The 144,179-nt window shown below is 38.4% G+C and overlaps 3 protein-coding genes across 10 annotated transcripts; 2 read left to right on the top strand and 1 right to left on the bottom strand.

The window, feature by feature from the left end:
* Positions 1–36,084: 36,084 nt before the first annotated feature.
* Positions 36,085–86,059, bottom strand: mettl15 (methyltransferase 15, mitochondrial 12S rRNA N4-cytidine). The gene is made up of 6 exons (XM_020632545.3): positions 85,999–86,059; positions 83,752–84,006; positions 58,511–58,647; positions 46,409–46,600; positions 44,329–44,507; positions 36,085–40,074 (listed from the first exon to the last, which is right to left on the bottom strand). Exons 2-6 carry the CDS (start codon positions 83,989–83,991, stop codon positions 39,650–39,652), a joined length of 1,173 nt encoding a protein of 390 aa, XP_020488201.1. The 5' UTR covers positions 83,992–84,006; positions 85,999–86,059; the 3' UTR covers positions 36,085–39,649.
* A 65-nt stretch (positions 86,060–86,124) lies between these two features.
* On the top strand, positions 86,125–110,529 carry kif18a (kinesin family member 18A). The gene is made up of 18 exons (XM_020632526.3): positions 86,125–86,274; positions 87,007–87,352; positions 88,898–89,055; positions 89,243–89,347; positions 90,037–90,147; positions 90,390–90,587; positions 93,767–93,943; positions 94,092–94,166; positions 94,288–94,388; positions 97,639–97,801; positions 98,330–98,494; positions 99,448–99,569; positions 99,697–99,950; positions 101,966–102,022; positions 106,517–106,898; positions 109,256–109,348; positions 109,496–109,593; positions 109,863–110,529. The coding sequence occupies exons 2-18, from the start codon at positions 87,037–87,039 to the stop codon at positions 109,997–109,999; spliced, it is 2,712 nt and encodes a 903-aa protein (XP_020488182.2). The 5' UTR covers positions 86,125–86,274; positions 87,007–87,036; the 3' UTR covers positions 110,000–110,529.
* Positions 110,530–125,476: 14,947 nt separating this feature from the next.
* Positions 125,477–144,091, top strand: bdnf (brain-derived neurotrophic factor). Of its 8 annotated transcripts, none has more exons than XM_065952871.1 (2): positions 125,477–125,563; positions 142,508–144,091. In XM_065952871.1, the coding sequence occupies exons 1-2, from the start codon at positions 125,558–125,560 to the stop codon at positions 143,336–143,338; spliced, it is 837 nt and encodes a 278-aa protein (XP_065808943.1). In that variant the 5' UTR covers positions 125,477–125,557; the 3' UTR covers positions 143,339–144,091. The 8 variants fall into 8 exon arrangements, with proteins under 8 accessions (XP_065808943.1, XP_020488179.1, XP_020488175.1 ...); XM_020632523.3 differs by lacking the exon at positions 125,477–125,563 and adding an exon at positions 128,857–129,082; XM_020632519.3 differs by lacking the exon at positions 125,477–125,563 and adding an exon at positions 129,436–129,805.
* The last annotated feature ends 88 nt before the right edge of the window (positions 144,092–144,179 follow it).

Raw genomic sequence — 144,179 nt, 5'->3', positions numbered from 1 at the left:
TAAAAAAAACATTTTCTAATGACAACCTAACATAATATTTACAGTTAAACTGAGACTTACTAGAAACAGATAACTTGAGAGGGGAAATTTTAGTCATTTTAATTTGAGTCTTCTCAAGCTGCCAATTGGACTGTAAACAATGTAGCGCACAGAAAAAGGAAGTCTTGTCTGGAAGTCCTTTTAACGCTGACCACTGGCTGAATTTTTTTTTAAAACAAATATTGAATTATTTCCATTATTTTTTTAGTATTTGTGTATTATACAAAATATCCAGTTTTCCATCAAAATTAATCATTGTAATGTTGTTAGTATCGTGATGAGGGTCTCAGAGTTCAGTAAGGAGCTTGGAATCTATGCGTTGCCTCTTCACATAGAAATGAGCCACTTGAGTTGATTCTGGCAGTTGATCAGAAAGCCACCTGCTTCAGTCTTGGACAAAAATCCTGTAAGGATTACATGTCCATCTGGCCATGGGAATGCCTCATGAGTCCCTAGATGTAAGAGGAAGACATGGCTGTGTAGAAGGACCTTGTTTACCCGACCACCACCAAACATAGCTTAGGACCAAGACCAATCTATAAACTCAAGTTTTGTTTGTTCTGGCAGATACATCTGGTCCCCCTCCCGTCCAGATAGATTTTCACTCCACCTGAGTTAGATGAGACCAATCCCAATTTTTGTCTAATGTCTATAAATTAAATGGTCATTTATAGAAGCCATTTGAAATGGATGATGGAGCAAACTATCTAGCCCAGCTGCCTATTTCTACGTAACACATTTTGTTGCTCTGATTTGTTTGGTGTCCAATTGGTCTTGGCATTGGCACCAATTGGCATTGGTCTTCTTCTGTCAAAAACACTTCTTCAACATCAAAATCAACCGATAGATTAAAGTAGATTAAATGATAGGTTAAAATTGCATCAAGTATGCTTATAAAAATGTGCATTGTTTGTAGGATGTGTTGTCCATATTGTCTATGAAGAAGCGAGCAAGCACCACCCTTCAAATAGTTAAGTCATCTGAGTGCAATGATATGTATTATTTTGTATCATCTGCATAATGATAAAGTTTATAATGTTTCACAATGACTTTACATTGCATACAAGCATATACAATTTAGCATGACTTGTAAAAATGAAAAACAGTGTTTATGGATTACATTCTATTTTGATCATTTCTATTACCACCATGTACAAGTTGATTATATCAACTGAATGGTATCATACAACTTTGGGTTGAGCTGACATATTGTATTTTTTTGTTTTGATCTTTATGGGCAAATTCACACCTGGAAACAATATTTAACTTTGAAATCTTTGAAATTGTGAGTCATTCAAACGCATCTGATAAGCCTTCACTTCACACTTCTGAAGGACACATCTTTGTGGCCTGTTTCCATCAACATCAGCTTTAGAAAATAAAGGCACATGTTTTAGTACAATGCACAAACAATCAAGTTGAACAATAAAAAAATCCTTCAGGTCTGGGATGTTTTTGTCAAATCAAGGTATATTTCTTCCACGTTACACTTGGTGTTTCAAGATATTTGTTGTATTCCTTGAAACAGCAATTGACAAACTTGCTGCGTGTCATACTGGGAAATATATGGCGATTTATTAGGTATAACTGGATATTCTAGTTTTATCAATTTCTTGACGCTTAACCTGTTAAAATTTAGGTTTATGCAGTAAAAACAATTATATTGAAAATCTGACATACAGCTACATATCAAACTTAGAGAATAATGAATGTCAATCCATCTCTTATTGGTCAGATAATTTCTCAGTTATATATCTTGTACATGCTGAACCTTTTCTGTCACCCTCATTTCTTGGTTCCATCTTTCAACACCTAAGCTCATGCGTCATCCTCTCCTTTTCTTTGAAAGACAGCTCACAGGCAGTCCATGTCATGATGACATTTCACTCACATCTTGAATACATGATTAATTGGAATTCACATATTTTCACACTATTTTCTCACCCTTGTATGTCAGCAACATTTTATCAATGAAAAAAATCTGTGTATACCACTCAAATGAAGTTTCTTCAAGAATGCAAGCAAGATTATATTATTCATATTAATTCACAAACAACTGCTACTTTTATGAGCTGTTGAACACTGAGGCTGCAGAGACAGAAATACTGAATAAAACAATGTTTGCTCCTTTTAAATGAGTGAGCCACCTTAGAGTTCTTGTTCATAATAAGTGCAAAAAATCTGACCACCTTATTATTACCTATGAGGGTGGTAGTAAGGCAAAACTGAGAATAACTGAGAATACAGTCTAAGAAAGAGCAAGAGTTTTAACCATTAGGGGAGTCTGAAGGGGAAGTGAAGGCTCTCACCTTCGAATAACAAGACCACTTTTTTCTGCACTGATTTGCCACTTTAAGTTTATTTTTCCATCAGAAATATGGAATTAAGAAAAAATATTTAGTTGTTATTATACCTCTTATATGATAAATTGAGATTGACTAGTTCCCTGCTTCAGTAATTTTACCTTTAATAGATGGTATAAATGTACACTTCAGTGGGAAGACTGGAAAACAGCAGATTTGGTGAAGCAGTAAGCAGACACATCCTTTTGAGTCAGAAATGCTCCAGCTTGAGTGAAAAACATACACTGCTGATTAATTTGAATAGTTCAAAATTTTGGTAAATATTACCATGGAAACACCCGCCTTGTATCAAGTTGGATTAGAAGATTGATACCGTGTCTGTATACACTAAACAAGTTAAAAGAGCTAGCCAGCAACAAATTAGCTTAGCTCAACATAAAGACATGAAAATCAGGTGACCAGCTAGCTCACTGATCAACACACTATATCTTGTTAAATTTGTACAAAAGCCTGGGAGATATTATCATCATTTTAAGGTTGCCAGGCAACCACATGACAGGAGTCTCTTGACCTGGCAACAAAATTCAATAGTAATACAACTCATAGTAACTCCCAATAAAACCACAAGCATTGTTCACAAATGTCTGTGTGTGTATACATGAAACAAGAAAAAGAAATGGAAGTAATGGTGCATCATTGATACTGTTAAGGTTGTTCATGTGTGCCAGAGGGAGCAACATACCACGCACCTTACGTGGAAGCAAATGTTAACAGAGAAGAGACTGACTACAACCTGCCAAGTAATGCTTTGAAGTGAGAAAAAACAAAAGCTGAAGGCTCAACAGGTCTTCTGGATGACAACAGGTTTGGGGAGACATTGTCAACACAGGCTGTCTATTCTTCAGCAATAACTGGGAGTAGATACCTGTCAGTTTGCTGTACACAAAAGGATGCTAGCTTATGTTAGCTTCAGGGACTGGAATTTCTTCTGTGCATGTAAACGTCAGCTGCTCCGTCTTCTTTTCTTCATTCCTGGCTATTGTGTCAGAAAGTACTTAGGTAAGAAAGTACTAAGTAATCATCCACATCTTTAAACTGAATTTCAATCATTCTTATAATTTATTGGTTCAACAGGTGCAGCAAATGGTTGTTCACCAATGACTCTTAATAGAGAATAACTTCATTATAATATTATCAAAAAGTGAGAATGTCAGCAACTGTTTGTGTCAGTTGATGCCAAATTGAAGAGTATATGGTATGATATATAATTTGCATGACATTTGCATGAAAACATCTCCCAAAGGCCTATGCCTACTGAAGTTTTTATCTTAAATCATTTAGCCAGAAGAAACAATTGCTACCAATGACACAACAATCAATATCTTCTTTCCAAGTTTCACATACACCACGAGTGTGTGATTGTAAGCTAGCATGAGCTCAACAGGACTACCAAAAGTGAAATTTATAGCTTTCTAGAATTGAGTCATTGATTATCATCATTCATACCTGAGTATTTCCTAAAAGCCATAAAAATTATCGATACTATATTTCTTGTTTAGCTATAACACATTGACATGGTCCTATTGAGGCACCATTTTGTTGACTAATTAACAAGTTTGTGTTGGACTATGACTTTTTTCTGAGATTGTGTAGAAGTTGAAGTTAAATGTGAGCCTGAAAAATGGACTTTGGCTTATATGAATCTGAACAGCTGATGGATGTCTCCTGCATATTTGGTTTCTTTGGCTCAATAGCAGGAACAGGAATAGCTTCAGTGTTATGAATGAAAATACCACACTGTCTAAACTGTGTGTTGTCATACCCAAACAATGTCACAAGCTGCTTCTGGCAGTTAATAAAGAGCAAACTATTAAAAGGGCTCGTGATTAACATAAAAATGTTTGAAAATAAAGACTGTGGACTAAACACAGGCATGGAAAGCACTGCTGTCATAACGGTATTTGTTGGGATATGGAAGGAATGCTAAGGTCTGGCTCATTAATCCGGCTGAAAGGAGGTACATACAACACGGTTAGGTATTTTGCAGGAAATATTTGACAACATTTACTTTCTTGTTTTCCTAACTGAGTACAGAGCAATTTGAAAAATCCCTTAACAAAGTGAGGACATGCCTGACATAGAGTTCTGACTTAAAGGGATACTTCATCCGTTGAAACATGAATCTGTATTGACATTGGGTCATATATGTAGTAGAAATGTGAAATACATTTTGAAGTTGGTGCCTTCTTGGCCGTGAAAAGGCAGAAAGTGTCTTTTTGGCTCATGTTGATGAAAGACACCAAATCCCAAAATGCACAGCACCACAGGCCACTCCCACTAAGGTCCTCTAGTTCAGAATCAGAAATACTTTATTAATCCCAGAGGGAAATTCGATCGTTACAGTTTCTCCAAAATATACAATAAAGCAGTAGAAATATAGTAATAAAAACATTTACAGACATATTTACTTTATGTTTACAACAAATAAGGCCATTTCCTCACGCCACGGCTGAGCTTGCGGCGGCCGGGCTCCCGGCGAGCAGCCGTCTCGCCGCTATATTTATATTTTTTTCGCAATTATCAGCTTTCTCCATAGAGCCTGTTAGCATAGCTTCCAAGCAATATGGCGAACGTTAAGTTTCGATTCTGGGAGTGTGTCCCCACCCACTGATCTGTGATTGGTCTGTAGCTTCAGCGGTCGACCCAGCTCCTTTTCAGACTTAAAAATACAAAGATTTCCCATCTCAGGGGAAAATGAGGGCGGGATGCATGACCATTCAAAACTACTGCCAGGTTTCTAATGATAAAAAGCTTAATGCAAATGGGTGAAGTATTCCTTTAAGGAAGGCATCCGTAGATTGGAATGTGATTTATGAATGGAACAAATCTGCTAATTTTAAAGGTTAGTCGTCATCCTGATGTTAAACATTTCAATGAGGACAGTTAATGACGTGATTCAGGGGCTAACGGTCATTTTGAATTCCAACAGTTTTTAAACTGTTAGGTATGCATTAAGGAGAAAAAAAATCCAAATTCCATATTCAGTGTTATTCACAATGGTATCCCTCATTTTCTTGTCTTTCTTTATGCGTCTGTTTGCTCTCTGTCGCTGCCTTCCTCCTCCCCTCAGTGTTATTCTCACCTCAAGCTCCCAAAACTGCAGCCTGGCTGACTCATCACTGGCCTTGCCATTAGGCCCCTGCCAACACTCACTGATTAAATCATAAAGGAAGAGAAAAATGAGGGTTATTGAGCATACTGGGCTTGATGCATGTGTCAGTGATAAATAAAGAGGATACAGTAAACAGGGTGATAAAGCATGCACAGGCAGCAGTCAACAGTATATTTAAAACATATCCTAAAAGTTTAAGTCTGTCTTGTCTGGCTCGTATATAACAAGAATACTAGATGTATACACAGTGGACAGCTGAGCACAAATTCTGAGAATGTAGATGTGCGTTTCAGCAGTGTTATTTTAACAGTGACCATGGAGATGATGAGTCCTACACTTAAAGCTGCAATAATCAATTATTGGCCACTAGAGGACAGAAGAACTCCAAAACAAGCTGATAGACACACAGCCTTTAAATATTACAACCTTATAAAGTCGGCAAACTTGGCTGAGTGGTATTGACTCAATACACAACCAGTCAACATGAATAACATCATCATCCAACTGGAGTTGGTTTCTGGAAATAAGAACTCAAAATTTAACAACAAAAATAGTGTTGTGCCCCTAGTGGCACAGCAATGCCATTTATCGTTGTCCTGGATGCTGCAAATCAATTTTAGAAAATAAAGCAATCAATCTGTGGTTAAAATCTTCCCAATATTTTTAGAATGATCACGTCTGTTTAATTCTTGATTCTGATTCGCTAAGTACACGTAGCAATGGTCTGCTATTCCTTGATAGTAGACCATTGTTCAGAAGAACAAACCGTTAGTATAAGTGCAGGTGGTTGCTAGGGGAACGGCTGTAATCACAGATTCTGGAGGAGTATGGAGGAGATGTTCAGTTGTTGTGTATACTGATCTTTGTCTGTTGTTATTGAAAAACCAAATAAAAACAGTTCAAATAAGATGTTCGGGTTGTTTGTTTACTGTGTGAAAAAGAGAAAGGATACAGCGGTAAGTAATTAATAAAGCAAATGTCAACAGATGGTGACGGCTCTGACTCGAGGCAGAAATCCTCAATCAGGTGCTACGTTGATTCATGTGGACTAGTTTACCTTCTCACACCTAGCTATCAGTGGAAATGTTTAGAGTCAGTCGTGTGGTTATTATAAGCTAGTTTAGCTATTTTTTTAAGAATGGCACAGATTTAGCAGTTACTACGGACACAGATCCAACTCTTCATACCAACTGACTGTTTGTTTAGCACAAAAAAAAAAAAGGTAATCAATGAAATTATTTCCAAATCCATGTTTTGTGTCAAATTGTCGATTTCTTTAGCAGGTAGCTGTGTAATAAGTGAGATAATATAGAGGGTGTTATCACGTCCGGTATTATTTAAAGGTATTAAACCACCTGCTAACAAAACATTATTCCTTACATCCAGGAAAATATCTAAGCCCATAGTTTGATAGGCATGACATATACTCTTATTTGACTTAGAGTTACCTGGCATGTTGATTATATTGTGGAAAGTGTGTCTCAAGTGTCGGACACAGACAACTGTTTTGCTTTGATCCTGGGAACACATCTTTGTCTCTTGTTTCAGATTTGAAAAAACATTCACAACAGGGCGACAGATTGTACGTTTCCAAGACTCTTTTTTTCAACATTGCTTCTTTGAACACCTGCTTAATGTATCGATAAAAGCTATGTCTGCTGTCATCATTACAATCTACTGAGCATTTTTTTCTTTTACATTTTCAGTACATTTTTCCCTCTTCATGACATCAGTATCCCTCGGCCTTATAAATAGATATTCAGTTAAGGTTTACAATCAATTTGTTGCCCCTCTTTACCTTTTGCATCGGCCTATCCATTTCATTATAAGGTGTGTGCAGTAAACTAATCCTGCAGTCTGACGATGGAGAGTGAGTGCTGCTCCCTGTAATAAGGCAGGGGAGATGAGTCATCAGCACAAGTAAGGCTTGGAAATAAGGAATGTGGAGACTGTGGCCTCTGGCTGAGATGAAAACCTTTGCATCTGAGAAACAGACACACTCCTGCACAACTAAGGTGACCCACAAAGATCGCTGGATCCCTTGTTGTTTCACTGAGCCTCTACTCAGTAACCATAAATCGATATTGCTATAATTCCTCCCGGCTCCAACAGCGTGATTCACTTTACTAATAAATAAACCTGCCAGTGTTTGAGCTACTTAAATATTTTGAATACAGTCTATCAAATGTTATGAACTTAACATTAACACTGGGATCCAGAGTACACTTTATGGATGCTTATTGTTGTAAATGATCAAAATCCTATTTTTCACTGTTCATCCAAACACTCAGTATGTTTTATACTCATAGGTTTATCTAAAAACACTTTTACAGCACAGCATGTGATATACATCTATATTTAGATATATGCTGGCAAATACAGTATATGACCGCATCCAGAAACACAGACATGATTTTAACAGTATTGAAATCTGGTTAAGTCTAAGCAGCTCATCCATCCCCAGATCATTTAACATACACATACAGTAAAAGAGTCAGTAAATTATTTGTTAACCGTGTCATGTTTCTATGTGTAATTCATCTGACTGTCTTGCTAAACATTATGATGTATTCTTTTTAAACCAATATGCCCCAAATTCTCATTTCTTATACGTTTCCAGGAATACACAAAAAAGTTTCAGCTTTGACTCAGAAAACTTTTAATAAGGAAACAAATATCAGCAGAAAACTCCAGCTCATTTTGGCATTTAATTGGAATCAACCTGCATAATGAAAGATGTTTTGCATTCATATTTGGTAATGATTGATTCTACTGACATTCATGGGGGATTAAACTTTCACTCTTATTTTTATTTTATCAAGAGGTTTTGGTTCCAACTTTTTAGCCATGGTGTTAATCAACTTTAATATTAAATGAGGAGTTCTTTAAAAAACTCTAGTCTGCCATCCAAGGTTTGTTATGGAAATTGTTCATTTGCGCTTATTGTTGTTTGACACAATAAGCGCATGAGTCACAACAGAGGTAATAAACACAACACCAGCTCTACCAAGGATATTTTTTTCAAACCCCTTTTCTAATATTTATTAAAAAATACTTAAGAACATCATGACAACATCAGTTTAAATGTTTAGTATATTTTTATCAATTATGAAAAGGGAAGCAAAAAACTACACTCAACCGAAATTAGTTTGCTTACATGATTGGAGGGCTTAACAGTTTCTTTACATTACATGAAAACACAAAGTCAGCAAGACCTAATTATTTGACCAATATAATTTTAACATTTAATGAATAGATAGCAGAGTTTTTAGTAAAACTTAAGATAAGATCCAGCAGATTAAATTTTTTTAACGTAGTCTTTAACAATGTTAACATGGATGCCCAAAGTCATTCAAGTCCTGTCACTGATTGAACAGCAAATTGAAATTGACCTGTGGCCTGTTATATAGATATGTTGGTAAAATCAGGTAGTTGCTAACAGCCAGTCAGTTAGCTGAAGCAACATACAGTACAGAAATCAGAATCACAAAAGGACCTACAAAAGGTGGACAACCTGTTGTAGGTCCTTGAATGTGACCTTGTTGGTGACCTGTGTACATTACTAGAAAATGTCCTGCTACAACCTTTAGTTATCTTACTTTGTGTTTGGGGTTCTGAATCCTCATCACAGTCCTTGACAAATATAACAGCCCTTGTTGTCAGCTCATTCTGGGCTCTATTGAGGGCCCCATGAAGTGTAATGAGCAAATTGGACCAAAATGTTGTTTGGTGCCTTCTTTAGGACCTAGAAACTAATTACCTTTTATAACAACTGAAGAGATTTTTTATTATTTTTTGCAAAGACATGCAACCAACTCAGAAAACTTGACTTGTAGTCATGTGCTGAGTGGTCGCAGCATAAAGTTGCAGAGAGAGAGGCCAAGCTGCTTGATGGGCATGTCCCTGAATTGTGCCAGGGAAAAATACCAAAAAAAGGTAAGATCTGTTACTTTGTAATATCACAGAATTGTGATTTCAGTGATTTATTGAACATTGTAAACCTCAGTTTTTGAAACTTTGTCCATGTTCTACACATATTTCCAACAAGGTCACACTAAATGTTTGACCAAAAAGATGGAACAGCATAATAAATTATTTTAAATTATACCACCCCGTGCCAAAAAAAAAAGATTTCTCCTTGTTATGTCATGATATGTACCTATTTATTTTCAGATTGTTCTGAAAAAGTGCAGTTGTTGATCCAAAAGTTCACTGACAGAGCTCACTGAAAGGTTTACACCTAAACCATATGACATTTTTTTTCATTAAAGCTTGACTGAAATCAAAAGCAAAGGTACGTCATTGACTTTAGTTCAGGAATTTGTCAACTTTAAACTGAGTCTTTTAAGTTGTTTAATCTTTGAGTCATTGCACCCACTGGCATAATAATTCACATTTCTGCTCTTTCAAAGACAAATGATGACATTTTATTTAGTAGAGACATACCAGTTCTGTGACGAAAGTCCCGCCATAGACAATCTCAAAGGAGTTAAGTCAGTCCTTTAACAACCTTGCGCTCTGTTATGCTGGGAAATACTCCAACATCACAACCATCCCAGTAGATCTAAATAAAAGTTCACTGGCTCTTTTTTTTTACATCATGCTGGAAGAATGCAAAGTATGTGCTGTGTTTTGCCAAACAGACACAGGCCAATCCGAGATTTATACGTCATTTATGGGAAGAGGGTAAAATTATAAATGATGCGGAGCCGGGGGTTTGCCCTGCAACCTTCAGACATGATGCTTCACGATTAAGGTAATGTAATAAAGGTTTACTATGAGGAGAGAGGGGCCGGTGAGTCATAGGTCAGCGGTGGGTGTAAGGTGAGAACATCGGAAAGCCTGAGGCGTTTAGGGAGATAATGAGGCCTTGTGCATCTCCCAAGTGCCCAACATTAAGAGTTATTACTTCCTCTCCTGCTGTAGCTACAAGCACCTTGTTTCATTCATAGCCATGGTACAACTGCCCCCATCGCAAACACAAAGACATACATGTACAAACACATGTATGCGCACACAAAATGCTAAAACTGACTTTCATAGTTCTGTCTAATTGAGGGCAGAATTGAATTGCTTAATTGCTTGTGGATTTCTTTTTTTTACCTCAAAGCCTCATCCATATCCATTCCAAGCAAGTGCCATGGACTGCACCATTTTTTAGATATAAAAAGTAAACAAGTAAATATATATCTTTTTAATCCGTCAAGTTTGACAATTTTTTTTAAAGAGCTTTTAATTTTTTTATTATTGCAATCTGTAATTTTCGTGTGAAGGAAATTTGACATTATGTAAAGAACTTTAACTTAGACGTAAAAAAAAAAAAAAACAGCATTTGGCATTATATTAAAGCGCACATATTATATAGTCTTTTTCAACCAGATGAAATATGTCTCAGAGGTCCCCAAAACATGTCTGGTAAGTGTCTTGCCCAAAATCAACTCTGATCTTGTATTGTATCATGTCTATAAACCCTTCTGTTTCAACCCTGCTCAGAACAGGCTGTTTCTGTGTCTGTAGCTTTAAATGCAAATGAGCTATGTTCGAAGACGCCGCTTTGGAGCAGCTTGGTTGGCTAGGGCTTTCTTTCACCATGTCTTTTTGTTGACAGTGAAAGGCAGACTCAGAGGGCAGAACAAACCCTTAGCTGTGGGAGTGTCACCCACACGGGGGAGGGGTTACTGCCCTTTGTGATGTCACAAAGGGTAAATCTCCAAACAGACAGTTTGAGCACAAATTTTCTGAAAAGTGGAGTAGGTAAAAGACGGAGAAGATGGACTTTTCTTATTATTTAGGGGTTTGTAGACAGGCTATGGACACATTAGAGTTACAAAAAAAATTGTTAACAAGAGATGAACATAAACCAGTGGTCTGTTTAGCCAGCATTGGGGAACAACAGGAAGCCAGAAAACCTTCCTCCAGCAACGTTTTGAAATAAGGGGGTCTTTGAAAGGTGTTGGTTTAACTATTGCTCTGCTTCTGTTTCACTGCTGCTCAAAATAATAGATCTTTTTTAGTTCCATAATACACTCAAAAACCGGAAACTGTGTTTGCAAGTACAAACTTAAATGCCTCACCACACATGAAAAGCAACATAAAACATGAACTATATAAAAACACCAAAAAGAAAAAAAGCACAGCATTCAGGACTTGGGGTTTAATGAAGTCTATAATGGGTCAGAAGATGTTGGCTACACTTTTAACATCATGTCTCTAAGTTCTTAGAGTCGTAGACAACAGTAAAAAAAAGAGCTGTGTACAAACATCTCACTCATTCAGTAATTGAGAAAAGTTACCAAGACTGTGAAATCAGCTTGGTTTACTGCATTATTGAAGTGAGTTAAATACAGCTCCCCAGTTATACATCCATTGACCCAGCTGATGTGAGAAATTTATGTAAGACTCATTCAAAAATGTGTTTCTCATAGCTTAGATATGCAGACTGTCATTTGCTAACTAGATGTGACTCTGGCTCCCAAAGCAGCTCCTGACAACTTTCAATATTTACATTTTTTTGTGTAGCAGACTTAAGAGAAGAAGGATGAATATGGAGCAGAGCTCTGGCTTTGTTCTTCAAAAGGAAACAGTTCCTCATTCTTAAAATATCTGAAGTGCTGTCCTTTGGATGTGAAACATTTACAGGCTCTGTCTTGTAACTGTCAAAACACTTAGTGTTCAGGGTCAGAGTTGTTTTTAAAGATTTCAAATACCTGTTTTGCTATTATTGTTTCATTTTATGTGTCCTGTGGATTTGTTATACATTACCATAGTACATTACTACATTAACGGAGTACAGTAGCCAACAAGTGCAAACACATTGTAATTGATTTCCATTAAGAGAAACGGACCACAGATGAAGAAAAAGTGCAAATTCAAAAACATGCATACAAAAGACCAAAATGAATGAAACATTCTGCAAAAGACGGTGCAGCAGAAAGAGGAAAACATGCACATTTACGGCAACACAATGCTCTCACGTAAACAAGCGGAAAAAAAGGTAAACAAGTGCTACAGAAAAACCACTGAATATTCAGCCACCACAACCAAAGTGTGCCAAGAGGACACTCAGTTGGATGCAATAAAGAAATGTATCTGGTCCCTGATTTGTTCCTCAGAGGTACACGCATATATCAGAGTCAGAGTTATTATAAATTCTGTTATTAATAGCTGTCTTCTGAGTGGATAGCTGATATCACATTTGTGAAACTGAGGTATCTGCAAAAACATAGCATCTACATGTTTTCTATTATTTCTAATCCATAAGGATAAAGAAAAGACAAAAAACGTCTCTCCAGTAAGGCTAATATTTAAAAGTGACCTTTAGACACTTTGTGTTTGAAGTCATATAGCCTGTTGAAAGTCATGAGGTTCAAATTGTGACCTTTTTATGTCAATCAGTGTGCAACTTCTATATTTAGACAAGTGTAGACAAATAAGTAATTTGTCAAATGTTGTCCTTTTGATCACACTGGATGCTTCTTACAAGATTGATGTTGAGACAAAAAGCAGACAGCAGGCCAATGAGGCTGAAGATCACCTCGTCATGCTATAGGAACGGAAAGATCAAGGGTTGCAAAGAGTTGAAGGCAGTGAAGGGGTGTGATGATAACACATCTAAAAGTACAACCAGCCTGTGTAGTCAGGTGTTCCTCCAGCACCAAATATAGCTGAATTCATCATCTTTTAGTAAGATGTAAACACATATTACCCTAATAGTTCTTTAATTAGTCAGCTCCTGATTATTGGTCTACAGTCATTCATCCATTGTTTGAAGATATTTGTTTTCAGCTGAGTGGTAATAAAAACCCAGTGTGTTAATGTGCCCTCCTACCATTCTAGACTATGACTCATATCTTCACTGCAGAGAGTTATATGTGATGTGAATACTTATCAAGGCAACAATCCTGAACTGTTTCCACACTATGTAGTAACATATCTGTCTTTTATGAGCTAATCAGTGGGACAAAGGCATATTAATGTTTGCTTTGATAGCTTAATTAACAACAGTGCATGATGCTACAATGACACACAGGATGCACAATATGTTAACACAGAAGTATACACTTGCGTAAACATTTAACAGCTAAACGATTATCCATTTACATTTTTATTGTTTGTTTGTAAAATGAGGACAGGGTTGAAACTGTACAAGTAAATAACTGATTGCATTTCAGATTCATTTATACATGATACGTCAAATGTTATTCCTGTGTGCGTCTGTTGTTTACAAAGAGACCATTTTTTATACTTCCATTTTTTTAAACCTGTTAGTTGCTCTGTTATTGAGTGCTTTTTGAGAGGGGAGGGGAGGGGAGGGGGTTTATGGCTGACCAACTGAAATAACTGTCGTTTGACGTCATGACTTTATTTTTAGAAGGTAATATAGGGGTGTGGAAGTGCCTTTTCATGTTAGTATCAAAATACAAACAAATAACATACACACACTGACGCACCCATGTGCACACTGTGTGCGTGTGTGTGTGTGTGTGTGTGTGTGTGTGTGTGTGTGTGTGTGTGTGTGTGTGTGTGTGTGTGTGTGTGTGTGTGTGTGTGTGTGCATGTGTGTGTGTATGTCTTCTTACTAATTCCAGGAAAATGTATATTTCCACCTGCTGATGAGCTTTGCGCATACTGTGGGATGCAGTGATGCACAGTGGTAACTACGTTTGTGTATAAAGAAACAATTCATTGGATCTAATATTCTCACAATTTCTGATTGCATTGGACATGGAGGGACTTCAGATATGTTGTTTTGATGTGTGTAAAAAGAGAGTGAGTGAGAGAAGAGGACCCAAGTGCAGACAACAAAACAAAAAAAAATATTCAACAATAAAAATACTTTTTACTATTTTCAAGTCCAACAAAAGTCCACAAAAACAAATCACTTGTAGACACAAGGAGAAATACATGGAAGAGCCAGGAACAAGGGTAGGTAGACATAATGAACTGAAGCTGAATAAATAAAGGGGTAATCAAGACCAGGGGCCCGTTTCTGAAAGAAGGTTTAGTGCAAACTCTGAGTCAGTTAATCCTGAAATGATGGAAACTCTGGGTATTCCGTTTCAGAGGGGGAGGTCACTCAAACCCGAGAAAGAGGGGTAACTCCAGCTCATTCCAGAGGGAGAGGTAACTTTACCTCTGAGTCAGTTACTATGGTAACTGAGTCTGTGAACCTAACCTGGTCGGGAGCAGGAACCCTGAGTTTCTCTCGGTCTCCGCCCTCTTTCAGAGCCATTTAATTTCCTAATTCTTTCATTCATTCAGTCCGTATCACGCCGTGTTCTTGAAGATTCACCGTTTGTATGAATAAAAATCCAGGTTGATTTAATATGATATGTTAGGGTGGCAATACTACAGCGTATAAGACAAACTATTTTATTGAACATGGCATCTTTTAGTCGATCCTCGGTATGAAGGGGCTGCATGTTAATTTAATTAGGTTTAATTAATAAACTAAACAGGATAAAGGTGAGAGGATATGAAGCCTAGGCTATCTGTGTGAATAGGCCTACAGCTCTATGTTGGGAATAAAGTTAATGCACATTCAAATAAACTCTGAATGAAGTTAACTTTAAATCTATATGAGCCTATTATGTTCTTAGTTTTCATTTTGAGCTGTTTTAAAGTCGCCTTTCTTCTGCTGGATTACTTCTTAAGGTAAATAAATTGTAGGTTAAATAGGCCTACAGTTCCACCAGATTTGACCTGTAATAGGCCTATAATAATTCTGATTAAATATTAAATTAATAGACTCCATTACGCGTTGACGCGAGCAGCTGTTTTTGCTAATTTCTCTCTCCTTTGCCGCTGTAACAGTGTTCCTTTTTTCCTTCTTAAAACCTGTTCATATTCTCTGTATGTCTGCATCAAGATAGACTTTAGTTCAAGATGGTTAAAGTAGGAGGATCTCTTTTTTGTCACCTGTTGCCATGCTGAATCGTAGAATCAGGGTTCCATTCATTGTTGGCTTTTTATCATTGTGGTGTATGCGCTGAACACCGAGTGGACCTACTCAGACTTGATTAAACAAACTCAAATCTGCTGGTCTGGAACCAGAAACTCAGAGTTTCCCATCTGAGAGTAAATCAACTCAGAGCTCAGGGTTAGACTGAGGGTTTGTTCAACCTTCTTTCAGAAACAGGCCCCTGGGATGTGTCCGAAATCACACACTCATTCCCTACTCCCTACTCACTATATAGTGAGTTATATGTCGTGGACTATATAGTGCACTCACTCAGTAAAATTAAAAAACATTTCGGATACTAATTGCTCACTCGACGTCATTGTTGTTGCGCAACTAAAACGTGCAGCTTAACAACGGCCGAGGATCAATAATAACTGCATGAATTTCAGTTTATAAATTCTATCATACAGAGCGTATTTTCACAAAACATTTACAAATAATAAATAAGTGCAAAATATGTATTTTCGGAACAAAACTCAATTATTTATGCTCACAGACTTACTGCCTCGTGTCTGTCATAATCATTAGGACAAACTACCGTTACTAACATTGACAATCATTTACGTTTTATTAAACAAGATCATAGATTTCAGTAAAAACACTCCAAATATGAACTTTATTGGGTTTCTGTGTTCATGATGATCTCTCCTCTCGCCGACAGCAGTCAGGTCAAACGCCACTCTCCGCTCGTAAATATCTCTGAACTGCAATGCATGATGGTATATATTGCTCTGATATTGACTATCGGTCGAACACTATTTTTCATAATGCATTGTGGGATACATTGAGTGGACTATATAAGGTATGACCATACTCACTCAGAAGATTTTATAATATAAAGTGAACAGGGAGTGATTTCAGGTACAGCCCAGGTTTGACCAACAAGACAGCTGAAACTGATAAAGGAAATCAAAAAGGGAGGGAAACACACAAAGGGAGAAAGTAAGAGTAGACATGATAAACAGGGGGCAAGAACTACAAAATAAAACAGGAAACACTACAAATTTAAACCGGGAATAATAACAGTAAAATACATTCAGGGAATAGAGAACCATGAGGATAGGAAATTACAAAATAAAACAGGAACTCACAACTGTGGGAGAAAGTCAAAATGAGGGTCATCCTGCTGGAGTTTGGTTGTCAGGGTCATCTGGACTTCATCCTATGGACACAATCAATAGAAAAAATTATACCATGAACATGTACATACATATACAAAAACATCTGCATATACAAATAAAAACAGGAGAACCCTAGAAACAAATCAAGTAACACATAAAGATATGCGTTTTTATATTCCTCAACGTGTATAGGAAGCACACAATGAACTGATAAACATTTCCACTGACAGACAGATTATTAATTTCACCTGGAACAAGAGTCCTAATTAAACAGAATTCATTCATCAACAAGAGAAGGTCTTCATGTGGCGGAGCTGAGACTATCTTTTCATCTGCTGACCCTTTGACAGTGACATGATGTAAGCACTGATAAATCAAAAGCTTGATGCTAAATGTGTGAAGGGTTTCAGTTTACAAGAAATCAGGCATGCAAATAAGATCGTGTTTTTTGTTATTCAATATAAAACGGGTTTTTTTAAATTAAATTTAATTAAATCAAGACTATAAATTCAAGTGGATGTTCATCTTTTTAGTTATTAGGAATCACTTTTCATCTTGAAACTGTATTTTTATTCACTTAACGTTTAAACACACATCAAACAGGTAAGGTATGATGTTTCAACAAATCAGTAAAATATCTGAAGTGGCTATTACTTTAAAATGATCAATAATAAATTATTGAAAAACTAAATATAAGTTGAGTAACCTCCAACTCCCATCATATCAATCTTGTTTCTTGTTACATCAGAATATTAAAAGTTGGGAACCAGCTTTTAAATGGATAACTTTGTTATTGCTTGATTAAGAATAATAATATCTTCTCTCTTTTCCTCATCTGGATCTGATTCAGGTGTAATCTGGCTAAGTGACTCACAGATCTTTGCTAACTAAAACACACATTTTAGTCATAATTATATTTACAAATGTATTGAAACTTAATTTTCCAATACTGACTCTGAGCTGACATTACTTTTATTCTATTTTATAGGAGGGACATTGTTTTGTGTCCTATTTAGACGTTTAGGACTATCAACATAAGAACCAAATCAATGAAAATCAATTGAATCTATTTTCCTGTTTTTTTTTTAATCATGTCTTCTTAAGCGTGAACTCAAAGCTTAAACTTTTTGGAAAAAGCCAATTTTGAAAATGCATGTAAAGAGCTAGTTAAACCAGACCGTATTCCATCTGAGTCTGATATCAAAAACACTCTTTTTCATTCCTTTTTTGTGTAAAATCAGGCTGAGATTTCAACTTAGTTATTTTTTATAATAAAGACAAGGACACAAATTTAAGTCCCTTTTCCATTTAATCTACAGACTGTAATTTAGGATCCTTCTAAAAACTGTTACATGCCTGAAATCTCAGAAATATAACATATTATAACTAACTTCAGTTTGATGTTTTATATATTTACAACTTTTACCACTTTGTGACAGCTGGAACTGATTCATTGAGGGCTTAGTTTGGATTCCTATTAGATTCTGGGCTTCATAAAACTCTTTAAAATAGTCTTCACACAGAAAACACTGCGCACCATTTAAATGTTATGTATTCAGTATTTATTTGGAGCTAGTTAATAATAATAATATTATTTGTGTACATGCAGCTGAATTCTTCAAAATGGACCTTTGGACACAAGATTACATTTCAGACACCAGGACAACTATTCTCTTATTTTGAGACTTTATGTAGCCTATTATATTTAAATATTTAAATGTATTAAACTGCTGAAAGCCATAACATTAATGTTTAAGCTTTATGCTATAGTAGTTCATTCATTGGTGAAACTAAGCAAATTATTCATAAAATCATGGTGTGAAGGATCCTTCAAACAGGCACCAGGGAATAAGGGTAAAGTGATAAAGCTTAAAGATAATGTATTTTATCCAGATATCAAATATTATCATTATAAACAGCAGATTTACAGCACCATGTCGAGACCAAGTTATGCATTATTTCCACGTATTACTGTCAGTGATTCCTTTTAAGGATAATATGTTTTTCTTTTGAATGTTTTTCTTCACTATTTTTACGTGGGAAATAAACATGTATAACAGCAATCAAATTATTTTTTTCTGGCCAAAAGAGAAGAAATTGTCAAGGCTTTCCTTCTCATTTAAACACCTCCTCGCCTTATGTTTTTATAAGGAAAAGAACATAAAATTCTTCAATGTGGATGCTGGAGAAATCTAAAAATGAAGCATCAGTAAAATAAAAGAAAGAATATAAAGACCAAATATACATATTCATTTTAAAAAATGACTGAATGAGGGCCTGTGTATGCGTGCATCTCTGTGAAACCTCCACTGAAAATACCAAGACAGCTTTTCAGTCAGTAGGGGGAGAAAACACTTCATCCCACTCCCAGAATCAGAGCTCTTATCTCACTGCCTCCTGAGTTTCCCTCCCCCACTGTAGGCAACACCATGAGTCAGAGAGTGGCACATTGACATGAGTGGCATGGCCAGCCTCACACAGAGTCAAACATTCAGCGTGGACTTTATCTCACCGACCAAATTTGGGGAGTATATGTTCTTTTTTAAGGGCCACAGTTGTAAATTGGACAAACTTTCTGAACACGCCATAACTCACGGACAGATTTATTGTTTGCAAGCACAGCACTGAAGCTGCAGTCTTCAATCTGAGCCTTTGGGAGTTGGTCAAGGGCACGAAACTAAAATATTTGAAGGACAGGTGAGTGATGTTAGTTGTGATTCTTTCTGTCAGTCCTGGGAATCAGACAAGTATCCTCTCTGGTCGCGGAGGTTACACATTATTCATTCAGTCTCTCATCTCTCTGACTGATTCTTTACTTATCTGTACATCTGTTATGTACCAGGAAGTTTTGACTTACATAGATTATTGATTCAAATTGAAATTGTAATCGTACATAATAATCAAGAGTTAAACTTCAGTGGGTTTGTCATATAAACTCTGCCAAGCTTTACGTTGGGAGTACATTTCATGTAGTCAGAGTATAATTGTCAAATATCCATAAAAATTAAAACAAATATGGGCTGACATTTTAAACATTCCCCTAAAATGATGTCCGATCACATGTTTCAGTACGATAATCTGACCATTAAATGGACTATTGTTAGTGTTAGAAATCTGCAAATGGAGCCACTGGTCATCACAAGTCAAGAAGGCGTGTCTATAATTATTATTACATAATAATATTAAAATATATTCATATACACTGGTGGTCATAAGGCCAGAAGGTGCGTCTAACAATAGGTACATTATGACAGGCGGACTGTCCTTCATTCTGATGGTAACAATAAGTACCACATGGTTAAAAATGGGAAACAGTCCAGTTGTGAAGGTTTTGTCATTATTAACTTGAGCTGAGACTATAAAAGAGGAAAGTACATTTAATGGAAAACTTTTTTCAGTTACAAAAACAGACACACAGAAGGCCAAACTTAGTCTCCTTTGTGTGAGTTCTTTGTTTATTGACCTCCCTGTCACCCCAACCATCTTTAAGTCACCTGACTTCTTCCTATGCTTGACTCCTTCAATAATACTTGGCATGTCGGATTTGCTGTCACTATGGATAACCACAGAAGGCAGCAGCCTACTCAGCTGATTAGAACAGGGTTCTAATGTACCATTTAATATCTTTGATCCTGATAACTACTAATGATGGCAATGTATTTAACTCTAACTGTGTCAGACTTCTGCTGTTTGTAAATCCCCTATCCACCACAAATGCTTTCCAACTATTTCAGTGTGGTACAACATATACTTTATTTGTTTCAGAAAGCTTTTCCTTGACACTGACCATAGTAAGGGCTACTATTACTTTCTCCTGGCAAAACATACAAGCAGTATTTAAACATAATTCCTATTAAACTGGGCTGCAGAGCAACTAACATACTGTATATTGTATTTACTATCTACAAATTGACCTTCTAAGAGTGGGAAATCTAATTCTTGGCAGCACAGTCACCACATATCTGTGGTGCTGGCATCAGAAATACTCTTCAGACCAAAGCATTATCAACAAGGCAGATGCAATAAGCACTTTACGATGCAAAGTGTTAATAGTTTAACTATGGCAGGAGTACTCAGGAGACGTGATTTCTCTTATTCTAAAATCCTCTATTGGATTTATTGCATCACCTTTCACTCAGCTGTTTTTATCTTAAAGTGCTGAAGATATTGTTGAAGAAATACTTCATTGGCATGTTCTAGCACTTTGTGTTGTTGTCTTCTAATTTGCAGGCCTCTGTCTGGGTCTTGTTTTGTTGCTCTTTGACTTGGCTTAGGGGTGACAGTCAGATAGTTTCCCTTTAAACAGAGCTTACTACCAGTGCTGATCACAATAATAACATGCTCTTATCCCCAAAGAAACAGCATCCAAAAAAAGTGTTGAGGGAGATATAAAGGGCAGAGGGTCGGACACAGCGATTGGCAAAGACAGAGTATAGGTCAGGAAAGGTCAGGAGGAGGAGACAGTCAGGCCACAGACGGTAAGAAGGGGGAATCAGAGGACATGCTTTGAAAGTAAAGAAGTCAACATTCAGATTGGTTTGATGTTTTAGGTTTAGGTGTAAAATGTTTCCACAACCTAACGTCATGTTCTAAAGCTGGTGGGATGGTCGCTGTTGTCATATATGCATTGACATGGATAAAGATTGAACAGTTTTTGAATGTGTTTCTTTGATGGCTATAGCTAGATTAACATAAAGTTAAAGGCTTTTGAAATGTACTGAGGTATGAAGTTGTAGATGGTTGGAAATGTGCTTCATTGTCTCCAGAAAGGTTAGGAAATGAAAATATGTTCTTCTCTTCTGCAGCAAATAAACCTTCTGCCAGCAGCTGGTTAGCTTAGCTTAGCATAATGATTTGAAATGTTAAGCACTTGGCCTACAAAAAAACCCTCCAAAGTTCACTTTTAACATGTTGTGTATTATTTGTTGAATCTTGCATAAGTCAGACAGTTTTTTTGTAAGGTCAATGCATCCATCGAAGGAATAGTCCCCCACATAACCCCCCTTTTCAACTACAATGGGTTGTTTTTACTTTTTGGTTACCTACTAATAAAAAAAGCTAGATGAGTAGCTTTTATAAGTGAGCTACAGAGATACTTCACATCAATTGGGCAGAGCTTGTTCTCCCTGTTGCAAGTCTTAATGCAAAGCCAAGCTAACCACCTGTGTGCAACTACATTTCAGGCCTACAGACAAGTGTTTGGTGTTTCTTTACATTTATCTCTCACCAAGATAAGAGTAGTAACGCCTCCTTTTTACCTCCATTATGGGTTCTACCAACCCCTGACACAAGAGCAAGGTGTCATCCCAGAACTATTACCAGGGTAGCTGGTCTTATTGAGTCTCTGAAGGATAGCTTGTGCGTCATAATGAGCACAAATAGAGGAGCAGGATAAAGTGTCCATTACAAACTGGGGATGAGAATGAACTGGAGGAAAAAAACACATTTGAGAAGAACAATGAGGTTAAACGGTTGTGTAAAAATGTAATTCATAGCAACTACGTACACAAATAAGTCAAACTACATGTGATTATCAAAGATAGCAGACACACAAATAAATGGAATACAAATGAAGAGATGCCATGTCAAAGACTGATAGATTGGATAAATACAACAGCTAGATGCGACTCAAAAGTAATTAGAGAGCAAGGGCAGACTGGGAAAAAAGTGAGTCACATTTTCTATGTATGCCTTTGCTATATATTGAGGAGCACATCCTAAATTACACAGTGGCTATAAATAGAAAATGTGTAAATTGCGTCACAAGCTAACTCAAACACACACACACATGCACACACACACACACACACACACACACACACACTCACTCTCTCTCTCTCTCTCTCTCACACACACACACAAACACACGCGCGCGCGCGCGCACACACACACACACACAACAGACATGTTGTGCATTTTAATTGTCTCACCGTTTGAAGTAACTCAAAGTGAATATGTGATTTGTCAATTGATTCTTTTTCTCCCAGGCTATGAATAAAATGCTTAAATTATTAATGTGCTGACGTCAGATGTCCGCTTGAATGTTGTATGTGGTGCAGACCTCTTTCTCCGGGCAAGCTACTTCCCCTCCACCCGGCTCTCAACCCCAGCAGCACCCCCACCACACCACCCCTCCCTCCAGCAGACACCCTCATGCGTCCCCTAGCTGAGCACTGAGCACGTTTTACCAAGAATGAAAACATCTTCTTAAGGCAGCTTGCAGACAGACATCAACAAACTGGAAAAAGGTAAATACACAATTAAAGTCTGATTTCTCTGCCACCCTCTCCTCCATCTACAGCAGCCCTCCTTGTGCAGGCAGAGTGTGTGCAGAGACTTGGAATATTGGGTTTTATAGTCAGTTTTGGGAGCTTGCTGTGAAAGTTATTGGTTGACATTAAGTTTTTCACTGACAAGTTGACAAGTCAGAGTCTGACAAGTTGTCGATGTTACCAACATTCAAATATATTGCCCACCTCAGTTTTGGCTGCTCTGCAAAGCAAGAAAACGGGTTTGAACCTGTCTTTATTTTTTAATAAAAAGGGAGCTGTAGTTTGTATATTATTTTTCTGTTCTGCTGTTTATTCTAAGATTAAGCATTACAAATGAAGAAACCAGAGAGAAACTTTAGTTGAAGTCAACAAAGTTTATGAATTTGAACATATTTGATCTTGGTAGGGCGACACTATTAAGATTAATTCACTTTTTTAATACCTGTACATTGTATGAATGTTAACTTTATTTCTTTTAACAAATACATATTCAAGGACTTAATGTACTTTGACCGCAATTATTTTTTTGCAAACAGAAAATTCGCTTCTTTTTTTTCCCAATTATTCATCAATTGGTCTAAAAACATTTTTAAAATTCTGAAATATTTAACAACATTTTAAATGACATATTGTAGTATCTTTTTGTTGGCTGGACAGTCCAAAAGTGCAAAGATATTAAATGCCTGACATTTTAGCCATACACAACAAAAAATGAAATTATTGCTTGTCAACTGATTTAAAACAATAAAACACATATTGAAAAAGTTGTTCATTTATAAAAAAGCAATTCAACATATGCATGTACAGTATGTGAGTATATAAAGTTTAATAGAAGTTCAATAAAAGTAACCATTAGAGGTCATCATTCTACACAATACAAAGAATGTCATAAGTGATAAACACTTTACTGTGGTTGTTGTCATCATCTGAGATATAATAAAATCTTAAATACCTATAATGGCATAGAGTTGTAAAAGCTTAACTAACAGGTGTCAAGATGTTAGCGATAAAATGTCAGCGATTGTGAACGTAAACGTGAGTAATTTTTGTTTTGAGGAACTCTTAATGATAAAAAATCTAATGATGAAGGTTTGAAGGCGACTTTGTGTCTGAGTTGTTCCTCAAAAATATTTGATGTGCAGTTCTGCTTGTGATGGATGAATCATCACAGCTCAGATCCTCCAGCGCCGATCCATCACTAACAGTCAATCCTGCATTAATGAGCTCCTTATCAGCATAAACCTACACAGCTCAGATACACAGGCATCTGCTCTCTTAACCTGTACATGGTCCGGTCTGAAAGATATAAGAGGATGTTTGTCTTTGTCTAACAACCAGTGTCGAGCAAAGGTGTGACTCATTGCGCTCCCACCAACAAACGGTGCTGTAGTTTGTACATTATCTATTAAAAATGATCATTTCCAACATTTCAAGTATCTAAAAAGAATCTTCTTTCATACCACATAATGACAAACCTTAGGACTTTTTTTTTGCTTCCACAGTTTTTTTGTTTTTTTTTGTATCCATGTTCGGCTCCACATACAGTGCCAGGAAACTGTCACCATCATTAGATATAAATCATTTCATGCCTGATGAGTACCCACCCAAAATGTGAAGAGAGACAAAGACAGACAGGCATAGCTAGTGCTGGCGTATGCCATGGATGTGAAGAGATCCTCTTGAGGAGGCGGAGGGATGGAGGGAGGCAGAGGCACATTGAAGCAGATGCAGAGAAATGTGAGAGGGTGTCAGTGAGACTGGTGATGACGCGCTCATGACTGCGGAGAGCTGGCGAGGCCGCGGCCCTGGCTCTGACTCACCTCATCCCCACGGGGCCTCCTGGTTGACGTCACTCAGCGTGCACTGTGGCATTTCTCTGCTTCAACTTCTTTGTGAGCAGCAGCCACACTTGAGCCTTTCTCTCATCTGAGAGACTATGCATTTGTCTATCTATCTATCTATCTATCTCTCTATCTATCTATCTATCTATCTATCTATCTATCTGAACACACTGCCAGAGTTCTTTGTGTTATGCAGTTCTTTATCTACCAGTGTCGAGCCATGTGTGACTCATTGCGGTATAAACTCAACAAAGGTAACAGTCTGTACATTATCAATACAATGTCACAATGTTAAGGTATCTCCCGTGAATGTCTTTTTGCTGAACACTTAACAACAAACCTTGCGTCCTACTCCCTTTTTCATCATCTACTTTCCTCTGAAGGAACAACCAAATCTTTGTCTACACTTAATGGGGATCAGGTGAAAATTAAATCACTAACAAAATAAATTTAAGATACAGCCTGCGGGCAAAACAAGTAAATGAAAACTGCATTTGAATGGTGAACCTAACCCCATGGACTGTGCAGCACATTTATATCCATAATGGTGTGAATAATGGAGCAGCCTTGTTGCGCAGAACCTTCACCTCTCGTATCCACCGCTGCAGAGCAGAACATATTCTACAAACACAAATATGCATGCATAAAAAATAAACATGCAACTCTCAGAGTTCTGGCATGACCTAAAAATTGAATTGCAGATGTGAGGTTCTCTGCGTCAATCCATGTAAACTAAGTAGAATAATCACATGGGTTTCTGCATCAAGTTTGGCGACAGATAAGACACTTTTTTCTCTGTTCTGCTCGCACCTCTCGGATGTATATGAAGTCCTGTTGGCAGGTTAATCACTGAGGTACCAGGTGAAAGGGTAGATAGATGAATAGATAGATAGATAGATAGATAGATAGATAGATAGATACTTTATTGATCCCGAGGGAAATTCAAAGCATCCAGAAGCAGGTTACAAAGTTGTACATGACATGAAACATTTGTTACAAATTAACCACAAAAACGACGCCCCCCTCCCAGTACATATATATTAACCAGAAAAAAATATTTAAGAATACCCCTAGATGAATCAAATTTTTTAGCAATGTTTAAAAAGAATAAAATGATCAAAAAACAGACATTAAATAACAGTCAGTGCAAACATTAAAGGTGTGATTTAAATTTAAATAATTGAGGTCCTCATTAAAGTGTCCAACTAGAGGCTGACTCTTGGGACAGCTGTGCAGATGGGAAATGGAAAAAGGAGTATTTAGTCCAAGAGTGCTTTCCCCCTACCATAACCGTGACGTGTTGTACAGACGTATGGTCAGGGGGACAAAATAATTCAGTCTGCCACTGAACACACTCCTCTGCCTGGTGAAGGTGCTGTGCAAAGGGTGGTGGGTGTTGTCCATGATGGAGAGCATTCTGTTCAGGGTCCTTCTTTCCGCCACTGTCCCCAGCACACCACAGCATAGAAGAGGACACTGGCCACCACAGACTGGTAAAACATCTGCAGCAGCTTTTTACAGATGTTGAAGGAAGTACAGACGGCTCTGTCCCTTCCTGCAGATAGCGTCCATGTGTGATGACCAGTCCAGCCGATCGTCCAACTGCAGCCCCAGGTACCCGTAGGTCTTGAAAACCTCCACGTCGACCCTCGAAGGAAACAGGTTGGGGATGTGGCTTGTTCCTTCGGAAGTCCACCACCATCTCCTTGGTCTTGGAGGTGTTCAGCTGCAGATGGTTTGAACTGCACCACGTCACAAAGTCCCCTACCAGGCTCCTGTACTCCTCCTCCTGTCCTGACACAACCAACTATCACAGTGTCATCCGAGTATTTCTGCATTTCTGGGTAATAATCCAGCAAGTCACTCATGTGGATTTTACTTTGTTTCTGATGGCCAAAAAGTGGTATGAAACTAGTATTCCCAGGCAAAAGACACAAAGGTTATATTTAAGCTTTATTTTTTAGAGCAATTATGCTTTGAGGCAGAATTTTTAGAAGCCAGGAGGGGTAAGTGAGAGAAAAAAAACGAGGTAATCCATCCCATTGATTGTTTATTGCCTCTCTTGCCTGTTAATGATTTAGGAACAGGAAACATAATTCATTTTGACAACTTAATCTTACACCATTTTGTTTCCCCAATTTTTTAAATCCCTCAAAAAATTTAATTTGGAAAAATTTGCCAGACAAAAGGCAAATTTCCCTGAATTCCATTCATCTTAATCAAAACAACAGGAAAAAATACTCTTGGAAAAAAATAAAACAAAAAAGTAAAACCAAAATAGGTGATTGAAAAGAATTCTGTGCAAATGTGATCTTTTTATGTTATTTTAAATGCGGGGAAAAAAAAATAAGGTGGTAATTTGAGCACGTTTTGTTTTGCTTTACATTTAAGCCATAAGAAACAAATATCCCATGTTCTAAATAGGTCTTAAAGGTCACATATCATGCAAAATACACTTCACACTGTTTTTCTAACACTAATATGTGTCTCTAGCCTGTCTACAAACCATCCAATTATGAAAAAAGTCCATCCTCTCCGTCTTCTGCCTGCTCCACGTTTCAGAAAATGTGTGCTAAAACAGGCTGTTTGGAGATTTTCCCTTCATGACATCACAAAGGGCAGTAACCCCTCCTCCAGGGTGGGTGACACTCCCACAGCTAGATGTTTGCCCTGCCCTCAGAGTCTGCCTTCTCACCGTCAACACTCGTGCATGCTGAAAGAAAGCCTGAGTCCCATCCCCTTCCAGAGAGGGGCGTGGTCAAGCATACATTGCTTGCATTTAAATTTACAGATACAGAAACAGCCTGTTCTGAGCAGGGCTGAAATAGATGGGCCTATAAGCATGCAGAAATATTATAGGATCAGAATTGATTTTTAGCAAGAAACTTAATAGAAATGTTTTCAGGAGCTCTGAGACTTATTTAAACTAGTTAAAAACAGTAGTTTTCTCTCCTCAAGTACTAATAATCTGCTCTCTACCTGGACAAGGTTTATGGAAACCACATTTAGGTTCAGTAAATTTCTTTTTGTTTGTGGTTCCAACAAAGCATATAAATTCAGACAACTCTAAGCTAAGATCTGTTGGCCTGACTTGTGATCGAGATGAGCCGTGCAATGACTTGTTCTCATCTTTGGCTACTCAGAAGTCAGCGCCTCAAGCATCACTGATCCAGAGGAGGACTCACCACTTCCTGCACAGCCAGTGGTAGCGAGTGGGTTGGAGAGTGCCACTATACTTTGGCCTCAGTGTTAAGCACTGGAAGACACACACCCACAGGTTTATTCCTCATGCCCACTAACCATATTTGAGGCAAAATATATATAACATGTAGGCCTTAGAATTTCTTTTTACATTGACATTCCGCGGCAGTGCTTTGACGAAGCTCCATCATTACTACGCCTTTGCACTTCTACAGTCAACCACACAGTGGTGTAATATTATTGTTCCAGTGTGTGTGTGTGTTTGTGTGTATATGTGTGTGTGTGTGTGTGTGTGTGTGTGTGTGTGTGTGTGTGTGTGTGTGTGTGTGTGTGAGTGATAATACATAGCATTACAGGGTTACGGAAGCAGAAAACACACGTGTAAACCAATCGTGCGAGCCTCACTTCAGACACCAACGGCGCCAGTCTTTCCTGGCATCTCCATTAAAAAACGTCGCTCTCTCTCTGTTGCTACCTCTGATGCTGGCTCAGAATTACTTCACTGCACCTTATCACAATTGTTTTGTTTTGTTGCTGGAAAGGCATAAAAGTCCCTCCTTGAACAAACAATGGAAAAGGGGCTAAACTAAACTAAATCAAAATAATTGACTCTTGCAGCGTCATCTGTGTTTCAGTGTAAGAAACAATTGCTTTGATACCAGCTTCATGAATGAATTAGAGTGCACAAAACAAAAACACTAAAACTGGTTTGCACACAAAACAGCAAGAATAGATTAAAAAAATTCTGACGTCAGCTTTCAAATTTTAGCGTGGCAAAAGGATTTAAAACATAGGACATATGGAAAATGAAGAAAACACATTGCAGAAAAGGGACCTCCTAAACAAATGTTGAAATATAAAAGTACAGGTGTCTAACATGCAAGACTGTAAAGGGACCTTTAATATATTTATTTACTCAAAATGTTTGTTTAGAAGAGGATGGTGTGTCAGCAGTAGGATGTAAGGGAGTGTTAAGGTGTCTGGGGGAGAGGTGGAGAATGGTGGGTCTGAAAAGGTCATAAACACAAAGGCCATTGGAGAGAGTGAATGGAGACAGGTACACAAGGTCAGAATGAGCAAAAAATCTAAACAACAGAGGCAGCCAACATGACAATTTTTGCAGAAGGTTTGATTTATTTAAAAGATGAGCAGTGGCTTTTTAAACCCAAGATACAGTCAAGCCTCAGGCTAATTCAAATGAATAAAGCACAGCTGTAGCCCAGACATAACAACACAGAAGCAGAAATCATTATGTTTCTTATAAACATTCTTACTGGACTGATGATTGTCATGTATGCCATTAAAGATAGTAAAACTTTTAGATGTGAATGTTTAACAGATTTTTTATGCTTCCAGCCTCTAATTTAAATATTTAAAATGACATTCCTAGATATCAGTAAACTCGCTTTGATGTTCCCTTCCTGTGAGTGTTGGTTTCAGCAAGTGGATCAACATGATAAAATTTACTTTTAATGTCATTTTTGTTTATTTACTAGACACATTTTTTTAATTTCTTTAGAGCAGCTGCTGGGGCAGAAATAGAGAATGGATTTTGAAAGATCTCCTTTTCAGAACATACGAACAGCATAGCTGCAAAGAAAGAAATCTAACAAAAAGGCAGAAAAAAAACAAGGTGTCTGATTTTTTTCTTAGGCCCTTTTCACACATGCCCTGCACTCCTGAAAATTTCCTGGCATTGTGTGTACTACCTTCATGCAAACTGCCAATTCTGTTCTGGGGGCTCTATGCAGACGTTTTCCTGACAGCGCCCTGATAAAAGTCTGGGTTAGTCAATGTATGGATGCAGAAGATACTATTCACCATGATCAAGCAGGTGGGGTGACGATCTTTTGCATGTTGAGTTAAGTGGAGATTTGCTGCTTCATTCTTTTTACCCTTAATTGTCATAGTACATGTTTTTTACTGTTGTATTGTACTTGCGGAAACATCCTGATACATGTTGTGATGTTAACACAAAAACAGGACGCGTCCTCCTCCTCCTTCAGCACACATAACCAACCCCCCCCCCCCCCCACCCAAGCAAACGAAATAGAGTATATTGAGTTGTGAGAGCACATCAGACACGAGTAACCCCCCGCTGTAAGGTGCTTGTGTGAAAGGCAAGTTCCTGAAAATATAAGGGCCTGAAATAATCAAGAAAATGTCAGGCGATAGTGGGCAAAAGAGGCTTTAGTTAACAAAGTCCTTTGTTTGCATTGTCACAGCTAAGTCCACAAGTCAACAGGTCTCACACTGATAACCATAAAGCAAAACCAGGAAGGTATCCTTTTAAGAGTGGAGAAAAGGTGTCCTGTGTTATAGAGTAATTTACACTCACACAAATTCATTTCAACCCCTGGGTGACTTTTCAGCGTGTGACCTCCGTTTCCCTGTCATTGTGGAGAGTAGTGCTTCTGTAAGAGCCAAATGGACGACTGCTGGGAATATTGCAGGCTTGTATCCAGACAGGCAATTTTCCCTACTGTGGGATAATGGCAATAAGTGGGGGGTGGTAAGATTTAGTCATACTGTACACCTACTTGGAGGCTGGTGATTTTATTCTGCTGCCACCATCCAATATATCGCCTCATTGGTGTTGATTACCGGCAGCTCCTAGTTTCTAGGTTTTGCCATCTCACGTCCTACAACCTGATTTAGAGGAAGTTGTTTTTTTCCCCTCCAGTGTAATTTTATCTCTCCCCCACTTATTTTGTTATTTTACCGCCACATAGGACAAATGGCAGTGATTTTCCTGGTACAGCATTCTTCATTTCCTGCTTTGAAATGAAACACATTTTGAAGACACAGCTTGACCGACAGATCATAAAATTTCCATTTTCAAAGGAGACCGTGCGGAAAAAAGAAAGCATGAGGACATTATAGACTCAAGTTTTTAACCTTTTCATGGCCTTTGGATAAAGTTTATGATATGTATTTTAAAAAAGATTGTTTAACTATAAGGTATGATATTGATTAATTTTTACCTTATCTTACACGTTTAAGTGATCTGTGTTATCCCTATGAAAAAAATCAATTATATACAAACTTTTATTCCCTTGCAGTATCCTCTAATTCTGACTTCTTTGTCTTTTTATCTTCTTTGAAGATATCACATAATGTGAGCTGCATCTGGATTCATAATTTCAACAATTAAAATCTGATCTGAGGCGTTGTATGTACACCTGGTATTACTAAGCAATCTGTTTATCATTCTACTTTTAGCAAATTTAGATCCTCATACAAATTAGATGATGACATCCCCCCCCAAAAAAAATAAAAAGTAAACATACATGGCACATATTTGGACGTCAAGATAGGTGATGTGGGAATGTGGAATACCCTTTAGGGACACCTACCACCTTTGGTTGGGGGTCATATGACTAAGACAGACTCTTGGTAGGCAATTAAGGCAGAGTGCAATTAAGTCCCGCCCACACAGGAAGGAAAATTAATTAATGACTCTCCATAGACTTTGTTTTGTTTTAAGATACCTTCTCATCACTTTCTTTGAAATTAATATTAACCAGACGTTTGTGTGGTATTATGTGCTGCCAAGAATGTAGCAACTCATAACTCAATTTTTAATTTGCATCAGAGAAAGTCAACCTTTAAGTAGACAACAGTGAATACAGACTGTAAGACCTGTGGCGTCACCAGAAAGACCGTTAACCTGGGGAGCCCGGACACTCTGTAGACTCTGAAAAACTGTTTGTAAAGGCTAAGCTTACAATACCATCACATTAGTGTCAACATGGTAACTTTATTTAGATGGAAAGTGTGTCAATGAAAAGCCTTTTAGCATTAGTGGATGAACATCTCAGTGACATTTGTAAGAAATAGTAGTTTTAAGAAAAAGTTTTTGCACATCGGCTTCCATTTATTTATTTATTTGTTCTTCTAAATCCCACTATTGTCATCAGTTTTGTGAAGTAGGAACATGGTTGGGGAAGGTACGTGTATTTGTGAATAGGACTCTACAGTCTTGGTTCTCAACCCGGGGTCTGGGCTCCTCTTGAGGGGACACCAAACATCTCAGTGGGGTGCGAGGCACCATTCAGATTTGAACACATTAACTTGATATCATGATAACACATTTCCTGGATAGTTCAGAAATGGGTCTTTTAGTAAGAACATATATGTGTATGCCTATTATGTGGGAATTCTGTCAGTGAAAACAATTCAAATGAATGGCTAAATTGATGGCAATGAATCACTTTTTTTGTGTGGCTCTTGTGGGGCTCAGCACCATTCGTGGGGAGTCACATCAAGTTTTTAGTGATCAGATCAAACATCAACAGTTTGATCAAATCTGTCTTTAAATCAGAAATTGCAGGGAAGCATTTTTTACTCAGTTATAAATTATGTCTCTCACTCTTTTAATACCTGAGGTTTTGAAATCTTTGGGATATATTTGAACCTAACTGATAAAGCAGATGTTTGGAAAATCCCCAATAGATGCTTTTTGAGAGCAAATCTTGACTATTATTTAATCTCTTAATATGGCACCAAAGTATCCATATTATGTCTTAGTCATATTTGGTGCATTTATTACATTTATATAACTCTATGGTGTCCGGGAGTATGGCTGTTGTGTGGCTTGTTATAGAGCTAGACAGAAATAAACAGGTGCAAAATGCAATAGGCTGTTAGAGAAGGTGAGAGAGTGGCTGTTGTGTCTCCTTCCACTTGAGATTGTGAAGTAAGTGAGCTGACATCAGGTCACCCTGTACACCCCCTGACACAGCAAGCGGTGCTGACAGGTCAGACATAACGAAGATGCTGTGATCGGCTTAGACTGCAGGATACACTTAACACTCCCGGTTAATTTTTGGCAGCTAAAAGATTATGAATGTGGTTAAACTCTGAAGAGGCTAGGACTTGTAATTAATGATTTCAATGTCATATTTTAATCCCTTGAATTAACTTTCAAATTGATAGTCAGCAAAAAGCAGTCGTAGCCCCTGGCTGTGCACCGGCGCTATTATCCAACATGACTGTCTTCTTGCAGTTGGATCTTCTTCCCAGGAGACCTGCAAGGCCCTACGTCAATCACAAAAAAATATTCAAATAACTTTGACCTCAGTGTTTTTCAGTGATGAATCTTTTTATAGCAGGTGGAGCGGCAGAGATGGGCGGGGAACGCAAGAAAGAGGGAGGGAGAAAAGATGTGGACTGAATGAGATCTGGTCCTGCCTGAGAAAATATAATGTTCTTCAGTCTGTCAGAGGGGGAGCCACAGCCTGACACATGTTCCTCTCCTCACCTCTATCTGACAGTTACAGAGAAATAAGAAAACACAGACAGGGGTGGACTAATGTTTACAGGCGGTGCATAGTTTGTTTTTGTTTTTTTGCAAGAGGTTTGAAATATTAATTACTTCATGGTTACACCTACATCAAATCTTTCTTTCGATAAAATGTTGATATCATATAGAGCTGCTTTTCAAAATGCAGAAAAGTCAAATGTAATTTACTTCATAGAAATAATGATAGAAATGCTGACGTGGTAGTATGAGTATTAGAAGTGGTTAAAGTGGCAGCAATAGTGTGTGTGTGTGTGTGTGTGTGTGTGTTGCCATGAAAGTCATGTCAATCAGTGCTGTGGGAAAAAAGCAGCCATTTTATTCATATTGAGAGCATCATAGGACCACGGGTGAAATATGCATCTGAATATGTCATTGTTTTTCTTGTAACAATTACACAAAATTACCTGACAACTGTCTGTTTTATTTTTTTCTGAGAGCACTTCACGACTCCATGATGTACTTATTTTGTAGTCTGTAGCCCCTTCTTCCTTTGTTTTCTTCTTCTTTGGTTATTTCTGTTTATTCATTTTGCCCCCTCCCCTCTGCCCTTTATGAGTCCCTGTGTGAGAGGTGGGTTGCCTAAGTTTTTATCTCTAGCCATCCTTTTATTTATCGTATTATTTTGTGTATATTTATGTTCTCATCAATGTTTTATTGTCTTTTGCTAGCTGGTGGTCTACTGATTTGTTTTATTTATAACGTATATATTGATATATTATTAGTCATGAAACCTAACTTGGCATGCACTGAAAATGAATAATTATCATAGACTGTAAATAATAAGGGTTAGCTCTTTATACAGACTAAGGTTTACATGCACATAAAGCTAACATACTTTCTGTACTTTCATTTAGCCTGTGTCAGATCTGGAGCAGACTGGGGAGTTACATGGTGTTTTTGTCTGTGCTTTTCTTTGCCAGGTATGCTTTGTTATGTACGTAGTAGTTTTATTTAAAGTAGATTAACTGTTCAATCGCCCCACCCTTTTGTATGATTCCCCGTGGGAGAGGATCTGCAGCAGACTTGGGATTTACATGGAGATTTCTGTCTGTGCTTTTCTTTGCCAAAGAGAATAAATGTGTTCATTTGAAATAACCCCATTTTCACAGCATCGTTCAAAACTATCACAACACAATACATACACAGAAACCCTAAAGAAGTCTGTAGGAAAATGTCACACATGTCCGCAAAACTTTGAATACTTGACCAAGAAGAAACAATATTATCATAATTCTTCTGGAACATATATTGAAAGAGTCCAGATTATTTGTCTATAATTATGAAGATCAGAATTTCCCAACCTGTTGTTTTAGGTTCTTCTCTTAAAAATGTAAGTAACCTGCCTACCCTTGTGACCAACAATTACAAATATTTGTTGAAGAGAAAAGGATGCTGAAGCCTCATACTTTGCCCAATTTCAAGAATTTCAATGTATTTGTTCTAAGCTCAGCTGGTAGCCTAAAACTGCTGTGAAGGAAATTCCACCGTGTACATTGATGGGTTAATGGATGCTACATGTTAACATCTATTTAATAACATCTGATGGCTGAATACATTTTCCTACCTGTTAGGTTGGTCTAATTTTAATTTGTCTAGGAAAATATGTAAAAGGTAATAAGAGCCGAAATGGAATAATTGTCAACGATTCAATAGACGTCAATCAGTATTTTCAGGAAGAAAGTGTATCTCTTACAGACAAATTTCACACAAAAATACTGCAGATCAAGCCCAAAAAATTAGAGGCAAAAAATATGGACGTGATCTTTTGAGACTTTTAAAAAACATGATTAGAGAGGAACCATTTCTTGTTTGGTCTGCTGTATAAACTGTTAATCTGAAATCACCTCTGTGTTTAGTAACTACCTCAATCAAATACTTTGCCTTCTTCTATCAAAATTGTTTATTGATACAGTTTCTAAATAAAAGTACTACTACAAAATCGTTTTATCTGTGAGTGACTCATCCTCCTCCTCCTCACCTGGTGTTGCCTCCTCTTACTTTAACTTTTTCTCCACAAACTTTTCACTGTGAGATTTAAAGTTGATGACTGAAACAAACATCACACAAGCTCAATCCACCTTTGTTCTTGTGTTGTATGTGTATTCTTACTTATTCGTTCCCAAACACCTTGTGTCGTGAAAAATGTTTTTATTTTTTAAATGTCTGCAAAATTGATGATGACAAACAGGTCTTTCTTCAGGCGTAGGGCTTTGATGTCTGACATATTTTACTAAGACATATAGTATTTGATCTTTGGATAATCATCAGTAAAAAATATAATTTCCATAGTCCAGGTAATCAATCCGGAATTTCCTCCCAGGATAAATAAAATATTTCTGATTCTCACTAATGTTTATGTAGCTCTCTTTATCATTTCATATATATTATCAATTTTCATTATCTTACTTTTCTCTCTTGACTGAAGGAGGTGGCAGAAACTCGCCATCTCATTTTGTGGAGCTAATGCAGAGCAGCTTGTCTGTGTATAAGTGCTTTATATTTGAATGTCAAGTACAGGTCTTCAAAACTGCAGTTAGTTACGATTCTTTACTGCATGCATTTTGGCAATGTCTGGTCCTGAATTTCTGACTGACATCTCAAAGAATTGGGCTGGACATTAAAAGCTTTGAGAAGCGACAGTGTCGTCTGGCATATCAGGGTGAAAGGTTCACATTGGAGTCAACAAAAAAAATAAGAAAAGAGTCATCTTTAGGGCTATATTTGCCTTTAGCTGTACATTCATCCCTGCTGTGAAGACAAAGTATAAAGCTTTGCAACAAACTTAAATAACAAAGTATGTAGTGATGTTCTGTTTACTGGGTTCTTTCTGTTAGAGATTGTTCAAGTCAGGATAACCATTACATTGAAATAAAATGTTGATACTTTTCCTTTATTTTTTAACAAACGCATAAAGCTTCATTCTTACGTTTTAAAATCTCACCTGTGTCTTGAGATGTGATTCAATAAAAGTTGTTAATAGTAATGCCTCAGGTAGTCAATATAAGGATAGATCAACGTATCATCCTAGACCATATTGTCCAAGCTGACTGCTAGAAATGGAGAATTTGCCGTCATAGATAATAATTTCTTATCACTTTTGTTCCTGTCTAATATTCCCCTAATATGTCAGTAGTTTACTTATACTAAGAACAAACACCAGCCTTCATTTAAAAAAATCAGGAAGACAACTTTAGAGAGTGTAGTTGCTAACAAGCCATGGGTTACTGAGAAATTAGTTACATTGGATTTACAACTGCCCCCGCATTGAAATCTGCTTCTCGCCACCGATAACAGTTGGACAGACAGTCTCAACTGTTGCTAACATTTCTTTGTAATTTAAATTCAACTAGCAGCTGTCTGCTAGCCGTAGCTAACATTAGCCCAAGACACATAGCCAAAGTCAAAGGTAGCTTAATTTCTGCAGACATTCTTCTTCTTCATCGCATATTGCCTAAACATGCTCCCCCAGCATGATACAGAAGAGAAAAGCTGAAATTCTCAGCTAACATGACGCCACCGGCGATGTGAATGAATGCCAACATTTGGTGTTGAGATGGTAGCTAATGGGTTATGAAATGTGTTGTTTTAGTTTGAATTATGCCCCTACCTCCCTCAAAATTAAAACTGTCCATAGTTTTTTTTTCCATCCATGTTGCTCATATGTTAGGTGGGGGTTATTTCTGTAGTAGATGGACAATTATGAAAACGTGAAACAGACTGTGGATCATCTTAGATTTATCCAGCCATGGCCAGACAACACAGAAACACAACACACATGGCTGACAAAGTGCAGACCATCGCTGACCCATGCTGACCAAGATCTCACAATCATTGACAATCATGGGCAAAATGGCAAAGTCTTCATCACACAGTGTTGCTTATATTCTGCTAGAAGGTACAGCCCACAAATTCCTTTCCATTTGGGTACATCACTATAAAACAATAAAGATGACATGACACTGATTTGTATACATAACAGATGTAGACTCTCTGTCTAGCAAACAGTTGCTGACAACATATAGTTGGCTCCTATCCAAACATAGATCTGCTACTACTTAAGTGCTTCACCCATATAAGGTTACAGCTTCAGACATCCAAAAGTAGAATTACTGTGAGATGGTTGACACAATTTAAAGATATGTCCACAAAATTATCAAGATGAATGAATCCATTTAAATATATACTAACATCATATCTAGAAGCGATGATATGAAAACAATAGGCATATTCCTTAAGACAAATTACACCAGTCTTACTTTCTAACTACAAATGAGTTTCCTATGTTGAATTTGAAACAAGAGCAAACTGGCTGCCATGTGAAAATGTCAGTGCCCCCTTTTCATAGACATTCAATATGTTCATAAACATAAATAAATTGACATGACATGTTCAGCACAATAAAAATATGGCTGCATAAAAGGCTTAAAAATGGCAAGAATATACCATTCAGAAAAACAGCATTCATTAGGCAATGTTTACTTTAAAAAGTACCCCCCCCCCCCACCCCCACATTTCTGTAAATCTTATATTCATATAAACTCTGTTACGAATCAGTGTGTGATGTAGTCATGAGTAACATGACCACCTCCTGATATGTGGTTAAACTGTGATTCAGTGAAGATCGTGTGGCAATAAAATAGAAACTAAGCATCCAAATGATTAAATGCTGTGACATATTCTTTCAACAGAGACAGTGATTTTCATTAACTTACATCCACTGATGTCAAAAGGGAGGGACATTTAAACTCTGGATATAGCATCATTTCACATTAGATTAAAAGAGCACATAATTTTAGACACGGTTAAATGTTACATGCGCCATTTAGTTTCCAAGGTAACAAGGAGGGTATATTTAGAGAGTACTAAACTAAGACAGAGGGGAAAAAAGTGTTAATAATCTTGATGGACTAATTACAATTAGTCGGAGTCAAATAGTAAAGATCACAAAACCTCATCTGCTTCCTGTCGAAGGTGAGAGAATGCTTTAGAACAACCAGCATGCTCATTCAGCACCACTTCTGACACCTGCGTCATTCAGTATTTAGTGGCATTACTGATTCACATGGTAGAGTAGAGGTTTCACTTGAGCTGCTCTACGAGGGAGGTTCAGGGGAAATACAGACGTCAATGGGAAAAGGTCTTTCTGTCTTGTTTAGACATTTTAGAAGCCCAATGAGATGCTAAACTCTAATACTTATATGAACCCATGCATCTCAAAAACACAGATTCAAGAGTTGAAATATTTTCACTGTAGATTTCTTCATAGAAAAAAGATGAACACTTTTTATCATGTGCTTTATTAAACTAAAGATAAAACAAATGATTATGAGAATCCTCTTCAGTTTGATGTACGTTCTAATGAACAAAGGGGAAAAGCACACATTTTGTTAAGATGTCAAATGTTTTTAAAATAACATGATGTAACGCCTCTCAGAAAAAACATGTAACGTTGTGTGCACATTTGTGGTTTTAAATTGTTTTTAGGAAATGTTTTAGTGCCAGCGACTCAGAAAGCATGAGATGTGTTTATTGCCAGTTTAATCCCAATCTAACAAAGTCAGGTTTTCTATGCAATTCTTACTCTACCCCAGTACGGTGCTACATTCTTTAAGGTTCCAGTAATGTATTTTTCAGCCACCTAAGAGAAAAATAAACAAGTGGTAATATGTTGAGGGGGATTCATCAATTAATTGATGATTATGTTTATAGAAGTTCATAGACTAGAAGAAGCAGCCATAACCAGCGTGATGCCTAGCCAGGGACAGGGGTCGCAAAAAGCCATGGCAAGAAAACTGTATGCACGGCTTCTACTTTGTTTTCTACATATGAGGTAATGCTTACACAGGTAGCAACACCCTTAGTATTGTTTTTTTTTAAGTTTTATTTTTTGGCTATTTGTGCCTTTATTGGAGGGATAGGATAGTGGATAGAGTCGGAAATCAGGGAGAGAGAGAGAGTGGGGAATGAATTGCGGGAAAGGAGCCACAGGTAGGATTTGAACCTGGGCCGCCCGCTTGGAGGACTACAGCCTCTATACATGGGGCGTGCACACCAACCACCGCACCACCAGTGTCCCAGTATCACCAATTTTAAATCGTTAGTTATATGTTAAAGAAGCTAAATGATCAAATGAGAAGTGGGGTCATTTTCTCCACCCGTTACTATACAATCATACTTTTTTTTAAATAAAAACCAGCCACCAGCCACTGCCATAGGCAGCTGATGTTTGGAGCATATGACTGGAACAGAAGTACATTTAAAGGCAAGAATAAAAAGACATAAATACAGTACAAGTTTATCTATGTAACTTAATCTAATGCCTTTACGTAACTATTGTTGAATAATAATAGTAGTAATAGTTAAAAAATACTCTGGATGTCAAAAAAAACAAAACAACTCAAACATTTAAAGAAAAAAAGATTCTCGTACATAAATTAACACCTGAGAGCTGCCCTGAGTTTAGCAGAGCGTCCTCTAGGATTGTCTTTGACATCTTCCCTCTCTGGGGTGATCACTTTTCTTCGCAGAGGACGCCAATACAAACTCCCACCATCTCTTTTTTCATCCAACATCTTTCCCTTCCCCCCCTTCCTCGGGCTAAAGTGATACTGGTCCAGATTAGACAAGTCTTCTCCTTGAAGGAAACGTTTGACCAGTCTGTCTTCTAGAGAATGAAAGGTGATCACGCAGAGACGTCCTCCAGGTCTTAGTGCTGCCCGGGCGGCACACAGCCCTGCGTGGAGTTCGTTCAGTTCATCGTTCACTAAGATACGCAGAGCTTGGAATGTCTTAGTGGCCACATGTGCAGGTCGGTGGAGCCGGTCTTTACGTGCATAGACAACAGCTGCAGGAAGTGATCCTAGAGGCAAAGGAAATGTCAGAGTGAGGGGATCTTATAAAAACAAGTTGATTTGTATCATATTGAAAAAAAAGTTACATTGCGATCCGCTTTTTTGACTGTTACATATGCAGTAAAAAAAAAAATACAGGACATCATACCAGATAAATGCAGTGTGTATGTAGTCAGATATAAAATTAACATTTCACAAAATGTCAAAAAACAAAAATGTTGAGGTCTTAAAGTCTCAAAAAAAAAAAACATGAAATGAGACATCAACACAACCATGAATTCAGAAGACCAAAAGGTGTAGATTAAATGTCTTGTGTGGCTACAAACTGACAAATTTGTGTTTAACTCTGAATGTAAGACTGAATAAACCATGTGGTCCCTCTAGTCTCTTCACAGTTGTCATCCAGGGTCATTGATTAATTAATTCATCCTTGTGTTTTCTGAAAATAAAAATTCAGTAAAACAAGATTCCACAATATCGACATATTTTCATCCAGTATTTTCATCATTTGCCGTATTGTCTCGAGTCACCGTGCCGCCAGCCTGAATGCATTTCAGATACAGCTTTCTCTCTCAGACTTTTTCTTTGCACAGTTCATTTTCTAGTCAGAAATGGTGGACCCCTTGGAAGTTATTTTTTTTGGTTAATAGTTCGGTAGCTTGGTAGTAATTATTCTTTTCTTAAGGAAACGATCAATATCCCCAGTGCTTTGAATGTCAAGCTTTTAAAGTAACAAAATGCAGGAATTTGGTTTGGTGCGCTTTGGCGTCCAACAAAGGTCTCTGCATGCAGTTACAATGTTGTCAAAGCCACATTTAGTGCCGTTTAGCCTACCCCTGTTAGACAACGTGCGTCTGTTCAGAGGCAAATTCAAGCAAGTCGGTGAAGATGTTTTGAGAAGCCAAAGAACCATGTTGCCTGATAAGGTACACTGACACAGTGTCTTCAGCCAGTTTGCATGCAGGGTATGTGTATTCAGCTTACCCTGATATCTATGGGATGTGGCTAAATGGCTTCACTGGAGAGGTTAGTTCATTACATGCTAGTTGAGATAGGTTTGGTTATTACACTCATGCCACTGATCAGAGTTCATGACTGGCTTCAGACCAACAACTTGTATTGTTTTTTTTTGTGTCTAACCTTACCCATAACTTTGATGTCTCCCGAACCTTAATCATGAATGGTTTTCATAGGTCAATGACAAAAGAAAGGGGGATGTAATACATAGTACACAACCCAACACTCACAAGCTCAGTGAAATGAAAAAGGTCAACTCTTCAGGAGACCACACAGTCTACATGCACCCAAAGGACAAGAAGAACTACTACCTTCGGTGGTAATATACACATTTGAGTTAATTTGGAGGAGGAGTGAAGGAGGCCATCTGTGTCAATCTGAGTCACTGCCACACCACTTATCAGCTAACACACCACCAAACCATACCTTGAGTCTTGTGACACTGAAGACTCTAACGCCACCAATGACTCAACAACCCACAGGTGTAAGCAGTGCGATTATCACAACAAATGTCGGGATATCCATGGGTCAGAAGAAAAAAAAAGAAGCTCTTTGAGTAAAAACAAAGTAGCCTAATGTGATTAAATTGGATTATAACAAGTGTGTATATTAGCCATAGCTTACATTTTCTGCCTCTCTTCAGTTTGTGTGTTGTTAATTCAAAGAAGTGATTAAATAGAATTCAGAGCACAGGAAAGATCAATCATGAACCAATGGAAAAAGAGGTCCAGCAGGACTCAGTGACAGGTCCATCAGAAGCTCTGTGCAGGGCAGATGGAGGGTGGAGACCATGTTGATATGGCTGATGTGTCACCAAAAATACGGATGTAGATCCCTTCCTGTTATAAGCAGACTATTTTTTTTTTTTTTTTTACAAAACTTTAACACCTACGTTGCTTTTTGGGTGACCCCTCTTCAAAATAAATGAGCAATATGGAGAAAGGTACGAATTCAGAACACGTCAGATTTAAGTCACAAAAAGATACATTAATGTTTTCCTAAAGGGCAAGGACCAAAACTCCAATTGCAAATGTATTGAGAATAATCTGCACGACTTAAATACATCAAAATGAGCTTTATATAAATACATGTTAAGACTTTGGAGAGCCAAGACTGATCAACACATAACTACGTCACAGAAGGCTAAAGAACAGTTAGACACTTATATAGACGTAAAGAGAAACTGCAATAAATAGAGAAGTGAGTGATGTGGCATTTCTCTCCTCCTGCACTAAACAGCCCGAGGTGTGACTCACACTGCAATCAATACAATGCCTGCACAGCAAGGACCAGCCCTGGTCTGGTCTCACCAAGCCATGTACTCTCCTTCTAATTCACCTTTTAAATGTACTACAGACAGATCCATGGAGAGAAGAAGATATGAGATGATGTGTGCATGAAGGGGGAATTAGGTCATTAAGAAGAAGAAAAATAAACAAGTGCATTTTTTTCACCGCTGAACAAACAGCATCACAAAGATTTTCTGTTAAAGAAAGTAAAAAAAGAATAAAATAAAGGAAATGTGGCTTGAGGCATAGACAAGCCTTTGGTTCATCTAATCACATCTTCTGTGTCTATCTTTTAGTACTTTTCAACAGGTAAACTTGTTCTTAATGCATTTTAAATTAGAAGTGATGTGTTGGTGGAAATTTAGGTTAAACAGCTTGTTGGCATTTGATTTAAAACCACAATGTCCTTCCCCCTAGCCACACACACACACACGCGCGCCCACACACGCACACACACGCACACGCACACATGCACACGCACACGCACAAGCACACGCGTTAATACAGGATCATTAAGCCGTGGTGTTGACTTGAATGTATTTGGTGCTGTTGTTGCTGTAATTGAGCTAAAACAGATGCCTTTTCAGACTTGGTTCCTGCTGTCAGCGTTCAACACAATTAACAACGTTTCCATTAACTTAAAGGTTGGGTTGGAATGGGTGAGCCGCTACTATAAATTCAGCCTCTTAAACACCTCTAAAAAAAACTAAACAAAACTTTAAAAAAAAAACAACCTCTTCATGGCGATAGCATTGTTCTGTAAATGTTTGACGTTATTAAAACATTTAAATCAAATATAAAATGATGTGATCTTTAGGTCACTAACAATATTATTCGAATATAATTACAATACTTCGAATATCATAGCATATGACAGAATACAGCAAACCCTATAGGTTCATGACTTAATCTCTGTATGCATCAAAATAGAAACGTGCAGATTTGCAAATTGTTAGAGCAGTGCCATAGTTCTCACATTAGGAACTAATCAACCAATTTATGAGAATGGGGTGGAAATTAGGGAATCATGCATGACTGATTGTAACCACAGTTTTGTCTGTCACGGAGACCCTTCAGATACAGGCACTGGTGTCAGTATCAGAACAACTCTAATTTAGTTTATATTAAGACTCGCTTCAGGAAGAAAATGTAGGAACAAGATGTTTCTCACATTATGTCCTGATACCACCTTGTCCCTACATTAACCCCACCTACCACTCCCCACCCGTCAGTATCACTGTCATAACTGTTATAATAACCCCAATGTACTTTTTAAAAAATCAAGACATCTCTTATTGTTCTAAATAAACATGCGTGGTGACTTGCTCTGCTTAAAAAAAAAAAAAAAAAAGATGAAACAGCTGCTCTTACTCACACCTGTTCTCCCAGGGTGACACTGACGCACATACTGCTCTGTGCAACAACTACTGAAACGACATCTCAATCATTCAGCAGGCTAAATCTGAAGGCAAACGTCTATAAAAAAACGCTCAAGAAAACAGCGTGGATAAACAAAGTAACCCTATATTTTTGCATGAGGGTGTCGTGTGTGTGTGAGCAGATCTTGGTGTTTGCATTGAGGTGTGTGCATGTTTGTGAGCAGAGCAATGGGGGAATATGTGGGGGGGGGGGGGGGGGGAGAAAGCAATAAAAGGCAATATTGAGGGAGAGAAAGATGGGATACTGTGTGTGAGATGCTGTTTATTTTCAAGGCATTAGCCACAGTCTGTTCCTGGACCTCAAGCTCTCTCTTTTTTTTTCCCTCAATCTTAAAAGGAATGTGCAAAAAAATCACCAAACAGAGGCAGGAGAGAGGAAGATGACTGAGGTCACAGTCCATGTAATTTTCTGAGACACGCAAGTTCCACAGGGAGACAGCCTCAATAACTCCACTCGTGCTTTATTTTTCCCTCCAAAATTCTGCAGGGAATTGATCAGGAGAGTGTCGAGATATACCTGCCACCACGCTGGCCAGCTGCTGCGTCCGGGTGATGGGGTTGACACGACGTGCCTCCACAATGGCTGAAGCTATTTTCCAGGCGTGTCTTTCTTCCCCATATGCAGTGAGGATGGATGCAAGAGCCTGTTGATCTAAGGTATTCACAACGTCAGCAGCGCAGGGCATGTCGGGGTACCTACGCACAAAGAGAAGACCAATTAAGCTGCTTGACGTCATGTCCTTGCTGACAGTGGCGAATCCTGACAACTCTGAGATACAGCTGAAAATCTTTATGGCTGACAGTTGTGAACAGAAGGACTGTGAGGGAATGAGAGGAGAGATGCAGCTTCTGCAAAAGCATATACTAGGGTTATTTTAGCTGCTTGCTTAGCACATTAAGCTGTTATTGTGAAGTGATTTATATACATTTCTGAAATCATTAAGGAAGCATTACATTGCTTGAGTGAGAGACAGAGCGACGCAAGCTTGATTGATATGAGAGAAGCCTTTATGAATGGGCTTAACATGTCTGCAGAAGGGTTTTGGATTACACACTCACACTCAACATTCAGTAATATGGGCTTATAATACCGGCTGATTCCAACAGAAAGAAAATGAGCCACTAAATTTCATGGCAGCCAAAAATGTGTTTATTTATAGGGAAGCAAGAAATGTGTATTCTTATGGACTTTATTGAGAATATTTATGAAATGTCTCTGGCTTAAACGATCAAGATAAAGATCTCATTCTGATATAACAGCAGATCTGAATTTATCAAAACACTTGCGTCATTTACTTTTTTTAGGATGAGAATACAACATAGTGCTCTCATGAAAAGTGGACACATTTTTAAATAAAGTCACAATTGTCTTTTTGTACTTCCATTTGTTGTTGCTTATCTGTCAGTAACAACACATCTGTAATGTGCGCAAATTGGTCCGCCCTCAAAGTTGATTTAACCCTCATTTCTCACCAAATGAATCAAAGCAAATGTAGTCTAGATAAAAATAAAAAGCGGTACACTAAATTATAAAAGGGAGAACAGATTTAATTAAGTGGCTTTTAATATTTAAAAAAAGTGTGCATGCATCAAACACATAAATAATCATTATTAATATAATGGTTGCTTTTTTTCCTAGTCTATTGAACCAACAGCACAAGTTGTTTATGGGATTTGTCAATGTGTTTCTACAATTGATAAGTTATGTCAATGATAGGTGTCATGTTTGGAATTAGGGACAGATAGATCGTCTTTGCTTGTTGACCTTCTTAAACTGTATGACTTCAATGTCTTAAATGTCTTTTGAGACCGGCCTGTTGTATATTTTCTTAGCTTCTTATTACTTGTATTAGCATTTATGTATATACATATATTTATATTTCCTTTCTGTGAAAATCTCTTTGTTTGGCCTTTCTGCTGATGTTTAATGTATTATTGACCTGAGTTCCTGCCAATGCTTTGTCTGTTGTTAAAGGCTCTGATGCTTTGGATAAAAGCATCTGCTAAGTGAATTGTAGGTGCTTTATAAATACAGTTATTATTATTAATAATAATAATAATAATAATAATAATAATATTACTACGTGGTTTTGAGAAACCAAAGTTGAATGTAAGTATATTAATGACTGTGGTATGTTGTCACACACAACACCTCGCACCCCTCTGAGTTTATAAAGGTATAAAACGCTGCTTTCCTTTTTTCTTTTGTCCCTAAAAAAGAACATTTATATTTATAGAAACCTGAAGAAGTTTCGCAGTAAAAACAAGGGTTTTTTAAAAAAATCACACATTTAATGTATCTGAAACAGATTTTTGAATTTATTCAGTTAATAAACATATTTTGAGGTCCATACTAGCCCGTTTATTGGCTGACCAATTGGGCTGACTTCTGGTTATTAGCTACACTTTCATATGACAGCTCAAAGGAGTAAGAAGTTATCTAAAGGAAACAGTGACTCAGATTATCCAGCTCCTCCAAACCTTGTTAATACAGAAAATGAAGTGTGAGGTTTCTAATCCAAATATGTTAATGCAAGATAATTAATGTAACTCTTTCATTAACCCTCCAGACCTTCAGTATGTTTAAGTTCTCTTACCTCTCTCCATCCATTCTCATATCCAGAGGCCCGTCCTTACTGAGGGAAAAGCCTCTGTCGGCCTGATCCATCTGCATGGAGGAGCACCCAGCGTCCAGCAGGACAGCATCCACGCTGCCTGGCTTCATGTTCATTTCAGACAGCAGGGCTTCAAGCTTGCTGAATCTGCCAAGTAAGGGTTTCACACGACCACTGAAAAGGATTAGGAGGAGAATATTACAATTAGATTTGTTTTATAAATAACAATAGCAAAACTGTGTTAAAACAAATCTGTCTTTAACTGCCAGTATTTTATGAAATAAAGCCACATGATTATGTTTCATTCATTTTTTCATATTTATTTCATTGTCATTCAAATAAAAACATGTAATGCAGAAAGTATAACTCAATCTAGTTAGAAGTTGAATTTCTATCGTTTACATGAAATGACTTGGTCTTTTTTCACTCTCTGTTTTGGTATTAAAAACATTTAAAAGATGATATGAGTTGAATACATTTTGGAGGTTAAGGAGAATACTACATTAAAAAGTACATAATATACACACACATTGTATTAGGGTAAGGTATTTCTAATGAATAACCAATTAAAATTAAGGTTGCAAGGATTAAATTTGTGGTTTCTTTGGTTTTTTTCAACCCTAGTATTCTTCAAACGCAACAAAGGTTTGATTTCTTGAACACTGAAATGTCCAAGTCTTGAAAAAATGCGTCCTTAAAAATAATTTTCAGCAAAGTCAAATGGTTGAAATATTAGTATCGCACTCCTCTATGATAATACCTCTCAGGAAAGTTAAAGTTAAGTCAAGGTTTTGGAAATATTGGTGAGTTCAGGGGGTTTCAGAATCTATTCTAATTCAATAAGTTTTGATGGGATGAGACAAGTTTATCTGGGAAATGACATACATTCAGATATATTTTTTTTAAACTTTATTTATACTCTTTAGTCTTACAGATCAGCAATCATATGTATTTCCTCTTCACATATAACACAGGTCTAAGGTGTTCTCATGATTCTCCATTAACTCCATATCACAGTTTTTTGTGTTTTGCCCCACCTGTCTGTCTCTCACCACTGATTGACTCGTCATGCTAATCAGGAACATAATGTTACTTCTAGTGTTTATCAGTTTGTTTCCCATCCTCTTTATTTTGGGCTAACAAACTACTAGTACAGAACATTTTTGTTTTTCATCATTCATTTTGGATGTGGCATTGATTCCAATTAAAATATTCTCCTAAGTTTTGTAAATATATATTTCTTATTTTACCATCTGCTTCTAAGTTCAAGAAAAACCGGATAGATGGGCCACTGAGCAGCTCTACTAGAGGATCTGGCAGATTAGAAATTTGCACAAGAACAACTTAGTGTGTACCACAACTAAAGTCATGGAGGTGCAGGATACACTGCTCTTTTTACCCTTAAGACCACTTCTCATACGGAAAGCGTTGGTCCCCTGTTTAATTTAAGGAAAGTATTACCTGTTTTTCATTCTGTTTCCAGCATCACATATAGACTGTAGATAAACAACCTTCCCTCTCAACGAGAGTCAAAACAGAGGTTGTTTTAGCGAGACATGTTTGTGGTGAGATATACATAAGATCCGATGGAAACCCACAGGAGCTGAAGTAGCTTTCCAGTCAACCTATCAGTATTGAATCAAGCATTTCCTTGGAAGCCAACTAACTCCTTTAGCTTGCCTATTGAGATCTTTCCCTGTCACCCAGCGAGCACAACTATGAATATTCAGTCAATTCCTCATGCACGAGTTGTGAGAACCTCCAGCCACATTCATGCATTTTTCATGTGACCTTTTTTAACTTGTGTGAACAAAGATGATGGCAGAGGAGTGCAACAGGAGTTAGCATCTATACATCAAGAGAGGCAGTTTTTCTGCAGCCTTCTTCACCAATCTGCTCCTTTAGATATAAAAAACTGATTTCCAGTAAAAAAAAAAAAAAAAAATATCACTCTTTAAAAAAACTTATCGAAACGTTTTATCCATCACAGAACCACTTTTAAAATCAAATCATCTCTTTAAAGATGTTTTTATTTTGGAGTCAGAAACATGTGGTGGCACCACTCTGAGGGCTATAGCCTCTGTACATGAGACACGCGATTTAACAACCAAGTTAAACCAATGTCCCCACATGCTTTTAAATCGCTTTTAAAAGACAATGTAATGGGACCAATGAAGGGATGTCTTAGAAATAACTATATGAATAGCAGGTTCCTGACATACTGCTACTACTGCTGTTGATGCACTTTGTCACTCACTCAGTCAATTCATACTTTTTGAGTTCACTAACTTTAAAAAAAGACATTGATTTATAAAACAAACATAATCATTTTTGCCAAAATCTAGCCAATCACTTATAATGACAGTGACACATACGTAGGTCTCATGCTTTTGTTTACGTTTTTTGGATTATATATTTACGTTGAATAAGTTCATATGTTGGAAAGAGACAGGGAACAAAAATAAAGTGATTAGAAAACTTTGAAAAAGGCCACCCAAATATGCAAAAAGAGAAACACTACAACACTACTTTTTACCAAGCAAATTTATTTTTAAACATTAGACAAATCAAAAGCCAGCGCTGATTGCAGTCATTATTATCATAATTGCATTAATCAGCTGCTTGACCTTAGCAAAAAAAAAAAAACAGAAAAATGTAAATCTTTAATTCATTATTCTTTTATGTGAACATCTGTGACTATCTATCAATAACAAGTTACACTGCCAGTTTTCAGTTTTCACCTCTAACATTAGCCAGTATTTACTGGTTATGTTGCTCTCATGGTCTTCTTCTTATAACAATAAAAACAGTCTCTGCTTTTAAATGTATGTGATACATTTTCAAACGTTCCTTTTAGGATGTTTCATCCTTATTTGAACCATCTAGAAACTTGTGCACATAGATTGAGTCACTGCTATCAACACTAGACCTCCATCTGGAGTACAACGCTTGTGGATTTACGTGTTTGCCTCTCGTAAACAAGTCCACAAAAGATACTCGATGCTCATCACATAAACCTTTCCTCCTTTTTTGTTTGTGAAGCCTGTATACGTATATTTTGCCAATAGATTCAACCTAGATGTTGCTCTATTGTTACTCTAAAGTTTGAAGTAAGTTTTTTGTACCAAAACAGAATCACATTGTTTACTTTGCTTATTATTTTACCCACAATGAAGTGTGGGTAAGTGTACAAGTGCATAAGCAGGTTCCAATATACTGGAGATGTTGACACAATTATTGTCAGCTTGGTGACACATTTCAAATGTAGCTCTTCTCTTAAACACAACAAGGACTCCGTCTTTCTTAAGATTAGCTAAAGGCATTCCAGGAAAGAATAAATTGGCGAAGTCCTCTGTTTCAAATACTCACCGAGGACAAAACGGCAAGGGAGCATCTCACCCACACTACCCGGACCTCCCTTTGCTTTGCTGTTGTTATTCACAATCCTGCTCATTGATTGATTTGTTAAAAAAAATCCATAATGAAGGCTTTGTTGTTCTCACCCATCACCTGCACTATCCCTTTCTCCAACTGCCTCCTAAATAACAAACCACCCAACATCTCTTATTCATCATTTCAATATATAAAGCAGAGTGTTGGTTGATATAGTTTTCTGTTACTGTCATTGGTCCAACACCAGTTTGTCCACTCTGGATAAAGGGAGGTCACCGGCCAATCAGTGTTGTGCTAATGGTTTTTGATGTTGCCTCAAAGCTAGCAGCCAACATGGACTTTAGTGTGGTGTCATTGGCCGGTTAACAACAACAACAACAACAACAACAACAACTAAAAAAAAGCCAGCCAAAATATTTTTTGTTGAGTAACTTGAGACAAAATATACTTTTTCTTGAAACCATACTTCCATTGCTGTCTTTAATCATTCCTTTCGATTTTGATCTTTTATGGAAATGTAATGGCACAAACTTTCACGCTGTCTTTTGGTGAGCATATATTTCTCATTTGACAAATCTAATAACGTTGTAGAGTAGCAGATGAAGTAACTGTAACAGTATAGTGAACAGCAAGGGTAAGCCGTTGAAATGGGATACAATTTTTAATCATAAAAGATCAGCACACCAAGGAGCTCTTGTTAAAGGATTGAGCAAGTGACGTTTCAACATGCCCTTCCTTAGACCTTGGTGTGCGGATAATTTTTTTTAAACCTCTTTATACCTTTTCGTTTTTTGGATTCAGCACCCAGTTTATTCACTTTTTAATCATCAAATTTCTGCCACAAACTTACGAAATTGAAACATGCTCATTTAACTTGACCTTCATCACTTAGCTCAACATCCAGTTGTGCTTCGTATTCCTTTATTTCAAGAATACAAAGCTGTCTGTTTGCTATCCTCAACTTCAATATTATTGCAAACTACAAAGCGTATTACATAAAGACATATTTTCAGTGAAGATACAAAAACGAGGTATTTTATATATCCATCATTGCGACTTATCATTCCCGTCATTGTTAGTTAGCAATCCTAGAGTTAAAAGAATATGTCTCATCTGGTGGTGGCTCACAGTCTCAGCTGAGGTGGAGAATGGCTACAGGCGGAGGAGAGAGGAGACAGAGCTACACTGACTGGTTGGTAGTGCCAGCAAGTGAAGCCACAACATTTCCAATGAACATTACCCAAGTGAGGGCTGCATAAAACAATTCCTCATTTTAATAGTCTCATAAAGAATTAAAAGAATGTGAGCTGGTAAATGTAAAGTACCTTTTCTATGTAACTGCAGACAAGACACATTTTTTGTGGTGCTGTCAGTGCCAGCCACCATACTAACTGGCAAAAGAGGTCCAAGAGCAGGCAGGCAACAGTTCAGCATTTACACTGAGTTGGTCCTTCAAGCTTTATTTGGAAGCAGCTTATGTAGGAGTTTATGCAAATGTTGGCTACTGTATGTAGTGAAGTTGTGTCTATGAAGAGCATAAGAAATTACCATCTAAAAGACAATCAAATCCCATCAAGCCCAAATTCCATACTTTACAGTAGAATTATATATTTGTACAGCCTGCTACAAAAAAATAAAATATATATTTGTATTATAAAACTGCTTCTTTTAAATGATACTGAGGCTAAAGTTATGCATCATTGGGTCAGGGTTGCTCTGAGGTGGATGCTGCTAGCTGTCAACTAAGCGCCACCTCAGCTAATTCAATCACTGAACCTAACCTCTGGACCATGTTTGTGGACTTTTTGATGTAAATATCAGACACATAATATGGCTTGCTGTGATGTTTAATATACAAACAGACCATTTGAGAAGTCTGGGGTCCAGATTTTTCTAATGGTTGCGATTCTCATATGACGTGATTGCAATGTTAGCACTAATACGCAGGTCTCTCTGTGTGTGGTCACCCTGCCTGGCATATTAATACTTGTTTATTGTTTGTCCAACATTTATCTATCAGTGGCAGAATTTGTGTTGGAGTCATGATTGCCACCAGCTTCTCGATAAGATGTCGAACCGTAGTCATGAGAGGAACAACTTTTTATGCTACAAATTATGTGTAGTTCACCTGGAGTGGTTAATCTGCTCTGTACCTCAAAAAAACCCTCAACTTCTTCATGCTAATAAAAACACAACTGTTAACAAACTACTTTAGCATTAGCCAACCCCTTACTGCACTTAGATGTCAACCTCTTTTTTTTTTTTTTTTTTTAAATGTAATCACTTTGGGTCTTGGAATACCAACACTGTGACAAACGCCAAACTCAAGGCTTCAAAAGGGCAGTTGACCAAATGGCTACGTCCAAAAAATTAACAATTTAAAGCGTAAAGCGTAACAATTTATTTTTCTTCACATCAAACCTCAAATCAAACAATAAGATTTTTTTAAATTATTGCCGTGACGCAATATATCTTACCTTAACAGCTGATTCACAAAAAAACGAAAATTAAAAAGGGTTGACAATGAGTTGTACAAAGAGAATCATTTGAAATAAAATGCTGATTTAAAGTCTACAACTCCCCTTGTAAGTCGCACAGCAAATTACGACAATTATGGCTGCATTTCTATCATTTTGGAATGTTTTACAGGATTCACTTCAACTTTTAATTCTGAAGAAATACGTTTCTGAAGTCAGTGTGGCCGCCCACACACAGGTGATGAACACACCTTCTACTACACACTGCGGCTTCTCCTACATGTTTTTTTTGTAAGCAACTGAAGGTTTTAAAAATATGCAAAACAGTTACATAACATTTCTAAATTATTAACTTCTTTATGTGACTTAGACACAGAGTTGGAGATATAAATGCCTTATGTAAGGTCTTATATTATTAAAGAGGACAAGTTTCAGTAGTGTATGTGCTGAGGTCTAAGTGTGGGCTCATAATTGCTTAAGAGATAAGAGCTATTTATAGTTGTAGCACCCCACAACATTGACATCATGCAAATTTGTGTTATTCTGGCTTCTCACTTGGTATGATTTTCCCAAAACAGAGATGGTTCAAAGCTGCCGATGAATCACTGGACATGTGAAATGCCAATGACAATGATTGAGAGCCAGAGCTGATGATACTATTGTAAGTCCATCGTGAGGTAAAGTTCTTATCTCAAGTCACCCGCTGGACTACACCTTCCCTTTCCAGATCTACTTAGTGAATAAACTCCATGCTGGGTAAAACTAAAAGTTTTTAGTGTAAAAATAGTCTTACTTACATTTAACCACTTAGCACATTTTTAAGCTATGCTTGCAGTTTTTTAATCTTGGTCCATTGACTGGTAAACTAGACCTGTAGACGTGTAAACGTGATGGAACGTCACAAACTTTGGCAGATTAACAGAACAAACGCGACCTTATTATCATTGCTCAACTATTATATGGAAATAACTCATAAATCATAACTCATAACTCAAAGTTAATTTTTGGTTGAACGCTTTGTTGATAACTTCTCAGCCCCATCACCAGCAAAAACTAATTATGAAAATAAAATATATAGTTGGTTTTGGGGTTTATGACCTGATAGCAGCTAGGCAACTAGCACAGAGGACAGATGACCTCTCCTTTAGGAGCAGTGCAGGTAGACTGGCATATAACCACCATCCTGAGCAGGGTGTGTTTTTCTTAACTTTAAGTTGACTAGTCTGAATTTAAAATTCTGTTTAATTGATAGAGGAGTAAGTTGTGAAGAACATCGCCAGTGAGGTCCAGTGAAAACATGTAAATGTTGTGAAATGTTCGTTAAAGGCTCACTATGCTAAAACATTTGTTTTTTTAAATCAAACCTGGTTTAAATGATATAAATACATTCTCAAAACAAGTAATACTGGGGGTTAATCTGTAGTTCTGTCCTTGTAAAACAATAAGGTATTTTAGGTTTTTATCGCAGATTTAAATCCTGCCTTTCTTTTCGGTCTTTATAGAGACTGGTTGCTGCCACATCTAAGGTTGTTTTGGACAACAATGACGTTTAAAATATGCTCGCCTCTTCTCAAAGTGGACATGCTCTGGACACTGCATTTCATGGAGCTTAGAGGTTCAACTCCAATTGTAAAGCCCTCCCTCACCCCTTTTTTCTGGCTGTACATGTTGGATGTTCTTCTTCGTCCTCATTTAGACAAAGCAAACACTGGCGTATTCTTATCTACAAGTCTATGATGTTCTGCCTGATACATATCTGAATGTGAGCGATCTTCTGTCTCTTAATGTTTACAGTCATGTATGGTAAATGGACTTGAGCTTGTATAGCGCTTTTCTAGTCTTCTGACTACTCAAAATGCTTTTACATTGTCACACCCACCCATTCACAACCATTCATATGATGATGGCAGTGGTTGTTGTGTAGTGAGACCATCACAAGTAGCTAATTCCATTCATGTACATTCATATGTCGCAGACGAAGCAGCAGGAGCAATTCGGGGTTAAGTGTCTTCCCAAGGACACATCGGACATGTTACTGCAGGAGCTGGGGATCGGACCCTCAACCTGCCGGTTGAGACACAACAACTACCAACTGAGCCACAGCCATCCGTATCTTGTATGATATTTGTATGTATGGCTGCTCATTGTTGTTCAGAAAATGTGTTAACTGTGTGGTTGCCTGTCTTGACCAATGACACAAAGAAATACGTTTTAAAGGCTTAATATGCGATTTTTTGATCCAGCAGATGTCGCCCTTGAGCACCAGCATGAAACCAAAACAACTCGAGCTGCATCGTTGTGTTAGCATGCTAATGCTAGCGATCTTTATCATGCTCGTATCTTCACACTGCAGAAACGCAGTTAAGCAGTGAATACAGTAGGTTATGTTACGTGCTTTTCTCTAGTCCCTCAATTAAACAACTTTAATACGTGAGCCGGCCATCCGGGCGATGTAAACAAACTGAAGACAGGACTCGGGAAAACTCGGAAAGCATCACAGACAGCGGGACTCGGGTGTTACACCCATTGTAGACAGTCATGACTCACAGAGTTATTTTCAGAGGATATACTTGATTTCAATTACATTTAAGAGTGAAAAATCTCATATAAAGCCTTAAATGTTGAAGTGGTTTCCATGATTAAATAAAATAAATGAATTAAAGCTATGACAAAAAAAAACAATAGTACAAGGTAACTTACTGTAATTTTCATACACTGCTTCTTTCATATCTCAAAAGGTGGCCTTCCTTTAGACTCTATTGCTTTTTGTTTTTTAACTGCTTTTCAATAAGCCCTATAAATATATTTTTTACATAAAAATATGTATATAATAATATTTATCTACCACAAATCCTCATAAACCCTCCCGTCATTCAGTTTTTCCCTGCATTCACTCGTTCTTATCCATCTTAGGCTAAGAGTACAGTCAGAGAGGACATCAGGAACCTTCACAGCAGCACCGCTTTGAGCGCACGCCCGTTCAACACGATGCTGCCTTTTCACAAATCAAACCTGAAATATTCCCTCGTGTTGACCCGCTCAGTTCCTTTACCTGCGTCACTGAAGCCTTAGACAAGATGCTGATTGATTGCTTTCAGCAGGGGAGCAGTGATGAAAATATCTACAGTCCAAAAAAGAAGACAGAGAAAGAGGCTACCAATGCAGAACCGACAAACAAACACAGGCTGATCTTTAAATATGAGATTTCTTAAATATATCAATTCTGCTGCCTAAACTGATCTAGAGGAGGTTGTCAAAACCTCCCAGGGACAGATTTATTTACTATAAAGCTACAGGTAATTTGTGAATTTGTGACTACACAGCTGCTATTTTGTTGATAGCCCTGCCATCGTCTCCTTGAAATGTCATCAATAACTGCTAAATGCTTCCCTGCTGTTCCTTCACTTTAACACATTTACTTCCTGGTTCAAAGGCTGGTTTCTGAAGAGATACAGAATGTTTCATCCCGTATGAGCAAGTTTCCAAATATGGAAATCTTGGTTACCGTGGATATTGCCTATGATGTGTAGTTGATTGATTGATTGAGGTTATTAATCATGTTGTTAGAATAGAGTGAACGTCAGACTTTTGTTGCGCTAAACAATAAAAAAAACTGGCTGTGTTTTGTCATCAACAAATTATCCAACCACATAATTCTACATTAAGGGAGATATTGTAGGAAAGCATGCACTTATGCAACTAGAAGCTAACTGTGCTGATGAGCTCAGTGTTACGTGTAGATTTAGAAAGATATAAAACATTAATCAGGTTGTTGACATTATTAAAATATCATTCCTCTCTCAGTCACAGTACACACTCAGAGGGAGAACACAGTCCTTATTTAGCCCTTCATGGGGTTGTATTGGTATCCCAGTCCTAAGTTTGACCCTGACAACTTCAACAAAATAAATTACTTAAAGGTTGCTTTCACTATTTAAATGGCCTTTAGAAAAAGTTGACTATTCAGAACTGGCAGGATTTGAACTAATTTCTTACCAACTTTGGCCGTGTGCTTCTCATGTATTTACGAAGAATTCATTTTCCTAGTATCTTAAACAGCAGCACCTTTAAGGAAGGCTTTAGTGTTTGGCTCTAATTCCCAACTAGGTACATCAAAAATACTAACGACAGACAGCAACAACTTCAGATGAGAACATGCATCATTCAAACCAGCTGTATTTTATTTTTTCAATAAAAGCACATTTCTTCAATATAACAAACATACTAAGCAGCGTCTAGTTCCCACTAAAGCAGCTACTGTACATACTAAAATTAGAGTCGATGGGATGGAAAAGCTAAACAAAAAAGAAAGCCTCTTCCAGAAAAAAGGTCAAATTTGAAAATCATCAGGAATGGGGATTTAGACAGAATAGCATGTTATTGTGTTTGCAAAGTACCCAAATCATTGCCCTTTTAATCCATCCATCCTTTATCTATACCGCATATCCCATTCAGTGTCACGGGGGCTGGCGTGGATCCCAGCTGAAGGCGAGCGGCGGGGTACACCCTGAACAGGTCAGCAGTCAATCACAGGGCTGACTCATAGAGACATTCACACTCACACTTATGTGTAATTTAAAGTGACCCTAACAGGCATGTCTTTGAACGGTAAGAAGAAGCCAGAGAGCCCAGAGAGAACCCAAGCATGCACAGGGAGAACATTCAAACCCAAGACAGAAACGGGGGGGGGGGGGGGGGGGTGCACCAGGGATTCGAACCAGGAACCTTCCTGCTGTGAGGCAACAGCGCCAACAACTATCCCACCGTGCAACTCTATTGCCCTTTTTAAATTTATCAAACTTTTTAGTTTTTCCGTTAAAACATATTCAGCTTTCCACATCTTACTCTCCTGATGTTTGACCCAACATGGCCCTTTTAAACACTGTGGTAAAATCAACTATGTGAATATTGCACAACAGGTATCCTATCTCAAATCATATCAGCATGTGTGCATGCACACAACTATATCCACTGTTTACCTGACTTGACTTTTCACTGATGTTTGCTGCCTTTTCACATTATTAACTTTATTGTGGGCACAACTACCGTGGCGCTGCGGGGAAGTCATAGCAACAACAAGGATGGTGAAAAGCAGAGAGCAGATAGGCTCAACATGCAGGAGACAAATCCTATTAAAGACTGAATATCACCCAGGGAAGAAAGAAAGAAAGAAAGCTTTCAAATAAATGTTCAGAGGTTAATTTTTTTTTTTTTTATATCATTAAAACCGGGTTCAGATCCACAACAACACTCAACAGTTTACTTTCTCTGAAGACCAGGGAGTGCAGGGGAGAAAGAAAATCCTCTCACCCTGTTGAGCGGATGCTCTGCGTGGGCTGCCTGGGTCTTTTACTCAGGCTTCCAATAATATTGGTTAATTGCTAGATTTCTCTGGCTTCTCTCAACTTGCATCAGGAGTGGGCGTGGAAGAGTTTACAGCAGGGGTATATTGCTGCTGACAGAATACAGTGTTCTTATTCTCTCTCTCTTTCTCTTAATTGTCAGTCCCTGCTCACAGGCACATTTCTCTGGCAGATTCCCTTGAGAGAGGTTTCCCCAGAATCTACGTAAAAGGATTCCTTCCCACGCCATGGTCTTAGGAACATCTCATTTTCATCCTCCCGCGCCTTGCTCATGCTCACCCTGGCATTGTGTCCTCGTGTCTCCCTGCTCGCTCGCTCGCTCTCTCTCATGTTTTCATTTTTTCTTCTCTCTCTCTCTCTCACTCTCCTTCTAAACTTCTCTGGGCTTTTCTCTTCCAGCCCCCCTCCTCCTCATATCTTATAGATCCTCTGTGGGAGGCAGCATCTCCCTCACACTGCAGGCGTGGGCCCTTACTCTGACAAATGACATGCTGGGGCCCACCAGCTTTGCGTGGGGGGGAGAAAAGCTTTAAGTTAAGAAGGAGGACTGGATTTGATTGGGTGCTGAAACTCAGGGGCTGTATCTTGGTGAGCAGTTTTTGATCGGGCTAAGGAAAGAAGTAAGAAATACAGGAAGAGCTGTGATACTATATCACACCTACGGTATGTTTGAAGAAATAATGACCACAGACCAAACCCTGCTCACAGAGGTCAAGCTGTCAGCTATGACAATAAAAATTTACTGCAAGAACATGATATAGTATAAACATTTGTCTAGAGACAGCTTATATAAAACATAAGCCTTGCCCTGTGTTTTGTGTCTTGTTGATATGTTCCAATAAATCACTTACGTGTGTTCCTTGGCTAGCTGCTCTGCCAGAGAAATGGCCGTGGGATCCCGGTCTAAAGCCAGGACGGTGACTTCAGGAACCAAATTCAGAATCGCTTTGGTATGACCACCACCTCCAAATGTCATGTCCAGGACCACCTACATGCGAGAAAGCAGAAAACAACACATTGTTCTCACAGCAGGAGTCCATAGACACTATTATTCATCATCCTCCTATCTTGGCTTCGTTAATTCGTCATTCAAGTGTTTAAGTCTCAGTGGGGCAGAAACAAATGTTACTCTGAAGTGGAGTTTAAAAAAGATGTAAAAATGAATCAACCTTAATTTTTGACTTAATGTCAAAATAAAAGCTGTAATTGATTGAAAATGTCTTAAATGTCAGTGAGTTAAAGGTAGACTCCGTCAATGTTCTTGTGTGTTCTTTGCACAATATCAAGTTCTAATCCTGATTATGTTTATTCCCTGGATTCTCTACGTCCACAGTAATGATAAAAACATTGTCTACTCTCGTGCCATGTTGGTTTCTGATCAAATATGAACACAACTACTTTGAAAATATTGAGTCTAATCGCTATTAGTAGTAGCTGCAGTAGCTCAGTCTGTAGGGACTTGGGTTGAGAATCGGAGGGTTGCCAGTTCAAATCCCGACACGGACCAAGTCCGGAAATTGGTCTGATAGCTGGAGAGGGCAGTCCACTTCCTGAACACTGCCGAGATGCCCTTGAGCAAGGCACCTAACCCCCCCCCCACCAGCCCAGGAGCGCCCACTGTGAGCAGCCCCCTCACTCAGAGACCTCTCCATTAGTGCATGTCCATAAGATCCTCTTTGTGCATGTGTGTGTAGCGTGTAAAAACTCATTTCCCCTTGCGGGATCAATAAATTATTATATGCATTCTTTCTAAAAGGCACACAGTAAGGTTAGATTTCTTAAAATGTAATATTGTTCTTGTCAAATGTCTACCTCCTGTAATGTAAAGGGTGTTGCTTTTATTCACAAACAAAGAGATGTACCACTAAACTTTGCAGTTCCCCTCAGTTAAATGACTTTCTTTGCTTCTCAAAAGTTTGGTTCATGAGCTCATTGATATATATTTTTTAAGGCCAAAAACTTGACTGAACTTTTGTTGACTCCCTCCTTTGTCATACTCGGCTGTTTTCAGGAACAAAGCTCTGATTCCCTCCAGGGTTTCAAACTGGACATATTTGTTAGTAGACATTTTAAAGCTCACTGTCTATTTGGAACTGTCCTGGTTATAATTTTGGAAAAACTAGGAAACAGTTAATTGTATTGTAAATGAATTGTATGCTATGTATCTGACTTAGGACTCACTATAAAAAAAAAATCTACTGAAAAGCCAATAAACATGCACGCAAACTCAGCCAAAGAGACTGTGGCTCAATGTAAATCAAGCCAATGTTTAGGTGTTGATGGTAGGCAGGCAGCAGAATAAAGTCATGTGGCTGATACATTACACTATATATATATATATATATATATATATATATATATATATATATATAACAAAAGAGTATACATGTTGATCATTGGTGTAGTGCTTAAGTTAAAGCAAGTGCATGATACTATGGTTAGAGGGTTAACAACGGTTCCTATGGTGACAGTCACAGTCCAATGTTAGATGCTGTATTACAATAGTGTCCTCATAAAATATGATGTTTTGCTTAGCCAAAAATCTATTATATAAAATGTGCATATTCTTTTTTTTTTCATTTGCAAAAAAGAAAGAAAGAAAGAAGATTGGTGAAGCATCTTTATGGACCGTCAGCTCTACACATGCGGTGATTTTCTATCACTTGCGGTTGCCATCTCAGCTCACCTGCCTGCTTCAAGACAGACGTCGAGTGGATCTAATCAATACCGTTTCTCAGTAGAGAAAAAAAAAAGGTGTCTTCAGTGTTGACAGCATTAAAAATCACGGTAAGGATTTATATAAACCCTGACATACCAGAACATCTTTCATATCTCATTAGACAAATGTATCCATTGGATAAAGGTTTTATAGAAACAATGAAGAGATCATGCCACAGTGGAACTGCCAACCCAATCACCATGAGAAACCACCAACACATACTACCTACAGTATGTCGATACAAACTGTCAGCCCATGAAGTGACTGATCAACTAATCACAGACAGAGCTCAATCACATATATCCTGATGGATGTATTTCAAGGGCAGCAGGTTATCACCTTGATTATATGCATCTTCAAATTCTGTGAAGATACTGCACGCTACGTGCCAGCTGTAAAGCTTTTGGTGGGAAGACCTTATTGTTGTGTTATTTTGTATAATTTCTTGATGTAGTAGTATCGATGCAACCCTCAAGTTACTTCTAAAAGCAATACGATCATTTATTTGTACAGATGCAAAATATATGATGGGATATGTCTTAAAAGGATGAACGAGAGAGAGAGAGAGAACTCTGCTGTAAAACAATCATGTTAAAAATCTGGATAGGTTTCCTTTATTTTGCATTCACTTTGTTCTAATGAATTAACATGTTATTATAGGCGATACTAGTTTCATTTTACAACAGAATATGTTTTTTTATAAAAATGTTATGTGTTAAAAGCACCATTTATTAAAATATATGTTGAGAAAAAAGGGAGAGGGAAAATGTTTTATCAAGGAAATGTCAAATAGCTGCCATAACATCTTTGCTCTGTTTGTCAGGTTACTTTCAACTCTGCTGTATCCAACCACAAAAAAAAAACACCTCCTGTCCAGACATATTAACTTATATATTTCCTGACTGCTACGGATTAAAAAAAAAAAAGCACAAAAGGAAAAAAATCCCAGCCCTGCTCTGACAGCACAGTCTGAGATTGTTTGATTTAGTTGTATTATGTTTGACTTTTTATTCCTTCCATTTCAGCGAATGGTCGGGAAGAAATGTAAAATGACACAAAAAGGAAATGCCAGCTATTTCCCACCCAAAAAAAAAAAAAAAAAAAAACATTCTACATGTCAATCGATAGTGACGTTGAAGGTGGGGTGTGTGCGTGCATGTGTGAGGGAAGAAGTGATCAATGGCGGTTCCCTCTCCTTTCCAGCGCACAGCAGCAGATGGGGAGGGGGTGTGGGCTAGTGGGATGAGTCACACGCATAATGAACTTGCCTGTTGTGCTATTCCATACAAAAAAAAGGAAAAGGAAAACAAAAACACAAACAGCAAAGTAGGCTGGCTTTTACCCAGTCGACACAAGCAACCAGGAGACAAGGAGTGTTTGCAGCAAGTCACACAAATATTTTGTCACATCTTGAAGTGTCTGTGGTCAAAAAAACAAAAGGTAAAGCTTAATCATAACACAATGATCTAACAGACTCTCAGACTATGCTTGATATTCTTAGAGGTTGGAAATTGGGGGGAAAAAAATCAGTGTTTATTCATATTTCTATCACTGCTGCACAAACACTTTCCATCTTTCTGAGGTCCAGTATGAGCAGTTTACACACTCACACACACATATCCACACACACCAAATTAATGAAAAATTGAGTTATTGCAACCCATACTACAGAGTTGTATGTTTACAAGGTTAATTAAAAGAAAAAAAGAAAAAATGAGTTCCATCACCCTGAGGGAAAACAAGCTTCTCCAAAAAGCTCCAAATGCCTCCTCTCTGCGCTGCTCCTGCTAGCAGATGGACAAAACAACTTCTTGAAAAGATTTGGGCGATAATGGGGTTGGCATTTTGCAATGATGATTGACACCAAACTCAGGGAGTGAGTCATCCCCATTGATATTTCATACAGAGGAGCGTCAGCGTTCTAGGCTCTCACCTAAACCGGGCCATCCCAGAAGCAAAGCAAGCTGATTGATAAACACAAAAAGTAATTACTGTAGTGTTGTGGTGTTCTACTAAGGTTAGGGTGTGTAATATCTGCCTTTCCCAGCAGAGGGAATAGGAGAGTTAGGAGTGGTCCGAGTGGTGCAGTCCGACGGAGAGGCTGGAAGGTGCAAGAATGCTTCAGTCGTCACCCCACAGCCCTCTCAGTGAGAGCTTTTCTTCCGTTATAGAAAAGGTAAATACTTCTGAGATGCTCATTTGGTGTGTGCTATCAAAAATAAGGACGAGATTGAAGTTTTATACAGAAATACAGTGTGGGGTGTTATTTTTGCATTAAGAGACTTTGCAAATGCAGCTAAAAAAATGGTAAATAATATCCTCCCCGTATGGAAAAAGGGGGCCTCATCTCAAGTCTTCTTCTGGTTGAATTCATTAGGAAAAGGGGAACAGTAAACCTGAGAGAAGCCTGAGTACTCACCTAAATCCTACTTGTGACTCCCCAGCCCAGGTCAGTTACAGTGGGGGATCTAAAATGTCATTGAGGGGAGTTTTTACAGATCTTGTTACACCAACACACAGACCATTAGGGAGACAGATACACAGGTACAGGATCGCTTTTCTTGTCGCGTCCGTTGCCATGGCAAGAGTGGAGGTAACTGGTTTGCATTTCTTTCTCTGTCACACAAAGTTCATGGCGAGACACAAGTGCCAACACATTTTAGCCGGTATGCAACATAAGAGCAATGGCATGAACAAACGAGGGTGGAGGTTGTCTTCATGGGAATGATGATGATTTGTTTTTTTTTTATTGAATTGAAGGAGCAGTGCATTTTCTGCCCTCCACTCTGCGTGCCAATTTCAAATTTCAAATGCTGCTATGCCCAAACATTATCCTACAAATGAATACGATTTTAATGAATTGATGAAACTTTATCTTCATGGCACCAAATTAATACCAAACTATCAAGTGATCTCATGAAACTGTACATACAGAGCAAGTCTAGACTGTACTCTTTGTTTTATTATTTAGGGAGACCTTACTTTAATCCATAATGAGCCAGCACATGGCAGCGGTGGCAGGAACAACTTTCCTTTTAAAGATTCAAAAACCTCAAGTAGAACCAGACTCATTGGTGGAAAGCCATCTGCCACAACATGAGGGGCCAAAAGTGCATCATAGGAGTGGCAGACAAGATTATACTGTTTCAGAACTGTCTGTTCCTCTACAGCTCACCAGAGCTGTTTGATGTAACCTTCACTTAAAAGGATGTAAACAAGTTTAATCTCTATATTGTGATTAAAGACATGTTATATCTGTGTCGTGGTGATATGTATAGTTGTTGCATGTTCAGCATCATGTGCTATCTTTCATTTATTATCAGGTGTAATTTGATAGTTTTGCTACCTCTAATGCCAATAATACCCCCAAGGTAATGCCATAACTTTCTACTTAACTAACTTATGCTACATGACTTATTGCACTTCTATCTTACTTTAGGCGACTGTCATACACTTTCTACTTCATCATACACTTGATTTTTTTATTACACTTGTATTTAGTGCACTTTTATGTTAGTCTTATTTTCTTACTGTATCTTAGCATCAATCTGTCTTGAGAATTTAATTCAGGATTAATAAAGTTCTATGTTATGTGTCTTAGCTTACTCTGAATACAGTGTTCCGCAGGTAGGAGGCGGCGGTGGGGGTGGGGTGAATAAAACAGATGGCCAGTGAGAGCAGACAAACTGAAAGGGCATGAAAGCTTCCTGCAATTACTCTGTCAATAGATTATGTTGAAGGCGATCAGGGACGTCTGAGGCGCATGCAGCGTTTTTGCCTCAACTGCCTGAATTCAAAGTGTGCTTCACCTCCCACCCGTGTCTCTGAGGGTAAGCAGGAGAGGGTGAGTGAATGAGTGAGTGACTGCACAAGTGATACAGGAGCACAAAAATGTTGACAAAACTCATTGCCTGGGGGCTCCTTCCAAATGTGTCTCTGTATGTTAAGGTAATCTCTCTTTTGTCAAAGGAATGCAGCAGAGTTGCAACAAATACTTTCATTCCTCGTCTGTTCCGAGCTGTTTGCACTCTTTTGGCACAATTGTAAATAAAGGCTCCTGAAAAGGTATTTGAGCTAGTTAAGACACGACATGTCTACGCGGGCTAAGACAGTGTTTGCCCACAAAACCACCCAGCTGAAAACTTGTAGGTCACTTCCAAACACCCAGACGAGGGAATTAACTATTCCTACGTTAGGCACTAAGCAATGACTATAAGTCAACCTCTTCAAGAGTCTGTGCATCTGCGAGAGACTTAGATTGTTTAGATTATTACTTCTTCTTTTTTTTTTAAAGTATCTTCTTACTTTTACTTTCTGAATATGCCAATGACAAACAGATTAATATGGGAAAAAAAGACCCAGCTGTTTCAGTAAGAGTGTTGTTAGAGCTCACACCAGAAGCTCTGAGTCATATCATTCTAATAATATGAGCATATTCTTCTTTTACTTATCTTTGTGTAAAAATGAGCACAGATGTCAAAATAAGGAAAGTCTTTGTCTGGGGCTGTGTTTACACATTTCATGTGTCAAAAGTGCAAAATGAGACACCATATGTACAGGGGGAGGGGGAGGGCTATGTGACGGCTCCATCCTTCTCTCCTCAAAGTGTCTAAGGTTGTTTAGTTATAAGAGCACACAAAGGGATCATACAACAGGTCTGTTTATGTCTGGCTTTATTTATAGCTATGCAAAGCATGTGGCTACACAGAGAGTATGAGTTAGTCCATCAGTCGGCCCCTCAGCGCTCCTGTTCGCCCAACACTTGACACGATATATTGCCATGAAATTTAGAGTTGATATTCATGGTACCCAAAGGATCAATTCTAATTAGGTGGATATTATAGTGCTAGTTGTAGGTGACATATGATTAAAGGTGTGCTGGTGTAGAACTAATAGGAAAGGGAGTTGAAAAATCTGAGGAGGGGATTTGAAAGATAAATTCAAGAGTCAAATAATGTATTTTTTTAAATCTACAATTGTTTTGAAATAAAGTGAAGGTTGTATTATTTATGTATGCATTTGAATTAACTTAGTCATCGCATTATATAAAAGACTATATAACATTAGTCATGCTTGTTGCATCTTGGATTTACAGATTCTCCTCCTCGCCCTCAAGAAGCGATCTGCTGCTTTTAAAGGAGGTTAGGAGGAGATGACTTTCTGAACTATTACTTAAGCATAACTTAAGTCCACCTACAAATGATGAACTTATTCTACTCCTTTGTCTTTTTGTTTTTTTGTAATCTTAGTGTCAGTCACTGCACTGACGGCCTTTTAAACACGTAGACACCGTTTCTTTCTTTTTCAAAAAATGCTCCCACGGCTTCCAACGTGTATACACAGGCACAACAACAAGGCAGACAAAGGTGAACACACCTGTAGATCAAACAACATCCAATAAGGGCATGATGCAGCATAATGGACTGCTGTATAAATCTTACTGACAGATTCACACATATTTCCTTTAAGTGTGCACTCAAATAGTGTTGCTTACGAGTCACGCTACCAGATAAATGCCAGACACAACAGGTGGTCTTTAATTGTCACAAATTAAAAACATATATACTCAGCATGGAATGAAATTCCACTTTTAAAAGCAATAAAAAAAAAAAACCATGTGAAACTGCCATGACTGTTAAATGATTACAACTCTTTGCATAGTGAGCAATAACTCTTGTGATACAATCAATCTCAAAACTCTGCTCAAAGTTTAAAGGAAGCGAGTCACAACTACAAGCTAAGCACCTTCCCCTGAAGAAGGTTAGTGTGGGAAAGACGGCTGCTGAAGAGCTGTAGACTAACAGACACTTGTAGTACTAGTGTATTTTATAATTCACAGCCATAAGCAATGATACAAAGAGTCAATACTGAAGTATTAAGGTTTTGACAAACCTAACATGTGAAACAATAAATATATCTTCAGTTGCTGAATCACGGACCTCTGTTTACTCTCTATCCATTTTTCCTTGAGAAATTGTTGACTATTTAGCTAGCGTCTCATCTTTTTTTTTTTTTCTCGAGACATCCCTTTTTTGGATTGGCTGTGAGAGGACATATGCCATTGGTCCACGGATGTGTGTGTTCCCAGTGTAGCAGAGGACATACTGGAAAACTATCTAAACAATTTCAGGAAGCTGGCTAGTCTGGCCAGTTTGTCATGGTGTCTCCAAACACCATATATAGCAAGTTTCAGGCACAATCTGGGCTGTGATGAAACACATAGGCATGGGTAAGTGTCTTTATGATTCTCTTAATGTCACCGTGCTTTAAGCACTGAAAACATTTCATGAAGCTCAAGAAGAGATCAACATAAAGAAGCATTTTAACTGTATGTAAGTAGAATATGATGTAAGTGTAATTAAAGTATTGTTTAGCTCTACATAAACTGCATGAAATAACTATAATAAATAACGTATTGATAAAGGGTAAAGAAGGGAGGTGTCTCATTCATGGAGTTTGTATTTTTCTTTCTCAAGACACTTCGTATTGTTTTTGTGTATTTTTCTGATACAATGGTATCTTTCCACAGGACAAAGGTTGTGGAGGGGGATGAGGGCCATCTCTGGTTTGCACCAGCTATATGTGAGTTCAAAAGTAGCCTAATTTTAAAATCATCACATGTTTAGGAAGGTGTTTACGCACTTCTACGTTTAAGGTGTAAGCAAACTGAGATAGTACCAATTTATGGGTTGTTAGTTACAACTTAAATCTGATACCTCACTGGTATTAGGTACAAAATGCTCTTTAAAAAGATTGGTTCTCACGGTGTATTGTTTAGAAAGGTGGGATAAATTGAAGGATGAGGAGGAGCAGTCAGCACTGGCTCTCTTATATATTTTTTGTCCCTTAGAAATGTATGATGAATCATTTTACTCCTGTTTTTTCCATGAGCGGAGCTGGAGATAATGTCATCAGCCCAATAATAGAGAACCGTTAAACTACTATGTTGTAGTTGACTTCTTTACCGTGTGACGTCAGTTATTTTTTATTACACATTTCCGTTGCCATTTAAGAGCAGTGAACATCATTTATCTTTCATCAGTTAGTCCATTCAGAAATAATAAGGCACAAGAGGCAGCATTATAACAAACACCGCATTGAGAAAAACGCTTGTAATTTGGACGTCACACTCTACTATTTAAGATGAAGTCTCTGTGAGGCAACCAAACAAGGACAAAACTTCAGCAACAAACCAACTACGTGTTTCTACGTAGGGTTCAGTAAGGACTCTGTAAGGCCTATTTGTTTTTGCCTTGCTTGGTTAAGGGTCAATAATGTTCACAAATGAATTTTAGGCATTTCATGATTGCACAGCTTATTTTTTTGGCCTCTGGGCAAGGAACAACAAGCAGAAGAACCTGCAAGAAAATGACTTTAATTTAACAAAGTAAAGCCAAGCGTATAGTTGAGTGGTGGCATGTAAAGCTAGTTTAGTGCTACAAACACTTTTTAAAAATTTAGAAATAATATATTTTGATGAACATTAAAGCAAGCTATCACACGGTGAATAACTGGGACATTTGAATTTAGAATGAAAACTCACTTTATTTTTTTTATTGTTTTCTTTAGCTGATCAGTTGGAGCTGTGTGTTTCCATTTTTCTCAAACTTGCAAAGATACAGCTCAGCCGGATGATTTCAACAGTTGTACCTGACGTGTCACAATCGCTGTCCGAGGTGCTGATCCTGGGACATCCAGAAATGTTTGAGCTGTCAGAGGATACTAAAAGAGTGTCCCTTAGGTTACATAAACTTGTGCCAGAATAATATTGCCTGTGGGTGTGAATGTATCACTTTGCATTGCTGAAAGGAGAAAGACCCTGTGGGAATGGGCACCACAGCAAAAACACCACCTTTACCTCTCACCTTCACTGTAATGGGGTTGGCAGAAGAAAATTCAGAAAAAAAAAACATCTCAAAAATGAAAAATGAACACGTAAACATTTCACTCTGCCTGGATACCATCTGAGGAAGGAACACCAATGTTTGGTAGAACTGACCCTAAAATACTCATTCCAAGAAAATACAACATTAGATGTTATTTTTTAAAACGTGTAATGCTTTTAAAAAAAATTAGAATATATACCTACTGACAACGTCTTTATGTACACCTGGATAATCTGTCGCAGTTCACTAGAACTATAAATACCTTGAAATAACATTCAGTCCAGAAAAATGCGGATACATGCTGAACAATACAGTATATGCGTCACAAAATAGATTGAGTTCGCACTACACTGTCCAGGTGAACCATTAGAAGTGGCTGATGAGTGTTTGACTTAAAAGTTAAAAGAGAAAAAAACTGTTTATCATAAAACACTAACACGGTCTAAATAGTATTCTTAAAGTTAAAATACAATTTTTGATGATTTAGGACAACTTTGTTCCTTTATACAGTTTAAAGAAAATGCATATGCAGAAGCTTTACTTTTAACTCGGTTCTCTGATGAGTTCTTTATTCTATAACAGTTTTCTTAAGATCACTTTTAAAATGTGCCATTTACTGCTGGGCCTACAGTATTACAATAAATTAAACCAGAATCTGTGTATCATGAAATGTATGGTATCATGTCCGCCTTCATGGAGCCTTTCAGTCTTCTGGCGACACACTGCTGATGTCTCCATTTATAAACATTCAGACCTGCTAAGATCCACTGGGTTTAAACCTTCATCTATTCAAGTAAATGTGCTGTTTGGCAAATAGTGTGCTGCGGCGACAGTTTTGCTTCTGGTGTTTCAAACTCAAATGTTTGGGACAGCAGTGCATTCAGTTAACAGTTCAGAGCCCTGCTTATTTATCTCTTTATCTCCATTTCAGGTCTCAGTCGCTGAAGGAGGATGCCAAGCTTGAGGCCCTAATGACTCCTTATTGAAAGGATATTTGGATGGTTGTTTGTCTTACTGGAATAATTACATTCACAACTATTCCTTTAACTCACTTGGCTGTTGATTTGAAATTAGAGACACAAAGATGAACTGTGCAATGTACGCAAAGCCCCCTGGGAGATTTTTCTGGATGTTACCAGTGATTTTAAAAACACGACTTGCTTTTACACAATGTGTTGCCCTATTTTGAAGTGATTTTGTAATTAAAAAGTGTCTGAAGCCACTTAAATGACAACCACGAACACATTCATTTTAATCTTAAAAGATCTGAGACCTTAACATAATCAACCCCATGACATCTCCTTCCTCCCTACCTTCCTTTTCTTAACACACTCTTTATTTCCAAAGCAGCACTTAAAGATAATTCATGCCAACACTGCCTGTGTTCTTTTGTTACTTTTGTTTTATTTTTTAATAAAAACCTGGCTGAGGAAAACCCCCTTCCCTGTCCTCCTCCACATAAAGCTTATAAAGCCCATGTCAAGCATCCGCCCACTTCAAGGAGTCCTGAGACTTGCTCTTACGCCATGGTGGAGCTGAGGAGATCCCTGGAGGAACACAGATAGCAGGCACTTGTATCTTCTAAGAAACGATGAGCCAATAACTCAATATTTACTATACGTGGGCAACTCGAGGTAACGATTAGTCTTTTCTACCATTTTATAGGCCGCTTGCATTCTGTGGAAAATAAATCGGAAAATCATTATTAATGTTTTGATAGAAGAGGATTCGTCTTTATACTTCTCATAAATTATGAAGAAGTCAAGATTAACCAAATGTTTAATAACATAGCAACATTTCAATTCATCCACGGTGCATTAGAAAATAAGAAAAATGCAGTTTGAGTGGAATTTGCTGCCACTGCATGATAAAAAAAAACCTCATTGAAGCAGAGAATTATCATCTGCACTGTAAGTTAATCACATTATTAAGGAACAATCTGCTCGTCAAAGCCGTGTTAATGGCATTTTTATTTACTTTGCAGGTTCTAAACCTTTGCAAATAAAGTGATTTACAGGGGGACAGTAAAGCATTGGGGGGGATCTGATTTGGAGGCAATGAGTGACAGCTAAGGGAAGAACTGATTGGACACAGAAAGAAATAGAAAGGGAGGGACTTGTACTGTGTGCATGAGTCATCACTCTCCACCCCCACCCCCCCCAGCCAAACTGTCTGTTTTTGTCTTGCAGGTAGGAGATTTACTGAGCTACGCTTCTCTGATGGAAAGATTCATTTTTGCAGAAAACTGAATGCAGACTTGAACAAGTGAATTATTGTGAGAAGCATCGTGTCAAATATGAATATACCATCCAGCAAAGGCATGGTGACTGTTAATAAACATAAGTCAGTACAAGATGTCCTAAAAAATAACGTATGCCTTTTCATTACAGCAGAGTCGATTTGAACTGATTTTATAACAGTGTCATACATCAGCAGGGTGCTGGGTCTGCTTTAACATTCTTATACCACTTAGTTTGGCTTAAACTTTAATGATTTAATGCTTAATGTTCGTAACAAATTACGAGTTGGTAATCCACATAGCAGGTTTTTCTGTTTACTCAGCATAAGCATCCTTTCATCAACACAGCCTCAAGTCTGTGCTGTGTAGCTGTGGGACAGAGTGGTTCATGATAATCAAATTAGTTTCCCCACAGTGTAGCAGGTCAGCTTGGGGAGGAAAAATGGGGCCAGAGGGTTCCACTGTGTGAAATAGTTGTCGTTACTTTGATTAGTCGGGTCAAATCACAACCGTCACACCTGAGCGTGTTTATAAATTACCCAAGTGGACTAACTTTTATTTGTTTTTGTTGTTTGTGATACAGATGTGATGATCGCGTTTTAGAACTAACGTTACTGCCTCTATATTGGACTGGCTTGATTTTTCTTGAGACATATTGTATTGCACTATACTATACTTTACAATACTATATACTATACAATAATTACTATTACTGGTTCTGTCATTATCCAACAATATACTATACTTTTACTGTTCATATTCATATTATATCATACATCCTGTGACAAAACAAACATTACATCCTGTACTCTGTCACAAAGCTGTATCATGAAATAATATATTATTACTATTGACAGCACACTATTCTATTCTATTACTGGACTTTCACTTTGAATTTTTACATTTTACTACCACGTTTAATATTTCAAATTATACTACATTATACACATATTCAGAATTTTCATGAATACCAGATTATCTTTTATATCTTGTTTCCACCGATGTTGCACATTTAAAATATCTTCATATGGTATTATACTCTTCCATACTATATCATGTGAAAAAAATTTACCTTTTTAAACGTACGGAAATCTCCTGAAAAACTCTGGAGATTACCCGGAGGAGCTTAAGACTATGTGTGAACGTGAACAGCCAAATTTCTCGCTCGGACTTTACACAGAGCTTCTCCGGCCAGACCCCTAGTATTTTTTTTCCACGGCAAGTCCGAGTGAGCTGATGTGAGAACGCAGCAGGATATTCTCCCGGAGAATTTAGCTTGAGCCAATAGAAAGAGAATGACTTTTCAATTCTGTGTCTGCTGCACGGTGAATAAAGTGTCTGCACGCGACCACTACGATCTCTGTGAATGTAATTAAACACCTGCATTACGTTTTCTGTTCGTCAGTATGTTGTTCTCCGCTCTTTTTTTGATGTTGTCATTCAGTTTGACTACACATAGCATTAAAAGGCAAATATTGTCATAATAGCGTCGTAAAGCAGACTCTGTTACTTCGTCCGCTACTTCCGCATTGTTTTTTTTTTATGTCACTTATACCTCAAGAGACCCGCCGGCCCCCCTCCCATCTGACAGGGGATAGCCTCCCGCTGTGAGGAGCATATGTCGACGACTAGGTCGGGAGAATCTCTGGAGCGGTCCTCCTGAAATTAGACATTATCCGGAGTGCATATATGAAAATGGCTATAAATTGCTGTTTACAAAACCCGCCGCTATTAATCATAACCCCCACTTTTAGGGCTTTCACACTTGCAAAAAACTCCTGAAAAACTCAGGATATTTCCAGGAGGGGATGTATTGTTTGATGCTCACCGTCATGTATCAGGTAGGTTTGTTCAACACTCAAACCCGGTTTTTAAATTCATCTTCTTGAAGACAAAAGCTTCTCTATGCACATCTTAAATCTGAGAGTGATAGTTGTAAATGGAAGCAGGATCTTTTGACATCATAACTCGCCTTGAAGTTAATTGTGGTTCTGTATGCAACTCACAAGTGCAAAGTGGAAGCATGTAACCTTCAGTGCACAAACTCTGAGAATGAATTTTCTGAGTGTAGTAGGGGACGTTATGGTCAAAGAGTTTAATGTTTGAAATGAAATATATTTGTAGATTAAAAGACACAAGTTATATAATAAAAGTGGAGGATGTAATTTCAAGGAATTTTACTGCTGTCAGTTTCACTGAACTTTTTTGCTGAAAAATCATATCAGACACAAATTTAAATACAGAGGAAGAATCATTTTTATGTCTTATAACATGCCTGGAGGGGATCTTTGGAGAAGATCATTACACCCTGACATATCAGGAATATATTACACTTATAGTTGGCCTGACAGTGGCTGGTAAGCTGCTTACACTATTCAAACGGACAGACATAAGGGAAGGTACAGGAAAGCTCTCTGGATTTTGTATGCGAAACCACATAGGTGATGAGCTGCAGTGCATTATTGTGAATGAACGAATGTTGGTAAAGAAGTTGTGAAGTGTGCAGAATTATACCTTCCTGGTTATTATTGCAGGCCTATAATAGTGGTGCCAAATAAATAACAGTTAGGAATAGTTATGTTAAGGTATGTACAGTTGCTGAAATGAGGCCAGGGAAAGAGCAACTTCAAAGTCTACAGAAAATAAAACAGAGTGTGTAAAGCAGTTTTCAGCTGTCCAAGAAAACACAATACTGTATGCCACTCCTCCCTAAAGACTTGGCTGCCCTGTATGTCACACTGCCTTTAGCTTTGGGACAGAATGTAAACATAAGCAGCTTCAGGCCGTATAAACTCCCAATGCTGTTTTTCTATCAATAGCATCGTCTCTAGTGACAGTGAAGACATCTTGTTTTCAATCTGGTTGTCTGACCTCTTATGTTGTTATTCTCAAGTGATTATATATTTGTTCAAAAACAAAATATAGACTACTAACATCCAGTGGAAAGGAAATGCTACAAACTGTGACGTAAATGCCAAAAGGCTGTTTCTTTGTTTTAACCGGAAACAAGAAATAAGGTCAAAAATGATGCGGTGAATCTATTCAAAAATGATTACTTGCTTCATTGCTCTTCTTTACAGCTCCGAAGGATTTCTCCTAAGTGTGACACTACTGTCAATAGTGCCGAGGAAACAATGCAAACTATATAAAGCCCCGAAAGAAAGCGAAAAGAGGGGGTGGGATCATCTAACTAGATTCACAGAATGTAAAGAGGCATCAGGAAAGAGGGCTTTCTCTCCTGAAGGTGAATTTCATGGTACTAAAGGAAGACAAAAGAAGAACAGGGCCAAGTCCATTAGGGAGTGCAAAGACGAGTCAAGCTAAATGAAGGCCTCGTGGTGACAGGCTTGGTAAGAGGGAAAGGACATCTAGAGGCATTTAAGAAGATGCTTCCAGTAGTTTGTAGACTGGGTTGACACAATGACATGAAATGAAAGGAACTAGGGAATGGGGTGGGGGACAGTGGAGTTGGCTTGGGGGAGGGGCAGGTCTGCGTGTTGCAGCCCTATGTGCTGATGAAGTTCCATTTAGCCTTTCCATGACTGGTTTTATCGCCAATGATTTGTACTACTTATTTCGGTGCAGATAAAGCTGAAGACTATACTACATGGCATACCAGTGTATGTTATCCTAATTGATTGCCTCAGTGTATGTAAGGGTATGTCAGGGTATGTAACTGTGTGTAACGGCTGATAAGCTGCAAGACGCTCTTGAAACAATGAAGCTAAAATATACTACATCTGGCACAGCTACCAGTGTGAGTATTCGTCCTTCAGATTCTCATCATCAAGAGATGAAGGCGTTGTGAGCCAGTGCACATCTGGTCTGTGCATAATTTTAAAGAGTTGTGTACTGACAAGACAATGTGATCCGCCATGTGGAAATTAATATGAGAATCCATGCAAAAGTCCTCAGAAAGGCTTCCCCTAACATTCTTGAATAGAAATTGATCAAGGCCATCGTCTGAGAAGAACCAAGCATGTGTTTAATAAGTGCTTTTTACACAAGGTTTCTAATATATAGCTTACATGAGGCCAGCAAGACTGATCAAGGCCACACTGGTTAAAACTGTGGAGGAGGACACTGTCGAGAAGGAAGCTAGGAAACTTATGTCACTGGCTTAGGTCAGCAGTGTCATGTAGTGTCGAGCGGACATGCTCTTCCTCGCCAAATTAGTCAGGAAACAAAGTAGGCAAGGAGTGGGAGCACACCAGCTGAGAACAACAGCACTTTATCTGGATGCTGCTGGGAATATGGATAATGCTGGTTACACAGAGAAGGTCACTGCAGCCGACTGTTATCATAGAGGTACAACAGCAGTTTAATAAAGATTATTTAGATGAGGGAGCACATGCTGAGAAGAATCATACTTGGTGTAAATTCTACCTGTTTTAAACTTTACCCCTCAGTTTAAATTGGCTACAAGAGCCATGTTGTAAATAAGGAAAGTGATTGCAACTGACAAACATGTTCTACTTCATCTCAGCAATCTGCTCAGAAGTTGAACAACACATTTGACTGTAACTTGCTTGTATTTGACTGGCTGACACTCAAACTTGCTCGGTGACACTGACTGTACCAAGTCAAGCTGCGGGCCCATTTCTCTACATGTAGGCTATCATTTAACATCATTAAATGATTCCATCATGCTGATTTTGAGCGGTTTGAATTATAAAAACAAACAGCATACGAGAAAGTCAGAACACTTAAGGAGCACTTTGAGTGGTATTGAAGTCCAAGTCAACATTTAAGGAAGATTTATATACAATTTGAGAACAATTAGGGATTGTGATGTTGCCACTATTTGCAATCTGCATGTTCAGAAATTGCTTTGGTGAAATGGACTGCCCCCTGGATGACTTAAAACTAAAGTTGTGTTTTGATCAGGACACTTTCATTCACAGCACAGCTTAGATGCACATTGCCATGCATCTTTAGTGCTCACAATACGGCTGCCTGGTAAAAGTACTGTTGAAGTATTGTTGTGAAATAGTTTATGCATGACAATTGTGAAACCGTGATTATTTCTCAGACTATAATCATACCATCAAAATCTCTAATCATTGCATCTCCAGCTGTATCAGAGAGTGCTTTCAAATACAATTTGACAATACCATACCATACGATACACTATGCCGCCCATGATAATAATAAAATCCTAAAACAGTCTGCGATAATTGATATATTGCAAGACAATCATACTGTATAATGATACATCATATCTGATTAACTGAGGAATATAATACTGCATTAAGTGCAGGATTAATGTTTTATTCACAGCTATTTGATGTCAGTTTCACCTCTTATCATGATTCATCTCTTAAGTACTTTTTTTTCACCTGTCTGACATAATCTTGCCGTGTTCTCCTTTTTCTTTTATTCCACTGTCAACTTCTTTTTTGGACAATTACCTTCCGATTAAAGTACCCTTATTCATGTTATAAGTTCCACTGTGAGGAGTCATGAAAAAGTGACGCGTAACTCATATTAGCAGGGAAATCTGTTCAGAGCACCTTTTTTAATGGTTATTTGGCACCAGCAATTCAATTATTGTATCACAAGACTCAGGAAGATGATACATTGCAGAATAAATATTTTGTACCATCCTCAATATATAGCATGATAATTACTAGAGCAAGATTTTAAAATGTACCAATGTTGAGACCAACTGAGAAAGTCCCACAATGAGTCAAGCTTTGGCTTCAACCAAAGAACAATTATTCAAGTGGTGCAGTGCAATAAAATGAAATTTCTTCTTTTTTAAATTTTTTTACCAAATATTACTAAATAGTAACACCGAATTATCTAAATATTTATGAACATTAAGGATAAATCACATTTTTGACCAGTCTAAATCGGCTAACAAAGATATTTGTTCCCATCAGTTCATTTTCATAGTCTCTAAAATGATAGTTAGAAGACATATTAAAAAGCTTTCTGTCGAAAAAAATAATAATGAAAATGAACTGTTACAGTGATAAAAAGAAACACGACTTAATGACAATGTTTTGTTATCCAATTATCCTGAACATATTGCAAAGAAAGACCACTGAGATAATGTAGTTGGACCTCACACAAACACTGATTGAAGATGTGATGCAGGAATGAGTCATCTAAATCCAGCTGTCCACAGGGCATGTATCTGATTAGCATACCCACATGCACACACCAGGAACAAATGTAAATATTGTAATAAAACCTGCTATAATTGTATCACTTTTGCGTAGAGTACAGGTTCCAGTGTATTTCTACTTTGCATAGCAATATTGGTAGCGTGTGAGCATTGAGTTAGACAATTTAAATAATAGATGTTAAAATGATATGCAAATAAAACTCTCAGTAATGGATGCTGTAGCAGCAAACTCTGCCTTTCCAGTGCACCCCTTGTGTCATGCTCTCTGTAATATGATGTTATGTGAAAGCCTCAGTTGTAAAGGAGGCATGACAGACATACGCAGACACAACATGAAGTCAATACTGTTACGGCAAAGTCAACCAAACAGTAATGAAGTGCAACATTTGAGAAAGAATTTCATTTAGTAGAGTACATTTACAGCAACAGTATATAACTTTTCCACCTTGAAATGCAATAGTAGTTTCTAAGGTCTATGTAATAGCGCAATGACCTTCAACAGGGAGAATGGCGTCTCGCTCCTGTCCACAGTGTGGCCAGATCGCCTGTTTACTGCACTATGTAACTCTGGCAGCGGGAAGCAATCAACTCACAAGAAGTGCGTATTGCTTTACAGCCTTGAGTTTTAAAAAGAAGAAAGTTAGCCCGTTTTAGTACTGTTTTAATAGTATTGGCTGTTTGAACCGCAGCTGAGGCGCAGAGGAAGAGTAAGGTGACGGATGAAGCCAAGAAGAGTTGACTGAGCAAGAAGCCTGGACAAAAAACAACAATCCGACAGCAGAGTGTACATCCCTGCAGATATTATTCAACAGATTGCAAAGTAATGTTAGGCTGTATCGTTATCCGTGTCTTCATTGTCTCATGTTTAGCAGCTTTATCAGTAAGTGACCCAAGTCTTTTCTCAGGCTTGCATACAAATAAATACCCCAACAAATGCCTAAAAGTTAGCTAACAGTTGGACGCTTGCAGAGTAATATTTGCGCAAACTCCGGTACTGTACTTAGTCAATCGTCATGGTTCTTTGACGTCTTACAATGTCTTTGCTGACTTTTTACCCTCTGTTTGCAAAGAGATTTATGTTGTCTAAGAGGGATAGGTGTAACAGCACTGTGTGTTTCTTACGACAGCGCGGTTGCACGCTGAGACCTTCAGTAGGCGCCAAAGTGCACCAAATCAAATTCCTACATATTGTTGCTTTAAGTTTTAATTATGCAATATCTCACAAAAGGAAGGTGCGGTTGTACTAAATAATAGTTTAATATACAGAACTTGGCCTGTGATTTAGTTCCAATGACTTAATCACTACTGCGCTGTTAAACAGTACAACACAACCTTGAGTGTGATATTGCTTTAATACAACAGTTTTATTAGCAGTTTGTAGTAGTAAAAAGGGCACATGATAAACATTTTCCTACACTCTTGGGTGCCAGCACATTACAGCAGACAAAGTACTTTGGATTTCAAACATTTATCCATCTTTTTCATTATCATACATCCAATATATTAGAGTGTGTATGCAGTTCTTTTGGTGACTGTGCGATTCTGCGTTACCAGCTTGAGGAACCTAAACTGCAAGGGTAATTAACATGATTCAGAACACCTGAGGCCGAGTGACACCAATACTTTAAAGTCTCATTGATGTTGTAATCTCTTATCAGCACTCATGGAAAGCTTTTGTTCTAAGATTACTTTCTAATTGCTGTATGATAGACATTATACTGTTGTGTAGTATGGAAGAAACAATACTTTAAACACTATCTAGTAACACTGGACAGATTACCAAACATACGTAGTTTGGAGAGGGGTAATTTGAGCAAATATATTATAGACACCATCTGCTCAGGTATACACAGGCAGGCTTGCATTATACGTTGAAGCTGCTGTTCAGGTGAACCTGCAGCCGAAGAATGAGTCAGATGAAAGATCTAAAACAACTCCACAGGACGGTGTGTTGAAGCACCCACAGTTGGGTTGTCTGCTCAGCAGGGCTGAACGGTTTGGCGCTCTGCAGACCGAGGCACCCCATTTGGCTAATGAAGTCCCAGACTGTCTTCACACTACCCCCACCCACCAGTCCACTATGAAATGTTCTACTCATGAAAGTAATGAGGCAGGGAGGGAGAAAGACTCTTCTGGCCACTGATAACCTCAGACTAAACTTGCAACCTTACGAGACAAGGGCCTAATATCTGGCCGTCAATCAGCCCCAGCATCCCTGGCTGGAGTGTTTAATTACAAGGATCAATTATTTACCAGCCTCCTCTTTCACTACTCAGCGCTCCCAAAAAAGGAGTGTAAAGAAGAAAAAGAGAAAAAGAAAATTAATTTAAAGCCTAGAAGAGGTTGTAGTAGAAAAGTTATAGAACAATATAAGAAGCTTGTTCTTGACAAAACAGACGATGTTCATTGTGAATATATATACAGACAGATATGTTTTTATGGTCCGATGAGACTTTTTGCTTTCAAAGGATTGACTACAAAACAATCTAAATATATCTTTTCAGATTAATGCAAAATAAAAAAAATCCTTTTAAAGAATATCGAACTACCTACAATTAAAAATACCATTTTAGTGCCCTCACATAATCGACAAATTACAGCTGAAATTGAAGTTACAAATTCAGAATTAAGGATTGCAGTGAAGACTTAAGGTGCACCGTATGATTTGGAGTAGCTACCAAACTTTAATAAGGTATTTTCTGTCATAGGAGAAATTCACTGAAAAAATGTTCAGGGTTTTAACAAAAATAAATAAACATCATTCATAAAGCACCTGTTTTCACAGTTACATTTTCTTTACAAGAAGAAAGTATGCAAAATAACATGATAATTCAACCACTGTGACTCCCTTCGCTTTGTGGCCCACACAGCACCTGCAAGGCTTTTAACTAATTTGAAGAGACAAGATCGTATTACCCCTTTGCTTGTACTCACAACAGCGCTTCACCTTATGGCTGACGCTGGGAATAAAAGTTAGGAAATACAGATGAAGTCACAAAAACAGACCATTTCTCCAAATAGTGCACATTTTGAACGTCGCATACAATGCACAGAAAGGTATTTTATACCACACATACTTAAATATTCTAAATCGCTTCTTCGAGGCTGTACAATGGAGTTTTTCTCTTTTACATTTGAAGTTTCAAAAGAGTCTTGAAAAAAAATACTCAGTACTCCCTGTGCTGTACACTTAAAGAGTCGTTTCTCACCTCAGATGGCCAAAGATTCAGCTGTAAGACTTTAAACTAATTTAAAAAGACAAGATCATGTTAACTCTATTCTCGCCACACTATTAAAGCCAGTAACATTTTGTACCTGGTAAAAGAAAAGAAAAAAGACCCTGATCTGACATGAGCGGTCTAATGAGGGACACAAATAAAAGATACCCCCACCACCACCACCACCACCAAAAAAAACAACCCTAACCCAATTTCCACAAAGCACACCTTTAAGGTAAAAATGCGGGAATGAAAAACAGAAAACAGATGGTTAGTGCTTGATGACTCTTTCATGTCACACAACTGTATAGTGCCTCTCCTTGTCTTTGTATCTAAAATTGAAAAAAGGGAAAAGAAATTGAGAAGCAGCAGCTGGTGGAGTGTTTTGTGGTCCTCTATCCATAGAACAGGGTCTCTTCGTGTGTCCGAAGTACAGCCAGCCAGATAACCCACAAATAAGGAGGAATAAGCATTCAGCACTGGACTAAGTCTGCTGTGGTTCAGTGCCCTACCACACCTGTGATTTGTGGTTTGCATGTTTGCTGTATTTTTGTGCTAGATTTACATTGTCATCACCAGTTGTGTTTAGACTTGTTTATGCTATTTATGGTGTGCGAGCTCCACATTGGCGACCTGCTTCTTTCCTTGAAGGAATTACAGCTTGTGTTTCTTTCACAATGACCCAGAACTTCAACCAAAGACTGTATATTAAAGGCGACGCCTAAGTGATGTTACCCATCTGTTATTGTAGGGGGCTTTGGAAGCCCGTCGATGGCGGTCGCCATGCTGTCTCACCCTTACTTTCAGTCAACGTAACAACAGGAAAAGAGCTGGAGCGGAGGCGGGGCTTAAGCCTCAGCTCTTAGCAACACACACCAATGCCAAAAATAAAATAAAATTGTATAACACTATGTCAATCGTTCAGTGTAGTAACACCATCTTCAAGCATATGGTTGTTGGACATTTTAAATCACTTAATGACAAGGATACAAAAGCCCAAAATCGTACTAATTTAATTAACCAACCAACATGAACTATTCGCCTATACCTGCTCAAAATAAGTTCACTGTTGAAAGACTCAGACATTGATCTAAAAAAGTAGGTTCAACACTTACGGCCTGATTAATTCCACAAGGGGGAGTGTGTTGAGACTGAACTAAAAGAGTAGGCAGCTTGCGTCTCCTTCTACAGCAGCACAGGGTTTTTCCCCTGGACTCTAAGCTGATGGCTCATTAATCTATTCTAGAGGAGGTCCTCTACACGAGAAGCCAGCGCCACTGGAGGACTCCTCTTGCCTCGTCCTTTTCAGCAAAATGCTTTTACTTAACCACGAGTCTTGCCAAGTTAAAGAGAAGGTTTTATAGAAGCATTCACAAAAGACCACCTTTACCTTCAGAAATGTGGATTTATTGGTGTTGCTTAAGTGAAGTATTAAAGTTTAATACTTCACTTAAGCAACGGTTTTTGACTTTGACATTGAAATTTAAGATTTTGCAGGTTCTGCCCATTTCTCTGAACATTATGTGCGATGTTTGGCGCTGTACACTTTCAGCTCATCTTCTTGGTTGGTAAATTCTTTGGTATGGTACCATCTCCTCTCACTGACATTATTTCAAGCCGTGTTCAACTTGCAAATGCAAACACCTCCATCTGACGGACAATTTTAATTATTCATTCTTTAAAAAATGGGGATATGACAATATTTTGCAAATAAAAAATCTAAAATTGGATTGTTAGTGGCGCTAGAGTGAAAGTTAATGGAGCAGACCAATTACCAGCTAAGTTATTACAATCCATCTTGCCTCTACCAAATTTAATAACAACCCATCCACTAAATGTCTACACATTTAACTCAAAACTCCAAATATCACCTCATAAAGTAATAGGTTATCACCAGATACACAGTATTGTGGTCAGGTCTGAATCAAACATTCAGAGTTAGCCAATCACAGTGATTCTATGAGGAGAATGTTTGAGTTGCAGACAGGTTGCAGTCACAGTGGTTGGCTGCATTCTATTGTAATGTTCATGTTGCTTTCTGTGCTGCTTCACAGTCAAAAGAAAAATCTTAAACCAGCAAAGAAACAGTCTCAAATTCATTGCATTGGAGCTCTAAGTCAATTAGGGGTGAGTTGTATGCTTCTTTGTTACATGAATATTATGCTTTCTGTGAAGAAGTGTAACAAACCATGAATCCAGTTCCAACAAGCATGATGGCTTTTTGTAAAACAATGAAAACAGAGTGTATGCTAACAGTGCAAATTAGCTACCTGCATACACATGAACAGCCAGACGTCCTGTGTGGGAGGCAGCAGGGCACTGAAAGGCACCATTTACACACACTGGTTTAACTGCAGCATTTGCTCTGACACCCATCATCGTGTAAGTACTCCATTCATACTCGGCTTCAGCTGTCAAGAGCAATTACATGTTAGTGATCATTCTACAATAGCCATTCACATGATTAATCTCACCGCCCTCTGTGATTTAAGTGGACATTTGTCTGACATTGGGGGGAGTTGCGTTTTCTCCTCGCAGCAACTGATCTGTTATTGACACCATTACTTAACCACCACAAATGTAACAGTTTAAATGGCAGCTCTGTCAAGCCCTACTCCTATCAGTTATTGTGTTAAAATTCAGCATAGATATAAACGTGTAAAGTATTCAGCCTTATAAGGCTATGGTTATAGAATCAGTGACAGTGCAACATCACACGTGTCACTTAAATAAATAAATCAATCAATTATCAGAAGGGAAACAACACTGAAAACGTGACTCGTTAGTGTTTCTATGCAACATTTCCACAGTACGTCACACAAAGTGAGGTGCACAGCATGTACAGTGCAAAAAAACAAAATCCATCAAAATGTTTTTAATAGCATCTGATTGGCAAGCTGTCTCGGGACAGTTGGCAAATGGGCGGACAGCGGAGGAGTTTCGAGGTGTTAAAGTTCAGGCAGGAGCAACGCAGCACCCTGTGTCCTGCCAACAACCTTACAGTGGCGCAATTCCTGACTAAGTTGTTGACCCATGGCCCCCACCTGTCTTGACCATGCATTATATAGAGAGAGGGCATCACTTCCCTTTCTATGCTGCCTGCCACACCAGAAGGCTTTTGACTCATGCCCATCTGTCTTGATAGTATACATTAAACGAAAGCCAAGCTCCTGGCACCATGTCCAGTTCATGTGTGCTTTTAAAACAACAAGTTGTTATATGGTGTGAGAAGACAATTTGTACCTTAGCAAAGAACATCTCGGTAAACAGGATATTTGTCAGTAAACAGGTTGCTTCTAACAGTTGTCCACAGATGAAAAGGAGATACTATTGAGATGTTATAGAGCAGACTTTCAGGAAATTATTTTTAAACAAGGTTTACAGTACACCTTACAGTGTACCTTAAAGTGTTTCTGACTGAAACATACATTCTACATTTTTTTTTAGATCACACTGTATCTCCATGTGACTGTAAGGAACCAACAGCGATCCGACTCCATAGTCTTCACCTCTCATTATGAGTTTGCATGCCTAAGGCATTACCACAGCAACCAAGGCAAACCAGATAACAATGCCTGAAATACAAATATGGCCTAATCACTTGCTAATATCAGTGAGGCCAGTCAGTCCTAGATATTTAAGTCATTGACACGTAAGATTTGCCAACAGACATTTAAGGGCTTTTGCATGTGGAAATAGATCAATTGGAGAAAACATTTTGAAAAAAAGTGGAACAAGAATAGTACAATTACACCAATTGCCTTTGTTTGAATATTTGCTTATATTTGGTGTGTATGAAATGCTGACATGTTTCAAAAATAATTTAAGCAATTACATATTAACTCTCAGTACCTCAGAAATCACAAGAAATAAGAAATACAAAAGATCTAATCTTACCTGACCGTGTTGGATGTCTAAGTATTGAAGCACCTCTCTAAGCATGACAGGATTGTGAGGAGCATTTTCATGTGAAACAGGCGACACTTCTTCAGGTCCGTTTAGTGGACCAGGACCAGAAGATGTACAAACTGTAGAAGAGTGCAATCTTGACTTCCATGACCTCCAGCATGCTCTCCACACAGCCAGATTTGTTTTCCGAAGCACTGGGTTGGAGTGCAAGGACATGAGGAAAGTCATTATCCTTATAATGATCTGAGGAGAAAATAAGAGTGAAGTTATGAGGAGAAACCAACAGAAACACAAATATAGAAAAGTAGGGTTTGTAATCTTAAGGGATATAAGTAAATAGTTTGAAATATATATTAACAGAGTAATGGGCTTCAAGTAATAGAAGATTGCTGCTCTGAAAATCAATGAGATTCTGAAGGTGTTGTGATATCATTGGAAATGGTTATTATCAAGAATTAATACATACAGTTATGTAACAAGCTTAAAGTACAAGTACAACGCAAACATCATTTTGAATATTAAAATACAGTAAAAATCATGAGAACAAATTTCAACAATGTTATTATTAAAATGTACCAAGTAGCTTTGAAATTTTCTATAAAAAAATGTGGATAACAGCAAATACAGCTGATAAGTTCAGTATATTTGCATTCTTCATGAACAATACTGCCCACATCAGGCATTAAAGTGAGCCACATAGTTAGATAGGTATTCAGGTGTTTCCTGGCAACAAGATGTATTGAGGATTACAGTTCTGTTTGTGATCTATGGTTCAAATATAATAGAAATATGTGCAGGAGATGAAGGAATTCATCGAGTGTGTCCATGGAATTTTTGAATGCAAAGCAAATGTTGAATGGCAGCAAGGAAATACATTATTTGAAGAGGTGGCAATAAACATATTGAGTGACATCGCATGATTGCATTTAGACAGAGCCATCGCAGCTCTCTCTCTCTCTCATACTGAAATCAAAATAAACTCTTACCATAGTTTTATGTGCATCTTTTGGGTAAATTAACCAATCCCAATCCCCAAAATGCTGATGAAAATTAATGATTGAAAGTTGTGATAATCAACACACCTATTACCAATGAATAACTTCTTGATTATTTCTATCTGTCATCACCTTTGACAGTCATAGGGGTTAATCATCAGAAAAAAGGGGGCATTTATCAAATGACAGATAGTTCTACTAAACAGTTGCGACCCTCTAGTGTCCCCATCAGTGTAATAAAATTGGGTGCAAGGTGGTCCTAGGATAAAAAGATTGGGTTGTTATGTCACTATTAAGGAGCGCGTATTGTTTCCAAGTGCCCAGACTAAGGTTTCCCCTCCTCTTATTTTGTTGCTATGGCTACAACGCCATGAGTGGGTTGGACGTCAAAATTGCATTTCTTTTCACAAGTCATAGTTTGGACTAGAAAACATGTTTCAATTAAACGAAGCGCATCAAATCCAGTGTTTGCTGACTTGGAGGAAGCAACACACAAGAGACACTGTGGGAATGAAGCAGTTTTACTTGAGCTTACTAGCTAAGGCAGGGGTGGGCAACTGGTGGGCAGGGGCCACATGCGGCCCCAATCAACCCTCAAGGTGGCCCTCAGGTCAATTTTTATATATCAATTAATTGGAAACATGAAGAAAACATGACAAAACCTGCCATGAAATCATGAAAACCAGAAATATGTCCATAATAATATTTGATCACTGGTATATGTTGCGTTAAATTTGAGACATAATTGATTGGAATCGTTTTTTGTATCCTAAAATTTGGCCCTCTAGCAGTCAGAATTAAATGAATGTGGCCCTTGCTGTGACCAAAGTTGCCCATCCCTGAGCTAAGGTTAAAAATATAACAACAATGAACGTGGGTTACACTCGTTAAATAAAGTAACGAGTGCACACACTCGCCTTGTCAAAGGTGATAAGGGTATGTTTTGGATAGCAATTCGTTGCAGACGGATGTTAATCATTGGCGGTGTTATGTAGTGTTTGGTAACCTTACTCTACTCTGTTCAACACGTGTTTGTAGTGGCTGTTTATGGTCAGAAGTGGCTAAGCATTACACAGCGGACAAATGAGTCATACAGTGTGGTCAATGCTAACGCGTTTGATTACAATGGGAATTGATGAATACATCAATAGAGATACAACAGTGTCATCGGATATACAAAAATTATACTGGAAGTGTGCCGGAGAACAGTATCAACATCTCGGGCAGTGAACTAGCTTACCGTAGAGCAGCAGAGAGAAGCCCCGCCTTCTGTGGCCGCACGTCCGCTGCGTCACTCCGTTACGTTACTCCGATACGTCCGCTCACAACCAATCTGCTGCGACAGAGGAAGAAGGCTTGTTTTTGAAAAATGTTGGCGCTTGTCGTGCTAGCTGTGGTCGGTGTAAAGCTTCGCAAATGAGTTTTTTTTTTTTTGTGCGAGTCAAATTACTTGTGTCCTATGAAAAAAACCGTAACCGTGGTAACGCAGTGAAAAATAATCCGACACTGATAAAAGGTAAGACATGAACAGAGCATTTGACATCCAGATAACATCGCTAGGTTTGGTAGGTTGAGTGAGAGCTAACGGGAGCTAGCAACCTCAACCCAACCCTGGCAAGTTAACGTTGGCAGGATTGGTTTTTAATGAGTAATGTTGCCAGCTAAAAAAATGTCCCTTACAATATTTACGTGTATATAAATATGTGCACCATCCTGAAGTCATTTATCTTGAGTTTTTTGACATGACAGAATAAAATATTATTCATTAAAATCTCAGGCAAGATGTTCATATTTTAAGCCTCATTGTCTCAATGAAACATTACCCTTTTTCTGGGTATTAGGAAAAAACTTCGCCTAGTATTTTTGTCATATTTCTAAAAAGGCATGGTAATAGCCCTGAAAAAAATATTAACTTGTGTAATTATGCAGTATGTATATCATCATACTAAATTGAGACTTTATAAGAGCATTTGTCCATCAAGGACACACTGGGATTATCAATTCAGTGAGACTGAGGTGATTTGTTAGTCTTGTCTTAACTTTGCAGATCTTTAACAAATGTACCAACATACTACACAATGTATTGGTTTAACCTTCCTTGGCTTTTAAAGAATGCAACGTTTCACCTGGTGCCTTTTGCCTATTTGACAATTTTCATTCTCAATTTATGCGACTCAATGAGCATAAAAACGTATAACTTGGTAATTTAAAAAAAAATTAAGTTCACCTTTTTGTTTTTGTTTTCCAGCAAAGCTTCAGTCGATGCAGAGAGATCACGATGGCTAGTGACGTGTGCAGCCATGTAAAGGTGGTGGTCAGGGTGAGACCAACCAGCGAATGTGAGAAGCGTGAAAACTGTCGAAATGTGGTCCAGGTCGTTGATAACCACATGCTCATATTTGATCCCAAGGAAGAGGACATGTCCTGTTTCGGGGCACAAAGAGTTCGAAACAGGAATCTCAATAAGAGGGCCAACAAGGATCTTAAATTTGTGTTTGATCATGTCTTCAATGAGGACTCGACTCAACTTGACATCTTTGAGAACACTACTAATGTCGTGTTGGACGGTGTGATGAATGGATTTAACTGCACAGGTAACAAATACAATTTGTACATTAAAGCTGCACCCAGCTGCCAAACTTAGCTAAGCCTTAGCCTAACCAACTGACAGATTCAAAAGCTAATACCCACAATAATCATGTTAAAAGAGATTTCCAGAACGTATTTTGTTATGATAAGTGGCTTCAGAAAGATGGATTATAACTCTGTTGCACAAATTGGTACAGATCGAACTGCAACGATGTAGGCATACTCCTGAATCAGATGAAGGTGGATTGATTAAAATACAGTTAAGCCTTTGACTATGTATGAGATAGAATAAGAAATGAATGTGAAACAGAACAAGTGGAAGTCCCCAAACTTTTTGGGGAAAAAGAGCTCTGTCATTTATTCTCTTTTTTTTTTTACCTTTCTTTATTTGACAAAAGTGAAGTTTAACTACAGTTATGAGACAAACAAATAGCTATTTAGACCTTTGCATTTATTTTTACATTATAACTATTATCACTGACTCACCCTGCCATATCATTTATTGAAAGCCCTATTGCTGTTTATTTAATTTGTGATTTGCTCAATTTCCCCTTGTGGGGATCAATAAAGTAAATCTTAATCTTAATCTTAAAAGGAACACAATTGGGAGGATTTGATGGCTGCTGTTTTCCAAGCTGAAGATATAGACTCAAAATGTATTTGACTTCAGACATTATCAGTGCTTGACTGAGATATGCTGAATAAGCTTGACATCTTGTCAGATCCTTCTGAAATATGTTCAGTCAGTTGCCAGTTAAATGAGTACACCCTTTCAAAAACTAATGAACCAATCAGACAGTCATGTTAGAGCGCAGTCACACTGGCCATCTGTACCGTGCCACACTCAAGCACGATCGGCCCCACGCTGGCTAAACGAACTGGACTTTAGGGTTGAAGCATGCTTGGCCACGGTACGAATGGCCAGTGTGGCCGCGCCCTAAGTAACCCAAGCTTCAAAGGGCTAAATGATCAATTTTTGTTTGACCTTTTTAAGATAAGTTTTGGTCAACTACTTAATGGTCCCTTTGGAGAATATACTTTATATTGTTGTTGCACTGTTCTGCATGTTACTGAAAGGTCTGTGTTTTATTGTTTTTACTGTGATGGAAAATACAAACACCTGCCTTTAGAGTGTAATACAACAGAATCCCAAATGAAACCTCGAAAGTGACCAAACAGTTAACCACAGTTTACAACTAAACATTTTATAAACACTTCATGAAGAAGTGATTTATTGCAGGAGCTATATTATCCAATACGTTTTGAATTGTCCAATAGTGTCTGAGTTTAAAGCGTGTCACTTGGGTGGCGTTCAGACATTTCTATGTACTCAGTTAAGCACACTAAAGCCAGGCTATTCACAACTAGTGCAGCTTTCGTAACCTCATTTTGAAATGAGTACATTTGTTTCATCCATTGCTGACAAAGGCTTTAACAAGATAGTTTGTCTTTAGTTGGATATGAAGTTATTAGCTATTACTTTTTTTGCCTTAGGAATTATTATTAGAGAGATGTTTCTTACGTTATAGTAATTTGTCTTTTGATTTCAGTTCTTGCGTATGGTGCCACTGGAGCAGGAAAGACACACACCATGTTAGGGTCGCCTAATGACCCTGGGGTCATGTACCGCACCATGAAAGAGCTCTTCAAGCGCATGGATGATGCCAAGGAGGAGAAAGAGTTTGCTGTTGCATTCTCATATCTCGAGGTGAATATCTGGAGAGAGGGAAAAAAAACTGCCACATGTTGTTTTTTTTTTATATATGCTGTTCCTATTTTCTTTCAGTTTTCACTTTTATACCTTAAGTAGTCTTAAACCCCAATCATGTCTCCACTGATTCCCTAGCATGTATTGATGTTTTTTTTTTTGTTGTTGTTGTTGTTGTTTTTTACAGGTTTACAATGAACAAATCAGAGATTTGTTGGCTAACGCAGGCCCCCTCGCAGTCAGAGAAGACGGTTCTAAAGGAGTGGTTGTTCAGGGACTCTCACTGCATCAGGTTAGTAGTAATATGTAGTATATAACATTCTTACTATTTTACAGGTAAATACTAGTGTCATCGGAAAGTCAGTTTATTAAATGCAGGCTGATTTGGATTTCTCTCAGTTGCTTTTTAAATACATTCAGATTTTCAATTACAAAATCTATTTTCAAGGTTGCAAAGGCTGGAAGAGAATAAATTAGAACTGACTGGACCCCCCCCCCAGCACGCACTGATATTAAGAAATGTTGCTTTAGAAAAGCTGTGAACGTAAGAGGAAAGTCAAGGCAGTTTGTAAAAACTGATCAAAACAGACATTTCTAACTACTACAAGAGGCTACAAAATGAAAATATTTTCTGTAGTGGCTCCTCTCTGAAACAAGGAATTTGTATTTAAGAAAACATTTTGGATTTGAATAAACACTTTGTGAGGTGATCAGTCATCCAGAATAAATGTGTAATTGTTTAAACATGCTTTCTTAATTTACTGACAGCGTTATTAAATCTGCAAATAAAATACGATAGTTATTCCTTTTGTAAGAAATACCTTCAAAATGAAGTATATGACAAATATCAGTGCAAACTTTTTAATAAAGAGCCTTTTCATTGTTTTGTTGATGTGGTGTGCAACTGCACAAGTGGTGGTTCTGTGTCAGGCCTTATGTTGGGTCACTCACTATCTATATTTTCTTGTTCCAAATATTTAGCCCAAATCTGCAGAGCACATTCTTGAGGCCTTGGATTCTGGGAATCGCAACAGGACACAGCATCCTACTGATATGAACGCCACCTCTTCCAGGTCCCATGCTGTATTTCAGGTATTCTAATCTGGTTTGATGAAATCCTATTGACGACGAGGCTGTACCATTATTACATGATTTAGAAAAAAACAACAGCATGAAAAGGCTGAAAAATGATCAATTAAGGAAATGTGGGCATAAAGTATACAGTCGTTTTATAAATGATAAGGAGTTTACTTTTTCACTGCAATCATCTAAAAATGTATCATTGCGTGCTTCTTGAAAGTCATTAATTGGCAGTTTTCGATTCTTTTGTCCAGATATATTTAAGACAGCAGGACAAAACTGCCAGCCTCAATCCGAATGCCTGTGTAGCCAAAATGAGTCTGATTGATCTGGCTGGTTCAGAGAGAGCAAGTGCCACCAACACCAAAGGGGCACGTTTGCGGGAAGGTGCTAACATCAATCGTTCACTTCTTGCCCTGGGAAATGTTATCAATGCTCTTGCTGACCCAAAGGTGAGTTCATATTACCATTATACATACATTTAGATTACATATAGTGTGAACTAACTAATGTAATGATCAAACAAAAGACGTTGTCTTATTTTAACCAGCTCAATAAGGTCACTGTAGATTATGATAATTCTAAAATTAAATTAAGATCTCAGTAGCTCTCAAAAAGTGGAAAATGATTGGTGTCCTAATTGTTCAGGTTTAATGCTCTCGCATGGGTTTATTGGCCCCATGATGCAAAATAAAGACAAAAAAAAAACAGGAAAATAAGACCCAATACGAAATAATCAGTTCATATTGTTATGAATAGTGTTTTTATTCATTGAGTTTTGACAAAAGGTTGACTGAATGCCCTGGTCATAAGGAGACATATAAGATATTTTTGCCCCTGTACCAGCCCATGTTGCTCACTCATCCAGGAAACCCATTCCAGTTTACTTTTTCCTTACCCCGGAACCATTACTATTTGGTGTTGCCATCAGGCTGAATAAAGAAACCATAGTGAAAGAGAACATGGAAAGTATGTTCTCCCTTAAATATTTAACAGTGTTTAACATTTTATCTTAGCTTGGAGCAATCTGTAAGATATGTAAGTGACAGCTGGAAGGTGAAATTAGAGATCTGATCAAAACAATAAATAAAGGTAAAGTGGTGCTTCATGCTTAGTCAAAGCTACTTTATATTACATAATTTTAGATGGACCAGGTAGTTTTTATTGTTATACTGTATAGTTTGAATGGGATTTTTTGGGTAAATACTTTTCTACTGATGTCAAAGTTATCATGATGTGAAAAAAAAAAAACATTTTAATCCAGCGTTCCTGTTAAATGTTCATTTATCAGCCAAATATATTTCAATCAAGCATTATCGATTTTTACATTTAAAAAACTCTATTTAGTCTTCCTGTAAAACTGTTCAATTGTCTAATGACTCATCTTGCACTCAGTGGCGTTTACTAATTTTGCGACCAATTAAAAAGCTTTGTCGATGCTAATGATCCAATCAAATGCATCCCAGCTGAATTTATGTCCCACCTGTCTTGTGATTGGTTCTATCCTGTTTAAGTTAGAAATACATCACCAAACACCAGTTGGATACTCTTGAAGTTCAGTTTCATGGGGACTTTAATACCAAGACTTTTTTTTACAATCTGATCGTGTTAATGGTGGCCTTCTTGCTTTATCCTTATCACAGTCACAAGACATTTCAATTACATACTGCAGAAAGAGTGATGAACCACATTGAGTCCTTGGCTTTAAACACTTCAGTTTTGATTTTGCTATTTTTTAATGCTTATATTTGCAAACTACATTATCACTGCTTATGGGAGTTTTGCATCATGTTCTTCCGTAATTCCGTTATTAAAAAAATATATTTAGCACAAGGCTCTGTATGCAGCCAAAAGCCTGGAAAGTGGAGTCAACTGAGTATTTGGGTATTATGTCATTCAAGTTGCATACATTAACCTGTCAAGCAGTCTTCTCATTTTACACACCAGTCTCAAGGGAGGACGCGCAAGCAGGCCACATGCATTTAGCAAGCACTGTGAAAATGTAACACAGCTATGTCAAAATTTGATCATTCTTTGATCAATCTATTTCTTTCTAGGGTTGAAACTGTGTTTTTTCATTGACACTGTGCAGTTAGAATTTTACTCTGCCCACCAATCTTTACATGTTGCAGTCTAACACTCAAAGTTTGATCTGCTCAACCTACAACGCCCATCACTAATCTTCTCGCCCTCCACACCCTATCCCCATGGTTAGTGGTGCTCCAGTGTTTACTGCTGGCAGACTAGGAATTCATGTTGTGGCCATTGTTTACAGGAAAGAATGTCCCCACTTGTGTCTGCTCTGAAATGCCATTCGTTTAAGTGAGAAGAATGTCTGCTACTTCTGTCCGGGAGGTTCAGTATGTCATCTTCATGCTATGCTGCTCAGAGTTTTGTGTTGTAAGTTGTTTGCCTTAGGCGATAGAGATACGTTTGAGGATGCATCCCATTTGGCCTTCCATTCACACAAGGCCAGTGTTACCCGCCCACTGAGAAGGGGCTTTCTGAAAATGTTGTCCAATGTGGATACAGTTCATTGAGCCAATCTTGCCCAATGGTGTAGGAAGATCAAGCTATGCTTTTTGAAAACCCTGATGTGTGGTTGCTTTGCAGACATGGTCAAGTTTTTTTTTTTGCAGAAATGTTGGAGGAGCAGGACTGAATCTAACGCCCTTTAATCTCTTTTATCACTCAGTTAGTACGAAGCAATGTTCCAGTCCTGGAATTATTGGTACCCTTTTTTTAACAAGAAGCATTTATATCATTTGCTACAATCACTGCATTTGTGCGACCACAAAAACAAAGAGGCATGTCCACTGGAACTTGAATTTCTCTAATTGTGTGGTCTCTAATTGTTTTTGTTAGCACCACGTGGTTAGTATGACCACAAATAGCCCCGTGTGGCACTGTGAGTTATCAGTTGCTTACTCACTTGACTTAGAGAAAAATCTTCAACAGCTTCATTGTAAAAAGTCTTACACTGTGCAAGCTTGAAATGGAAAGCTGTGACATCAAGACTTACTTTATTGCAGCAATAAGTGAATCAGCTTAGAAATCTGATGTTTCTCCTGGAAATATTGACTGAATGTGGGTAAGAGGCGGTTAGAAAATGCTGGAAATATGACCCTGCTTAACAGATCAAGGTAGTAAAATCATTTTGGTTGCCATCTAAAAAATGTTAAACAATAGCGGTCATACGAAATAATGGTGACTATTACAGTGCATGGAACCCTCTTCATATATAGTATAATTTAGAGAAAAATCCACATTGCATGTGCTAGGCTCCATAGCAACTGTTTTCAGTGTCTCCTTCACACATCCCATTCACTCCAATACATACAGTAAATGAAATGAACAGGTTTGAGTGACTGCTCTTATTAAAAAGGGCACTCACTGCTCTCAGGAAACTCTCTGGACCTGACATGACCTAAAGCTCAGGTCTTAAAATCCAGATGTGACTTAGGGCTTTTCCAGGGAGACATTCAGGCACAGCTGTACACCCCAAAAGATATCATTTTACACTCCTTCTTTAGTTAACTGAGTTCTTAACGTCTTAGTCATGAAATCAAAGAGAGGAATTCACATTACTTTAATTTCTTTGGCTTACATGAACTTTTCTCATTTGTTTCAGAGTAAGAAAACTCATATCCCGTACAGGGACAGCAAGCTGACACGGCTGCTCAAAGACTCTTTGGGAGGAAACTGCAGAACAGTCATGATTGCCAATGTGAGCCCCTCATCCAAGTCATATGACGACACCTGCAACACGCTTAAGTACGCCAACAGGGCCAAGGAGATTAAGTCCTCGGTATGTATTCAAGTTATTTTATTCTGGTTTACCTGTAATTGTTTATATCTGCTGTTACTGATGCTTTATAAATATATATATTTATTTTATACCTTATATTTTAAATCCATTTCCTTTAAAACGTGTTCTTTTTATCCTCACCCATCAGCTGAAGAGTAATGTTGTAAGCCTCGACAGTCACATTGGCCAATATGCAGTGATATGTGAGAAGCAGCGTCTAGAGGTAATGTGATTAAACACTAACATGATCAATTAAAAGAATATGTATTTATTCCTAAAATGTCTTATTTAAACATTATCACAGCTTAAAACTGCCTGTTTATAAATGTTCCTTTTCCCCAAAGATTCTGCAGTTGAAGCAGAAGATAAAAGAATATGGGGAAAAAAATATGTTATCTGGATCTTTCAACAATATTCCTTCCCAGAATCAAGCAGAGATAAAAAGGTAAGCCTGTACATCAGTGTCAATATGAAGCCCTTTATACACAGACATTCCTCAACAGCATTGTAAGGAAGCTCCATGGTTACACCGCTTTTATACTTTAACATTAAACCAGACAGCACTGCCATATTGCTGCCCTGGTGTGGGATTTTACATAAATTCTGGCATTGTGGTCGCAAAAGAGGCACAATGTGTAAACAAACAGCCCGAGCTTCACGTACACACGCGGCGCTTCACCAGTCTGCCCATTTACATAGATGATGTTTTAACATTACACCTCTGTTTGTGTCAGTACCTTTTACACAGACAACGAGGTGTGGCAGATGCTCAACAGTTAACGGGAAGTGTTGAACCTGAGACACATCAGTATTTCTGTCTTCATTTATCATAAACTATTTTTTTAATTGGAATGACAACTTTATAAAAACAGACACACAACTGCAGGCAGCCTTCATTTACAAATGTATTTTTCAGTCATAATGCATCCCTGGGACCTGTGGTTTTACAAGGTACCCTTCAAGTCTAGTCAATTCAAGTGTAACTCATAATAAAGAACAGCTGGCAGTTTTAGGTGTAATTAGGCATTGCTGTCTAGTTTGTAGAACTCAATATGAAGTTCCAATGACTCCCGTTTTTTTTTATTGTGTTGCTTCTTTACTGACATTTGTAACTGATATTTATATATATATATATATATATATACATACATACATACATACATACATATATATATGACATGGTGGTATCATCTCAATAATCCCAATAGTTGCCTATTAAATTAAAATGTGCTTACTCTCAAATAAGGTAGACACAGGAGAAACAAATACATTAACTAGCAATGGAGCGAAATGTACAAAGCTGTAGGTTAGGATGTTTATTCTCAGTGGGAGCAGCAAAACTAGCTTCAAATTCAGTTGCCAACATTTTATGGTTCAATTTGCTAGTTTTTCGTTTTGCGACCATTTCTTTTGTATCGATCTGTTTTTTGACACTTGAACTAGTCGGACAAAGCAAGTAACATTTGGTTCAGAGAACATGGAGCTCCTTTTCCTGGACGCTTTTCCCAGCTCTTCCCAGGGGTTCCCAGGGCATTTCCTAGCCAAATGGGATAAATAATCCCTATAATCCAAATAATCCCTACAACCCTGCTCCAAATCTGCCTTAGACTCTCCTCCCAATCGGATGTGCCTAAAATACATACACATGGAGCCGTCCATGGCATATCTCTATCAGACACCCCAACCATACCAGTTGGCTTCTTTATTGTTACAGTAAAAAAGCCAGTCTGCATTTCAATCTCAATCAATTTCCTTCACTTATGGACAAGTCATTCCCAATTTAAATGCCACATTTACAGTGCATCTTTAGTTATGATGACCAGCCACCTCATACAAGCCCACCCACCCACCCCCCCACCCACACACACACCTCTTCCCCAGCCGCACGCACACAATCACTGCTGACCTGTACTGTAAACAGTGGCCCTGCATAGAGTGGACAGTTTCTTGAATATTGATTAATGGGGAACTTAAAATAACTAAAATTAATTAAAGACAGTATTACAGTTCTTAAACGTCTTTTTGTTGAATGGCTGACATGTCTGTGCATACATTTTGATTGTCTTTTACTGGTAGTACATGATGCGTTACAAAACACTACCTAGAGCTTCCCCCTGCTGGTTTTCAATTTAGCTATCTAATAAGCAACTATTTCACCTCATGTTTCAAAACCAGATCTGCCCTAAGGATCAGGATTGAAAGCTGTTGGAATGGACAGTTTTGTATTGGGGGAGGGTCTCTAACTTTTGTATTCATATTGCACCACTAGTATTTTATATAACTGTTAATATTGACATTATCTTAAATCTTGTTTTCTTAAAAGGAGCATCTGTGTAGTTCATTATTTTTATTCAATTTGTATAAACAATTCGATTTCTTTTGCATAAATCAAATCAGCCAAATCCCTGCTTGTTGTCTTAAAGGCATTCTGTGGCATCTGTCGGGGTATTTGAGTTGGGGCTGGGGACACAGAAAAGCTGAATGAGTCTCACTCCCACACGTTTCATTCACTGGCATCAGAATTCACAACTCGCACAGTGAGAGGCTCTGAATAGAGGCTGCACGCTTCTCACACTATTAAAAATTCAGCAGTCTAGCAAGGCCATGATGTCTCCTACGTCACTGGAGTTACATTGAAGAGTGCAGTCACATTTCAGCGACAGCCCTCCAGTCTTATTTACCTGCATGCCTCTGCTGTCTCCCCTCCAGCTTTAACTTAACTAGACAGCCACTTGCATCCAATCTCTATATAACCTCACCTCTATCCCAGGAACACACACACACACACACACACACACACACACACACACACACACACACACACACACACACACACACACACACACACACACACCTATAGTTACAAATATATTTCTGTCTCAGCCCCAACGGAATCAGCATGCTGTGGAGGCTTTAGTTTACAGTCGAAAAGATTTGAAAAGATTGACAACATAGCTAAATAATTCACACAAACCTTAAATTAGCATGTAATAAAAATGATTCATGCAAAAATATTATATAATAAGTTGATGTTCCTTTAAAGTATTTGTTGTATTACTGTGTTTATGCTGTAAAGCTTTTCTTGGTCATTAATACATAAACAAGTGGTTGGTTAGAACTCCCTGCAGAGCAGTTTTTGTAAACATGCACCTCAAATGTGGCACAGCAGATGTAGTTCTCACCTGGCTTCAATCCTTTAGATGAAGGTGTTGTTTTGTTGGATCATATTATACCAAGTGTAGCCTCTAAAATTATGTTGCTCTTGTGTTAGTTAAATATCCCTTTTCAGTATAGTACAGTTTAAAAAAAAGCAATATCACAACCTGACCAGTTTAGGATGAAAGCCTCTCTTGATAGTATCGGCAAAAGTTAGAATGAATGCTTTACAAAGATACATTTTGTTGTGAGGATAGTGCAATTGATGTCATTAGCTCACACCTTTTTTACCTAATTATCTTTCTGAGGACTACATTTTTTAATTAAAAAAGAATTGAAAAATGTACCAGATATACTTCAAATAATATGTACATGATGTTCTTTTAGGGTGACCATGTTACCAAATAAAAAATGTAATTAAATAACTCAATAAATTGTTTGGACTACATAGTTATAAAGTTTGACATTTATTTTTAATATGTTCAAGTTTGCTAATGCAAACCTAATTAGATTTGAAAATTAATCTCTTCTCTCTCTAGGGTGTCAGAAGCTCTGCAGCAAATCTTCTCCAGCAGGGCCCAGATCAGGAGAGAACAGCTGGATCTGGAGAGACAACTGAAGGAGAATGAGCTGCGCCAGCGCTACAGTGAGGAGGACAACCTGCAGGTCCAATATTTCTGTGCCAAGGAAAAGACTGAGAAGGTAGCTGATGCTTACGCTGCTTTCCACAGATTCCATCATCCCTGCAGAAAAACAGCTGCTGAGTCATCATTTTACTTCTCTGTTCTCTATAGTTGTCTTAGCCTCTCATTTTCGCCACTACAGGACAGGGTCACCGCTCCCCGGTTCCTGGCTCCTCTCTGTCATTTAAAACCCAATGTCATGCCCAGCTGTAAAGTCCTTTAAGAGTATAAAAAGACAATTCTCAATTACCCTGTTCACCAAACTTTGCAGAATTTTACACTCACGTTCCAAACAAACTTAACTGTGGAAACAATTATCTTCTATTTATGTGCTGTTTGTCATTTAATCTGATCCTCAAACTTGAGACAAGTTTTTAGATTCAACTCTTAAGCAATGAATAATGAATCATTGTTTAACATTTCAAATCAATCTGAAAAACTAGATTGGATTCTGGTTTGCTTGCTAATGGTGAATATACCAGCACAAACAATGAATGATGAATAAAATCACTTTAGTAACCCTTTTTGCCATTGTTGCTTTCAATAGGCCACCTGCAAGCATGAGCGGAAGATTGCAAGTTTACGCACTCAACAGCAACACATTTGCAAACGTTTGAAGGAGGCAGAAACACGTTTCCTGGACAACGATGGCTTGCTTCATCGTGTCGAGAATGAGATTAAGCTCCTGAAGTCAAACGATCACACCTCAGAGGTAAGAACAATTCACTGACTATCTCAAATGTATTCATTTTTATTTCCTGCTTGGGGAAAACAACTAAGAAATAGAAATACTTCAGGTTAGGTAAAAGCCTTTTTTTTTTAGAATAATAACTGTTTGTAAAAGAGAGGTTTGAGTTCATGGTCATTTGATGATTTCACCTGATTAAAACTGTGTTGGCACAAAAGTCATTTCAGCTAAACTTTGCACAGAAATTGAACTGAGTGGTATTGTCAGAACTTTGACATATTAATTGGAAAGGTGAACAGTGAGTAACACTAGAAGGGTAATTACACAACATTTAGATAAAATGAAATAGTCTTAGTTAATGAGATATGACTAAAATCATTCAAACATATGCAATAGAATATAGAAAAACTTTACGCTGTGGGTTACATCCGTCAGAACTCAATGCTTGCTTTTTTTATGTCTGTTTATTTTGGAGGGTAGGCTGTCTCTCTACTGGTGTCGTGACTGTCTTTGTTTTCTTCCCATCTGTTCTCCCAGTAATTAGAACCGTGCTCATTTTATTTCTCCAGCTCACTCGTGGATCACTGAAGAGAATAAATCAATACCCTTTACTCATCCCTCACACAACAGCCAGTTACCTAAAACCATGGCCATGTTATTTTTTTCTTCCTTATCCTTTCTTCCAGGAACTGACCCAGAACTGTGACGCACCCACCGGTCAAATGTTCTCTCTGCTGTTGTTTCGTAGTTCCTTTACGTCAGAGTTTCTTTTTTTTGTATCCCCTCCCTTACCCTGAGCAGGCAGCTTTTCTGAAACAAGGATCAAAACAGAACTTTGCATCTCACTCTAGTATCCTGACCTCCAACCACCATTTTTTCCTTCTAATTTGGTCCACCAGTAGGCTAATTCAATATGCTGTTAAGTTATACCGTCCTTTGCCTCATTATTTCTGACCTCAGTTTTCCCTCTTGTTCAGGTGTTTGAGAGGGATCTACATTGCCACAGAATGGAGCTGCAGGTAAATGATCTAAAACAACACATCAAGCAGATGGTCAAGCTCACTTCACTGCAGGATCAGGAGAACAAGCGCATGCAGAAGTAGGTTAACAATACTTCAAACCATTTCTTTATTAATGAACTATCGCCTATTGCAGCAAAAGAAAATGCCCTTCACTCTGTGTCTTTCTTAATAAAATGTCTCAATATTATTTTTCCATTATTTCAGGATGATGAACATCTTGTTGCCGGCTTTTAGTCGACATTACTCTGCACTATGTGGCGCTGGGCTGACCAACGCAACAGATGAGGAGGAGAACCATGAACTGGAGCACCTTGTGTTGAGGGAGAGGGGCGTGGTCTGGGCTGATCAGGAAGGGGCAGGGCAGCAGCTGAAAACTGAAGGGATTGGAGAGGAATCAAGGGAGTTAGCACCAGCCCTGTCTTTCTCACATCTGCTGTATCACCAGAGTAGCCCCTGCAGTAAGTATTGTTTTGATATTTGTTCAGTTTTTACCAATCCTCAAAATATCAGAAATGGTAAAAAAATAGCCTATCACATTGTCCTTGCACCCTTCTTTATGTCTTCACATTGACTCTTATCAAATGAACAGTCTTAAACTTTGACATAATTGAACTTGTCATGATATTTAAAAAAGGAGATGTGCAGTAAATACACACATTTTAGGTGTTAAAAACACTTAAGGTAATGCATCGTGTGTGTTTTTCATGTTGTGGCTTATTGTGATTACATCTTTGGTCTTATTTCAACGTTACTGACTGGAAATATGTCAGTTTGCTTTTCAAGGAACCTGACAACATGGCCACCAAATTAATGATGTAAGAAAAAAAATATGATAAAGGCATTTCTTTAAAGAAAAATACTACTCATTTGATTTAAAAAAGAGGACACACAAAAGTTCCTTCATTGAAACTGACAAAAATAACGTGACACTTTTGTTCATCGTCTTGTTTTGGTGGTTAAATGTACAAAATATGTTTATTTTATGGGAGGCAGGTCGCCCCAATAAACTCAGTTAAATAAGATGTCCTCCTCAGTTGACTGCATTAAGGGCAAGTGTTAATCTGACCCCTCCCCCACCCATAGTGTATTAAAGAATCACAGTGACTGGATCTCTGTCAAACTGGTAAAGTAGAAAATGTTTGACTACTTGGCTAATCATGTATGAACGTTCAAACGGGCTTGTGCCATCTAGCTAATTGTTTCAATAAAGCTCACTAATTTTAGTAACTGAATATGTTTACTTGAAGTTGAGGTCAGGTATTTAGCATAATACACTCCACTGGCAAAGAGCAGCTAATGCAAACAAATTAAGGGTGATATTTACTGTACTGCTTCACCCATTAAGATAAATGTGAGCACATGTAAAGTGAGGCAGGACATCTGAAAGGTTAGCAATCCAATCTAATCTTTTAACTTTGCAAAGCTGATGCCAGACTATCACCTCAATGAAATTGATCCTAAACTATTATAAAAACATTTTTATATTCATGTTATTTTCACATTTGTTCAAATATAAGATAGCTCACTCTGCTCTGTCTTATTTTATTTTTTTTAAATATTTGACTTACACCATGTTCATTGCCTCTTATGTCATTGTTTTGATCAAGATTTCATATTAAGTGACAATATGTTACAAGTTGTAGCCACATGGAGTGTGTTATGAAAGGAATCTTTTCATGCTCACAATGCTTTTGTTGAATACAATAGTCAGGTCAGTCTCTTAAAAGCTTGTCCGTAAAACATTTTCCAACAAGCTAAATAAAAAATGACACCATTTTTGACGGCTTCAGAATTTGCAGACCTTGTGTGGGTTTTTTTTTTTATTGTATGTTTCTGTAGCGCAATAGTCCTAAGTTATAAGTTAAAAACAAGTTCACACAAGAAGAATACATTTTAAGTGAAAATTAAACGTATAAGTCAGGTGTTCAATTAGGCCCAGTGTTTGTGGCATTAGTCCAGCTCTAGTGTGTATTGTGGGACCTATGATACGGCACAGTGCATTTATATGTCATGTCTGCATGGCCAGGCAGCACGAGGCCCTCATGAAACATAAGCCATGACAGACAGTGGAGCATGAACCAAAGCTGGCCAACAAGACAGTTATTATGATGGTGTCCTGTCATTTGTGAAGCGATAATCGTTGCATTTCTTTCCTTGACAATAGCTAGACATTTTAATAAGAAAGGAACCAGGACTTATTTATCTGGTTGAATTTCTGTGTTTCTCCTCGAAGCAAAGCCATTTATAAATTGATGATTTTAAACATTTTTATGTCAGGTAGCAACATTTCATTAAAACTTTCTGGGCCTAACAATCTCTGATCTTACTGCTGAAAGCAACACAATTCAAGCCTGTGCATCCTATTAGAGACAATGTTATTTTGTGTATAAAGGAAAACCACATACGTGTTGCAGGAGTGTTTCAATGCTGGTGCCTTTCCACAAATCTCTCCATCATTTACTTTTACCCTCAGGTGCTGAAAACCGCACCAAAAGAGCATCATTGTGCCACGCTGCTCCATCACCAAAAGGTAATACTACTCACCTGTCTTGCTAATATACTGTAGTCATTAATCTAAAACCCAATCCTATCCGTTAATCCCGCCCCCCCACCTTCCCTCAATCATTCACCTTTTCTCTCCTTGTCATCTCCCTCTCAATCCATCACACTTTCACTAACTCACTTTTAAGAGATGATGCCATGTTTTATTGAGGCATAACACACAGACCATAAAGTTGTTTTTAATTGACATATAAATGTTTTATTGTTTTGTTATAAGCCTTAATTTTCACTTTGCCACGTTGATTTTTATTTTCCGAAAACATGTTCTAGCTGTTAAAATAAAAGGACTTGTTCAGAGTAGTAAAAAAAAAAAACACAATAAAAGTCAGACATGTAATATAATGTGATTTACAGTTGTGCTGCAGACGTTCTGTCCTGGCCAAAACTTGAATAATTGAATGATGTGAATACTCACAAACCATTTTATAGACTCCAAACTATACACATGGAGCCTTTGGGGAGATGGAACAGGAAAAAACGTTTGTGAAATATTGCACTTCAAATTGGCTGTAATGATATTTACGGCAGGTGGCTTACATTTCATTGAAACATTGTGGGAAATGTCACCATTGAAGGAAAAACTCCTGCCAGATGACCAGACTTCTTTGAATGGAAATGAAACATAGAGGCACCAGGGAGTTTACCACCACTGCTATTAAATTTCCATGAAGCTCATCATTATAAGTGAACTCTTTTCATTTAGTATTGAAAGTGTTTTCTGACCCTCTGACCCTTCTTTAAACAGTTCAAGCCAGTTGTTTTATTGTTTTTTTCCATTTGCTCATTGGCTCACATCATTGCTCAAACTTGCTTGAATTGTGTCAGCTATTGTGTTTTCACAAAACATGAAATGGCCCATCTTTAAGAAGAGTGAAAGCAGGAAAAGATAAGTCACTGATATCTTTATAAAATTCAGAATGATTTGCTTGTAGTTGTAACTCATCTTGCTGAAGTACTTTATGACATAACTCATTGTGATGCATTTTCACAACACATACTTGCAAGCCTCTATGAGGATTTACAATGTCTCAATTGTGAATCACCATAAAGTATGAAAAGTTACTTATTTTCCATTTATTTGAATCATGTAACCACAGTTTCATTCTGCTTCCAATAATACAATTGCATCAACCTCAATTATCCATTCACTGACTCACACGCATCCTGCAAGACCACCCTGTCCATTTTAATCTAGAGCTTCCACTCATGCATTCATATTCTGTTTGTGTGTGTGTATATATATATGTATATATATATAGAGAGAGAGATATATCTAATAATAAGCGCTATATAATCAATGTTGTGCAGCAGCAGCATATCAGCTGAGCTACATGTCAAATCGATAGATTTTAAATATATAACTGATGTCTTCTTAAATAAAGCTTTTGGTTTGGAGGTAACCGTGCTCTGTTCCTATCCTAACGCTGTTTGTAAGTCCCTGACTGCTTCCTCAGCTGTTAATGGTGGTCACTGCAGCATGTTATGAGAAATAGCTCCACCCTGCAGCTTGCAAAGCCAATCAAATTCCACTGGTTTTAGAGAGGGTTGGGGTGTTGAAAGAGCATTAACTCTTGGAGGACTGATAAATAATAGCAAACACACAGATATGATCCCTTTGAGGGGAACATTTCTGCACTCCACACTTTGTCTGTTGATTAGAAGATGTTCACACATGCAGTTATTAATAGCGTCATCTTTTTTCATTCAGCTTCCTCTCCCTTCCCTTTTTTATGTTGTTCTTTTTATATTCCCATTTGATCCTCCATCCTTCGCTTCTCTCTTATCTATTTTCTCCTCCCTCGACTTTTTTCAGTCCCTTTTGCTTCAAACATCTGCTTATCTGACTTTTTTCTCCTTTCTACCTCTTTCCCCTCTTACCCTCACATGTTTTTCTCCGTCTGTCTGTCTAGCATATAACCCTCCCAATCCCTCTTGAGCTTCATTCATGAAAATGCAGATCCACAGCAGGGCAGGAAAAAACGTCAACAGACGTAAACTCCCCTGCTCCACCAACCAGAAAAGGCGCGCTATAAAAAACAGGCAGCAGCAACCAGGCGACCCTAATTCAGTGCAGCCTCCACCAGAAATAGCAACTCATGCATGTATTAATCCCCTACAAGCCAAAAATATGTGATTGAAGGAACTCTGCTGCCATTTATTGCTAGGGACAACTCCTCTGCCGGTGAAAAGTGCTATTTCTCATCTCCTCCCTGGGTGTGCTGTCTGAAGTCTGACTCACATTTGCTAAATATTGCATTTTGATATTTATGGCCATACATATATCAGTCATTCACCTTTGTATTAAGTGTTCTCACTTCCTTTATGTGCTGGCATTTTTTCCTTTTTTAGCCCCCTCCTTAACCCCCACCACACCTTTGCAGGAAATGCCACGAGTGTAATAGCTTTAATAATGTGATGCAGACACAGTGATTCAACCCTGTTTTTCCCAGTAGAATGTCACTGTCATTTTCAAATGAAGTTACACAATGTGGCCAGAAAAAAACGTCTCCCTGGATTAAAATGTCACGCATCCATCAATCAATATCCTCATTATCAACACCTTGTTGGTGTCGAGAATTTCCAATGTTGAAGAAATAGTTTTGTTTTTTACTCAAGAAATAAACATCAATCATTTTAAGGATTTGTTTTCTTGCTCTTACACTCTCTAAGTAATGCAAGTTAAACCAATATCTAAATATCTATCCATCTTCATCTTTCCAAATCCAAAAACTTTTTGGCAATGAATTCAGAATGTTATTTGTTATCTGTTAGCCTTGTTTTTTAGTACGGTACTTGACTGAAATCTAGCTTTAAAATAACTTCAACTGTCAACTAAAACTCGATCATTTATCAACATGCAGACTCATTTCCTCTTTTTTGTCTCTTGTATGTTTTTATGAGGGGCTAAATGTACTGCGGGCTTGCCATTTAATCAATGTTTCATTAAATATCAGAGTAACCATCACTGTTACGGAAAGAATGATGTGCTTGTTTTCCAGTCTCTGCACCTTTTTCCTCAAAATGGAATGAAATGTACCATCAGTGTTCTAATGCCCTAATCAAGGATGTCAGATCTTGAGAACTTCAAAGCAAACAGGTTCTTGGTTAGCTATGTCCACATAATTAAGTCATTTAAATAGTCGTGCCTGTACTTCCTCTTTATTGCTCGCTCCAGATTCTGCCCCCTCTCCCTCTGTAGTATCTGAGAAACAATCCATTTTGCCCCACAAATCACAGAAGTTAGCTAACAAGATGTTTAGACTTTTTAAAAATTGGTTTACTTTCTCTCACGCTGCGCCTCCCCTGAAATTGTCCAGCGCCCCTCAGGGACGGCGCCGCTCACCATTTGAAAACTACTGACTAAAGGGAATGATGAATCTAATTTCCCTTTTTTGACACTTATTTTAACTGCACTTTATAGTCTTAGGCTGCCACTTTAGATTTAATCTCGTATTACTCTGTGATTTAGCAATAGCGTAAGTAGGTGACGCATTTTCTGATTTTTTTTTTCTTTTGCTTTCAATGTAAACCTTTTCTTGTAAACAATGCATTACAAATAGGCATATTTTCAAGGTGTCTTTTCAAAAATTAAATTATAGCTTACTTTAGAAAGAATTGTCAAAGGCCAAACATGGTTTTCATTTTATAACATAAAGCAGGGAATGCCCCCTTTCAATATACTGTTAAAGTTCTGAAAGAGGAAATGGTTAAGATGGTTTACCAACTGGGCTCTGTGTAGCCACAGGTTAGTGAAAAGGGATTTCAGACCAAGACCTACATTTCCATGCTTTGCGTTAGTTTACAATCCAACTAATAATCTGACAATCTATCGAGTTTGGATTAGAGAGATATTATATCTAAGAGGTGAGCATCCGCTGCAGTTTTATACAGGTGTCTATTTATAGCTGTCATTAAAGCTAAATCGGGGTAGGATGACAAGTTAAAATGAATGCTTTGTCAGGAGTGTCCACAAGATGTCAAGAAAACAACTTTTAAAATGCTTGTAATTTGAATTAACTTGATCATTTCTGATTCAACCCAGGAAGTAAGGAAAATCCCAACACTGATTGGCTTTCTCTACAGTCTGAAGTTAATTTGGGGCTTGCTTTAAATGTTTATTACTCGTGAAAATATGCCAGTGAGAAGAATTTGCATGTTTGCATGCAAAATTTAACATCAACCAGACACCCACCCCAAAATGTGCTTTGCCCTGCACATCTTGCTATTGACTTTTTATATAATATAATTATTTATAATTATAATGAAATAATAAAATAGATCAGCACCCAAATAGAAAATCAAATTTGATAAGAACTTAATCATTAACCACATGCTTACTTGATGTTCCCCACAAGAGTGTCTCTGTGTGTTTATTTAACACATTTTGATTTAAACAGCCACACTTGTGAACACCTTTAAAACAAAACCTTTTCATCTATTTTTACTGTTGTTGTCTTTTTAGATAGCGGAAACCAGATGAATGCAAAACAGGAACCAACTCCCAGAATGCCCATCAGGAGAAATCTGTGTGCGTCACTGCCACTGGAGAGCCCTCAGGTTGTGGCCAAGGCCCAAAAGTTCGAGGAGGGTCTGTTCCCTCTACAGTGCACACCAGAACCTGCTAAACGACCTACTCAGGTCCTGCCAATGAGCTCCTCCAGTGCCATGGATCCCAACATGACCTTTGAAGTGTCGGACAATGATGATCAGACAGCAAGTAATGCAACCATTATAATAGGCAGTGGTAGTCCCTGTCAAGCATCAAAGTCCACAGACTTCCTCAGCTCCAGTCGACTGCTCCATCTTCCCAAGACCAACGAGGGGTGTCTGGTTTCAACAAAAAAGTGAGAAAATATTCATACTCTTTCATTTTTTTTTTTTTTTTTTTTAAATAGTATAGTTTAATTTCTCTAGTAATGACATGTTATGGTCGGTTCAAATATTATGTTGTCATCATGATACCAGAGTATGATGTACAGAGTGAAACCACATACAAGTCTGACTTAGTTTAGGGTTGGTCTCAAACTCAAATGTTCCTAACTTAGAACGAAGGGTCACCTTGCACTAATTTAAACTATTAACTTTAAATAACGTACAGGGAAAAATGAAACGATATTGGACGCTGAATTTTCTGTCAATCTTTTTTACTCGCATGGTTTAAAAAAAAATGGATTCTCCCTTCTGGAGGTCAGTGAGAAAACATCTAGGTTCATGCCGGCTCGTAAATGGGAATACACTTTTGACTCCAAACATTCAGTACATTGGGCCTCCTGGCAGTCCATATGGTTTTTCCACATTGAAGTCATAAACCAATGCATCGAAACACCCACAACGTGCTTACTGCACTCCTGTGGTAGCTTCAAAATTTACTGCTACAATAGTAGACACTTCTTTGCACATAAAAGTAGAATATTGCGAGAAAACCTTTCTCCTCACGGGACTTTTTGTGAAACAACAAGGAAAATACTCCTGTCACAGCAGAAACCAAAGCTGATAAAACTTGACAACATAACAGTTCACATACATTCTTATGAGTCAAGTACTGAGGGGAGAATTGCACTATCTACAACAATGTATCAGAACTAGGCGTTGAACTTTCTTTCCTCTTTATTGACCAAACAATTTATCTCAACATGTACGTTTCAGAAAGGAGAGTTGGCCAAGTAGAGTTTTTTTGTCCAACCCCCCTCAGTATTGAAGCAGAACTATACCAATGAGCAATATAAGCATCATTACATCATCTTTCGCTTTGACATACGAAGCAGTTTGTTGGCAGCAAACAGTTCATATTATCTTGTGGACATATGGCATTAATCATGAGAGGTCTCAACTCTGAGCCTGTTTCCAAACATAAACTGCTAACACTTTTAAATTCACAGTTCTGTATGTACTTTCTATCCCTTTCTCATGTTCTGCTCTCACAGGGTCATGGTTAATCTCATGCATTAAAGATTGATTAGATCTAAGACTGGGACATGCTAACTATTTAGCAATAATTAGCCAAATGATTAATCACTAAATTCCATACAAAAGATGGAAATGTCAGTTGTAAACTCAAGTTTGCTCACTTTCGGTTTCCCCTTTTTTGTTACTTAAACTCAAACAGCTGATCCACCATTCCTTCTTCAAGTCATAACTTGCAAGAAACACGTGAGGTCAGCCATGCTCATCGAGGGGGCCTTACTCTCTAACAGAAGCATGAGGATTCAACGTTGATTTAATATTAAAGCCTTTTAACTCGGACAGTTCTTGTATCTCACAGTTTGAATTAAACATAAATTATCAAACTGAAGCGAGCATAAGAGCGCTACACAGAACATTCTTTAAAATTGCATAAAGAAATATTCTATTTATGTCATTCAAAGATACCTGATGCTCTTCTTTCAAAAGGTCAACAGGAAATAGGATCCTCTCAAAATGTGATCCGTAAGATGTTTTAAAACAACATGAAAACTGACAACTAAAAGTTTCTGAACTGTTAAATAATTGATATAAAAAGACCCTCAGACTGGACAGTAACTGAAGTGACAAAAGTGATTAAAAACTCCAACAACAAACTTCAAAAACAATGGAACCATTTCATGCTTCAGCAGAAAGGGTTTGACTGTGTGAAAGATACACCCGGCAAAAACACTTTACATGAACACGACACCATTTCATATTATGTATACAATTTCAACCTCAAAATCAACACTTGTTTATCTGAAAACAACATTGCAACCAGACAAAACAAAGCTGAATGATTCCCTCTTTGCAAACCTACAAACACTTGCTTTCAAAAAAAAAAATTGAATTTTTTTTTTCTTCTCAAGTTACTAAAGATTAGTGCAGGTAAAGACTTATGAGCAGTCAACACCTACTTGAAGCAGGAACACACAACCCTTACTAATAAATATACTCTATTGATAGCTGGAGGCACCACTGGAGTGAAGAAGCTTATCCAGCTTTATTTGCGAGACAACAGCATTTGCATATCCAAATTTCTAAATGCAGAAGCATCTAAACAAAGCATCGCATGTCAAAAGTTCAAGTTCACAAAGATTATGAAATACAACAGAAACTAAATGATAAACTATAGACTTTGTGTTGTTGATTTTGTTAGTCATCTTTTCTTATTTCAAATACCAGCTGCAATGTTCATATTCCCATGTGAAGTCTGAACAGCAGAGCTGTCATGGTAATGTGAATTTTTGTTCTGTAGACAACAGATCCCGTCTTTGCAAGACGTGAGACGAGCCAACCCAACATACATGAGCATGACCTCTGCAGCACAAGGAAAACGCAAACTTAACGGGTAATGTGCCAGTAGCTTTTTCTCTCACTCCTTTTGTATGATTTCATTTCATATTCAGCATCAATCCCTCAGACGTGAACTTAAATGTTGTGTTTGATTAGATTTTCTTTCTTTTTTTCCCCCTTTCCATTGTATTCACTGTGACAGAATCCAAGAGGAGTTATCACAGACTCTCTCTGCACCAAAACGTATAAAGAAAGACCCCTCAGCGGCGCGGAAACCACTTAGAGTGCATCGTTTGGCTGGTAGGTGTCAACAAAGAAAAACACATTATTAAAAATACATTAAGAAACCAAACACAAAATATAAATATTGTTATGACAATTTACTTCATCGACTTCCATGACTGAGAGTGCTAATATAGAACGGGTATTTTAAAAAGTGTCTATTTACTGTTAAATTACTTTAATGATGGATAGATAGACGGATGGATGGACAGATAGATAGATAGCGCTGTAAGGAATGTTTGGAAAATATTCAAGCTGTTTATCTTGATACTGTTCTTTGTCTTCAGGTTCAGAGGAGAACAAACCTCGGCGGGTTGTGAGGAGCGTCTCTGAGGGAAATCTCAGCCTCCTTGAACCTAGAAAATCCAAATCCATTTTTTACAAAACATCCCAACAGTTAAAACGAGTGGCCAAACGGATGTGAAGCAACATTACTTTTTAAATCAGGCAATTATAATTTCTAAAACATTTTTATCTTTGCCTTTTGCCGTCAGTCCTTATTCATCTCTAACAAAATATTTTTCAAACGGTAAAAAAAAAAAAAGATCCATCACTCCTCCAACCCAAATGTCTTCAGAATTAATGTATTGTACGTTGTGTTATTTTGTTAGATTCTCAAATTAAACCACTTCCTGCATTGGTATTTTACTTGAGTGTATATAAACTTTGTATATTTTTGGTCGTATTTTAAAACTCATGTACAAACTAACATCCAGAAATAAAAGAAGACCTCTTGATATTCGGTGTCTGGAACTATTCTCTTAAAAAGTCCATCTGGTAGGTGACTACATGTCTCCAGGGCAGCTAATGTAAAAATTCAAAGTTAGACTTTACATGACCTTAAATGTTGACATGATTAGGCTGATTGTGCTTTTTACATTTGATTGTATTTTGATTGTACAGTTAATAACATGGGGTTATAGATGTTTCATAATAAAATGTCTTGTAAAACAATCTGTGGCTGTTTCTGGATAAATCAATCCCTTTCTGAAATGTAATATGTTTTGTGCTATTGATGTTTAGTCTGAAAATGGTTTTCAATGAAGTTTAGGTTACAAGATGTTCCAACAACAAATGAATATCAGGGCAGGCTCATGGAAGGTGAAAAATACAAAGAGGAGAAAAAAATGAAAATAAAACAGGAAGTGAAGCACAAAGTGACTCAAAAGATAGTCATGTTGTCATCCTAACAAAACAAAATTTATATATATATATTTTATATACTCTCCTCCCAACATGGCCCTTCTCTCTTCAGCTGTCAACCAATCTTTGTTTGTATAGAGCCAATTAATAACAAATATTATCTCAAGACACTTTACAAAGAGCAGGTGAAAGACCTTACTATTTGCTATATTACATGAACCTAAAATGACTCTTATCATGAGCACAGCACTAAGCAACATTTAGTAACAGTGGCAAGAACAAGTATAACAAGTAAACTACCAACTAAATGGTCAATATCTGTCAAAAGTAATAGCTTAACTGAAAGATTTAAAAAATGATAAATGGTTGATATAAAGAGCTTTAAATACTCCAGTTTAACTATTCAGAAGAACACTGACAGTTACTTTGGATCAGGGGGTACTTGAGCTCTGCAAAAAGGTTGGTGGGGTATTATTAAAACACTGGTTTAATACTGCAGCTTTGAATCATGGTTAGAGATATTTGCTGGAGACTTATGTCAAAAAATACCTCCTGGATCCTTGATGAGGGTGGGACCTCATTGCTCTGTCTGGAGAGAACTAGACTTGTCACTTTGAATTCAGTCTTGCAACTTCTAGTGGCACAGCATTCAGTGTGATCTTTATTTTTAGCTCAGGAGCTCAATGCATATATCAGCACTGTACTGCGCAAGCACCGACACCCTCTCATGCTCTCATTCACAAGAATCTCTCTATAGTGTGTGTGTGTGAGAGGGAGAGAGAGAGAGAGAGAGAGAGTGTGTGTGCGCACACAGGGAGGCAGGTCTTGGCTAAAGTTTATTAACTTTTTCTTAGCCAATGGGGTGCCTTGTGCGTTTTTCTTGCTGACCAATGAGACAGAGTGAGAGGTTGGAGGTGGGTGTTGCTTAGCAACTGCAGGTAGAATCTCAGATCATGTCGGACCCATTGTTTTATCTTTCCTCCATGAGACACAGAACATGCTATGTGTTGTGATTTGTTAGTAAAAAAAATAAAAAAAAACCCTGTGCAAATGCGTCACGAAGTTGTTAACTCTATTTTTGTATTGTTAAACAGAGATCACAGTGACTTAAATGGTATTTTGCCCTCGAGTCAAAAAACTTAATCAAACTTATTTTTTTGCCCATGATGACAGGGATAATAACCTTTTGTGAAAGCTCATGCAGAGTCAGAGATGAGTGGTTATTCACACAAGAAACAGACAAAACTGCTAATTACAAAGAATCCCCATGTAGATTAAACATTTGCTTTTGAAGTGTGTGCAACATTAAACCTTCTGCACCCCAAGACACCAAAACATTACCACACACACACACACACGCACACACACAAAACACTGATGCAACTGATTATGACTGTTTATTGTTTCTGGTTCAAGAAACCTTGAGTTTTGGCCTAAATGAAAATGAGTTGTATGTTTGCAGTGTTTGAAAAGAGTCTTTATATTTTTTTTGCAAAGCCAGAAAGAGCTACGCCAACCACCACATACAATTATAGGCATATGATCCTACCTACAATGTTCCCAACTCCCACAAGGCTGCACCTCACAGCTGTGAACTTTTCGTCCCCTGTCTAATTAGATGACCTGATATCTTACAGCAATATGTCGCAGTGGAATAACTCAGAGAGAGCTGACCACTGGTACTGTCTTTCTTTTTACCACTAATGGTGTCACTTTCGTTTTTCCTCTGTTAACCTAAATGTATGAGTGTAGGTCACCATATATACATGCTGTATGTGTGCACAACATGTTGGTGTAAATACGCGAAAAGATATTCAAAAATGAGCTTTACAAAACGTGTTAGGAGCAGCCTTGGTCACTCCTCCACACTCTTTGTTTTGGTGGACACCTATGTAGATTTGGATTTTTTTTTTTTTTAAACAGATACAAATACTGGAAGACAATATATTTTAGCCTGTTTGGATAAATAAAAAAGTATTATATTTTCAATCCAAAATTGAGTAGATATGTGAGGTTCATTAAGTTGCCTTTGCTCATAGTCCTGCCGTGCTTGCTCATTGCAAATATTTAAATAGGGGTTATGGAAATTCCTGGGATGCATCCTGGATTTGTCATGTAAAGCAGGGCCAGGGACATTGTTTTTTACACCCTGTACATTTGTTTCCAGTACATCCAACAGTGGCAAGCAAAGGAATAGACATACCGGGTAATATAAAAAAAAAAAGATATTTTCTGAATTGTCCACAGAATGGCCGCCCATTTGGGGAGACAGATCAACTCAAAAGGCAGGCGAACAAATTGATTCTGGATGAGGTAAGCTTTCATATCCAACATTTTTGTAGAGATTTACATTTCTACTGAAATGATTTTTCAAACAGCTGAGTTGTCTGTTGTGAAAAAAATGCTTGGTTTGTTTAAATGAGCGATGAAACTTGATGCCGACCTGTTCAATTTTAACATTTGGTGCTTTTGTCATTCAAATCGGCTATCTTGGAATCATGGTCCATTTTCTTTTTCCCTTTTCTTCTTTTTTTTTTTTTTTTGCCATATTCTTTAACACAGTTGGCAAAGTTAATAACTAACAAACATTGTAGGTGGATGGATCAATGTCACTTTTTTCCAAAAAGGATCAGTTTTTGTATTAGCACTGTGGCCTTAGATGAGTCTTTTTTTCTCATAAACATGGCCTTTTGAAAACGAGAATTTTGTCCTTGAAAGAGGAGGTAGGTGACGACAAAATAAGGTTTTGTTAAGTAAAAACATCCATCCTCACACACTACTTTCCTACTTTGTTGGACAAACACAAAGGAAGACACTTTTGAACTCGTCCACAGATAATGTAACCAAAAAATATATTGTTTTGCCTAACAAAATTGGCTAACAAAATTGATCAAATAAAATGTATATTTAGTTTCATGTTTTGTCATCATCAGTGATCGCCTTGTGCTTTGATTCCAAAAAATGTTTGAAAATGTCAACATTTAACTCGGCAGACACATTTTGTGAGGAATAAATGTGGTAGCATAGACACCTGGCTCCCTTGATCAATACATAGCTGACTGTTGGTAGGACCTTGTGCAGTGGTTATTGTGGGGGAGGGGGGAGATTTACAGTTTCCTTTACCAGGTAATGTCTCCTGTTGTGAAACAATGTGACAGAAAATCAGTACAGCTGTGATGGCTCAGCAGTGTTCTTTGCCCCTCTACAATCTCCTCCAGGAGCTTATCCAAAGCCCACCTCAAATGTACTGTATGTAGCCTGAGGATGACTCATCCTCAGGAGAATGAGCTGTATGGTGCAGGTAGCCTTGCAAATAAACATTTCACAGGGTCTACTGAAGTACTTTGCTGACTTACAGAGCGAACCCACAGACCACAAATACAAACTCTGACAAACCAATCCTGTTATATTCTGCCTGTAAAGCACTTACCATAAAATATCCTCCGTGTGTTAATGTGTCCCTTCTGTGCCACTTTTGTTATGACCATGTCACTAAAACACACAACAACGAGGCATCACTTAAGGTTGCAGAATATTAGGTCATTTTGTTTATTGAAACTGAAAACTTGTCATCATTGCACCAATTACCATGGAGACAGGGTTATGTCCCAAACCTACGGGAATCATACAGTGCATGAGTGTAACTTCCAGGAAAAACAATGCGCTGTGTGGACGGATGACTCCACCTCTTTAGGATGGTTAGGGAAAATGCAGTCATGCAAATGATCTTTGTTTCCCGGCAGGCTTTCACACCTGTTCCCCCTTCAAATGCCATATACATTTTCTCATGTTCCATCTTAAGTTTGCACCTCCTGTTGCTTTGTCATGATTGTTTTTTTGTTTTTTTTTAATGGCTTGAAGTTTGCCAAGGAGTCACCACCTGATGAAATTGAGCTCACATGATGCTTTTAACAATAGTTGTGTCTACATGTCTTTGATTCAATTAGACTTTAGTAACACCAAAAGAAATTTTGCAATCCACCTATCTGAAATATTTCATATGAGCTGTCTATATTTGAGGCAATAGGCCTGCAAATGGTAGTGCTATTACCCTTTTATCTTGGAGATGCATCTTCAGGGTCAAATCATCATATGAGGACAGCAGAGTTTTCTAACATTTTTTTTTGCTTGTTTCCAATTAAAGCAAGTGATAGGGTACCCGTACACATTTTTTTTAAACTCTACCCAAATTTGTCCTTACAGTCTACGGTTGTGTGTGCACTGTGAACTGAAAGTTCTGTGTTTCCTAACAGCCCTGGGGAACACAAAAATGACTGGGAAACACAAAATGATTTAAGTCAATCAGCATTAGAAAGCACTCACCAATCTCTTCCTCTGTCGGCTCCCCTTCCTGTTTCACGTCCTTCCCCTGAGATTAATAGAGCTAAACCATGTTTTTTGTGTTTTGCTTAGCAATGCGCACCAATAGCTCTTTAAACCAAAGGTTCAGCAAAAACGTTGTAACTATGCTTTTCCCTTTTACCACCTTTTTACTATTATACTGGACCAAACAGCTGTATTTGTGTTCCAGTGAGTGAAATAGGAACAAAGTGTAAACAAACAGCATAGGCTTCATATACTCAGCGCTGTTCCATTTCCATGTACACAGGCACAGTTTCACCTCTGTATTGTATAATTACCTCCATGCCGGCTCAATGGTCGAGGTGCTTCTCCCCAGCATTCCACCTCTGTAACTTTTACACAAACTGGCAGGCATAACGAAGGTGTAACAGGCCCAGCTTGAACTAGCTTTGTAAAAGGCTATTTTACAAAGGCTATCTATCTAATTTGGGGGGCTTAGCACGTGAAAGACACTGAAGGGAGGGTTATATTTGTTTTATTGTGACGTTATACATAAGATTTTTAAAACTGAGCTATAGAACAGAGATATACAATAAGCCAAAGCGGGCTTCTAAAACTTAATTTCTACAAGCTAATGCACACTAAGGGCGCACTCACACTAGGCAAAGTTGTCCCTTAGCGTGCTTAAGCACGATTATACCCCCTCCCCATTTCCCCACTGTCCTGCACTCATAAACCCTTTTCACACATACGGAAATCTCCTGAATAACTCCGGAGATTAGGCTACCTGGACTTTCTCCAGACAGACCCCTAGTATTTTTTCCGCAGAAAGTCCGAGTGAGCTGATGTGAGAACGCGGCAGCATACTCCGGAGATTTTACCTCGAGCCATTGGAAAGAGAATGACGTTTATATACAGTGACTGCCTAAAGTGTCTGCACGCGACCACTACGATCGCCGTGCACGTAATTAAACAGCTGCATTATGTTTTCTGTTCGTCAGTATGTTGTTCTCCGCTCTTTTGTGGATGTTGTCATTCCATTGGATTACACATAGCATCGATATAAAGGCAAATATTTGTTTACGTCACGTCTTACCTCAGGAAATCCCAATTTGTGGCTTATTTTTAATCAGGTACAGCCATAAAATTCTGGGATTTCTCGATGATGAAGGCTGTCCACGTTGTATACCCATGCTTGTGCTAGTGCATGAAGTGTACCATGCCGAAGCACACCTCTTCCAAGGGTGCCAGGGCCAAAGAGGTGTGCTGTGCTTGAGCACGGATCTGAGCACTCTCACTAGTCAAGCAAACTAGACTTTAAGGGTGAAACGTCAATTTGCTTTAGCCTGGCTCCAACCATCTAACTAGTTGGATAGCTAACAAGTGAAGAATAAATTAGGACTGTCACATGAAATTGGGGATTTCTCCTCTCAATATTTTCCCAAGCACTGTATTTGAACCAAAGTTCATCTCTTTCATGAAAAACAAAATGATACACCTTGGAAAGCCTGCCCTTTACTGTGTCCATTCTAGGTCTTGGGCCTTTCCTTTATCTACAAATCTGGCGGACACAAGGGCGTCTTCCTCAAAGGGGGGGGGGGGGGGGGCTCCACCAGTAAAACTTCCAATACGTCAAACAGACCCACAGAAAACATACAAGGTGCAGCAGCTTAATGGGATTTTAGGATTTCGGATGAACATGGATACTTAACTTTAATCAACCGTTTGCAGGCTTGGAAAAGTATAGACAACTGCCTGAATGTGGTACAGCTAAGTTAATCAGTCAGCAGTCTACCTCAAGTGGTTTACAAAGACCCTCTGTCCATCTTGGCATCCTTTCTTTTGCAAATGAACAACTTTTAGTTGGTATTTTCTCTTTGAAATGAGAATATAGCAATTCTACATTCATGTAACTTCCTGGCTGGCTATTTCCCTCTCTTTGCCTCACAAAAGCTCCTCTAAGGACTGTTAGGTCATGTACAGACTGTGGTTGACTCACAACAGGATTCATTTCCAGTGAATGCTAACAACTTAAACTTTCTTCTTCTATTGCATCCAACAAGTCAGTTATTTTCTTCTTTGTTTCTAAACACATAAGCACAATCCATATTAATAATTTATGATTAGGATTTCTGATCTGAAGCCTATATCAGCAGTACCTCCCAGAATCCTTACAAATCACTGTTGAATGATAAATGGGAAATGGGTTGTGCTTAATGTGTCACTTTTCTGGTCTTCCGAACACTCAGAGGATTTTACACTACATGCTATTCATCTCATTCACACAAATATTCAAACACTGATGGCAAATGCTCATCAGGTTCTTTTTATCACACTCAAGCTTCTGAGTTTTTTCCATCAAGTGAACGCCAATCCAAGGGTTTGCTCTCGGTTTGCATAACTTTGGTCAGAAACCAGGGAGAGAGAGAGAGAGAGAGGGGAACGACATGCGAGAAAGGAGCCACAGGTCAGTTTTGTACCCGGATGGTCGTCTTGAAGGACTTCAGACTCTGTACATGGGGTGCGGGCACTAACCACTAGGCTAGCTGCACCACAGTTTGAAATTACTTTTTGTCTCTTTTTGTTTTTGCATCGCCGCCAATAGTGCTTTTGTTCCTGTTCAGGGTAAAGTTTGCACAGTTACTCTTGTTGTTCCCTCAGTTACCATTTATAATACCCGAGGATAGCTACTATGGCCTTCAGTCAGTACAAATGCAAATGCAAACGTTTGTTATCACATGGCAGGAACAGGTAATATTCTATCTGTAAAGACCCATTCTAATACGGCATATAAGACTGATAATAGTTTCCAAGTGATCCAACAAAAAGGCCTCTCTAAAATAACACTATCATCTCGACCTCATGCATGCCCTCTTCACCTTTTTGTTGACTATTGTTGTGTTTTCGCTACAAATAAGTAAGTCTCGTCCAACATAGTTTTCCTGAGCGGATAGTTGTGACACCAAACAGAGAAGACTGGGAAAGTTGAAGGTTGAAGGTTTATCTTTCGAGTTCTACGCTGAAGATGGCAAGGTTAAAAATAAAGACTGGGCTATTTTATCGATTGCCAGCTACAACATAGTTGCCTCATATTATGAGTCTCTTGCCCAAAGTTCAAATCCACTATCCAAAGATAGCAAGATTTAAATGAATAATATTTGGTATGTATTTTATCGTTATTATTGTTTTGGATACCCTGTCCCACAATTAAAATAATTAGAAATTAATTTCAACCCAATTACTTTATCTTAAAACTATAGATATTGCATTTGATTTGGGCAAGGTTACGCTATGATCTTAAATACAAAAGTTAATCTATAAAATATGCTAACAACTCATAGAAAGAGTCACCTGTGTAACAGCCCCCTTTTTGGCTGTTTACACCCAGCCATGCCCCCAGTGTTCATCCGTGAAAGTTCTATTTTAAGTGACTGGTGTTGAGCATCTGCGAGGTAGATTAGCTCTGCAACAATGTGGCACTAGATAACAAGATGCAGACAATATTGTTTAGCATTGCAAATTCTAGTTGTGAATACATAAGGGGCACCTCAGCTAATGTGTTTGAATGCTAACCGCTCAATTGTATGGATAGAAATAATTGAACAAGATTCACTAACTAAGACGATGTCTTCTGTTGTCAGGACTTCTCCCCCGCCTCTGATTTTGACCTGGCATACTGTTAAGGGTTGCCCTATGCTGATCATCACATGCGCCATTGGTAAGTGCAGAGCCAGGTATTTATCAATGAAAACATAAACTGCCTACACTGTCTGAAATGTTCTTGATTGCTAAATGAGCCATTTTTTTAATCTACATTTTCTGTTTACAATAATTCATTTTGATTCAGTTTTTTGTGGATGCCTAATGAACTTCTGAACTTCTCTGTGGTTATAATGTGATGCACAAATGGTAGGTAACAATATATATAACTAGGGCTGTCACCAAATTCAACTTTGATACAATACTACTGAAAAACATACAATATCAATACCCGTTCAAATTGATACCACAGTAACAAAATTTAAGGCCTAGACACCCAAAACTAGAAACCTTTTCTAATAGCAATATAAAAACATTTAATTTCATATATTTTTTTAAGGTATTATATTTGCCTAATAATATTCTGTTCACCATTTATGGTTATGAAGTTTTTAAGATTTCTAAGGATATATGATAAATATTACACTCTAGATCTAACTGTGCTTAAAACATTTGACATAGCTATTATTCAGATTTTGATGAAATCATTGGATGTCTTTCAAACTGAACACAGTTAATGACAACAATGATAAACAATTAATTTTAACTCAGAGCAGTACAAGCTTTCATTAGAGTTTTTATCCTTTTGCAATTCCAATTAAACTGTTACCATGGATATTGGTTTAAGCCATATGTGGGCTTGATTTCTGGTGTTAGTCTTTAATTATGTTTTCTCTTGACAACAAATGCCTTCGATTTTAAAAGAAACCCTGCAAAAGCGCACTCCTGCTTCGAAGAAAGTCCTAACGTCTTCCTCTTAAAACCAGCTTTCACAAGTGTTTGAAGTGTAAGAAATCAGGCAGAATGTCTAACCAACCACATTTATCATACCCCCTTCAACTTTTCCTCCTTCAAATAAATGTGGGAGAGAAGCGTGATTTATTGTCTTCACACAAAGGGCATCTCTGTCAGGCAACAGGAAGCTGCACTTTCAGGCCAAAAGCCTATTTGAGAAATAACATGCATGGTTCTGGGTGCACAATGCGTGGCCCTCAAATTCAATCTTTATGTCTCTTTGACATGACACTGATGACAGCCAAACACCCATTCACTCGTTCACACTTCACATACACACAAACACAACTACTAGGACTCTCAAACCCTTCCGCTCTCTCTCTTCAATGATTAAAAACAATATCCAGCTTATAACTGCAAGTTAGTCAGACACCCACACTCATTTGCAGTGAAAGGCAAATGACCCTGGTGATGAGTCATTGCATTCGTTCAGAGATTTTCTTTATTCAAACACTGAAATCTCTTAAGGCTGAGTGAAGCCGTGGTTCTTGCCATTGTGTCTCTGAGTGAGCTCAGGTGTGCATTGACGTTTTTCACAAATGTTAAAAAAAAAAAAAAAAAAAAAAAAAAAAGTTAGGCAAAAATAGCACATAATGTCGTTAATACCCATGAATATAGTATATAATTTCCCAGCCATACACACATACATTGCTATTATAAAGCACTACTTTCTCCTGTCATCTGAGGCTTTATGGTATATTTAAATAATCAGCTTTTCCTCTGAAATAATTTCCTAGGGTAACTGTCATATCAATGAACAAATTTAAGACTGGTGGGAAGGATAAATAAATGTTTTTTAAGATGTCAAATAAACATAGCTGATAATATGTTAAAAGCTTGATACGTTTTTCATATGAACAGTTCATTTCATTTCATATAATCTGCCTTTCAGGAATCCTCCATAACAAAAAGCTAATGTAATTTATTAATAGTTAGAACCATAACTCGCAAAATCAGTAAACTATTGATTGGCAACTGCAATGATTTGCAAACTTTTCATCATCACCTCTTAAAAGTAAGTAGACTTTTCATTAAATGCCCCATATTAATGACATTGGTTGCCAAAGAAGTTATCTGCAGCAAGCTTCCTGTTGCTGCCGCTTGCCAAGGTTCTTGCACTCTAGGGGCCTGGGCATCGTCTTATACAGTGAAGTAACATATACAGAACTGAACATGATTGACTGGGATCTCATTGACAAATGAGATCAATTAATTAACCCTGTCATTCAGTAGCACTGGCTGCCTTAAGTAAGTAAGTACTGTGCTTGAATTTTACCGGGCCCACTTTTTAAAAATGAAAATCTATGGCAACAGCCGAGCCCGTCTTTGAAATCTTTTATCAAAAAGCCTAAACTTCTTAATTTACATTCTCTGGCTTTGTTCACCCGCTAACATAATGAAGCATATATAAGTGATGGCTGGTGGTTAGTGTTAACGTCACTTGCTTTTTGGTCAAAGGTAAATTACCTGAAAAAGTTTTGAGCACTCTTCATAATGCTGTTAATGTTAGACTTTTCTTATGGAAGCGCATAAGAAAAGAGAATATTTTTCCGGCTTTTGGACACATAAAACAAACATTATCCAAATAATCAAAAAGTTCTGTGAGGAATCTGTCACCGCAGCCAACACAATCATGAAGTTTCTTCTTATGATGCCTATGTCATCTGACAGAGGTGTTTACAGTCGATTAAACACGTATCTGAGAAGTACAATGACTGACAAACGACTGACTAGAATCATCCTGATGAACACCAATCATAATTTAATTGATGCGGATGCTGTTCTGAAAGCGTTTGATCAACAGGTAGACACTGAATTGACTTCAAACAGGAGGGAAAGCTGTATTTTTGATAGTAGCCTGTATTGTGGTAGATATGTTTTGATGCTGTAGCTTTTTTTTTTGCATCTTGTTTGCACTCTGCTTCAAATAATGTCACTAAGTGATGAGATCCTTTGTCTGCTTAATACTGATGTTTTATTCACACATGCTGGAAAATCTTTAATGTAGTTTTTAGTTATATAGTAAATTGTTGCCCTTGCATATCTGGCTGTTGGTTTTCAGGTTTACTGACTTGCCTTTGAAAATACATGAGATTAATCAGACTTTCAGGTGGTAAAAAACTTGAATCGATCAATCTCCCTGTCTTTCCCTTACTCGCTCACTAGAGCACTTATCTGCATGTGTGGGAATCTTTTTTACCGGTACTTTCTTTAATCTACTTCCTTGCTCATTGTGACCATAGTTTTTTTTTCTCCTACCACTACCTTCTTTAGCAAAACAAATTGTGCATCTGTGTCTGGTAGTTTTCTTAAGTTAACAAACGTTCTTTTGAAGCCAACGTCCGGCTGTTACCCTAAGAATGGCAGGGAACCTAAAGTGATGCACCTGCATAGATATGACATCATTAAAGAAAATCCAGTTAAACTGTCCTAAGTCTTTATCTCAACATAGGAATGCATCTACAGGCTGTTACGGACTACCACAATTTTAGATAAGGTGAATATCTGTTTGCACAATGCCAAAACAAAACAGATTATACAAGTGACATGCTTTGACATACCTTTAAATGAGGCACCTTTTACCTATGATTCTTTATTGTAATGAGTTATCAATTTTAGCACTTAAGTTATATTTACACTCATGTTTAATTTGTGATATATTTTATAGTTTTGTGTGTAGCAGAATGTTTTTTCTTAGCGTTTATCACTTCATCGAAGACCCAACCTTCACTCTCTCCTCCTAACATTTCCTGTCTCTCTTCAGCTGTCCGATCTTATAAAGGCAAAAATGGCTCAAACAATACAACTTAAGACACTGGAGCTTAAACTATTATTCCATTGACATTATTATGATCTAAATTAGCTTACTAAGAAGAAATTAACCTTCACCCGTTTTCAATATTGATACTTTATTTACATTTGCATTCACTGTTATGTATGTTTGATATGTTTCACTTTGTATGTAGATAGACTAATAAGAGTTGTATGAAACAGGTGTATGTGTTTGTATGATTGTGAGTGGAGTCAGAATATGTGTGTGGTAGTTAAAAAAAATACTCCAGTGTTTTATTGGCATGAAAAAAACTTTTTAAGTGTGGTAGTAACATATTTCACAAGAATGTAAGAGATACAGACAGCAGATGTTTAAAGAATTGAAAAGCGGATAAAGATTTCCTTAGGCGACAGTGAAACGTGTCCAGTCTGTCTGACCACAGTTTGTACAAGACTCTCTGCTCAGAAAAAAAACCTGAATGAACTTGAGACTCATTTTTGGGCATTAGGCCTGAGGGCTGCAAGTGTTATCTGGCTGCATCAAGTTTACTTTGTTTAAGAAAAGAAAGAATATTGGAGTGTATGGGGGAGGGAGTGTAACGGGAGTCTCTAACAGGGAGTAAAAGGGACTGAAAGGATTTTGATCCAGTGATATTATATATCTGTCCTGGTCAGGGCAGACAAAAGCACACAGCAAACCACCAGAGAGCAAAGCATGTCATCTGAATAGTATGTCTTCTTTGCAGTGTTGTACATCCAAAGGCTTTGTATGCCTGAATTTGGCTGGTAGAAGGCACAAAGGAGGCAGTTTGTTCGCCCCTGACAAGTGTGCTTTTATTTGCGGCAGCCCTTTGATGTATAGAGAAACTTTGGCTGGGATATCCCTCGTAGACAAATGCATGAGAAATCCCACTCCTTTGTATTATCCTTAACAATTCCCTCACCATTCACTGCAAAGCTTTTCTTCCCTTTAAGACCTTCATTTTAAACTTTGCGCTTACTGACTGTCTGTCAACTTTTATGGGGAATCATGTTTGACTTTATTGTACAGAGGGGGGTTTAATGGAGAGTTGGGGCCATGTAGTTCAGATATGGAAAAGCATCACCTGACCATGTTTTTGTCTTTTTATCAAATTGGTGTTTATTACTCATTTGATAACACATAAAATATATGAAAATGTGAAACAGCTGATAATGTCCCGATAATAGCTGTGCTTGTTGTATATCCTGAAGCTTTAACATCACACTGCTTGCACAGGTAAAGTTTGTTCAGTTATAGTTGCATTTTTTACATTTTATTTTGGGGTTTTTTCCTTTATTTGATAAGACAGTGGATAGAGTAGGAAATCAGGAGACAGAGAATGGAAAATGACATGAAGGAAAGGAGCCATAAGTCAGACTTGAAACCAGAAAGCCGGATTGGAGAACTTTAGCCTCTGTACATGTGGCGCGACCTTACAGTGCAGTTTACAGGCAAATGTTGGCAAAAATGTTGTGTTGCATGTGTTTTTCTTTTCTTTTACAAGAGTGAGTTAAGATCAGTACCACTCTCTGTGCAGTAAATTTGGAGAACTAGCTAGCGGGGTCACAAGAGCTTTGCAAAAAGAGATTTTAATAAAAGGATTAAACCTACCTACCAGCACCGCAGATTTTAACAAAACTTGATCTTATAGTTGTTCCAAAAAAGTGTAAAAACTACACTTGGTTTTACAGGTACTCATTTGCAAAGATTTAACATCCTATTCCTACACTTTGACAGTGTCATGAAGTCCCTCCCCTTTTTAGCTTTTATGCTATCCAACCTGTCGTCCAATTATTAATGGTCAATTCCAACTTTATTAAGAACAAGATCGGGACAGCTTAAGTGCAAGGCTAAAAAAATAACAAAGGCCGAAACCAATGGGTATATCACAAAGTATATTTCTACTTCCAATATACAATTTATAACATGGACATGTAAGACAAAAAACAATAGTTTTACTTACTGTTAATTACCTTTATTTTACCAGAGGTGTTCCCACTGAAACCTCTTTACAAGAACTATATAAACTATGTCTCCTTTACAGGAGTCCTGGCCAAGACAGCAGCATCAAAAGTTTCATACAATATAATCAGCAGGGTTCAGGAGTCAAACGTGTACTGAACCCTGAGGGAGCAAAAACAAGCACTTTTACCTAAGAAAGAGCAAGTGTGAGGAATTACATAAATAATGAGTCCATGGATGGTGGTGGGATTTTTTTTTTTTTTTAAAAGACTTGAGTGACTCTGGGTAACAGCACTTTAAAGTTGCAGAGCTTAGTGTTACTTCCTTACACAGCTTTAATCAGTCAGTCAGTCAGTCAGGGGATTTAAACCGTCAGCTTCTGAGTCACAACCCCTTACCTCTTCTGCATGGGCCCTGCTTCTGTCTTTTATATCAGACTGCTACTGTTTTTTTTAATCAGTTCGATCACTGTAAAAGAGCTAAAACTCTTAACCCGCCCATACTGGGCTCCCACAAGTGCTTAAGCAGATAAAGATTATAATCATCACATAGGAATTTTTAGTCCAGAGGTCAGGAAAAAGGGCTTTTACATAAAACATTGAAAACATTGGTTTTGTTTTGAAGCCAGAGTAATGCTGATAGTACTTTTTGGAGGGTTGCTGAGCTTGCCTTACTGTATAATTTAAGTTAGTTTACACTAAAAACTTACTGAGACTTTCTGTACAGGAAATCTAAGAAAGCCTATGTTTTCTTATTCAAATCAAAAGAAGCTTTTTTTAGGGTTCAATATCCATCTCAGAAATCCAATACAAGGTCAACAGCCTGTACTGCTTCAGTTCACTGGTGTTGGACTGAGTCACCCTAATGAATATCTCAACTCACAATCTACCACCGACCTCCTGAGTGTGCATGCAGCAGCGCTGTAGGATGAATTCTTTATATCCGCAGACTATCAAATCAAAACACTCTTGGTATTTAGCGTCTTTTCAATCATTTGTGGTACCTTACAGTTTGTCTGTAAGATACATACATGAGGCATGAAAATAAACCCGTTATTAATGACCAAAATCACCAAATCAATGTGAACAGTCAACTCCAAGCGCACAGAAGCTTCAATAAATCTCACTGTTTCTTCTTTCCTTGTAGAATTCAGCAGAAAACTGGGAAGGAAAGACAATCAGGAAATGTGAACATCTCTGTCGACGTGTGTGATATATATGAGCTGCAATGAAGGTCAGTGCCTCGTACTTCCACTGCGCACTATTTGGCTGATCATAAAGGGGCTACCATTCACAGCGTTGTCGTGCATGCAAAATTTCAGGTCACTACCACTGGGAACCAATAATGCCTTTGACTAAGCAACAAGATGCAAATACATCTATTCAAATTCGCACCACTCCATACGCTTTGGAACTTACACAAACACTCAAACACAATCTCATCTCAGTGCTGCAGAGTTAAATTGCGTTGCATTCATTTCAATCATGAATAACTTTCAGTCCTGGGGTGAGGCTTGATCTTAGACAAGTTTGGATTCAATATTCCTGTGTTCATTCCTCCTGTTCTCCTAGAAATCTTTTTTTTTATATATATAACAAACTCTACATCATGTAAATTAAAATTCTGTGTTCACCTTCCTTGGAGTTTGCGGTAGTTTCAAGGTCCGAAGTTGTCTTAAGGTTGTTTGCCAACCTCTCAGTCCAGATGAAGGGCCCAGATTACCTATTTCTCCTTGGAAGTCATATAAAGCTAATGGCAGACAGGCAGCATCCTCCACTCCTGGCTGTGGAGCAGACGCAGGTTATTCAGAGTTAGGACATCAGTGCACTTATATGTCACACCCAGAGCTCCAGATTTCTCCCCTCAGGCCCTACAGACAGAGTTTACATAGTCACCAGGTGTTTGACTGGTAAAAGATCATCGGGGGAAGACGGATGAGATTATATGCAGCAAAGCCAGACAGAAACTCTCAATATCACACCAGCACATTCGGTCCAATTACAGCCTGCCAAGCCACCGGGGCAACCCAAATATCATCCATTCTGACACTGTCCATCACTCTATACATAGAACGGCGAAATTAGCACAAACGCAGCGCTCGCCATCAGTGTGAAGTATGGTGGCAGTAAGGGCGATTATTTACGGGGCTGCATTACTTTCTGAAGACCTGAGCTCTGAGTCACCAACCAAGCCTGATAATTAATTCCACACTCTACAGAAATATTATGAAGCTGCACGACAGAAAGACAGATGTACAGCGTGAAACACATTGTCAACAGGGTGACTGGATTAAGATATTCTGACTGCTTCATCTTAAGAAAAGAAGAAGATATTGCTTTTTATGTTAACAGATGAAGACTTATATATGTGGCTGTTTACTTTTCCTGCAAAGTAGTGTATAATCTCAGTATTTTTTTTCTGTCTACTGTGTGTTTGTCCCACTGATCAACATCCTGTAGAGACAAAGAGGTACAGACGAACAGAGATCTGACAATAAGAGATAACCTGCCATCAGCCGGCCTTCTATTTTTAACTGCAGGTACTAGTAACTCATGACGTGGGGCTCTTGTTATCAATATTTATGGAACAAAGATTGAGACAGAGTAATGATACACGTAGCCCCGACTGGATCCATCCTTGCTTAATAGTTGTCATTACGGTGAGGGGGAGGAAAGTGCTGATGGACTCAAATTTTTAGGCTGGCACTCTACATTTTGGTAATGATTCCTGAGACCAGACAGGGCCCGAATGTGATTAGCGGATGTAAACAGGGAAGTGTAATGACTGCAGTGTTAGAAATAGTTTGAACAATACTTATGCACTGATTAATTTTGTACTGCTCACTGATAAAAAGCTGTAGCTGGCATTTATTCTGGCTTTTATATAGGAACGATTGGATTAAATAACAACATAAAAGTTTAGAAGTAAAGACGGTTCACAAAACACACTGTAATGACAACAAGTGTTATTGAGGGAACAACCACAGAGCAATACTGTGGTTCTTCCTGCTTCAATAATGGCATCGTACATCTTCACTGCTTTGCTGTACACAATTAATATCAATTTCTATACCATTCTAAGGCTTTCTTTGCAGGCCACAAAGATGTGGAATGGTGCACATTTGTCTCCATGTTTATCCGACGGTGCAGCCCGTTGGCTTCACATTTTAATAACACTCCCTTTGCCAAAATGCATTCTGCTCAAACACTTCTAAGTTGCAAGTGTGAGCTCAAAAGAGGTGAAGTATCTTGGCAGACCGTAGAGCAAATGCCATGCAGTCATATGCAGCCCAGGGGGATGAAGTGATTGATCTATGACCTCGGACTCAGCCATAAGATATTGTGGTGAGGAGTGCGTGGGAGGGCATGGATAGTGGAAAAGGGACGAGCATGAGTCAGTAACAGAGTCTGTGAAAAAAAAAAAAAAAAAAAAGCTGTGGGAGCAGAGGAAGTGTTAACAACATCACAAGTAGGAGCAAGTCAAGTTACCACGTCAGGAATCAACCAAGAGTAGGATGATGGTAGAAGCACGAGAGGTGACGGGACACATGCATCCTAATCATTTAATCATGTGATGCGAATGAGGGGAATTGTTCATCCCCAGTAAGCTGTCCATGCCAAGCTGATGTGCATCCCCTCTCTCTTTGCGTTGCTCCCTTTTATTCGTTACCTCTAAAGAGTTGCCACTTTGTGAAAAAGCCTACCAATAGACAAGGTTGAGTTCAAGGATAATAAGCTATGTGTGACTCTTAAGTGCACCACTTGTTGCTTGCACTGTCCATGAGAAAAAAAAAATACATCTTCCTTTGCAAATAATAGCTATAGAACTCTTACCTAATCTGATTATGCCATCTTGTGTTTTTGAGACAGAAATGTGTGGATAAAAACTGGGAAAAAAAAAAGAAAAGAAAATAAGTTTGGGGTTCTTTTTGGTTTGTTTTTTTGGCCACCTCTGCATGCAAGATGACTGAGTACATGCGTAGTCAGACTAAATTAGACTCAACTTTGTCTGCCAAGAAAAGACTTCTGAATGAGTCAGAAGTTTGGTGGTACAATATTGACAAGTGACACTGACAACACAGATTTTTTTTTTTTTTTTTTTTTTTAAGCTTAAAAAAAGCTGCAGATGAAATTGTTCAATCTGCGCCATCACATGTATGATGCAGAAGGGATGGTGTTGCCTCCCATTAAAACCCACGATTCACCTTCAGGTCTGGATGGCATCGAGTAACCAAAACACTTTGATGAGCAGCTATTTCTTTTGTGGATTTGTCACATTGTTGGTGCTATTGTCTCGTTGCAGAAGCACGCCTACAAGTTCCAAAAACGCGCCACCCATGCTGCGTGATTTCCATAAACCATGACAAAAAAAAAAAGTCAATTATACCACAAAATTGACACGTTCTCAAGAACACTCGTGAAAGTTTTGGGACGCTGGCAAAGAGTCAGACAAATATCACCTATTACTCATGTTACTTCGTACATTTGGGGCTCCACTTGCAAGCACAGCGCTTCGTCACTGCATAACAATCAGATGGCTGAGTGTTGGCAGTGCAACTGATGGAATTTTACTGAAAACAGATTTTGACTTTGAACTTCCAGATATTTCCTGATCGAAGTATCACACCTGGCTTTAATACTGTCTGATCGCTTCTCTCGGTGTGATTGCTCCTCTGGAAGACGTGGATTAACTTTTTGATTTACATCTTTCTGAGAAAGAAAAAAACGCAGCACTTGAACAGAATTGGACAAAGTAAGTATAGCCTATAGAATGTTTGGTACAGCAAACAAAACAAAAACAAGCGGAGGGGTGTTTTTGCTTTTTTTGAGCAGCAACAAGTTCCTCAAAAAGTTGACAGGCAAAAACAGGAGCGCTATTAATGTTGCTATTTTCTTTGTATTAAATTAGGCGACCTGGATGTGCACAGTCCGTGTTCGAAAAATCAAAATGACCAGTTGTGCGTGTGCGTAATAGGCCTATGGCCCATTGCCAAAGAGGGAGTTAACAGTCTATAACACAAACACGTGAACATTGATATGTCTCAGAAGTTTGATTTCTCTGTCATTGTGGCTCAATGCACATTTAAAAGATTTGAGGCAGTGAACGAAGCATCAGTCAGGGACTGGTCTCCACATAAACTTGGATTGCCGTCGCTTATTTCAATCACGTAAGACCCCTAATGGCGTTGTCCGGGCGAGGGTGTTACGTATATCTGTACAAGCTTTTCTGACAAGCCCGGCTTGTTGATATTTGTCCTTACTGTAGAGCCACCAAGGTGTTGCCTAAGAGAGTTTAAGCACGCCGATATTGCAAAGGGTTATTAGATTCATAAGTCAGCGAAGTGGTGGGCGATCTACTGAGCACAGCAGAAGTTCTCATATGATGACTTCAAACAAGACACATTACCTACCAGCATCTGTTGGAGTGAGTGGATATTAAGACACTTCTTTCTCCAGGACAGCGTAGGGGAAAATGGTAAGTAGCAATGGAAACACATAGCATATGAAGAATGATTACCAGTAAATAGTCGTGCTTGCTATTTAGTCTGGCAACGCATTGCTGGAAGGGTTGGACTCAGTGGCTACTTGAGAAACTCAGTATCGAGACCCATGTCTGATGAGGCTGATGTTGACAAAGCTTGTGTGAAAAGAGATTGTGTGGCATTTCTCGGCTCAGGATATGCCGGTACAGTGAGCGAGGTAAGGAAATATTACATTGTGTCTGCGCGCAACGTGTGGATGAGATGTAGATGTGTTGGAGGTGCTGTGGCAGTGAGAGATTTATATTTTATGCATGTATGTATGTTCCTTTTATTGTGCCGTTAAAGCAACATGTGCCACTTTACCTGTGACACTTGTCATAAGCTGTCAAGCACAATTGGGCTCAGTATCAGCCGGTTATAATTTCGCGTGAGAGTGGAGGCTTTTTTTAAGCGACTATACACTGAATAGCACCGGCGTTTGTGATATAGGTGCTGTTATCTGGAAGGAAATGTCCGACCAACATGTGATCAAATATTAACAGGACTGGTTTGGCAAGGAGGGGGGAAATACACGTGACAAGACGCAGGGAAGCAGCCGAGTAAAAAAAAAAAAAAAAAAGCAGTTTAAAGTGGGCACTCAAACAAAAGTATATAGATATTTTCTTGGCCCTTCATAGTTCCTCTGGCTGTGTTATGCTTTCAGCACGTTGGACAGAGGCACCGGAGTCGTGCATGGACTAAAACGCCGAGTGGACGCCAACTCTCTTTCTCTCTGTTCCCCAGCCCCCCTTTGCCAAACCTGGGATTGTTTTTTCAACTTTTGGTAAGCTTATTCCGAGGGAGCCTGTGGTCTATTAACGGAAATTAAACGGGATTCTAAAGAGAGAGAAAACGAGGGAATTTAAACAGGAAAAGAGGGGAAAGCGCTTGCTATTAAAAGAGCTCGTGCTTTAAAGATGTCTTTTTTTCTAGAGCATTGTGAAAGTTAAAATGTTAGGGTCGCCTGGTCTTTCTAGCAGCATATTCTCGTTACCTATAAGCCCCCCCACACTGCGTTAAACTTTGGGACATGCAAGTCTTGGTCGCGGAGATCTAACCACGCACATAGTGGTTGTCAGCCCCTTGTAAAGGTAAGAGCACAATCCATTGTTTTCATGTCACTCTTTTGTTCCTGTCGTCTTTACGGGCTTTTCTGTAAAGAACTTCGGCTTTAAAAAACTACGGCTTCTTCGCCCTGGCAGTGTGTGATAATTGTGGGCTTCAGTGACCGAAATAACTCCGAAATGTAATCCGAGCCAGGTGACCAATAGCCTATCTCGTAGGCATCTGTCTTTATTCTTTTTTAGATCTATAAAATTGAAGTTTAAGGCTGTTTATAAAATATTTACGCGTGCAGGTCATGTGAGATGTTTAAATTTGGACTCGTTTTCGTGCCTGGGGATTTTACAGATAGGCTACGGCTTTTGGAGTTTCCGAACACTGGCTGCTGCAACATAATTTGCGTAATCGTTGCGTTGTGCCTAATCATGCTCCCAATATGGGACTTAAGACGCTGCAGTGATGCTTCCAGCCTGCACGAACTGAAGTACTGATGCCGGTGCATGTCATAAAATAGTCCGGAAAAGCCTCCATAGTCTTTCATCTGAACCATCTATCTGTGTTTATTTTTTGTGTTTGGTCTGCTGCATTCATGTTTTGTCTTGATTTCAAACCCGCTGGATTTTGTTATCGACCAAAAATAGCCCTACTCTTTACCCCCACCAACCCCTTCTTCCTCCCTCCCTCCCTCCCTCCTTCCCTCCATCGCCCCCCCTCTCCCGTCATCGCCATCAAATCACTTGTGTTTTTACTACGACCGCTTCACGGTTTCATTCATAAGGTGCTTTTCACTTCACCTGCTACCCTACCCCCCTCTTTTGTCCGTACACGGCTCTGTGTCGACCTGTCAAACGCGGGCTACGGATGAATAATGTACAAAAAAAGATGAATTAATTCTTAATGGCTCTGACTCGTGTAATTCGCCGGCTTTGCCAAAGCGAGTGTCTTTTACAGTACTAGGCTATACAAATTGTTCTATTATTCCCGTGTAAAATTACAATAACGATGGGCGTGGTCAAAGTGCATCCACTGACAGATGTTATGGCTGAATGTGATGGAGAGAGATAAGATGGCTAGATATGCAATTGTTGGGGAAGCAGCGGTTTCTTTCCTCTTTTCTTTCGCTTTCCTTTTTTTTTTGTGACAAATTGAGGCACGCGTCAAAATCTATCACGTGAGGTGGTTACATTTTAAATATCATCACTCTGGAATTGAATTTCTCTGCTCTCGTGGAGGACTTGTAGCCCTAAAAAAAAAAAAAAATCGTCTCGCACCAATGCAGAAGCGGTGGATATTGTCTGTTTCCTCTCTCTTTCTACATCTCTCACTCACTCCCTCTCGTCTTCTTTTTTTCAAAGCTTTAAGATTTCTCATCCAGTATGAAGCAATTGCAAAACAGCTGCAAGGGGAGAAAAGCCCCAACGCCCACCGTCAGTCCTGTTTTTATCATAACTCTTCTTGTAGTGTGTATTTTCACATAAAACAGTGACTCCAGCAAATCTATAATTTCATTTGAATTATGTGATTTTTTTTCCCTCCACTGTTGTGTTGGGTCATTTTTAGCCCCGCGGTATAATGCGCGCAGATTGCTTTCTGCATGTACAAGCCTAAAGGTGTTCAGTTTATATGACAGTGAAACCAAAATAGATCATTTAACTTATCGGTCTGCCCGGCATTCATAAAAAGGCTTCTTTAATAAAGGCTGCGTCGCAACTACAAGAGCCACGTTTCCGGCTCATCAATAGCACAGATCCGTTTATTGCAAACAAACAAAAAAAAAGTCAATAATGTATCAAACGAAACTATAAGTATTTTAGATTATGTTAGGTCGAAACATTTGTGATACTTAAAATCCATAGCCTATTTGGCCTTTTGTTCTCAGATTCCTCAAGGGAGTTTTTATTGCACCATCTTTTCCGGTTATGTTTTTTTTTTTTCTTAATATAATCTTTTGTCTGCCTATTTTCTGACCATGTAGCAGTATTTTTATTTTTATTTTTTTCTATTGAGACGTGGGATTATGGTGTGGGCGTGGGCGTGTTGGATGGAGGAGGAGGGATGAGCGGAGGCGGGTTAGGAGGGGTCTGTGGGGTGGCACGACACACTTTGTATGTATGAAGGTTTTTTTATAGCACTTTTCTGCAATGTACGTCAGCGGATCAGTCCATAAATGGGGCTGCGTGTGTTTGTGTGCGGGCGTGCGCCTGCGTGCGCTCGGACTGTGTGCGTGCGTCTCCGCGTGTTATCTTTACCGAGAATCTCCCCTCTCTCTCTCTTTCTCTCTCTCTCTCTTTCTCTCTCTCTCTTTCTCATACTCTCTCTGTCTCTCTCTCTCTGCACTCTCAGCTCTGCAGAGTTGGGGTGGGCGTCAATAACAAACCTGATGGTAGGTTTTGCATTGCAAAAAAATGAAATTCTTTTGGTATAGGCCTGCTTTTTATCGGGGTGGGGGGGGAATAAAATGCCTTTCGCAGCAATAAGGACAGCATAAATGATATATTGCTATTGTGTAAACGTTTTTTTTTTATCTTGTTGGCCTTACTGTGTCGCTTTTCATTTGCGATCAATTGGTGCACTTTGGGGCTTAAAGGGATTTAGCAAAATCTGGTTTTAAATTAAGAACGTTCAGAATTCCTTTAAATAACATGTTACTCTTTTTTTTCTAATAAAACTCGATTTCGGATTGTGCTTTCTCACTTTGTGTCAACGTTTTCATTCATAAAATGTAATAACTTGTCTATTTTTTTCTGGCTGATAATGTTTTGATATCAATTATAAATAGGTTATCGATTATTTTGGACTTCAGAAATCTTGACTCACGGTTAGGCGGGCGGATCGTTATATTTAGAGCGAATATTAATCATCTTAATCATTATGGAAATGTTGGCTACATCGCTTGTCGCCGCCGCCGCTGCTGCTGCTGCTTTAGTCACCACCACCATCACCTCAATCACCAACACCTTCATCCAATTAGCAGGCTTGTTTAAACATGTTCGAATCTGATTCGGAACCTTTGATTATTAGAGAGTCGTTACCGTGTGGTGGTTGTGATTTAGCAGTAATGTTGCCCACGATACGTTATTAATACACAGTGGATGTAAAAGTCTTATATGTCGGACCACTGCGGGACCACAACGATTCATGACGCCGTCTGTTAGCAAGCGCGCGACTGTGTATGCGCGTGCGGAAATGTTCGACCATGGCTGTGAAGCATTCAAGTCCCTCTGAGCATGTGAACATGCAGCACATCACCGAATCCAAGCAACTTCCCGATATCATTAAACATTTATTTGTATAAAAAAAAAAAAAGGGGGATCAAATTGGTGTCTCTTGTGATGAAAAAAAAACAGTAGGCTTATAATAATTCGAGGTTGCATTATGCAGACAGAGTATTTCATAATCAAAAGATAGGATACAGCTGCTGATTTACTTTTCTATAGCCTCATTTGTTTGAGCAAATAACAGAATGCCTTTTGCCTTTTCAGTCTCTTAACAAATATTTTCGCTTTTCCAAGTATTTCTTGGCAATGATTTTTTGTTTTCCCTCAGCAGTGAACCATGCAAAGGTTATTGATGCTGTGTGATATTGGATTGGGTGGAGGGGGGGGGGGCATAAGCTAAGAAAACAGACAGACAGAGACAGAGAGAGGTTTAATAGGCTGTGGAGTAATTTGCAGTCTATGCCACTATAGACATTATGTGTCAGCTGTAGGAGGATGTGCAGGGAGGGAGTACATATGGAGCTTAGAGGGCTGCTCTTCTGTGTCTGCCTCATGATTACAATAAAGGTTATTGTCATCGCAGGAGAGATGGCATTAATTCCTTTCAGCATGTGATTCAAAAAGGCCTAAATTGATTGAGTGTACCTGTTTCTCTGTGCTGTTCTCCAGCCTGCCCTCATCTCCTTTGACGTCATCAGGCCATATTCACAAATGTTTTCTCAGCTCACGTGTTCACCTGTCGAGGAGGAACACAATTTCTCTGTGATGGAAATACCCCCATCACCTGCCTTTATTCCCAGTGCAAATGGCATTTCACTGAATGTCATTTCATTCGCGTAACATGGTTCCTCTCTTGCGCAAGCTTGTCACAATTCTACTTGTTTAGTGAAGCTTTTGGCCAGTGTGGATCTGTCAGCAAGATGGCACGTTTGGCAACACAAGCCTTGAAAGGTTATACAAGTGTGTTGTGTTTTCGGCTGCTCTGGTTATTTCTTCATCTTTCTGCTGCACAAACCCCACTTTTGCTGCAAATCCTACGAGTTCAGCCTTGACTATAGGGTGACAAACACCTGTAGAAATGAGCCACCTTTAAGATAAAAGGGTTCATCACAACACCTCAGATAGTTTGAAGTTACTGGTGCTATGTCAGGAAATCTTAAACCTATAGAAATCTAACACCTCAATTTCGATGAATTAGCAAATTTAGTCGTTTTCAGAAGGACTCCTGGTTGCCTCAAACATGTCGATAACTTTAATATTCTTTGAACCTTAATGAAACTTGTCAAAAAGATCAAAATGCAACTCCCATTACCCCCAGTTGTTACACATATTAGTTTCATTAAAGCTACAGACAAGTCCACAGACTTCAGTTGTGTTGTATTTGCACAAATGAGAGGGACCATGTTGTTGTTTTTGCTCTTCTAATGAGATGCCAAGTGATTTATTTATGAATTACTTGTTTGGAGCAGCCCCCTTGTGAAGTGTGCATTTTTTTTTTTCAAACTCTTTGGAGTCATGTCGCTCAGTGATTGCTGATGCAACTCTTTGTCATCCAGAGTTTGCCCTCACCTCCTGTGAGCCTTCGGGGAGGGCTATATCTATCTTGGCATGTCCCCGGGTGTGTTGGAGGTGGGAGTGACTCATTAAGCAGGTGTGAGCATCCACTCCCATACTGCTACATGCCAAACAAGAGCTCTGCAGCTCATGGGCTCGTGCAGGAAGGAATCATGATGATGGCAATACAGCGAACACATCACAATAAATCTTTGCACTGGACCAGGGCCAACTCACAAGGATAATGAGCTGCCATTCCCCCATTATGCTCACTCCTGTATTCATCAGAGGTGGATTTTCCAAAACTCCATCACCCAGTGAAAGGTTTTGGCTCCTCTGATATTTGCATTTGTATTTCAGCTTTATAAAACGGAATTGTTTGAATATCAAGAAGCAATGGATTTCATTCTCTGAGTTTAAGCTCTGTCTACATCATTTAAGTGCATTTGTTTTGCTGACATTTGGTAATAATAACCTGTGAAAGCTGGTTACTACACTGCAGAGCACTTGCAGGGGAGTCATCCATCTGTTGTGGAGATGGCTCACTTTAAAAAGCAAGGAGAAGCAGAATTGTTGCAATAAGTTCACCTCTTTGTTAGCCCCCAGTGTCTGCTGCATTCCAATTATTCTAACACTTCACATTTTACAGCACAGACATGATTTGTCTTATATTTAGGGGAGTTATTTATAAAAGGAATGACTCCATATTACACATTTATAAGATTATGAGACTCTACTATTTCAGCAACTAATAGATTAAGGATGACTCATGTTGCCTAATATGGATTATGGGAAAATGCATTCAGAAATATGTTTTATAGAATCAAACGCCTTTTTTTCTTAAGCTGCTTTTGATACAAACCACCCAGCCTCCTCACGCTCTGCTCACCAGTACAAGAAGTGCTTATTTTTACATCTCTGAATATCTAATTTTACATAAATAGGCCATCTAGAAATGGCTCGCAGTGTATCACGACTTGGTGGAGACGCGCTGTTACGCAAAACCTTCAAACAGAAAAGAAAAAAAAAGAAAAGAAAAGAACCCCTCTTTGCCTTAGTGAGCGAAATACGGAAGAGGAGAGGCTTGGCTTGTGCTTTATTTATCGCCAGACATTATGGTGTGGATGCAGGCAGCACGGTATGCGGACAAACAGAAGCACATAATGCACACAGAAAGCGCATTAATAGTTCCGCCTCGGGGCTGTTTAAACAGGAGTTTGGTGGCGACCAGTCAGCCAGCGGCAGGTCACATGTTGCAGCGTCATTGTGTAGTAAAGTTACTGTAGTTGCAAAGAGGCTCCTCATTTCAGCTCCAGAGGTCTCCCATCATCCTCTTCCTCCTCCTCCCGCGGTGCTGCTGCTGCCGCTGCAGCGTTTCAGCATGCGACAACTTCAGTTTCAGACCATCTCCACAGGAGCCGCGCAGCCATGGGAGTGCATTACCTCAGCAGCCATGCAATTTCCACCATCAATAATTTAATCTATTTGCTCCAAAGCTGAAGAGATATCCTGAAGCTGGTCGGGGGAGAGCACACAGAGAGGGAAATATCGCGAAAGTAAAATTACTCAGGGAGTTGTCCAAAACATCCCAGATGACACTACTGTCCTGTTGAATGGTCTGTTTTACGACTGGGCAGTGAAAGGTATGTGTCTGTTTGCTTTTCGACAAGTCCTTTAAAGCACTTTTAAGGTTTGTTTGGTGCGTTTTGAGGAAAAGATACAAGTGTGTGTTTGTAAGTGTATGTGTGTGATGTTGGGGAGTGGAGAGGGGGAAGGGGGGGGGGGGGTCTAAAAGTAGCTCGATCAAGTCCGGTGTTCCTGCGAATAGACAGCGCTGCAGCCCGAGAGATGAGATATGTGTAACATTATCCTCACGTTCATTAATAAAAAAACGGAGTTATTATGTTGATTGGGTTTCCAGTGGAGAGCACGGAGCTCAGCAGATGTAATCTAGAGAAGAATATAGGCGACACTTTGTTTCATTGCATTTAGCCTGAGTGACGTGACATCTTAATAGCCTAGTATTTCTCTTTGCGTTGTAAGTGGGAAACGATCCAGCCACGATTTAACGACAACTTTGAATGCTTTTGAATATATCCACAAACTCTGTCAAATGTGTTTCATGTGTATTCACGAAGCCTATCTAACCCCCTGCACTGACTCTACATCAACTACAAAAATAACTTAAGTTATTTTTATTTTTTTGGTTGTTTTGGAGAAGAAAAAACTTTGATGAACTCATTAAGACTTTATAGGAAACCCGAGACCTAGACGCCCAGCTACGGCGGCCAACATACACTGTTGGGTCTACTTCTCGCTGTTGTGAGTGCTCATACTGAATAACTTCAAATTCCTGGCGGGTAGAAATGAAACCCCGTTTATAGAGTGGTGGAAAACTGGCTCATTCGTGACATGTGAACATATATTGTCCAAGAACCCGACCGGGGATAGCAGTGGGAAAAAACGACTGGTTATATGATGGTTTAATGATCAATTCAATGGTGTATTTTCCAAAAAATGTGGTCCAAATTTCTATAGAGTTGTTGTGACTCAAACCCGTTTAAATTAACTTTATAGCTGTGTTGTTGGCTATTTACGCACAAAGCTGGTTGTGCGTCCTGGAAAACTTTTCTCTATCTATCTATATATTTAGCCTTTCTATCTACCTAGTTTCACAGAAGGGAGGGAAAGAGTAAGGAGGAAGATTCAGGGAGGGAAAAAGAAAAGAAGCTCTTATTATTTCACGGTCTCACGCGCCCTCCAGTGTTCAAAGCTAGGAACTGCAGCCTTTTTCCTCTGGCGCTTTAGTTCAGTTGTCTATACTATATATAATGGTATGCAAGAGTTACTGTTTTAAGTTGAAAGAAGCTATTGAGTTGTTATTTATCATTATTGTATAACTGCTACATGATATTAGTGTTTGTAAAACTATGATGAAATTGAGTTTTTAGGCATTAAAAAGAACGATTATGTGGCTTTAAATGTAGTTGGCCGTGATTTTTACCGTATTTTAAATATTTTTGCAGCAATTTCCCACTTTTCCACCATTGCACACAGCGTGTGGGGGGAGGCTTTGTCTCGTTTGGATAGCACAGATCACTCAGCAGCTCTTTGAATGCTGTTCATTCTGAGGCAGTGGCCCGGGTTGGCCTAGAGGCCAGGTATAATCCCTCAGTGATGCTCATCTATTACTAAACGTGCTTTGAAACTGTGTCAGATTGAAAACAGATCTTAAGGCAGCAGGCTTCCACATGTGTCAGCCATTACTGCAGACAACTCTAACTGCCTTTTTTCAAAAGTGCTGCATTGTGGCACAGAAGGGGTCCTCTCGGTTGTACATTTTGATATCATGTGCTGCTTTAGCTTTTTTTCCCCCCTCTTCTAGCTGAACATTTGACATTGTGTGCTAGACATGTCGAACGTGAAAAAACATGTTGCTAGGTATTGTAAATAGCTCTCACGGACACTGATCTCGAGGAGTTGAACAAAGACGGATGCCCATGAGGATGCAGAGAACAAATGCAGCTATAGGTCATGCATTTCTATTCAAATGCGGATGCATATTTCCCACTTTCATCTCTCCTATTTGATGTTTAGTTTCCTTCATAACGGTCTTTTTAAGATATCCCTCCTGCTGTTGTGGAAGATGAAGCTATAAAGTGTGGAGAGAGGTTGGGAAGGACTTTATTGAATGTGAAATAATACTATAGTCATGCTAGTCCTTTCATGCTTTAGAAAAACTTCGGCATCTGTCAAAGGAGGCATTTATCACTTTAATCCCCACCTGGCACAAAGAATAAAACGCCAGGGTAAGTTACATATCCCCGCCATACAGCCGTGCTCTCAAAGCAGATGAACAGGTGGTCATCTGGAGACGTCAACAGTAGATAGAGTCCACACACTCACCTGCCCCTATTGTTCTGAGTGTTTTATGCCTTAGGTGCTGTCATGAATAAAGGCGTGTTTGAGCAGCAGTTATTGCAGAAGTGATTTATGTTTACCTTCAAACATAAATTTGTTCAATGTGCCCGGATTCAATTTTCAACAGACTTTAAACAATGTAGTAAGATAGCACAGGCTAAACTACTTCTCTGTCAGATATTTATTTCACAAAAGAGACAGCCACAACGCTGCTTCAGAGGCTCAGAAAAAAAAACGACATTTTCTTCTACACATTCCTCCATAGGCACTTCCTCCCTTGTTTTATAATTCATGCTCATTGTGTTAACTCACAAGCCGCCTTTTTCATTAACTACGAAATCCGCTAGTGCACATAAAACCTTCCTTACTGGATGTATAAAACAAGAGAAACCAATCAGTTGTCACATTTAGCCTCCAGTAGATATAAGCCAGAGATCCTCCGCCGGTCCCACAGCAATTAAATGATTCATTGGCTTTATCGCATTTTAACAGGATGTTGATTGAGAGCATAAGCCATATTGATTGTCCTGATGGAAACAGGAAATCACAGAGATAGAAATAAAATCATTTGTTGTTCCCGGTGTGAGGATACACAGGGGAATGGCACGCAATTGCACACTGTTGAGTGGCATTACCCCCAGCAACCCCCCCCCCCCCACCCCCCCACCCTCTTCTCCTCCACCCTCTTCTCCTCCATTCTCTCCCCTATGGAGACCTGGAAGAGACGTCATCTGTGGTTGTTATGCTGCGAAATGACGCTGGCACTCTCTCCACCCCCTGCTACTGCAATATTACCCCTGTGGTCTGTTACGGAAGATGCAGCACTCCACGTCTGCACCATTTCCAGCATGAAGTTTGACGCCTAACAGTAATCAGCCCTCTCCCTTCATTTCCGTCATGTGGAAGTGGAACCATTTGAGCGTGATGCTGATAATAATATCAGCCTAAATGCATCCTACACATAAGGGCTCGTGACTGGCCTCAATCCCGTAAACCTACGTGGTTTTCTGTTTCTGGGAAGCCTCACAGAAATTCCTTCTTATTGGAACAAAATTTAATTAAAAAATAAAGGTTATTAAGCTAGAATTTACAAATGAAATAGCTTTTATTACCTGACAAAAAAACATTTATCTCCTTTTTTTCCTCATTGTTGTTTTAATTGGTAAGAGGAAATATACCCACTTTCCTCCCTGCCAACACACACACACACACACACACACACACACACATATATATACACCAGCCCCTCCCCATGCCCTCCCCTTAACTCACACACTCAGGAGGAGCGCGTCACTGAGCTTGGGGAATGAGTGGCTCATTAAGAAGAAGGATGTGATATTCTGAATAGAGACTGTGAGACTCCCAGTACGTCTATTTTTAGACAACATATCTCTATGGCAGTCACCGTGGTGTTGGTTAATTGCAGCCACGGCCCCAGATACCAATTAAGAATGATACAAATGCTTTTAAGGTTGGGGTTTTTGGCTCCTCCTTACTGTAAAGGTGCCCGTGTCTGAACTGATGCAGACAGGAGTATGAGTGTTTGCTCGTCATGTTTTCCCGTATGAAGTTTGAGACGTGCAGAGTGCAGTCAAAGCCTTGGCCGGGCTATCTTTAAATTAGCCCCTTGTGGAAAGCAAGATCTAGATTTTCTTTTCATTACGGCTGCTTTTATGTCTGCTTGGATGTCCACAGATGCATTGATTTGCTGTGCGTCTTAGAGCTTCTTAAAAGGTAAGCGATGCTCATGCGATTTACCAGTTCAGTATTTCCGCTACACCTGTCCTGGTGCTCCACCCTGCCTGGCAGATCTTTGCTTATCTTGTGTGAGTTGTTCTCAGGAGTGGAGAGGACGACACTTCTTCCTGTCGTTTAGTTTCCACTCTTGCCTGTTGACCTGCGGAAAACAAACATTGTTCCTCAACAAACTCCTGAATCTTGTTAATGTCTGTATGGTTGAGTATCAGACCAGTACTACAGCACAGACTTGTTTTTTTTTTTTTTTTTTATAATAATAATACTGCAGCTCCTGTGTTTGTCAGAGCTGACACAAACAAACATTCCCCTTTCAGGCTGTCGGCGAGTGTTGGCCATGTTGGAGGTTGATAATGGTGATTTTGTTAGCAGGGTTAATGATATGGTCAAACAGTAAAACATGAACTCCTCAAACAAATCATATCCTTCTGTCAACACATGCATGGCCTGTGCAAACACTGCTGGTACACAATTGACCCTCACATGGTTGATGCCTTCAAATGCATCCACGTGTCACTTTTATTCTCAATAAAGACAAAATCCAACCCGCCAGGAAATGACTGGCCCGAACAAACATCAATTCTAAGGCTATTAAAAACTGCCAAGTTGTTGATACACATGTAAGGAGAGGAGGATGACAGACAGGTTAAGCCATTATTAAACTACACATCTTCTCACATGCTAGAAATAAACTACATAGTTAAACACAGCAGTGAAAAAAAGGCTCATAAATAATAACAAGCCTGTAAGGATGTAGTGACATCCATTCGTGTGATCTTATCTTTTGTAATAAGCGATCTCTCTGATGCTCGGCACAGCTTTTGTGCCTCGCTGCCAACAAATAGAAATGTAAGCCAGACATCACATAGGAACAGAATGATAACAGTTTGCAAACAATTTGAAAACACTGGTGATGACACAGCGCCAAGATTCAGTCTCATAAAAAAACAGTTTATGATTATTCCAAAGCTACTGGCTCCCTCTTTGGCGTGCACAAAAAGAGTAGAGGGTGTAAATAAGAGGGGAGGCTTACATGGTGCATAATGGATCAAAAATAAGCAGTTCATAGAAAATGCTCTTTGATTAACCGCCTTGTTCCCTCTCTCCCCCCTGCCTCCCTCTTCTTTTCTGTCTGTGTCTTTACAGTTCCACCAGGTTAGAAGAGTGATGACCATCCTGTTCCTTACTATGGTTATTTCATACTTCAGTTGCATGAGAGCTGCGCCCCTGAGAGACGCGATGGGCATGCGGGGCCATCGGACAGAAGGCTACTTGGGCGCCGCTGCGACGGCCATACGAGGCCACGGGACTCCTCAGAGTGGCGGTGGGCCGGGCCAGCGCAAGGAGCTGCCCTCGCTCACAGACACATTTGAGCAAGTGATAGAGGAGCTGCTGGAAGTGGAGGGGGAGGCGGCGCAGCTGGGACAGGGGGCCGATAAGAGCCAGGGAGGTGGGGGCCCGTCCTCTTTGGTCACGGCAGACCCCAAGGATGTCGACCTGTACGACTCGAGGGTGATGATCAGCAACCAAGTGCCTTTGGAGCCGCCGTTGCTCTTTCTCCTGGAGGAATACAAAAACTATCTGGATGCCGCTAATATGTCCATGAGGGTACGGCGACACTCAGATCCTTCCCGGCGCGGAGAGCTCAGTGTGTGTGACAGTATTAGCCAGTGGGTGACAGCTGTGGATAAAAAGACGGCAATAGACATGTCTGGGCAGACAGTTACCGTCATGGAAAAAGTCCCTGTCCCCAATGGCCAACTGAAGCAATACTTTTATGAGACCAAATGCAACCCCATGGGGTACACAAAGGAGGGCTGCAGAGGAATAGACAAGCGGCATTATAATTCCCAATGCAGGACAACCCAGTCCTACGTGCGAGCGCTTACCATGGATAGCAAAAAGAAGATTGGCTGGCGGTTTATAAGGATAGACACTTCATGTGTATGCACATTGACCATTAAAAGAGGGAGATAGTGTATAAAATGTATAGATTTTATTGAAGAGTTTAAAAAAGAGAATAAAGAGAAAATATCTATTTGTATATATACATAACAGGGTAAATTATTCCGTCAAATGAAAATTTTATGGACTGCATGTAAAAAAAGATGAAGTTTATACAGTAAAAGTGATACTACAGTCTATTTATTGAACATATTCATGACCTTGTAAACAATTAAAAAAAATCTGATCAGTCATTTGCGCCCAGTTTAAATTACTATATCACATTCCTCAAGACATTGTGATTTGTTTATGTTGCCAAGAATTAGAAAAATGAAGGGAAACACACAGGCAAGGAATGAGAGAGGACAGTTCCATCTTCAAAAGCTTGCATGCTGCTTCAATTGTGAATCAAGAAATTCTCCACTTACAAAAAAGGATTCAATGCTGACCAAAAAACATTCCGTTTACATATTCAGCAGAAAAACAATCTTCCTCTCAAGTAATTTATCTGTTTACTGTTCTAAACTTCTCAAGGTAATGTTGGAATTACATACTATGTCAAGGTGCTGTTGTCAAAGCTTTGCTGTTTATTTTTTTATCCCCACCAGAGGACAAGATATATAAAAAAAATATATATATATATATATAAAATCTATTCATTGACATGTTTCTTGGTTAATATTATTCATTTTGTATGTTGTGAAGTTGTTTGCAATATTAAACTGAAATATTTGAAGAAATAAAAATGACTATAGGCAACTGAAAAACAAAATCAATGTCGGTAAAGTTTCAACAGTGTATTTCCAGGCAGCAAAAACATTACTTTGCAGACAGGCAAATAGGATAGAAGAAAGACAACACACACAAACACACA

Source organism: Labrus bergylta, chromosome 3 (assembly GCF_963930695.1).
Source record: "Labrus bergylta chromosome 3, fLabBer1.1, whole genome shotgun sequence".
NCBI lineage: Eukaryota > Metazoa > Chordata > Actinopteri > Labriformes > Labridae > Labrus > Labrus bergylta.
Note: the sequence above shows the minus strand (reverse complement) of the source record. Positions and strands in the feature narration are given on the sequence as shown.

What these genes read in the sequence shown, in the direction of transcription:
- mettl15 (XM_020632545.3), bottom strand. Translation starts at nt 83,991, where the DNA reads ATGACTTTCCTCATGTCCTTGCACTCCAACCCAGTGCTTCGGAAAACA. An exon ending in CAGCTAGCCAAGGAACACAC is followed by an intron (nt 46,601 to 58,510) that starts GTAAGTGATTTA and finishes AATCCTTTTCAG; the next exon opens with TGGTCGTGTGAAACCCTTAC. An exon ending in GCTGGCCAGCGTGGTGGCAG is followed by an intron (nt 40,075 to 44,328) that starts GTATATCTCGAC and finishes CTTTGCCTCTAG; the next exon opens with GATCACTTCCTGCAGCTGTT.
- kif18a (XM_020632526.3), top strand. Translation starts at nt 87,037, where the DNA reads ATGGCTAGTGACGTGTGCAGCCATGTAAAGGTGGTGGTCAGGGTGAGA. An exon ending in AATCAAGCAGAGATAAAAAG is followed by an intron (nt 94,389 to 97,638) that starts GTAAGCCTGTAC and finishes TTCTCTCTCTAG; the next exon opens with GGTGTCAGAAGCTCTGCAGC. An exon ending in CAAACGATCACACCTCAGAG is followed by an intron (nt 98,495 to 99,447) that starts GTAAGAACAATT and finishes CCTCTTGTTCAG; the next exon opens with GTGTTTGAGAGGGATCTACA.
- bdnf (XM_065952870.1), top strand. Translation starts at nt 129,940, where the DNA reads ATGTCTGATGAGGCTGATGTTGACAAAGCTTGTGTGAAAAGAGATTGT. An exon ending in ATGCCGGTACAGTGAGCGAG is followed by an intron (nt 130,030 to 142,507) that starts GTAAGGAAATAT and finishes GTGTCTTTACAG; the next exon opens with TTCCACCAGGTTAGAAGAGT.